The sequence below is a fragment of the Pelecanus crispus genome, chromosome 4, assembly GCF_030463565.1.
Source record: "Pelecanus crispus isolate bPelCri1 chromosome 4, bPelCri1.pri, whole genome shotgun sequence".
Taxonomy (NCBI): Eukaryota; Metazoa; Chordata; class Aves; order Pelecaniformes; family Pelecanidae; genus Pelecanus; species Pelecanus crispus.
In genome coordinates, this window is record NC_134646.1 from 60,854,597 (window position 1) to 60,964,104 (window position 109,508).

At 38.8% G+C, this 109,508-nt stretch overlaps 1 protein-coding gene across 2 annotated transcripts; it reads left to right on the top strand.

The window, feature by feature from the left end:
- Window positions 1-7,580: 7,580 nt before the first annotated feature.
- PDS5A (PDS5 cohesin associated factor A) lies at window positions 7,581-95,027 on the top strand. 2 transcript variants are annotated; one of them, XM_075709916.1, is made up of 34 exons: window positions 7,581-7,607; window positions 8,432-8,602; window positions 41,073-41,276; window positions 41,662-41,748; window positions 42,553-42,650; window positions 43,148-43,274; window positions 47,582-47,662; window positions 49,136-49,276; window positions 50,336-50,451; window positions 51,239-51,333; window positions 52,206-52,351; window positions 59,837-59,988; window positions 63,374-63,487; window positions 64,136-64,217; window positions 64,974-65,022; window positions 65,143-65,282; window positions 66,741-66,856; window positions 67,732-67,837; window positions 69,329-69,489; window positions 72,153-72,276; window positions 73,642-73,800; window positions 74,048-74,116; window positions 74,788-74,924; window positions 75,651-75,774; window positions 76,037-76,241; window positions 76,748-76,862; window positions 80,020-80,152; window positions 80,781-80,900; window positions 82,056-82,118; window positions 88,170-88,315; window positions 89,533-89,638; window positions 92,346-92,698; window positions 93,815-93,965; window positions 94,546-95,027. In XM_075709916.1, exons 1-34 carry the CDS (start codon window positions 7,581-7,583, stop codon window positions 94,579-94,581), a joined length of 4,254 nt encoding a protein of 1,417 aa, XP_075566031.1. In that variant the 3' UTR covers window positions 94,582-95,027. The 2 variants fall into 2 exon arrangements, with proteins under 2 accessions (XP_075566031.1, XP_075566032.1); XM_075709917.1 differs by lacking the exons at window positions 7,581-7,607; window positions 93,815-93,965; window positions 94,546-95,027 and having other exon boundaries at window positions 8,467-8,602; window positions 89,542-89,638; window positions 92,346-92,702.
- The last annotated feature ends 14,481 nt before the right edge of the window (window positions 95,028-109,508 follow it).

Genomic DNA, 109,508 nt, shown 5'->3' on the forward strand with positions numbered 1-109,508 from the left:
AGTAGAATCATAAGGATGAAGTGACCAGAGCTGCACAACCCAAAGAAGTAATTTTATTTTGTAAATTCAAATGCAAGTTGTCCTTTACAAGGGTTTGAAATTCCAACTTTCATATTCAAGTTCTGAAATGGTGTAGTGGTGTAACATTTTAATGATTATCCCCTCAAGCCGTTCACAAAACACATTGATTAAATCATCATTAGTTGGTTTCCTAGCAGCATAAACCTATATGATCAATATATTTCCTGACTTTGTTCAAAGGCAAATTGTAATGATTCTATTGCTCACAGAGTCATACCCAAACACTTTGATGCTTCCCTGAGTTTGATAAATGCAACCCCTTTTTAAGCCTCTGAACAGTACACCACATACCTATCCATCATTGTGGAATGACCCCATCATTACAGTACAGCTCTGAGACTGCACATCCATTCATCAAACATCTTCCTTTGACCATAATGGTAAATTCCAAGTTCATGTTCATTTGTAAAGTTTCATATTGTACTTTTCTTTACTGTGAGCAGCAGACATTGTATCTGTGAAAGAATTAGGAACAGTAGCATCACAAATACAATCAATGCTTTTCACAAAGGAGGCTTTTAATCAGAATTTGTTAGTACCACACATCTTCTCATTTTTTAACAGAACATAGGACAGTTCTCATCTAATGGGGCAGAGGGAGAGACTCTGCTCACACTGCCTTCCCTCCAGTAGGCAGCCACCATGGGCTAAATACATTACCAAACTTTCCCAGTTTCCTTGGTGGTATTTCCTCTAAGCAGTCCCATACGCTCAGAAATTCCCCAAATCTGCCTTGTTATTTGAAAAACTATCAAGCAAACATAAAGAGCCATATGCTACTATTGCAACTGCAGATTTCCTTGCAGCCTGGCTGGGGGAAAAAAAATAATCCAGGAAGGACTTTACAGAACAGAAAAGCTGAATTTGAAATGGACTCCTTTCAAGTGACCTTCAGCTGACAATGTAATGCTCTTTATAACAACCACTTCTGCTGTGCAGCAAGTATTAGAGCGCCAATGAAAGGCTTATGAAAAATACAGGCTATTCTGGAATGTGCCATAAATAAAATAATTTTACTTAATTAATAAAAATAGAATATAAGCTAACTTCATGCTTAATGGTCTAGCTAGAGACTGTTCATAAATTCAGCTATGTGGGATGTAATTTATCCAATCAGAACCTGTCCAATAGAAACTTGAAAAATTTGAAGAATAGTTGATCCATCCATGGCTTCCCTTATAAAAGCCTGAAAAAAACATTTCACCTCAAGAAGTAGAAAGATTTGACTGGTGAAATGCTTAATTTTTTGCTGTAGCAACTTATGAGTGTGAATTCTGAGAAATTATTGATAGTGACAGGAAGAAAATTGAAGCTTTTGAGATATGGTGCAAGCGAAGACCCTCGCATATCTCCTGGGCAGAAAAGATGATAAATGGTCATATTAAATATATTATTGGAGAAAAGTAGACTTGGTTGTCAGAAATGAGTAGGTGTAAATGTATGTGCTTTGGACACATCAGGAGTAGAGATGGAAATAACCTTGAGAATGTAATTATGGAGTGAACAGTGACAAGTCATCATAATAGAGAGCAGACAGAAAGGAGGTGGATAGATGGCACGCAGTAGGCTGCTGTGACTTCAGTTTCTGAATGCTCAAAACTAGCAACGGATCAAGGAGGCTTCTAAAAATTCTCCTATGAAATCACCAATATGCAGGTGCCAATAAATTGATTTTACTTCACTTGCAAGCAAAGGAAACAAGTACAATTCTTCTGTCAATACAGTATTTTGTAAATTACAAGTGTATTCCCATGTATACACTTTTTCACCATGGCTTAAACATATTGACAATTGTCATTTCTGAATGTGCCTCGATACCACAAAAGTCGGGTGGCAAGTATAACTGCCCTATCTCCAAGTATGACTCAGAATAAGGACATTCTCAGACAGCACAGGGGAAAGCCCTCCTTACCAAAACCAGAGCAAAATAACATTTAGACAGATCATGGCTAGAGATCAGTTTCTAAGGAGTATACCATCCATACAGTATTTGGTCCCTCCCTTTATTCAGAACTGGTGGTACTCCATGAAAAATCAGCAAGCCATGGGACTCTCTCCTCTTTTCCAAGGAAGCCCTTTGTGTCTCCAGCTGATTGTCTTCATGAGATAATACACACAGTTCCTCCTCCACCCTTTTATGGATTTGCTTTGTCAATGTAGATCATGGGAGACACATGTAAGTCCCTGTTTTCAGGGCAAAACACGCTGCTTGGTCTTTTCTTAGATGAGAGTAATTTCACTGCAAATACCCTCTGGAATGGGATACCTTCTGGAGCTCTTTCATTATGGCAACCGACATTGTGAAGAAACCCACCTTTGACTCAGGTGAGTGTAACCACTGTTCTCAATTTACAGCAGGTGTAAAAAACATCAAGTCTTTTCTAAAAATAGGTAGTTAAAACAGTTAGGTGCCATTATCAAAGATACGTTACACTGCGAAGTTTAATTAGAAACCTCAGGGATATCGCTGAAGATCCAGTGCAGCAAACTTAGAGGCTATAATTTTAACTGGAGGAGCTGTGTGAGAGAATCAACAGACGGACAAAGAGGAAAGATGACCGGAAGATGACCAGAAACAAGGACTAATACCAAAGTCAAAAAGCTAAGAGAGAAAGCTTCTATGCAAAACTGAGGACAAAAAATTATCTCCCAGGGTTTGATTTTTACTGAGTTCAGAAGAACTGGTGTATTGCAGGAAAAGTGTATCATTGAAAAAAATAAATGGGGGGGAGGGAGGGGAGCATTCATGATTAGGAAGTAACCTGCCAGAAAGCAACCTACTAGATATCAAAAACTGGCTAAATGCTACAGTTGAAAACAAGTAATTAAGCTCCGCCCCCCCTTGACCTATTTGACTCTGACTTAAAAGATTTAACAGTGAAGGACCACACTCCACCACCTGGTTCTGCAAAGCAGAAGCTTTCAAGAGCATAGCTATTATTAGGAAGACAAGTGCTTTCCTAACCCACCAGATAGGATTTCTTACTTCTCTGCCCAGCTGACTGACAGATATGACTTACTCTGCAGTTCATGACACACTGTTGTGTCTTGATACAGCTATTTAGTTCTTGATCATTATTAGTATCCATGCTTACTGTACTAACAAAGACCTGAGGACAACTGTTAAGCTGTTCCTGGAAAGATGTGCGCATAGCTTAATTTAATCAACATGAATTAAGGGATTTTCTGTGCTTAAAGTAATCACTCCATACTCTCTTCTGTTTCACCTGAAAGCTGGTTTGTTCTGAAAACCTTGTGCTGCGTTATTTCCCTTACCAGTAAAAACACATTCTTCTTTTCTTGGTACTTTCCTCTAACCTCTCCTGACACGATACAGGGAGCAAAGACACAAGACTGCCCCACCAGAGTGTTCAGCACCCTTTATTTCAGCCTGCTTATAAATTACACTTGCAATGGTAGTCTAAAATATATTACTAAACAAACAACAAGCAGATTGGAGTAAATACATTCCAATAAAAAATAATGGGAGTAAAAGTAAATAAATTCCAACATAGTTTTGTCCAGGTAGGGACTCGATAAATAAATAAAATCTGGGTAAAGACTAACAGACTGGGTCTTATTATTAGACAGAGCCATCCGTTAAAACCCAAGGGATCATGTGAACCTGGCTACAGCTGTAGAAGAAGCAGAGTCCAAGTCAGATCTCAGCTGCTTGCTGAAATTAGAAGGGTGAAGGTCAAACAAGCAAAGGCAACAAACCAGACACTCGCAGCTGTAATCATATCTGCAAGCAGATTTCAGGACTATTCAGATTAAGAGTACCACAGGTCAGATTATCTGAAGCTTTTATGTTTGCACATTCTGGAAATGCCATGCATATATTCAAGCTAATTGGCAGTTAAGTGTTCATTCATACCTCCCTTAATTGGGTGTGATATCAGAACGACACGCTTTGTTTTAGCCCTTTAGAATTTCAAATGGTGCAGAAGTACGAATCCCTGCTGCTTCTCTTCTGAGAAAAGATGGACCATTGTCTAATCATCCGATGATTACAGAATTGCACCTACCCCTCTCTCAACCACTTTGCTGATCACGATTTGTCTAAGACTCATACGAAACACCATATATCTGACTAACAGCATCTAAATTAATGGCTATCCTAAGAGCGCTCTGACAGTTTTACAGTGGTATGCTGGCAAAATACTCCTGCTGTGGACCTAGGGTATGTCAGCAAGGCTGTGTTTATACCAGAACTTACAGTCAGATAGCAAATTATACCAGGGATGGAACAGTCTAACAGCAGAAACTGCACCTGCATTTAGTGGCTAAGGACTCCAACAACACTGATGCTGAGGGGTGGTCAAAATTTTCATACTGCTGACTAATCATTATTTGTGAAAGCAGAAGTCTAGTGTGAACCTCTCCTAGATACTCAGCTTTCTACTGATGTATTTCAGGACTTTTTCTATGTTATATTACAGATGCGGAATCCTGAGAATTAAAAAATCTTCAAACATTACTCCACAATAATTTCTAACTTCACTATTTATCTGAGATCTGCAAGAAAACAGAGAGGTCTTGGTCCACAACCAAGAGTACTGCAGTGTAGGGCTTCACAAACAACTTCCTCACGATGAAATAAAATTTTAATTAAATGAGCCAACTTTGCCTGGCTCTTTCAAGTGAAATCTTTGAACTGCCACATCTTAACTACGTTAGTTACAGTGTACATATGCCGTAGAATGCAAGAGTTTATCTTATTCTTTAGTAGAAAATAAAAGTGACTAGAAGCACATACTAGAGGCTCTGCACTATTTGTCCTTAACTTAGACTAAAAACAAGTTTTGGGAATGTAGCCCTCTACCTTTTCATTCCTATTCCTACTTCATGACCCATTGTATAAAAATTCCCAAGTAAAGATGGTGTCACTTGGTGAAAAACTTGTAACCACAGGATTAGAAGAAAACGTTATGACATTCTAGGTCACATTAATGATATACATACAGTACCACTTTCAATAACAAGAAAACAATACTTGAAAATAAACATTAAAAACCAGAAAGTTCAGAGACTTAGGTGAAACTTCTAGAATATGACACCCATAATACTTCAGTTCTGCCCAAAGAGAAGCCTGCCTAATATCTTCCTAGCTTTATGCTTGGGTCATAAAAAAAAAAACCGTCAGCAAAGGCCACTTCAAATTTATTTCCTGCATCATTTTTACTAACTTACATTATCTCTTCTTCTATTTAAATTGACGAGAGCTCATATAGCTTTTTGATACATACTTCCTTTTTTTAGTTACACAAAAATCTTCTAGGGTGTTTCTGATTCATTGTGTTAATACACGTGTATTAAAAATAAGGAATCGACACCAAATTAATTGCTTATATAAGTAATTTGATTTGGGAAGCAAAGTACCTAATGTAACAAATGTGAGGATATAAAACCCAAATTCATTAAAAGTATAATAGTTCTAACAGTACATATTATTTTATTGACAACAAATAAGAGTCGATAGCTAGTCTGAGTACTTCAGCTCTAAGGCAAATCTAAATGGCCACTGAAGTTTGGATTAGGAGAAAGATTAAACGCTTGGTGTTGGCTTTATTTGTTTATTAAATCAGTACAACCTTGTTAAAACTGTATCATGTATCCCATTCTTACGGTCACCTGCCCATTGTGAATGTCCCAATCCATCGATCCTTGAGCCTGGAGAGAATCATTTTATCTAAGCCTGGACTCAAAGCCAGATTAAATGCCTTGTCTGGTGGCACCCTTCTAGATTTCCAAATCAGTGTCCGAGATCTCCTAAGTGTTCCTTGCAGCTCCCAGTCATTTTCACTGAAATCCTTCTGAGCTGGTTTCACAGAGCCTATGGACATTCAAGGCTTTAACTCCCCCAGGGCAACACTGCAGGGAGACAAGGAACACAGGTGTAGGAGAGAAATTTCCTACCCACATGCTATTACACCAGGAGTACTTGAGAGCTCCTCAGCCTTTGCACATTTTCCTCCCACACCTTGTAAATCTGGAATTTGGCATACTTCACCATAATCTTATTTACTTAGCCCTTTCCTGTCCCCTCACCCTCCGTGACTGGCAGGCCGTGCCAGCCCCTCTGCGGTGCCCAGCAAGGCCCCGTCGCACACACAGCCCCTGCGGAGGAGCCCGTCCCTCCACGCAGACTGGTCCCGGCCGCCCACCTTTAATTTGCTCTATAGAAAAATCCATTAGAGATTTTCAAAACTGAGAAGAATGATACTTTTAGGTGGTTCAAGTAACCAAGAGTAGTCAGCTGAAGACCTTGTATTAGCCTTGATCGGTTAAAAGTCACCTTTTTGTTGTCACGCACCTTCTCTGAGCAGGGCAGGCATCTGGAAAACTTTCTAGCCACCTATACTTCAGACATGCAGGGCACATAACGCAGATTCAAAACAGACAGATATATCCCACTTTGCTACTGCCTTTCCAGACATACCCCATCTCTTGGAAATATGAAAGAATATTAAATTACAAAGACATTTTGCATGGAAGGATTTCCTGAGTTGGCTGGCAAGGGCTCCTTCAGTCTGCATATTCAAGTTCCTCCTGAAGATTTATAACTAAATTAATGCTGGAGAAACTCATCTGCCAACAACGAGCAGGAGAAATTTGGACGTCGACGCGTGGATGCTGCTCTTCCCCCCCATCTGCCTGAAGAAGGGCCATTTACTCCCCCCCCGGCCACGGCACTCTCCGTGCCACCCCACACACAGCCACCGGCCCCGTTTCCTCATTCATCCCGCCGACCAGGCCTCACCGCCGCCGGCAGCTGCCCGAGGGACCGGCCAGGCGAGCCCGCGCAGCCCGGCTCCCTCAGGAAGCACCAACATGTCTCCCCCCCTCCCGCACACGGCGCTGCCGCCCTGCAGCCGGGAACCCGCCGGCCCCGGCCCCCCCCGCCGCCCGGGCCTCGCCCTCCGAGCCGCCCGTTGCCCCCCGCCGCCCGGGAGGCGAGCCCCGCGGGGTCGGGGCCCGGCCGGAGAGCGGCCCTCAGGCCGCGGCCCGCCCGGCTCGGCCGCTCCGGGGCTTTTGGCGCCAAGCGGGAGGCAGCGCTGCGGCGGCCGCGCCCGGTACTGCCCGCCGCCGCCGCCCTGCGCGGGGCTCGGCGGGCTACGAGACTTACTGGCCGGCCTCGCCCCTGCCCCGGGGCCGGGGGATCCTGGCTGGGCGGCGCCGCGGGCCCGGCCCCCGGACCGAGGGCGGGCGGGCAGGGGGAGGGGGGCGGCGCGGAGCCTCCTCCCGGGCTGCTCTTCCCCGGCCGGACGGAGAGCGGCACTGTGTCCCCGCGGCGCACGCTCCGCCGGAGCCTCCCCCTCTCCCCAGCCGCCGCCGCCGCCGCTGCCGCCACCGAGCAGCCTCCCCCTCCCCCCACCCCTCCCCGAGCAGGAGCCGCCGCCGCACCGCGGAGCAGGGAGGCGGCGGGAGCAGCCAGGGCAGCGGCCGGCAGGGGTGGCGGCGGAGCGGCGAGGACCACCCGGCACGGAGGCTACTCAATGCTGCACCTTCCGGAGCTGCATGAGGTAAAGGCGGCTCCGGGTCCCGCTTCCCTCCGTCCCCGCTCCCCCCCCCCCGCTCCCCCCCCCTCCCCGTCGCCCGCGGCCGGCGGGGGTGTGTGCGCGGAGCCGGGGGGTGGCGGGGGGCTCTTTGTGGGCCCGGCCGGGTGCGGGGCGGCGGGGCGAGGAGGGGCTGCGGGGCGAGGGGCTGAGGGGACATGAAGTTGCGGGAACAAATGGAAAGTGGAGAGTGGCCTGGCCCCCTCCCCGGGGGGGCTCCCGCCGCCGCGGGGGGGGCGGGCGGGGGGCTCGGCGCCGGGCGGGGGGGGCCGGCGGGGCTGTTTTGTTTGCGCTCGCCGCCGCCTCCCTCCCTCCCTCCCCCTCTCCTGTTGGTTTCTCTGCCTCCTGATAGTTTTGAGGCCTAACTGTTTAGGCCTCGTCTCCCGGCTCCGGGGCCGGTGCGCCGGCTCCGAAGCCCCCCCCTCCCGGGGGCCGGGAATTGCACCCCCGGGCCGTAACGGGCCCCCGGCCCGGGGGCATCCTTCGATCGAGCCCGAAATTTCATTGTAAAATCGTCGGCTCCGAACTAACAGTGTTGGGCTGGAGCAGCCCCGCAATGAAAGGAGGCGCCGGAGGGGAATGGAGGGGCCGGAGTTGTGGGAGCGGCGGCGGCGGCGGCGGCGGGCCCGGCCTTGCTCCGGCGCCGCCCGGCGCGGGGGGATGCGGCGGCGGCGGGGGGCGCAGCCGGCGGGGGGATAACCGGGGCCTTCTGCGAATTGAGGGTGAGAAATGGAAAAAGAGGGTTAGAAAGTCGTTTCCATTCTGCTGAACTTTTGTTTTCTGACCGATAGAGGCCGGTAGAGGACTGTGGAGAAGGAAAGTTTATAAGCAGCAGCACCAGGATGGACTTCCCTGCTACCCAACCAAAACCTGCTGCCGACGGTAAAATCATCTACTATCCTCCTGGAGTGAAGGAGATTACGGACAAAATTACCAACGATGAGGTGGTTAAACGGTTAAAGGTGAGAAATCCTGGCCACCGTCCCCTTCCCTGCAACTTTTGTTCCTTAAGGTAAACATTTCATCACGGGAAAGGAGAACTGCCAGAGAGCTGTTGCCTTGTCATAGTTGAAATGTCTCCTTCTTGCCTGCACACCTTTATGGGAATACCGCTTCCTTGCTTTTCCGTAAAAGAGGAGGCGTCGGTTTTGTAATTCGTGACCGTACCCTTGCGAGTTCTCTCAAAGCCAGAGTCGATACATTAAACTGCTAATTTGTACGTGAAACACATCCACGGTTTTGGGGAGAGGTCTGAAGTGGAATCATAAGTAATAATTGCAGGATACCTTACCAAAAATTTTTGTTGGTGAGCTAGAAGGTTTTTGTGGGTTCCAGCACTTTGAGCAGGCATAGTTGAGCCACGGAAACAAGTAGATCTAGTTAAGGGTATTCTTGACTGAAAAGATAGCACTGTTCACAAACAGTGAAGGTGAATTTCTAGAGTTTGTAGATGGAATTTTGAAATTTTGGTATGATTTTGCAACTTGATATAATACATATAATTTCTTTCCTATTCGGTATAACTGGTGCTTGGCAAAGTTGCTAAATTTTCATAAGCAAAAGGGACTGTTACAAAAGCATCTCCTCTACCTGCTTGACAGCATCCTGGGGGACTGTGAGGCTTATCTCTTTTTTTTTTAAAATCTCTTTTTCCCCTGGAAACATGAAATACTACTGTAATACAGTAATATTATTTCTTAAGTCTATGCTGAAAACGGAGAATAAGGTTGAGCATTGATCAAATATTGGCACAACTCGTTTGTTAATACTATGGTCTTTGGACCAGAAAGTTGTCGTAACCTGGGATTTGGTCCTATGCCCAGAGTGGAGGTGTAGTAATAATTTTTTAGAGATTGGAAATATTCTCTCATCTGATGATCTGTTTCCATCACAACAGTGACCCCACAAAGACTGAAAAACAGAAATTATGGATTTGGCTAGTCAGTACATCAAAAAATGTCTTACCTATAAATGTGGAGAGAATGTAGGCTTTGTGCTTTGCTTTCAAAGCGGCAAGGCACATGTCAGTTGTTTCTTTGAAAACAAGCCTTGTTTTCCAATTACAGTTTTGAAAAATTATTGAATGGACAAATCCAGCCTAATATTTTCAAAATTCCAGTGGAATGTTGCCAGTTATAGGAGAAGATCCTAGAGCTTTGATTGTTTGGACAGAGACCTTGAATCGAAGTCTGTGCGGAACGGGGAGGAGTGCCGTTTTGGGGTGCTTATCGAAATGGGTATTTTATTTTGTCCCAGGTGGAGAACTTGCAATGGTGAGCTTGCCATTCCTAGATAATAGGAATAATAGAATTTCAAAGTCATGCATATATATGTTTTGCTGAATTCACATGTGTGTGTTGGACATAATTTTCACACTAAGAGCGGATTTTTCTCCCCCCCCCCCCCCCCCCCCCATCACTTTTTTATGAACTCCTGTTAAGGAATTCAGATGACCTCAAGACTCTAGACTAGCTTTAAATGGGAACAAATAGTTTGCTAGTGGACCTATCATCACTGAAACAGCAGAGGAAGATTTGTCTTACTGGTTCTGCTTAATCTGAGTTTGAGGAATATTTTTGGTCAGATATTGGCTTTATTGAAGCATAAAGAAAATTGGAAGTACTGCACACTTTGGAACTAAACCAACAAGTCTTTTTTCCCTTATGATTTTGTGTAGACACATATATAATCTTAATGAAATCCAAATCTTTATATCAACTTGATTTATAAAACCAAATTAATTTTAGTGTGTGGAATATTATGATGATGCAGTGCTTGGGATGGAAACGCTGGAAAAAGTTTTGTTCAATTAAAAGATAACTTTCCACAACTTTAAATATGACTTTAGTATTAAAAGCCAGCTTTAGCAGAATGTAGAAATTCAGGCATGAATCAGTCCTTGAAACTGTAGGTTTTTTGCCGCCTTCTTGGCCATGCGTGACCTAAAGATGCTCTGTGTGTCTCTTACAGAAGATGCATGTGTAACTTGGTGTTTTGGCCATCAGGCTTTGGGTCAGTTCTTGCAAATTTTTGTTCTTTTAGCTTATTGAAGTCATGGTCAACTTAACTGGTTAAAAATTTGTGTCCTTATTAGCAACTTTTCTGATACCACATCTGTATTTTTGTGTCCAGACCTCTTCTTGTAATGAAGGCTTTTCTTATTATTGGAACTTGAGACATTCTGGGCACCTGTCCCAGAGTGCCTGAGCAGCAGCTTTTGTGCCAAGGACTTTAAAAAGAATGTTTTTCTATCCTTTCCCTCCTTCTGCTTGGGGTTGTGGGTAATAAAATGTAGGCCAGATTCATTTACAGTGTTTTGATATATTTGCATGATAACATTAGCACTGTCCTGAAAATGGAAGTATTCAGAATTTTAAAATCAACATGTACCTTCTGATCGATGTAGAAAGGAAAAGCCTCTGGACTGCCTATGTATGATGAATGAAACACCAGTTCAGGTGTTTAATGGAGTCAAAGGTGGTTTCTGGTGTGTTAGATTACATTGAAGGGTCGGTGCCTTCTTGGAGTGGGACAGTATGTGGTGTATAATTTCAGCTATTGAAGAAGTGATTTTTAACTGTGGTGTGGCTGGGGACAAGTGTCTGTTTAATAGATCCAACTAAGTTTAACCAAACTAGGCAGCTAGCATGTAGCAGAAAGTTGAGGCTTACTGTACTTTGACTACAAAATGATTTCTTTTTTTTTTTGCTAATGTTCGTCTTTATAGTGCAACTGTTCAAGTTTTATAGTGATTGGTTTCAGGGCTGTAAGTCAATTTAGTAAGCTTGTCACTTTAGCTTCTTGATGTAGTAAGGCTTGTGGGGAGATGTGATAACTTTTATTTAACCAAGCGATAGAAGCAGAAAAGAACAAGCAATTCTAAGGCACCCAAGTAGTCCTTCAGTTCCAAAATCAAGCCAGCAACTAAATACAACTTGAGAACAATTGTATTAGCAATACTATATTTCTTCCCGTACGATAGTTGAAGGTTGAAAGAAGTTTTAGAAACTCGGCATTTGCTTTGCTGCAAAGCTTCTCTATGACTATTGAAATTGTTTCAAAATTGGTTGCATTTTACTGCCTTGTCAAACTCCAGACTTGTATATTGTTGTCACTAAACTATTAAATCTCTCATATAACTTTCTTTGGTCACGAGAGAGTATTCTGATGTCATTTATATATAACCTTGTCATCATTATGAATAAGATTAATAGTAGTGTGCTTAATTGTCAGATATACTAAAAATAGCCCCATCAATCCAAAATGCATAGAGTTTCTCAGAGACCGACTTAAACAGCCTTTGTAGGCAAAGCCAGAACTGCCACTGAAAGAAGCGGCTCTCTGCTGCTTGTCCCAACCTGTGTTCTCTACCCTCTCTACAAGCATGTTGTTTTGCCGCATGCCAAAATGGATGGGTGAACAGATCTGGGCTAAAACTTATGAGTTAAATAAAAAAACAAACCTGTGTTAATTTTAGCCTGAATCATTTTCTTGCCTGATTTATCGTGAGAGCTCACAAATGCTTGTGCTGGCATAGGGGAAAAAGCAACTTCTTTCTGTGGCAGTCCTGCCTTAGAGCATTGGAGGAACTTCAGAGTTGATTTGAATGTGAAAGTTTGCAAATGTTATCTTTTGAGATAGTTTTGCAGAAACAATGCAAAAGTGCCCACCTCTATCTCACCTGCTAGATTTTTTTTAAGTAAAAGAGGTAAATACGATGATCAATTCGGATATAGCTTTGTACCAATAATTACACAGTTTGGTAAAGCGTATGACAAGTCTGTAGAAAAAAGGAAAATATTTATAGTGCAGTGGTTTATTTTACCTATAGATATTAGTGTAAACAACGCTAATTCATAAAATCTGTAAAAAGCACATTTAATCAGACACTAAAGATACAAAAGTACAAAAAAAAAAAAGGAAATTTCTGAAACCTTCCAAAGGAAAAGGAGTGATAAATTAGTTTCACATTTTTAACAAAGGTTTAAGGCAGTGTAAAACCTATCTTTGTGAAATTTAGAGTTTTATAGGTTAGAATTTATTGAGTGTAATGTAGTTGTTCTTTATCATAGCTGGGCTTAGTATTCTGTTTACGGGGGGGGGGGGGGTTGGCAAAATGTTGTTTGGTTTTGGGGAGCGATTTTCCTTTTATTTTTCAATCAAGTAGTCTCCTTGCTTTTCCCATGGTGACAGCCTGGCAAGGCATTTTCTGTGAAAGTTTCTTTTGATTTCCACCCCCTTCTCAGTTCTCCCCCTGCCACCCCACCCCAAGGCCTAGCTTGGGATCCTCTGGAGAGGTTAGCACTCCTAGTGTGCCTTGAAATCTTCCTTATCTTGTCCCATGGCATTTCTTAATTATCTGATGTGTATTTGTGCCAGAGTGAAACAAACACTCCCTCTCCTTCTTCCCATTGTCTTTCTGCATGTGATTAGATGTTGGCCTCTTTGTAGTTGGGCCTGTTGCGTCTTTATCTTTGGAACATTATCCTCATATCACTAGAAATAGTTAATGCTAATAATTTATCATATTATGCACAGGTGTTTTTTTAGGCATCTGTTACATAATGTTAAAATTGAGAAAGGTTGATTTTTTGCTACTTAAATGTTTTGAAGTAGGCTGGAGGTATGTGAGAGGAAAAAAAAAAAAAAAACCTTGCTCTTTACTCACCCTGATATCTCTGCATAAGTTAATGGCCACTCTCTGAGATTGTGTAGTTGGACCTTTGATCTAACCTGGCTATGCTTAGGTAGTTATTTTGAAGGAAACTAAAAAATATAAATTAGAGTATCATATGGGAGAAGAAAATCTATTTTGTGTTGTGTCAAACACTAGAATTTGGTATGCTTGAGGGGAAGAGGCATACATATTAAGTACGTTGGATAGTATTAGTTAATAAATACTATTTGCTGGCAAGACTTAGATGACATGGGTATTTTCGTGGCTTAGACCTCCAACTTGCATGTACTTACATGCTTACATGTAAGAATTATAAGTAGTTTTGTGGAGTTTTTCATATAGCTAGGTTACAGAAATGTTCCTCAGTTAATTATTCTAACAATTTTAAAACTTCCATTAATTGTATTTGACTGCAGTTTGCAACGTTCTTGAACTATTGCTGGCCACATAAGCCTAAAGCCAAATTTCTAATTTGATTTTGCTTATAGTTTAATCTTTTTAATTAGTTTGACTCTTGTAACAATCAAGTTTTTCATTAACTAGGACAGGCCACTAGTCAGAAAAGAAGAAATCTTGTTCTGATTTTTTTTTTTCCAATGGAATATTAGCTGTTTGCTTTGCAAATGTCCCAATTTAATCAATCCTTAGAGAAATGGACCATGTAGGCTCACCCAGTTCATCCAGATGTTACTTAATTTCAAATTGATTGATGGTGAGACCCTTTGGGTTTGTATCTGATAATTTTCTTTTCTTACAAGTGCATCACTAATTAATGGCAATTTCACATGTACAATGTTATTCTAATGGTTTCCTGGCAACAAGAAGATAAATATATTGTGAAAGAAAAGAAGCCCAAATTTGAAAGGGGGGAAAAATAGAGGTTGCTGAATTAGGAATGATAACTTCTGATGATTGACCACCAAAATGGACAGACTAGTTGAGAAGTCCTTATGCTGTCATTTATTCTATTATAAACCTCAAAGATTTACTAATTTTAGTCCTGTGCTAATGCTTTTTTTGTGAGGTGAGGACATGATGTTAATCACAGTTTAAAAAATGGGCAACTGAAGAGCTACTGAAAGGAAAAAGAAACAAACCCAAACACAAGAAAGACAAGCTGGCTTCATATGCCTGATTTGGCATTTCTAAAATGTGAGTTCTGAAGTGACTGTGCATTTTGTTGCACTTTACATGTTCAGACCACAAGTTCCTTTGATTTCAGTTACATTTCTGAGTGCCTAGCACTTCTGTAAACCAGGCCTCATCATCTCTGCTTCTTAAGAACCCAGAAAATGACAAATGTTTTCTGTGAAAACTTTTGTTACAGGCTGTTTAACAAGCATTGTATAGAAACTTTGTAATAGGTGGGAAGGGAAGCTAGCATGCAAGTCTTCAGGCAGGCTTAACTGTTTTAAAACATGGCACAGAATATTCCTTTCTTGCAATATTTTCCTTAAGTTATAGTCTTCCAGCTTCAATAAATAAGAAAGGTGGCCTTTGGGCAATACGCTCCTCTACCAAACAAGCTTGATTAACTCCAGAGCAAGTTCTTTCTGTGGACTGAACAAAGTAATGGGTTCAAGTTTTTGGTTGGGGTTTAAGGGAAAAAAAAAAAAAAAGAGAGAGAGAGAAAGGTATGTAATCACCAAATACTGTATTAACATTAGGATTGAGGAGACTGACTAGAGGTTTGGGAAGTAGAGGATTGTTTACCTTGGAAAAGAGATGAATAAGGGTTGTTGTGATAAAAGTACACAAAACAATGAATGACAGTAAATTAGGAATTTCTTGGTTTGCCCCCCTCTCCTGAAGAAAGAGCATTCATTGGAACTGAAACTTAAAAAAATTGTTGAAGGTTGAATACTTCTTAGGGTTATACTGGAAGGTTGCAGCAGAGCAGAGCTGAACTGATGTTGTATTTAGTGTAAGTGACATGCTCTAATCATATAAATCACTTACTTTAGGTGGGTGTGCCTGTCGGTATGTATTTTTATGGTATAATGTGTGAGACTTCTTGTGTATTCAAATACTTTAAATAAAGTTTGGATACAAAATCCTTGACATATCACTGCATTCTTATGAGGAGTTTGTATGTGTAAGTTTGCAAACAGCAGGAGCCTTAGCTATGCTCAAAGACTCATAAATGAAGTGTTAATCTCACAACAGCGCTATGAAGTGAAAGAAAAATTGTCCCTTGGTTTGCAGACAGTAATAGGGAGATGATTGATAGGAAGGGAAATCAAACATCATCTGAGGTTACTTTTCTTCCTTGTCTACTTGAATCAATTCAGATTATTTTTGTCTGCTTAATGCCTATGTGCATCTTTTGCTACCAAAAAGAAAACCAACAGACAAAATAATTAGCAGATCATTCATTCACAGTACATATTATAGCCATTTTGGTAGTTAAAGAAACCAAACTTTTGTCTAGTCCCCAATCTATGTTAAACATTCTTCATATATGAAATTTTTCCACACTGCAATATCTTCTTAATCAACGTTGTTACCTGGAAATCTAAAACACATGCTTATTATTGGTGTCACTCAAAGCAATGTGTGTTTGCTGGCTCTGCAGCTGCAGCAAACTAATGAACTGTATTCCCACTGCTGTGCTGACATCAGAATTTGGCTGTTGCAAAGATGTCTTAAGCATGATGAAGTACTGTTAAAGGTAAACAAAGATAAAATTGGCACAAAGTATGTTCTTGCTTAGAAAGGAAGGTTGAAAACTTCGTGGTAACTAGATAGCATGGGATAAACGTGTGTTTTATTTATGTGAGACAGATGATACGTACTTATCTGATGGAGATGTCAGAGCTTGCAGTGTTAGGATCAGTTTTGCAGCCACAGTGGGGGGAAAAAAATCCATTGAAATTTAGTGTGAAGACTGGTCAGCCTTTTTAATGTCTTAGTTATTCTCAAGTGAGTTCCTATTTCTTTCTAGATGTTCAGTAATATTACCTAATCTTAATGGTACTCTATTGTCTCCTATGAATATAGCCTGTCACCTTTTGCTGGAACACTGTTTGGTGTAGTCAGCAATTTTAGGCCTTATATTATGTTTTTAGTGTTGTATTTTAATACCTTATGGTAGAAATTAAGACATCTATCTCCAGGAGATTTGTCAAAACTTTCCAAACTGTTGAAGCAGAGAAGAAGTTTTGTACTGGCAAAATATATTCATAAGCATTAGAGACACATGTCTTTTCTATTTACAATAATTTTTTTGAACTGATACAGACAGTGAACATGAAAGAGAAGGAGAAAGAACATTTTAAAATGAGTTTGGAGAAATCAAATATTTCTAGAGTCTTCCCCCAGCCCCTTCTTTGCTGGCTATAGTGCCTGAAAAATGCACACACTTAAAAAAAGTAGTAGTTATGTTAGTGTTTAGTAGCATTAGCATTTGCTTGCAGTCACTGAAGAATTCCCTTTTCCTCTGCAATTGTAGTCTCTGTCTGTCTTATGGCTTTCTATGGAAATAACCTGATTGACCATCAGGGAATAGTTTTAGATCTGCAGGAGATCTGCATGTTTACAGTATTTTTTTTTTTTTTTAAATATTGTCTAACTACTGATCTTTGAACTATTTTTATCACTGCATTTAACATGAAGGACCATCAAAAGACCAACTTCAAATTTGTACTTATTATGAAAATCTTGTTCCTGTAGTTTTAAGTGCCCGAGAATTAGTCTCTCAAAAATTGAAAAGAAACATATTTGTGTTTTTCAGTTTACTTTGTATATGCAATAGTGCTTTGTCTGGACAAATGTTTTTAGCTTGCTTTTCTAATGGAATAAGGTTTTAGACTGATCAGCCAGTCTAATTTCTTTGTTACTGATCTTCCCTGAAGTTGCATTAGTTCAAAACTTGCTGGCAGTTGGGCAAAGGTTTTGGAGATGCAAAATTTGTCTAATTGGTGCTGAGCAGAATAGAGACATCCAAATTCTGTTTAGACAAAGGAAAACGGACCAGCACTGTTAAACATTTCAGAAGGTAGCAGTCTGTGTGCTAGCTGGAATAAAAGCAACTAATTCCCACACGTATGTTTCAAATGTTGTAGGGGGTGTGCTGCTCCCTCCCCAGCTCTCCAGGCACGGCACCCAGAGGGGAGTGGGCAGGGGGTGCAGGGGGATGAGAGTGAGGGATGCAGAAGGGAGTGAGTTGGCAGCCCTCTTGGGTTGAGTGATGAGGAACAGATCTGTTGGAAACCAGCCATCGTTAATTTTGCTGCTTATGATAAAACTCATTTCATATAGCAGCAGTAAAGGAGATAAACAGCTAAAATAAAGCACAAAAACTTTTTAATACTCTCTTAACCCACAAACTGGTAGAGGGCTGTGCATGGTATTTGAAAATATTACTAATTTTTAACTTAAAGTGGTGTTTTCTAACAACTAAAAATGATACCTGCGTTCTTTGATCATCTTAATAGCATATCACATAAGCAATTTTCATTACAGAAAGGGTAAAGCAAAAGTGAAAAAAAACCCACTCAAAAGTAGCTAAAAATCTCAAAAGACGATTGCTAAGTTCTTTAGTTTTCTTACATAATTTGTTTTTTCTGTTGCTGCTGAGAATCGTGATGGTGGTGCAAATGCTGAAGTAAAATGTGTGCAGTGAGAGTAGAGTTGAACTCTACTCAGTTAAACTGATGTCTTTACTTCTGCCACCAATTTAATGAAAGGAAAATGCTGTTGGATGTTTCCTCTTAAAATTTTTCCTCTACCTTCGGGTAGAGTAGTCATAGTAGGGTAAATCCTGTTATTTTAATATAATTTTGTGTTTTAACTGTGTTGTTCTTCTGTTACTATTTGAAAATACATGCATGTACTTAATTATCCAAAATGTAGTAATGGTTCTCCATAATAAACTCATTATTGATGTTTAATCAAACCAGAGTAATAATTTAGTAGGGAATTATTTGAAGTTAAATTTTGAAGAATATAAAAATTTTTCTGTTCTGGTGATTTAAAAGAGTGAAACCTGATACTCAGTCACTTGACTCCCGCTGACTGCAGTGCCCTTCGTGGGTTTTAGTCCTGATGTCCTAGTCAGTTAGAAAGGATACAGTTTTTCTTTAAAAACTTCATTTACATGAAACAGTAAAGAGGAATCATTCAGAAATTATGCCCCTTTGTTCACGCAATGGTGCAATGTATTGTAGGGTGAGTGAAGGGAAGTTTAATTCTTAAGCTGTTGCAGTAATAAGAATGAAGTAAAGCAACCTCAATACTTACTTTTTGATGGTAGGAACAGAATTCAGCATTCTGAGGGAAGGTGGAAAAGGTTACCCTGTATGTTTGGTTTTTGACAGGTGGTTCTCAGCACTGAATTGCTGCGGAGTTAACATTCATTCACTTACAAAGCGAAACAAAGAAATGCAAGCAACTTTAAAGCTTTTTGCTGAAAATACATGTTTATTTAAATAGCTTAGTCAGTCACCCCTTGTAAATGTAGTTGGCATGTCTCACTATTTCTGAAAAACTTATAATCCATCCCTTCTCTAAAGCTCTCACTTCTGCTATTGCCAGTAAAATTCCAGTGGCAAGAAAAGCAGCACTATTTTTGCTTGTGTGAAGTCAGTAAATGAAGGTCTAGGAGTTGCATTTGTGAGCCGTTAGTGGCATTTTTTCTGAGAAAATATATGTAGAATATGAAAGTAGGCATAACTCTGCAGCCTAAAGGAAACTGGGAAACCTGGAAATAAGGTTTCAGCTTTGTCCGAGTTGGAACTGGTAGTCTAGACTGCTGTAAAATCATGAGAATTTTGCTTTAGGAAATGGAAGGGTTCACGAAGTACTAAAACTACATCTTTGTAGAACATAATACGTATTGGTACAACTGGAAGTAGGTCGGTAGAAAACCTAATAAGTTGTTAAAAAAAATCTCTTTGAACTGGGAGTGAAAACCAAGTTAAAGGCTATGTTTCTAAACCTCAGCTGGGAAAGCGCGGGTGGCCTGTAATGTTTTCCAAAGTTACGCTCTTTCAGTCCTAGCCTTTGTTTCCCTTTAAAGGCTAAAACACCTTCAGTCAGATCACAAAGTAAAAAGGCTGCCATTTAATTTTGTTTCATTTTGACATCTTTGCCTATTGTTCTTAGTTTAGGTTCTTGTGCAAACCGGAGCATTCTGACTGCGTTGGATTTGTTATGTAGATTAAAGCATAGTCATCCTAGAGCTGCTGCTCTGTGTGCCACGCCATTTCTGATGCTAAAATTGGTTTCTGATACCCATATACATCTGTGAGGATGGAGTTCTCCACTACATTTTGTCTAGCCATGAAGCTGGTTTGAGAGACATCTTCAGGGACTCTATTACACTGTCTCTGCCTCCTGAAAAATTGTACTGTGGAGCTGTGCCCAAATTCACACTGTCTTGAGACTCTTCAGAGCCACTCCGACTTCAGCCTGTATGTGGGCTGTGATAAGTTTAAGTTTCTGTATACTATCTGATTTAACGCCTGTCAACACTTTGCTTAAAAGCCTGGCATCATGCAATATCCCCATAAAATTAATTTTGAAATGAGCTGTTCACCTCAAAATTTTATAAATGAGGCAAATATTAATTGCTAGCATTTTTAGAGGATTTCTTGAGGGTTTTCCTGCTGCTTTTCGTCATCTTTATCAATCTTCTGCTCAAAAACAAAACTATGGACAAAACCAATTTCATCAGGAAGGTGAAAAGGTGGAAGGGTAAGTAATGACAGGTTAGTTCTGCAGAGTATTGCGAGTCAGCTTAGTAATCTGAGCTGACCTGCATAGTGGGTATTTTAACATAGTCAAAAGCAAGTTAGTTTATCTAAAAATAAAAAAATGCAAGTCCTCTTTACAGAGTGCTAGAATGGTGTTTTGGAAGCTTGTCATCCTGACACTGTTGTACCTGACTACTTTGAGTACTCTTAAGTTGACGCTGCTGCTGAAGGAAACAGTTACTCATCTTTACCACTGCTGCCATTGCTGTTCAGGGAGAAAAACGATTCAAAGTCACTTGCCTTATTTGAGTCAGCAGCACTCTCAAAGTTGTAGACACAAATCAAGTTTGTGAAGAGTAAGAGGAGAAAAGGAAAAAAATAGAAGTACATACTGACTTGTAGGCAAGGAGGGGGGAAGTAGCATAGTTGGAAAGGACGGAGTTGCTACACCAGTAGCTGGAGGATTGCCCTGAATCAAACCCTGGTGTGCTTCACTCTGCTGGAATGTGTGGAAGCACAAACACCAAAGCCAGCACTTTGAGACAGTGAAGTACTCTTGCTTGTATGGGGGCCGTCCTTTTCCACACACCAACCCAGGTGTGTCTGTGGTCTGCAGGATACTGGGTTGTGGAAGTGATCCTATTCAAAAATGCTGTTTTTTCTTTTTTCCCCCCAGGTTAGTTTTTGTTTGGATCAGTGTGACTTAGGCAGTCATTTACTACACAAGGGGGTCCTGCTTGTGCTGGCAGAAGCTTTATGACAGTCTTGGGGTGGCAGAACTGTTACTTGCAGTGACAGCTTAATTTGGAACACTGTGTTCATTGGGTTTGACCTTACTAAATCAAGTCAAAGATTCATTAAACTGCACCCTAAGATTGGGCTGAAGCAGTCCCACCTTCCCCTGTGCATTTGTACAGCCATGTAGTGAGCCGGTTCAAGAAGGAGATCTATCTGAAAAGTAACCTGGCCAGAAAAAGGGATTTTTCAGTAGTGTCACTCATCAGTCACATGCATTTTGGAGCAACGGAGGGACAGGGCTGACCAATTTGGGTTGACTCGCACTGCTGTAAAACTGCACCCTAAGAAATTCTACAGACATCCCCCATCCTCCCAATTTGGTGAGGCAGTAGCTGTATACAAAATGAAGTGTGTCTCTTGTTTGGACAGCTGCAAGTGTAAGTGCAGTGAATAATGTGCTACTCTTCTATGTCTTAAAAAGAGACTAAGATACAGGAGAATGTTCTCTGGTTAGAAACAATTGAAATCAGTGCCGTGTTTATACGCGAATGCATGGATTGTGCTGGTGCCGCTAATTTACAACTAACGTGAATGCTGTGGAATCCATGATGAATTTTCTAATGTTTTAGCTGACTGGCTGTTGTAATATATCATACCATTCATACTAATACATGACTACTTTCAAAATAAATTGATTTGATATTGGAATTCAGAATTGGTGTGGTAATACTTAGTGAGGGGTACTTACATACACTTCACCTTTCCCTAGGAATGTTTGGTTTCCTCTTTTTTCCCCCTTAGTGTCTTTCCCATTTGTACAAAAGAAAGAACTTGAGCTTTCAGTGTTTTTCAGGCCTCCCTAAGCCCGATGGCTCACAGTTCTGTACCAGTATTACGATTATGAGATGTGGTCTTTGATGTTTAGACTGGTCTTTTCCTGTTCTGCAGTCCAAACTGCCGAGTCTTGTGTTGTGACTTGAACTAGAGTAGGCGGTGCAGGCCAGTGCTTGCAAACAGATTTGTCTTCATGCCAGCTCTCATTCTTCCCCCCGCCTGCTGTAGTTGATTGTTCTTTAAACAAAGACTTGCACTAACTTACAGGATGTATATCTGTCTGTAGGGGAATATGTATGTGCATACATACACATATACAGAAATGACTTTTTTCTTTCCAGATAATCTCACATACAAAAAAAAATTCTGCTACCCAGCAGATAGGCACCATAAATAACTTTCTTCCCCCCAAGCATGAACTGATAAAATGCAAGTAGTAGAATCTTTTTTTGTGACATCCCAAAGCCAGCATTATTAACACACCACAGGGCTCATAGCAGGGACAGACCATGAGTTTACTGTTGCACATGAAGTTCTTCCAGAATTATTCATAGAAAGTGAAAACCTTTCTTCTTTAAATGTCACTTATTTAACTCATATTTCTTACACTTCAGGGCCTGAGAGTTGTGCAGAATATATTGTTAAGGACTCCTTGATAGGCCAAAAATCTGGCTGCTGTTGAAAAATATTTGAACATAATTTTGTTTATTCTTTGAAGAGACAGCGTTTACAAAGAGCTTGCACTTTTGTGGTGGTGTATGCATTGAAATTCTGTAGTTGCCAAACTTTAGCCAGCCTGAGAACTGCATTTGCCCGCTTTTCTAGTAGTAATTTTTTTTGTATATGGAAACTTCTATGAAAATAGCTGAATGGGAATGTTGCCAGAAACTGTTGGATGAACTTGTATGGGTAATTTTGATTATACTAATCCTCATTTTGAAATAATTTGATTTCATCTCATGTTATTGAGTGGGTTTGTGGCTTGTTGTTTTTAGTTGTTTCATTTTGTATTATTATTAAAGCAAATCTTTATTTGTAATCTTTGATTCAGAAAGCTTCAAAATAATGCATAAGAAATGAGTGTGTGCGTATGCTTTGCACATATTCACCAATCAGTAGTATATTGGGATTCCTGGGGTTCAAGTTTTTGTTTGTAAATAAATTCTGGAGACCTTAAGTGAGCCTTGATTCAAAATCTCTAATTACCTTTCAAGTCTTCAATGATACGTGAAAAAAATTGTAACTAACTGAAACCATTCTTGGCCAATGGATCAAATGTTCAGAGGCTTGACCAACACAAAGAAACTTGGGTACATTGATTCTAGATAATAAGCATGTTGCAAAGGGAAGCCAAATGGAGGCTAATATCAATTTTACTATAAACTGACTTTGTGCTGTCTTAATTCAGACCAGAATGCATGCAAAACTGTCATACTGAAAATGAAGGGGGAAGATGCTCTGCTTTTCCCAGGCTTCTCTGAGATTGCTGACTAGGAGATGCTGCTTTCTCACCCAAGAGGAGTGATAAGCATACAGGATACAAAATGCTTAAGTTGGAAGAGTATATTCAGTGATGGAAAATGACTTTTCTACCACTTGGCCTCTCAATACTTGACTCTCACAAGAATCGGCTGTCTTCTGAAGTCCTGCTTTTGACATCTGAAAGCAGCTCCTAAGCTAATTCAAAACAAATGTTACAGACATAGTGTCAACCACGTGCAGATGGCTGCTACCCTGATTTGTATGTTACCCCACGATTTTACCACTATCAAGATAACCCTGTGTGTTTGCAGTCAGAGCTCTGGCAAAAGACACCTGCTTAAAGTTAAAGCTGAGCAAGGCAGTGGTTTCAGCTGGGCATCAGGAAGTATTTTTCTCCATCCTTTAGTTTCCTGTGCTGGATGTTTCCCTTTAGTACTTACTTCTTTTTGGCCCTTAGTACAGGGCAGTACTTACCACTAGGGAGGAAACTGCCAATAGTAGCATCTGGGAGTAAAACCTTCTGGCCTCTCTACTTGGCTAGGAATTTTAGCCCTGTCCAGATTACGGTTATTTACTCTACTGCCCACATCTGGAACAGAATTCTGTGATTAATCTCATCATGAATGTATCGGTATTTTAGGACTACCTGATATAAATACTGAAGCTTTTTCCTCAATATAAGTTACTTGGGCAGCAATTGTTGTTGTCTCCTCCTACGCTAATTTCCCATAAAATTCATAGTCAAGTATTAGGTCTCAGCCCTTTTCTTTAAGGTGCTAAATGGCTTCAGCTTAATGCCAGGGTTCTAGGCACTAAAGATTATAGTTGACAGCTTTTGTTTCTCGATCATAAATCTTAGTCAACAGCATTTTTAGGATGTTCAATGAACTCCAGCAGCTATTGAAGGCTGTTGCAAACCTCCACAATCTGTTGGCCACAGTGCAATTCTGAAGTCTTCCTTTCTCACTATGAAGATTCATTGCAGAATGCTTAGATTTTGAATTAAAAAAAAAAAAAACCCAACAAAAAACACAAAATGAAAAAGCCAACACCACTGATTCAATCAGAATAAAATATTGCACTTACATTTTTCTTTTTAGGAGCAAAAAGTGAGAAAACAAATGTAGCAAGATACATTCCATGGTTTTTTTGGTAAACTGTTTCAGTATGCTACTGACCTGCATGCTATGATCATGAGGATGATTTAAAAAAAAAATTAAAACAAAGCACACAAAAAACCCCCAGAAAAAACAATTTGCAGAACATCAATGAAACTGAGTTTCATCCTGTTTTGGCTTTTGAAGAGTAAAAGCAATGGAATTTCGTGTATTTTAAGTCTTCTAAATGCAAGCTAAAGACAAACATAACAACTTTATATGGGGTTCAGGACCTGAAGGCAATAACTATACAGTCTAGAGTGTTCTTGGGTAAGAAAAGTTAAATTTTGTGCTTATGTAGTGTCTCATGTATGCTTAAGAAAGATCAAGTGGCTTATTTTGACAATCACCTGGTCAACTAGTCCTCATTCTCCTGCAGAGTTTGTATGTAGGAGATCTGTTGTATCCTTTTATAGGTAACATTTCCCCTCCTTCTTTCAATTTTCCCAGTAATTTTTTATGTTTTAGCTGCTTTTTAAATCTCCAGCACATGCCTGTGAGTCCACTATTCTGTGGTCACTGCAGCTGAGCAAATGAAGTTGAGTATCTGTTCAATTTTTGAGTCAGAGAAACAAAAACAAAGATCATTTTTAAACAACGAGGTCTTATTTTTGCTTGTGGCTTCAGGCCGCTTCTATCCAGTACTCTTGATGAAGTGTGCACTTTCTTACATGTTCAGGGCAATCATAATTTTCTAGGCTGAGGCTTGCTATCTTCTCGGTAAGCTTCTCAGATTTTTCTTTGGCGCTGTCTCTTTGTCACAGATGCAGACATTTGTGAAATGACCAAATCCTCTGCCAGTGGGTACCAAATTTATGTTTATGCTTGGGTGCAGGTTAGTATTGTTTCAAGTGTCTGATCTTATAAAGGGAATCAGCTGCACCTTCCAGCTATTTCACGTGAAGGCAAAAGTTCCTCACTGCTGCGGTGTGTGCACTGTCTTGAGACAGTGGTACTGTTTAGTAAAGCAGCACAGTAGACAGTAACACTGTTTTAGAATTTATTGAATAAGTTTAAATATCTGTACTATGAGAATCTTAGAAACTGTAAAATTTAGTGGGTAATCAAATACTTTCTTTCTAATAAAGTATTAAACTAGGTGTTGAAGTAATTGTAGGACTATAACCTTAAGAAGTGGATTGACTCCTACATTGTTTTGTACTTTCGGGGTTGAAATTTCTCAAATTTTGTCATGGAGAGGATAAGTGAATTTTCTGGATGAACATGACGAAGCGGTTTGCAGATACAGAACTAATATGCCTCAAGTGTTTTTTTTAAGTATGTCAGACCTTGAAAATTTTTCTGTGATTCCTGTTTTAGGCATTCTTTACGAGAATGTTGCTGGCAGCTATTTAAATGGTATTTAGTACTTTTGCAGGTTCCTGATTTTAGCAATGTAGTTTAGTGAAATGTTATTTTAATCTAAATTCAGCATGGTTAATTTTGACACTGAACTTAAATAGTGTATTTAAATATATAAAATAAATATATAAATAGTGTATTTTTAAATAAAAAATTAATAATTTTTTAAATAAAGGCTGAAAAATAATTGTATTTTTAACTTTGAGAAGTCTGCCTGATTTGAGTCCTTCCTTGCATAGTTATATGATTATTTTTGCAGAAAATCCCATATTTTTTCTTAGATAATGAAATTGTTATACTAATTGCAGAGCTTCAAAATAAAGCAGAAGTGAATGTAGAGGTTAGAATGGGAAAACGCTGCACAATGCAGGTGATGTCAGTAGATTTGCCAAGAATGATCTGGGGAATCTGTCTAATGGTGGGTGCTTGATGTCTGTAGTGGGAATGGTCATACCATGAAGTCTTCATCTGAAGTCTGGTTTTAGCAAAGAAAGGAAATTTCAGTACTCTCTCTGATTTTTGGGAGATAGGTGGTCTTTACATATTTCACTAAGAAAATTTTAGTACAAGAAGACTCCTTATTGGAACTTCTTAAAAAAAAGTCAGACATGTTTTGAAAAAATTATTTAAAAAAAAAATCTTTCCAATAACACTTTATATCTGATATATTGCCTGCTTCTTATCTTAGCAAAATCAGTAGCTATAAAACTGTGTGATTACATACGAAGAATGTTGAGGGACAGGTACAGCAGTTACGGGCATATTCTAGCTATCCACAAGGCAAGAATTTGATGGAACTGATAGGCAAAATAGTTGCACAAGTCTTGCAGAGGAAATCAGGAGTTATTTAAAGTTCTCAAAATATTAGAGAAGAATTCCCAGACAAGACTTTATTAGCCCGAAATTAAAATAACTGCAGAAAACCCACAAAACCACCACAGCTCTGGGATGTGACATATTATCATCTAAAACAGTATTGCTAATCCAGAAAGATATAGTAGAGCTCTCTAAAAGCAGTCATTTGATTTTCTTTCTTTAAGTAGGCACAAAAAAAAAGTATTGGTTTTGGAAATAGAATACATATTTTGGATGATCAGGTCAACATAGCTATATGGCTTGAAAATATTATTAAAATGTTTAGCGAAGTTAGAACCAAGTGAAAACATAGTCCTGTGACTGGTGGATGGGTGTAAACATCAAGATCCAACAAATAAAACCAGATACGAGATAGAGACCTGAACGGGAAAAGCTCTGGGTTTTTTTTCTATCTTCCTTTGTTTTCCTCAGTCTCCTGCCTTTGCCTTTTTTTACTTTCTCCTTGAACATACAAATGCACCTCACTCGCATACCCAAAATGGAAAAGTCTATGTTCTTGTGTGAAATACTGTATCATAAAATGAACAGTAAAATCATTAAAAATATCATTTAAAATACTGTCAAGTGAAGGCCTCCAGAATGCTTTCTGTAAATAATATATTAAATTCAAAATATTTCCACACTTTTAATATTGGCAATTATGATGGTAATATTACAAGTTGAATTTATTGAAGACTTTTCATATTATTCTTTGCTGCTACCTACATTATAATAAAATACCAAGGCATGTCATATTCATTTTCCAGGCTTATTTCTCAGAAACTGAATATCCTATATATAATCATTATGTCTTTAGCATCATCCTGTTGCTGAGCACTGTGGATTTGAGTTTCATATCCTTATATCAGCAATATTGGTGCCTTTTCCTACAGTCTCCCACCCCATTTTAAAGGAAATTTTAAAAAGGGAGAATTTCTTAAATATTTTTTTTCTTCTTTTAACATGTGTTAGAAATCAGTCTTTATTACTAGGAATACTTGTCATTATTCAGAATAAAATAATTTAAGTGTATTCAATGAATTCTACCAATACAATACTTTCTATGCACTAATTATACATAATTTTCTTCCCGCTTATTAAAGAATTAAATAAGACTTAGAGCCAGGAAACCACTCCAGATATGTTTCAAGTCCACTTTTTCACATGCTGTTTTTTCTTCTGCTTTAACAATTTCCAGAAACTTTGTTTTTAATGGGGCTACTTAAAAATAAAATGAAACCACCAGCCACATGCAGAGTAAGCAAATTTCTGCATTTTGCTTTCAGTCTGTTCTAGAGCACCCTGCTTTTAAGCTTGGTAGCTGCCTAAGGAGAAGAGGGTTTTGGGGTGGGGTGGGTTTTTTTTTTTTTTTTTGGTTAATAATATAGGTGATAGTGCTCAACAGAGAGCAATATTTTCTGGTAAAATAGTGCTTTGTTGGAGAACACTAATTTCTCTGAATATAAACTCTTTGCAGAAGCGTGTCTGGTTTGGTAGGTGCAGTAGCTGGTACACTACCAGCTGCCGGCTGAAGTTTGCTGCAGTGAGATGAACAGGAATGTCCACGTCAGCCAGTCCCTTCTGGGGAGCAGGTTTTGTTTTGATGTGCAATTTGTTAGGGGTTTGTGGTGTTGTTGCTCGTTGGTGATTAGTTTTGATTGTGAAGTATCAACATTTTTTACAGTTGGACAGTTCTGATTTTTGTCCAGCCCTTACATGGTAATGGAAACCCACATCTTCTGCATTCTAGATAATCGTTGTTAATATGAGAGTCCTGTATTAAGGCTGAAGTAGATGACAGACACACAGACAAAATTCTTCAGTGCAGTTTTATCACTAGATATGGGTTCACGCTAGGGTTTCACATGATTTGACTCCTAATGTTCAGTCCTAAGGCTTAGTGGGGTCTGGCTCCTAAAGAAACCAGATGATGAATGCCATGGCTGAAGAGTATTTTCTTGTTCACCGTCATACCTTCTTGTGCTACTGAGTATGATGGTATTATGCATAATTGCCAGTCATTGAACAAGTGCCATGAAAGAAATTTTAATTTCTTTCTTCTATTACTGTTGCAGACTGTGCAATCAGAGCTAAAGATCAAGGTACAAATATTTTGTATAATTTTCTGCTTCAGTAGGTATAGCAAGTTTTCAACTCACCACGATTTACAAGATTGCTGAAATAGAAAAACTGTATTTTCTTAGAAAAAGATACCCTTTTTCGGTCTCATTTATTGGTTGTGTTGAAACACAAGCATGAGAGAGAGCATGACGTGCTTTATACACCCCCCCTTTTGGATGACTGAGTCGGGAAGACTGTATGATGTACCATGGGATGCACCTGCACCGTGGCGTAGAAATAGACATGGATATAGTCTTTAAAACATCCGTATTGCTGGAGGTATAGCCCTCTAGTAGGGTTTTAATGTGCAACTCTTAACACATGATTTTGTTGTGAAAACTGAGCCTAAATATTACCTTCAAAATGAATCCTTATAATCAGTTGACAGTAGAAACGAAAATGCCATTGTTGTTCTTGCCCAGCACCACCTTCTCTTTGGAAGAGGAACTGAATTGTCACACAGCAGCGAGCTGGTTATAAAGAATCCTCTCTCTCACATCTGGAGGCTATTATCAAAGTACTTGGGAAACTTCGTATGGAAATAGAAACTCCTTCACCATGGGGAATATGCTTTTAAGAATTTTTTGGGTTTGTCCCAGCCATATATAACACTTGCTAGTATACCTAGGGGGAAAGGACTATTTAATGAAATGCTTCTAACTGATGATGTCTTGAATTATCATTAGAATGTTTAAAGAATAGGCTCTTTTTAGTCCCTCTGCAAATACTCTTTTGTTATGTACCAATATATGTGGAAGCAAAGTTTCTGAGAACTTAGAAGACTTTCAGTGTTTTAATTTCAGAACCTTCTTTAGAGTACTTAAACAATAGTTAGACTTTGGCAGGAAAATTGGAAAGAATCCCGTTACAAATCTTTCCAGTAATAAAGACCAGATACTGCAGAAGACTGGATTGCTTTAAAAAAATAAAAGAAAAATAGGTGCTGTGGCACCACACTCAAATCATGGATTTGTAAGAGATGGTGAGTAGCATGAGTATGAAGAGATAATGTGCTGATAAATATGTGCACTGTCTCTTCTCATTATTTGACAAGAAATACACATACGTTGTTAAAATGTGTGATTTGATCCACAGTGTTATAGCTTGTGCCATAGAAAACTGTGTGAAACGGTTTAAAACTAGGATAACAAAATACTTAAAGGATTTCAATATGGTAAGGCCAAACTAGCAATATTTCTCAACGTTTCTTACATTAAAATTACATTAAAAGGTCTTGGGTTGAGCAGCCAGGTATAGTCATGCATCAAAAGGTGACTGTAAACAGAAAGTAGATTTAAAGAAATAATTTTTGTTAATGACAAACCATACAGTGACCTAAGGTTAGATAGTATTTTGCACGCTTGAAAACCTTTTAGCTGTTTGGGAAACAGGAAACATGATGAGGTGAGTTGGTTTGGTTGATCACAACCAAGGAGGATTTCACAGAATTCCTATTAAGTCAAATAACTTAAGTGAGTGGGGTGAATCCAGTGGAGGCTTTTAGGCTTAATGTCAATAAAAGCAAGGTGAGGAATAGTGAGAGAAAGCAACACTATTTGCTGACTTTATGAAGTTGTAAAGGACTAAGTCAGGGAAGACTGATGCATCAGTCTAGGCTGCTCAGTGAAATCTTTCACTGAACAGCTTCTGTCCAAAAATCTAATAGAATTTAACACTAGGTAAGGAGTCAAATGGTAAACACTACGGATATTATGCTTCCCTTATATAAATTAGACATGTTCTTGTTTGAATACTCTGTGAATGTGCTCTGTGCAATACTGCAGTTCTAGTGAACCTTTGCCTCCAAAGGTATGAGACAAGGATGTAATGAGAATTATAAGAACCTAGAAGGCAAAGTAAAAGTGATAGCCTAAAAGGGTAAATGGGGAACCTCTGCTGTCTCAGGTCATGATACAAAACCAGGAAATATTAAATTAAAATGAATAAATGAATTGATACACTGGATACGAGTTTTGGAAATCACTGTACCAACATGTTTCTGAGACCTTGAATTTAAAATTACCAGTGATCATATCTTATGCTTATGCCGGTTTCTAATGGATAGAGGTAAAGGTAAATTTTCTGGGGGACTAGTAGGATTTGGATATAGCTGCCCATTTCAGGCTTTATGTGCTTGCCACTGTTAAGGTTAGGAATTTGTGTCACTCTTAGGTTGTTTGTGAAGAGTTTATGTACCAGAAGGCTAAATTCTTCTTCCCTCCCTGGTCTTGGCCATTGAATTCTATTTACCTTCCCTTCTACTGGCTCTGGAACATATCAGATCTGTCCATGATCTAACTATGCCTGTGATCTAACTATGCCTGTCAGAAAACTATCTGGGACTTTTTCTGAGGAGGTTTTCGGCCAGATTAGTAAGTTAAATTGACTGATTGAGTTATTCAACAAGTGTTGGGGCCAGTGCAAAATATGCGGTGGCGCTGCATGCACAGAAGCAGGACAGGGTGAGTAATGGGAAAGGAAGGAGGTGGTGGCAGCAAGTGGTTAAACTGGATCTCCATGCCATGTGGAACAAAAACCATAGCTATTGGGAGAGGGGTTTGAACTGTGTACTGCTGCGACTCCTGGTTGGCAAACAGGTCTGAATTTCTTTCTCTGTGCTTTGTCTTCCTTTGGTATTTTTTACCCTCTCAGTGCGTACGGAACTGTAAGAAAGACAGTACTCCAGCAGTCAGTTACAAGAGAAGTTCTGTTCAATTCCTGGCCATTAAAGTTGATCACAATCTACTTTCTCCTTAATGGCAAATTTTAACATCTTCAGAACAAACAAAAGCACAGCCTGTTTTGATGGGAGTGGGTTTTTTTTAATTACTGTTTTAACAGCTTAAAATAGTCCCCCTTTCAAAGGAGAGGAGAGATGAGAAAGATCTCATATTGTTACAACAGTGGATATAAATGAACTTACTGGGTGTTCTTACATGAAGCGTAGTGGTACCTGCTTAAAGACAACAAAATACACTTGGCTTTAAAGTATCATTTGTCCTGGAGGAAAAAACACCTCACTATTACATATAGTAGTGAAGGAACTGGTGTTGTATATAAACTGTATTGAATCTTCCAAATCTTACTACAATAAAAATTTAAAGTCAGTGATACTGTCTAAAATACTCAGTTCTGAATAAGATGTTGTATTTTGTCAAAGTTTGAGTGATAAGGACAGGCATGCAGTATTTTCTTTGCACATCATGAACCTGATTTTTCCCATGGGCTTGTTCATGGCCAAAGAGTACAAGATTTATCACATGCAGCGATAACAGTATTAGGATTATCTCCTGCTGGGCAGGAAGGACACAGTTTTACTTCCTTTTGTGCTGTTGTAATCTTGAGAAGCATACTTTTTTGCAACCTTTCCTTGCAGCAGTCCATACAAGTTATTGTAATCAAGATGTCAGTGTTACATGAGTGATTTTGCAGGGCAAAATATTCCACCACTATTTAAATAGCATGTTCTAATTTGTGCTGTGAAAGACATAGTAAAGCATCTGAGTTTTCTCATTTTATTTGTCCCTGCCCCCCCCCCCCCCCCCCAATCTGTTGCATTTATGTTACTTGAGGAATCTTCTAGATTCATAGCAGAACTGGAATTCTGCTGTGTGTTAATTATGGAGATACAACATGTGGGTAATTGTACCACCTCTCTCCCAAATTGGTAACAATACTTGTCCTGTTTTGATTATCGTGCTGTATGTGTGTGATATTTATATTCATTATGTAGTTGCTTAAAAATTTGTATATCAAGAAAGCTACTTCAGATAATTCATGAACTGCTCAGCATACTGTTTTTACTTCAAGTAGTAGTCAGTCTCTCTGCTTTTTCATATGTCAAATTAATTTAACATCTGGGCTCCTGGAAAATATTCTCAGAGTAGCTCGATGTAAGTAAAATAATACAGAATATGCTGCTTTACCAATGTGAAGATAGTGGTAAATGACAAGTCTAAGACTTCTTTGCTCATGATCTGGCAGTTGGCCAAACCTCCGAAGAAAAGCCCAGTGTAGGTTAGTCCCCAGGGGAAGGATAGCCAGTTAAACTGTTTGCCTAGTCACAGGGATATTACTGTACAGGCTACAATTGCTGTTCCTGCATAAGCTTCACATCGCTTAACGATACATCCGCAGTCACATCTAGAAACGCTGGTCATTGGCTTTACTTGGTGAGCAGGGTATAAAGAAGGAAGCAAATAGTCTTTGCCCCAAAGAGCGTACAATATGTTTTGTATGTAAAAGATAATAATCTTTTGTTCAACTTTCTGTTTTTTTCTGAGTTATTCAGAGGCAGTTAAGTGTCCTGTCAGAGAGTATAGATTAGAGATAGAATTTGTAGTGGGAATCGGGCAATAAAATTTATTTTTCAGGAGTTACTAACTACCAGGAAGGGAGTGCTGCTTTTTGTTTTACTAATGACAACAGCAAAATTCGCAGAAATCCATTGGCTCCTTTCCAGTTCATTGTTTCTGTGATTCACATATGCCCCTGCTTAATTTGTGCATCTACTTCTGTCTAACTATGAGTGATAAATGTGGACCCTGAAAAGGAATTGTTCGCCCTGAAGTGAAACCCTGCAAGAGGATGGTGCTCCAGAGCACGTGCTTCTGTGGTCAGAAAGCAGCCCCACTTCTCAGGCTGGAGATGCTGCTGGCCCATTTCTACCCACTTGTATTTGCAGTCTCTTTTCAGTGCATAAATGGCACTCCTGTATTTAAGGCATATTAAAAGAGAGACCTTTGGCTGTTGGTCTCGTAGACTAAGCAAACCACAGTCTCGTAGTGTCCCCTTACAAGAAAAGGCTTTTGAGACTCCTTTGCTAGCCACTTTCTGTACCTTTCCCATTTTGATTTTTTTTTTTTTTTAATCAGTGGGGGTAATCAGACCTAAGTGATGTGTTTCAAATCAGCATTTAGTATTTTTAGCATTTCATGAGTTGTATTGCTGTTTTTTTCCTTTTCTTGACTGGAAATACTTCTTCTGTCATATCCTGCAATTGCATTTTCATTGTTTTCATGCACATAGCCTGCTGTTGGCTCATAATCTCTTTACAGTTGCTTAATAAATGTCCATCTTTCTCTTCTCCTGTTGTTTCCAGCTGATAAGCTCATAATAGCACAAGTTCTTGGTTTTAAGCGCTAAGCGTATGACCATGGAGCAGTTTATTAATTTTTGGTATTTCTGTTCTTCTCATATAATATCCTGTCCTCTACTGCCAGTCTCCAACTGTTGTCATTATGGTCCATTCCTACTTTTTGTACCACAGTTGTTTATGGAAAGAGCAAACAGGGTCAATTATAACACCATTCTCCACCAGTAAATTCATTTGGGTCCAAAAGGTCCTTTCAGTTTAACAATTTAGGAAGGGGCTAAGGAGGCAATGTTGGGCTAAGCTTCATCTCTTCCAGTGTCCTCAGTTTCCATGTGGTTCAGTGTGATGCTGTTCTTGACACTTGGACAAATTGCCTGTCTTGTTCTTCCAAGTTGTCTAGAGAGTTGATTATCTTATCAAAGGAAGTTTATGAGGTTAGCAAAGTAATTCCCTTTTTATGTGTTACCCTGTTTTTCTTAACTTCTGTGTTTATTTAGCCTTTCCAAATTAGGTTTGTATTATAAAATTCTCTTGATGTCAGCCTGTTGGATGTGTTGCCAGGATCTTCCTCCTTGATCATTAGGTTAACAGTTGCTAAATTCTGTCCAGTTGGTATACTTCTTGTTTGGGTGTTAGCTTGTGTGGGGTTCTTTGTTGTTGTTGTCGGGGTTTTTGTTTGTTTGTTTTAAAGAAAAGCAAACAAAACCTGTGTTACTAAGTTTCATGATTTCATTTGTCAGGTATTTAAACATTCTGAAATAACAATCATCTGGTCCCCCTGCTTTGAATATTTTGAGATATTTTATTTTTGTTTCTATCCACGCAACAATTTCCCTTTTTACGTGTTTGGTGGTTCCAGCTGATAGATAGGACTATATCTGAGGGAGACCAAGAATTCTCATCCTAAATCTGCACCATTTAGAAGTATTGTTTTCCAGATACACATGTCTGTGGATTTTGCTATGTTTTACAATTAGGTCTTAGTCAAAGAATGTAATTTATTGTTAATAGTTAATGGCAAGGGTCACCCGTAATACTGCTTAAACCATGTGAGGAAAAAAAAAAAAAAAGTAAAAATGCTCTGATGGCAGAGTTGAAAATTGCAGTATTTGCGTGTACTTTGATTTCAGCCTTCTCTTGACGTCTTTCCCAGAGCTGTCCAAGTTCTGGAAGAGTCAGCTGGGCTCACATCAATTTGGGGAAGTTTTACTTCCAAACACACTTTGTATTTAATCTTAATACTGAAGTTAACTTCTAATGTTATTCCTGTAACAGTAAATGGAATGAAATTCTCTCAATTGTTAAATTTCTTCTTTTGATGATTGCAAGGTGAATTTTTAAATACTGAGTGTCTTTCCCTGGTCTTTTTTCAAGCCAAGGGTGGTTAAATGCTACTACTTTGGAATACTATGAATAAGCTGTTTTAAGAACAGTAAAACAAATGCAACCTGCACATACCTTCCCCATGCTGTGACTAGCTTGGAGGTTTGTGTTTGTCCTGGCAACTGCATTAAGGCTTTCCTACATCTGCCTGCTTCTTCCTCTCTGCAAGCACTGTTTTGAGTCTTTATCTGCACCAATTACCCTCTCCTCTCTTTGAGTTTACATAGCTCTCCTCCATATAATACTGGAATCATCAGTATGTTTCAGCAGTAGCTGAGCTTGCTGATCTAACAAACCATGCACCTAAATCTACGTGGTCAGTAAACACAAACCAGGATCTGAACAGCAAAAGTTAGTATTCCTGTCTGAGGCATAGGTCTTGCCCAAGAGCCGCGTGCAGCTGAGTCACGTAAGGGCAAGCTACTATGCTGATTTACTGTCTTTGAAATCAGGCCGCATGTAAACTGCATATGAGGTGTGGGCAGACTGCGAACAACGCTTTGGCAACCTCTGGTGTATGTTTCAATGCAACTGAAAGGCTGACAGTCTGAGAAGAAGCTGCAGGTAGAGCTCATCTCTCCTCATTTCAGGCATCTAGTCACCCTGAGCTGCTTTCATGGTCAGCGCAGAGAATTAGGCACTTCTAGGGCAAAACTGAGCTGATGTCTGTAGGTGTCGTAGACATCTGTGCTTGAATTCAGTCGTGGTCTGTGCATTTCTCTCCAACGGGTGAAAGGGTAGCCTGGAGTGTCTGGCTTGTACAATATGTGTTTTTATGCAGTCGGATGGACACCTCCTTGAAAGCTTTAAATTCTTTAATTTTCAATATGTTCATAATGTGCTAAGAGTGACTTAGCAGTCTTAATTTAACTGTTGTTCTCACTAGTTTGAATGAAGGCGTTTGCATTTTTGTACCATCTTCAGTGTTATAATGAGAGCATTTCACTTACATGTTTGCAGACCAAAATCTTGGTCTGATAATTAGAATTTCAATGTACTATGGTAAAAATGGCAATAATGAAAATTTCTAGAACAGTTTTAATGTTTTTATTTTTGCAAGGTAACTGAAGTACCGGTATGTGGTTAACTTAATGGAGATGCATTAAATCAGAAGCAATGCAGACTGAATTTAATTGTAAATGTGAATAGTTGTATTTTGTTTACATTTGTTAGCAATTAGTGTTTAAATTGAGTGCTTAATTATTTGGAAAAGAATGAATGATGTTACATTAATATGTTTAAATAATACTGTTCTGTCTCCTGCTTTTTGCACAGAGGACAGTAACAATTTTCTGTAGTGGAAGCTACTAAGTCTGTAGGGTTTTATATAATTGAATATTAGTGCTCTAGCTAGGGTTGTTTCAACTGTACAGCAAGACTTCAGTTAGACAATAGTCCTGTAACTCGAAACAAGTAGTGAGTTCCTGTTAACGGTTTAATCACTTTTTCCTGGAAGAAAAACTGACTTATCGTGATAATACTTAATATCTAACTCTGAAATAACTACTTCATTCTGCTAAAGAAATATTTATGTAATGGTCGAATCAAAACTTTGGGAAATTGAGACTCCTCTTAGACCTAAAATGAAAATCTTAATACAAAGAGGAATTGGAGTGGGGTTTTGTTTGGTTTGGGCTTTTTTTGCAATTAGAACAAGGGTAGTTAGGATGGATCAGATGACATCTTGAATGTAATTTGCTTTAGTAGAGTACCTATAATATGAATAACTTTAGTAAAGAAGATTTTCCTAATATGCAGATTCTTGGAAAAAGTAATTGCTGTCTGGCAGCAGCAATTCATGTCTCCTCTCTGCAATTGTATTTTTTTTTCTTCCCTCTGGTTCAATTAAATATTAACCACAGCCTTGAAGTTTTTTGGGCTTACTTGCTTTGTCATATTCCCTCATTGTTGCATTTATGTATATCCCTAGTTACATGAGTGTTTTCCAGTTTTGGTTTAAAAATAATTTAAAACTTTAAATTATTTGGACGTCTGGACTTTTGTATATGTAGAGTTTATTTCAGGTTCTCAGTTTCGTTAGCAGATTCTTTTAATGGATTAATTTCTAGCTGTCACAATTAATACTGGTATTGCAGTGCTACGGCTATGAAAATCTTTCTGAACCAATTATGAGCAGTTCTTCAAAAGATGTTGTAGCTTCTTCATAAGACATTATCAATATTTATTATGCATCATGCAACTTGCATGCTGCCCTTTTTTTTTTTTTTTTTTTCCTTAATTCCTCTGAGAAAGCCCATAATTTGTAACAGGAAATGTAGTGGAGTTATAGGAAATGTACAAAGAGTGGGAACTATGACTACAATACAATTTAAGAAAGATTTTTGGGAAGGGATGGATAAGTATGCTTAACTTTACATGTTAATATTTCTATTGATTTTGTGTATCCCGAGTAATACCAGTCCCAGGTGATTAGAAGTAACTTTTCTTTGTCAGACCTTAACACAGGAAAGAACTTGCAGTATGTTGTCATTTCATCTTTGTATTATGGACGTATTTGTGAACTATAGTCCTAGACCAAGACTTTGCATTAGACATGTAAACATGGGGGAAGGAAGGGAAGTTAGTTCCTGTCGTAGAGGAAACAAGACAACACGTGGCTGTGGAGAGAAAGACAGGAGTACTCCAGGAAATCATGGAACAGTTGTTGGTCAGTGTGTTGTACTTATTCATAATAGAACCTCATATCGTTAAGTGATTTCATCAAGCATACAGTATCTCATACTTCTAAAGCCTTAAGTTGCTTTCTTGATGGTTGCTTGATAACTCATTTTTCAGTTGTGCTAGAGGGCAAGAGTACCAGTTCTGTAACTGATGAAATTTTGAGCGGGTTCTTGGCTTGCTAGCGAGTGTGAAGAGCCAAGAATATATTGTATTTAGTCTGGACTTCTTTTTCTATTTTAACAATTAATCTCATATGTAGATTAGCAGACATTTGGAAATAATTCTGTTGTGTAATACCTCAGTCAGTACCAGTAGTTGCTTGGCTATAGAGACTACTCCCAGGCTGTAGGATTTTAGATACAGTTAATTGCATATATTCAAGAAATGTATAGAATTATATTGTTGAACTCTTGACATCAGTCCAACAAATTTATAGATTGTACTTAAATGCAAGTCTTTATTTTTTTCCCAGATCTTATATGTGTCCTGCCACTAGCAAGAATTTACATCATGCTTTTAACTGTGGTATAGCCCTGTGTAGTTTGTTTATATATTACTTTCATTATTTGCTTTCATTATTTGTATTATACTATGTATTTTGTGTACCCCATACATAATATTTGTTATTTGTGTTGCTTTGGTATCTGGGATCCTAGATGAAGACCAAGATAGTATTCTGTTCATTTTTTGTGCGTACCATAAACAGAACATCGTGCACAGAAAACTATATAATAAAAGACAACAGACAGATACAAGCAGATATGGGACTATAAAGAAACAACGGAGGAAACATAGATCAGTATGTTAAATAGCAGTTGCAGCTTGACAAAGCCCCAATTACTGCCCAAGTGTTCTTTTGTAATAGGAAAGAAATACCAAGGAGCTCTTTGCAGGGAAATAGAAAGAGGTTTTATGGATATTTGCTGGCAGTTTCTTCTGAATACAAGAGCAACACAGGAAAATCTGTAGGGCTGAGTGTTTTCAAACAGGCAAGGCAGTTCCAAAGGCTAGTTTCATTACTTTAATCCCAGAATATCCTAATATTTTATTACCAAATGGGAAAGTTGTGTGAGTTTTCACAGCACCATGCTGCCTTACCTTGTCTGTTTTTGACATATCAGAGAAGGGTTGTATGCCAGATTTATGCATATTGTCATATGAATATGAGAACCCAAAGAGAGATCTGAATCTAGGAGGGTATTCTGGTTATGAAGCTTATGATATGTATAGGGGGAAAGGAGTTCAGGTTTATGACAAAGATTAAAAGATAGCTTGTATAGGTTATCTATAAAATCAGTAAAAATGCTGGAGGGAACTTTAGTGGAACAAGTTTATATGGTACAGATACAGTTTACTATCAGTCTCCAGGGTAGGATCCACAGATCTTTTAGTTCTTTCTACCCTGTTCTTAAAGCCTTCACTAATAGTAGTCTGAATCCCATGCTGCAAGTCAAGGCCATTATTCCTTGTCCTGCCACCAGCAGAGAGAGTGTGGTGTGGCTTTTTTGGTCATGTTGGGTTTTGGTTTGGTGGTGGGTTGTTGGGGTTTTTTTTTGGTTTTGTTTGTTTTTTAAACCTTCCTTACTGAAAGAATCTGGTAGGTTTTGAAGACTATGTTATCTATTTTTTTAATTTTAGAATCTTAGAAGGACAGGTGATGCATGACACTGTAACAGACAGACCTGTGCTGTTAATAGAAGGATGGTTTTGTCCTTTCAGCTGATGCTTCAAAATAGAGCTTAAGAATATTTTTAGGGAAACAGGCCAATGCAGGTAGAATTTGGATTTTTATGGGCTGTGGCTGTAAAGTTCTCTCATATTCTGGGTTTTTTTTCATCTTTGTTTCTTTCTTGATTTTTGGTTTTGCTAAAAGTTGCTTCACGAAGGAATGTACTTGTACATTTATAGAAATTGAGGAGGAGTTTTAAGTAACATACTGTAGGAAAGGTTGCTGTCAAACATTTATTTTAATTTATAAGATCTGCTGAGTTTAAAACTGGGTTCCAAAACTCAGGGAGGAGGTAAAGCTGAAAGACAGTGTTTTCATGTTGGAAGCGGGGGCATGCTTAGTAATGGAGGAACAAGCTTAGTATCATTTGAATGACATGACAACAAAAGAATGGTGGTAAGAGTAAGAGATGTGTTTATTAGCTGTGTGAGCTCAACCTCCTCTTGTGTTTTACTGTTAATATTCTAATTTGACACATCAAGATTTATCATCCTGTTTTTTCTCTTATATCTCTTTAATGTGTCTGCTGTGTATACTGTGTGTAATGGGTATACTAAATCCTACTGGTATGCAATATGGCTGTCCTTCACAATTTTAACTCTAAGGATGCTCAAGTGACATGGAAGAATGGGACACAAAGACCAGTTTTACTAAGGTCATACTAAGAATCTGTGGCACATCTCCTGGTTCTGTGCTGACATCCTAGAAGTCATTCTCATCCTTTAACAAACCCTATTCCAAAAGTCTAACCTGCAACTTTTTATTTCTTCAAACTAAATTTTCTCTTTCGGTTTTGCCAAATGATTATGCTGAGATGTTTCAATTAACTGGGGTTGTATAGTAATTAAAAAAAAAAAAACAATTTTGGTGGTATTTCATAGGAATTAGTAGTTCTTAGCTGCGCTAGAAGAAACAAGGAAACCGCGTAGTTGATTTTTTTTTCTTTATATAGGTAAGGTGATAGATGCAGTTTTGAGTATGCAGAAAGAATAGATCTGCAGCGCTAGGCCTATTTTACATGAGGGATTAAATTCTTATCTGGTATCTAGTTCATTTAAACCAGATAAAAGGATTGTGCGTATGTAAAGTAGTTCTTGAGCTCTGTGTCTTTAAACAGGCAGAGCATAAGAGTGCGCTCTTAGGCTCCTCTCAAGTCTTGGCATAGGTCTTAAAGCAGCTGCATTATACCGTGGCCTATACGTTGGGGCAGATGGCTTGCAGCCCCTCGTACTGTCCATACTGAGGCAAGTCCTCACTTTGAAGTGGCCTGGGACTGCTTTGATGAAGAGGTGCTGCCATCTCCGACCTCATCGGTGTGCAGCAGTTTCTGTGCTGCACCTCAGGTCAAGACTGGCAAAATAAGCAGAGCTGCAAGGCATTTTTCAGTGTTTTAATTTAAAATAATTCAGTAAGCCTAAAATAGTTCAGTAAGCCTTTAAGTGTCAGATTAACGCTTCTCTTTTCTGATGTTTGTCCTAAGAAAAAAATTGTAGTACTGTGATTATGCAGGGGAACACGTATTGATAGCATTGCATCCTTTCAGAAAGTATTGTTGAGTAATTAGAAATAAAAGCAGAAAGCACTCAAATGTTTGGTGGGGTTTTTTTCCTTGTGTTTTTCAGATGGTGGTAAAAACCTTCATGGATATGGACCAGGACTCAGAGGATGAGAAGCAGCAGTATCTCCCATTAGCCTTGCACCTTGCATCTGAATTCTTCCTCAGGAATCCCAATAAAGATGTGCGCCTCCTTGTAGCATGTTGCTTGGCTGATATCTTTCGTATCTATGCTCCTGAAGCTCCATATACTTCCCATGACAAACTTAAGGTAAAAATGCTTTATAAAATAAAGGCTTTCTTCCTACCTCATTCTCTTACTGAGGAAACCCCCCACCCTCCAAAAAAAGCCAAAACCAAACAAAAAAAACCTGAAAACATTTTTTTACTTGCATTTATACTGACGTTCAGTTTTATTAAAGAGATGTTGCTTTAGTCCTGTGAGTCAGTGTAGTACTTCAAGGGCCAGAGGTGTGTAAGGGAATACTAGATAACCAGCGTCTGTGTTGGTGATAGCTTTCTGTCGGTGCCTAAAAAAGACAATTTAATGTTCTCATATCATAAGTTTGTAGATGTGGGTAGATGTCACTACTAAAGGGTTGTATTTTTACTCTCTGCTGAATCAAGCTTGTAAACACTTTATCATTTTTTGACAGGACATATTCTTGTTTATTACAAGACAATTAAAAGGCTTGGAGGATACGAAGAGCCCTCAATTTAACAGATACTTTTACTTGTTAGAGGTAACACAATAATTGTAACTTTCAGTAGATTATATTTGCTCTGTAAGCCTAAGAAATGTAATCAGTCTTTCTCTAGATGTGCCAGTATGCTTGGGAAATTTCTTCTATTCTGTAAATCGCACCAGACTCATTAAAGTTCAATGAGTTGCTTCTTTGAGCAGTTAATAATTCTGTTTGCGTTTAATAAGTTCATGTAGCTGGCCTATAGTTGAGGACATGTTAAAACGATTAGTATTTATTAACATTTAGCCTTTGTCTTAGAATTCTATACACTGTTTTTCATATCGTGCACCCTTAAGGTTATATTACCTCATCAAGAGAGAATTTCAAATGCTGATTAAAATGCAAATCTGCTTATATTGATGATGGGAGAAGGAATATAAGATTTTGGTTTAAAAACATTAGAAAAATCTGCTTTTGACAAGAAGCATGGGGGTTTTTATCACTGCATTTAGAAACAGTATCTTGTTTGTAAACGTTTGATGTTTAAAATTATTGTTTCATAGCATGAAGAAAAAAGTCTAGAAACATGAACTTATTACATTAACAGTTTCTGTCAATCTGCTTTTATTCATAAGAAATCAGATTATTCTGTATTTAGTTTTTTTCTGGATGTATATTGCAAAGCCTCTTTGTAAAGAGCTCTTTATATGCAAAGCAAGTATCCAGTCTCTTCCCCCAGAGGGTTTACAATCTCTTGTGTAATATTTTTCCTCAAATGGAAAAAAAACGTAACTAACGTGATTACATTTATGTGACCTAATGTGAAGTTGTAATATCCTGAATATCCTGTTTTTGTTTTAGAATTTAGCTTGGGTTAAATCTTACAACATCTGCTTTGAGTTGGAAGATTGCAATGAAATTTTTATTCAGCTTTTTAGGACTCTTTTTTCAGTTATCAAGTAAGTTGAATTGCTTCAATTATATTAAACTGTCAAAATAGCATCAGTTTCGGGGGTAGACAGAATCCTTGCATAGTCTACAAATAAATAAGTCTGAATAGAACAAGTCTTTATTCCTCCAAACGAGGAGATACAGGCAAAGCAAAAGAGTGTGAATTACCGACAATATGGAAGGGTTTGTGTCTAAAAGTAGATGTGTTATAAAATTTCTTGTCCATGTTACAACAGTATACTTCATTCTGACTCATTTACCTGTGTTTGTTTTTCCATGGTGGCTGTTTTCTTCTTTTTTGTTTTGTTTCACTTAAAGCAAAGCCAGGGTGCTCTAGGTTTTTGAAGCTTTCTATAAGAGAGGAAAGGCACATAAAATAGTTTTGAGATGTGGAGTATGTAAGGGAGGGCGAACTGGACAGTGTTAGACATTGTTTCTTAACAGTACTGTTAATATTTGTCAGTGTCTGAAAATTTAGTATTGATAATATTCTTTATCATCTTAGTAATAGCCACAACCAGAAGGTACAAATGCATATGCTGGATTTGATGAGTTCTATCATCATGGAAGGCGACGGGGTAACTCAGGAGCTGCTGGACTCCATTTTGATTAACCTCATTCCTGCACACAAGGTCTGCAAAGTAAAATATTATAGTAGTATACCATTATAACAATAATTTTTATTGCCTTTTGCTTGTTGTTTATCTCTCCACATACTTTAGCCATCAGAACTGTTTTTTTTTTTCCCCAGCCTTGGTAACAGTGGATTGAAAATTTCCTTTGGGAATTATTTGGTACTGTTCATTAGCTGTGTCTAGATTATTCAGTATCAAGAAATTCTGCTTACTTGCCACCTCAGGAGCTCTGTACTGAAACAGAAAGTATTTTCAAGCAAATGTAATATGTAATAGGAAAACATTGTATCTTAAGGGTTGTGGGTTGTTGTTGGTTTTGGGTTTTGGGTTTGTTGGGGTTTTTTTAATTGAAAAGATGTGAAGAATTTTTTTTTATTTAACAAAAAAAAAAAGGGGGGGGGAAGGCTTCTCCAAGACTTCTGCGGTGACTTGCTGCTTGCCTCAGCTTGCCAGTCAGACTCCCCTCCACCTCCCTAGTTGTTGGGTTTTTTTATTTTCCCCCCAGTATCTCTCCCTAAACTTTTTGTTTAATAAAACCTAATTATTACCTGAAGTGTAGTACTTCTCTCTTTTTTTTAAGGTTAGTTGGTTGGTTGCTTTTAGCGCTCCATACTCTTTTATGAGTTCCATAATCTTTCTGCCATTTGCAGAGTTCAGCATCCCTTTAACTCACTTCTAAGTGTCCCCCACCCCCACTTCCTAGAGGAGCGGTGTGCGAGTCTTTCCGAGCAGATTGTTGCTGTCATGCAGGCCATCAGTCTTAGCCCATCTGCACAGCTCCTTCGACAGGTTTTTCAGAGACTCCCCCTTTACAGTCAGTTTCATGAACTGTCATTGATGCTGTCCTTCTGGTTTCATTGTGTGACTTACTACCTGGTCACTGGGTCTGCAGTTGAGCTTTTGAAGTACCTTTACCGTAACGGCTAAATAAATTTGAAAGGAGAATAAACACAACTCCCTTAGCCATGAAATCAGGGTAAGTGAGATTCAGGCTGGTGTTGCCTTTGCATTGACCAAGAAAATGTCCTTGCTAAAACACTTGTGCTTTTTACTGAAACTTGTATGGAGAACAGTAAGTTTCAATTATGAGCTACAGTAAATGAACTGTACTCTGATTACCAAGTATGAGTTTCTGTTTGGTCATTTATTAATTTAAAATAATGACAAAATTAAGGCAGCTCCATCTATGACTACATAAGTAAACGAGCACGTAAAAGCAGGGATTATTCCTTTGGTTACCTAAAGAGGGAGAATTCATGGAAATATATAGCACAGAAGTGACGAAGCCATGGTCATTGTCATTTACCTGTGAAATCTCAGCAACGAGTGTGTAAAAGTATCATCTGAGGTCAGTTCGCATTCCTTCTGTCATGACAAGGGAATATCATTCTATCAACTCATTTTTACTGAGAGCAACAAGATGATGTCTTATTAAAACTGCTAACAGGAAGGGAGGCCTCTTATTCATAACAATAGAAAAAGAGTCCTTTTGAAAATACACTGTTCTTTGTAAGTTGTTTCTAATCAATTACAGGCAGTAGAGATCAGGAATGGAAATAGAGGAGTGGAGATGTGCATGTCAGGTGCTGGGTGATGCTATTAACAATGGTGGGCATTGCTCTGAGGATGCAAGACCTGGTAAACCTCGTACAACTGAACAGCGTGTTGTGACTACTTCGTGTGGGCAAAGTAAAAGTGAATATGATCCTTTAGTGTTAACATTGTTAGCTTAATCATATAATTTTGCATAATGAAGGAAATCTCAGGCAAGGCTCTGATAAAGAGGTAAACTTGGTGTAAATGTTGGGTTGTACTGCATATTTAGTATCTCTTAGAGGACTGGTGGCCAGTTCTTACTGGCTCTTGGCCATCAGGACTGAGCAAATAATATGCTGTAGTCAGTGCTCAGTATCATACTTTGGTCAGTATTTTGGTCTGTTTTAACTTGTTTGTTTCCTGTAGCAACGGAACTTAAACTACTGCTTTACCGTGATAGTTTAAAAAAAAAAAACAAAAAACCCCACACCAAAAACCAAAAAGCTCTTTTGTCTGCTCTGCCTAGCAGAGTTTGACTGCAGTAATTATGCTTTCCTTTCATGAACAGATCTCCTAGGAAATTCTGTGATTATATTGTTTGTCCTTAGGTATGTAAATTAGAATCACCATAGCTTGAAAAGCATAGTTTATTTGCTTGTAGAGAACATATAATAACAATACTTTTATGTCCATTGAAAGCAATTGAATACTAGTCATTCTCTGCTATGACATAATAAAAGTATCAGTGTTTCTAGACTGTTGTGCTTAATGGAAGTCCGTCTTTGTAGAGGAGCTGAAATACATGTTTTGGATAATGTATTCCATTCCTTTTTGGGGGTTTGGGGGTTTTTTTGTTTGGGGTTTGTGGGTTTTTTGTTTGTTTGTTTGTTTGTTTTAAAAAAAAAAAACCCTCATATTGTGTAAGGCAATACTGTAGTAAAGAAAGGTAAATATACCAGTATGTAGACACGAAATAGAGTCTACCTCAGCATCTAAATTATATTCATTTGTACCTCCATTATCAATAAAGTGGCTTTACACTGTTTACACTGTTCTCTCTTTGTGTGCTAATGTGGCTCTCCTCTAGTAAATCCAGGTTTTCAATAGCAGTATGGTATGTCACATTTTGCTCAGACCATCTATGACATCAAACTCTAGTTCTTTTTATTAACTTTAAAACCAGTGCTATTTAGTGTATATTCTTCTTCACACTCTTACTATCAAGGTTATTCCTTAAAAACGTCTATTCTGTATATTTAAAATCAGTATTTTCTTCTGCATACTCTACATCATGGCCAATCCAGACCTTCAAGGGTTTTTTTTTCCTCCTAACAGTGATTATTTGTTTATTTAGTAATTATTTATTAATAGTTGTTTATTTTATCAATATATATTTCCTTTCTAGGCTGTTTTGGTGTTTTGTTCTTTGGGGGTTTTTTGTTTTGTTTTTTTTTTTGTGTTTAGGTGGTTGTTGGTTTGGGTTTGGTTTGGTTCTTTTTAGCTCTGGTGAGCCTGTCTAGGGGAAAAAAACCCCACAACGTCATTGCAAGAAAACTTTGAAGCTGTATTGGAGATACAAATAAAGTATATTTTCTGTATGAGGTTGGCAGTCCTTTAGTTTAATACAGACGTACCTGCCAACAAGATTTTAATCATGGTCTGGTTTGGAGAGAAACTGTTCTGGTTTGAATATGAGAAGGGTTTATACATATCTGCCTGTCTTCTATAATGAGACATCAGTTTAGTGCTATGGTGACTGAGGAGTTATTTGTTTGCGCCTTTGACCATTTGTTTCTCTTCACTATCAGTTGATGAACTGTCTTTCGGTTTGTCATCTCATCAGCTAAAAGAACATGACGGAGTCATTCTCAGTGTAGACTTGCCAAATACTGTCTTTCCAAGAATCATTCATCCTTAGGCTTTACCTGTATTTTGTCTGCAGTCATTTGTAATTTTCGGGGCAATCAGCTAATCCGCCTTCCTTTCTGCCCACCCCCACCCCCCCCCCACCCCCCCCCAAGCTGCATTAATCCCTAGATGAGATGAGATATTGCATATTGGATTTTGTGCAGATTTGGACAGTCACATTTTTCAGATGTGCAGTTACATTCCTTATCTTGCCTAAGACTAATAAAAACGATGTTCAGATTTGTTATGTTGCAATCAAACGTTTACTTGGAAAGTTTGCAGCTAACTGCTGAAGTGTAGGTGCTTTCTGTGGGCTGTCTCAGCATACAGTACAGTCCATGGAGAAGTCAGTGTACAGTTTTACCCTCTAGACAAGGCTGAACTTTGCTACAGGGTGTACCTTTAATGAGTATGTGAGGGGGAAACAAAACCACATTTAAATAGTAAGTTAGACGAGTTAATTTTTCAGTGGCAAAATATGGCTCACGTTAATTATCAAAGTTTGGAGGTGTGGTAATGTTTCTTCAAAATTTTCAATGTGATTGCGCGTGAAAACGTATAGATATGAATGCAATGCTAAAGATAGCAACTGAAGTGATAAAGTCTTAGAAGAATGTGCAGGAAGTGATGGGTTTGGGTTAGATTTCTTTTAAGTGTTAAAACTTAAACTAGGTTTAAGATTTTTCTAAGTCTGTAGTTGTGGAATTAACGTAACTGAACTTAGATAGCTTTGAAAACAAATAGATTGGTGGTAAAACATACCTTTCTAAAGTGATGGTCTTTTGAGGTTGGGAGAGAAAAGTAGTGTCATCTGAAATAGTTTGTCTCTTTAAAATTTTATTTTTTTTTCTTTATTTCAGAACCTTAATAAACAAGCATTTGATCTTGCAAAAGTCCTGTTGAAAAGGACTGTCCAGACCATTGAACCGTGTATTGCCAACGTATGTAAATTAATTAATCCATGTTACCTACAAGTAACAAGTGTTTGTGTTACTGTCTCAATTTTTTGGAGGTTTGTTTGTTTAAAAGTATTGTTCATAAAAGTCACATTTTGTAATGCAGCTACAAGAATACCATTTTCCAAACAGGATATTATTAGCTTGGTTGTTAGAGAAGTATGTGAGGTGTTTCGAATAAGTGACGAGGAAATTAATTTTTACCCATCTCAGTCTAAAGTTACACCTAAATCTAGGCTGTGAAAACAGGTGACCACCAAAAAATCGTGTTGCAACAAAAGGAATTGTTAGTAGTTCATACATCCAGCAACCAGCCAGCCTCATTTCATACCAAGTTTTAGGATGAAACATTTCAAACTACCAGCTCTTTACTAGATTTTTTTTTTTCCATCCTAAACTTGTTTTAGTCGTAAAGATTAAAAGAACCAAGTTTTTTACAAGGCTTCCTTCTACTAGAATTCCTTTTGTTGAATGCAATGTTGTATGTTCTACCTATTAAAATAGCTACTGCAGTCTTGTGGGGGATGTGGTCTGGTCCATTCTGTTACCTTTCTTTGGTATTGAAGCCAATAGAATTCTTAAAAGTCTGGAGTGGTTTAAAAAGGGAATTAGGCAAATTCATAAAAGATTAATCAGTAAGTATTTAAAAGCTCAAGGAATCTCACTAATAAGTACCACTTTCCAATTCCCCTATTTCTTTAAGCTTTTGTAATTAGTCATAGCTGGAAACAGGATAGTGCATAGAGTGACCTTTGAGTTGATTTAATATTATTCTTTTTACTTTCTTATTCAAGTGTATAATAGCTTTGTAGCATTTGCACTGCTCAAATAATATTAATATTAACCCACAGTATCTAATAGGAAGTATATCAAGCATATTAAAATTTAACAAATCCCAAAGAAATAATTCATATTTTAGGCTACTTTGTTTTTTTCTGTTAGATCGCTAACAACCTTGATACATTACTGTCAAATATCACAAGACATATCATAAAGTCATCTGACATTTGTTAAAATAGATTAAAAATAGAGAAGCTTCTTTTTCAACATTTGGTGATCTTCAATTTGGATTGGTTTTAAATTATAAGAAAATTAAAAATAAGATATTAATTTTTTCTCAACTTCTACTGGCTGAATATACATTTTAAATTAACAGTTCTTTTATTACCTGTTAATTTTGCTGGGGAGATAGTTATTTATATTTTAAATTATCAAATTACCATGAATTAATCAATCTTGATGGAAGTGATAGAACCAAATTATGAAGGATGTTTGTTTGTAATTTGCTTGAGCCAAAACTGTAAAGGTTAAATGCTTTGATGTAATGAAAAAAAAAATGCATTGAGTACCTTCCATTAGAATTAAAGTATCAATGATACTATGTTAAAATAATTTTTTTTTAAATACTGTTTGCATTAATGAAGGAAAACCTGCTAAATAATATTGTTTGTATTCTAGTTTTTTAACCAGGTTCTGGTACTGGGAAAGTCTTCAGTAAGTGACTTATCAGAACATGTGTTTGACTTGATACAAGAGCTTTTTGCCATAGATCCTCACTTACTGCTGTCTGTCATGCCACAGCTTGAATTCAAGCTGAAGGTAGGTTACAATGTAGCTTTGGACAAGTAATAAAATGTGTGTGGATATTAAGAGTGCAGAGCTGTAGATTTAGTAAGTGTTCTGCTGGAGGGATAAAATTTTGTATTTATCACTTTATTTTAAAGATAAATGTAATATTAAAGGAATGACACTGGAAAGTTGTATACAATTGTGTGCTTTCTGTGCTTGCAAACATGTATTATACACACAAAATGTATAATCATTGTAATGATAAATTCATATGATCTAATGCAAAAGTTATAGGTACTTAATCTTAGGTTTTCACCTGAAGTATATAAAGTAATTAGCCCGTGGGTGGCTTATCTCATGAAATGCAAGTGTGTCAGCTTCAGTATTGATGTGCAGAATTTTCTTTTGTGAAATAATGTTTTAATAATAGAGGAAGTATTTCCAAATGTTTTCTCAGATTTGTCATAATCAGCTAATAAGTCGGCTGACTTCTTTTGAATCCTTGGAAATAGTTAATTTATCCTGATGTGGGGGTTTGGGTTTTTTCTAATTAAAAAGCTATTTGTCTTTCATAAGACTGTAAGTGGACAAGATAAATAATTTTATGTGTGTGCATGTACACATAGGGTATGGTGGCAACAAACAAAAGTAACGAAGAAACAGGTTTTTGGTGAAACTACATATATCTTTTATTAATGCACATCTATTTATAACTTCTTAATTGGTGTCTTTTCCACACACATGAAATAGTCTTAAAGTATGTTTTAAAAGGAAAATAAGATCAGTCATTGTTGAAATTGTTAGGGATATATGTTATTCAAGCTACTGTGCATGGGTTTTTATTCTTGAAAGTGAAGGAATTTTTAAAGCACAGCCATCTATTCAATAGCTGTAATATGTTAACTTAATAGGTATTTGCATATTTTTATTCATACTCATCTAATAATCTAATTAGGGAGACTGAGGAAATTATTTGAAACTCACTTTTTAATCTAACTTGTAAAAGCAGAAGGAAAAGGAAGCCAGAAATTACTTTTAAGATATTATGGATAATGATTTACAGTTCCTTTTTCATGTTTTGATTCTTAGAGCAATGATGGAGAAGAACGTTTGGCTGTTGTTCGACTTCTGGCTAAACTCTTTGGCTCCAAAGATTCTGATCTGGCCACACAAAATCGTCCTCTTTGGCAGTGCTTTCTTGGGCGGTAAGAGAAATGGGGATAGAATTCTGAATTTCTGTTCTTTTTGTTCTGAATTTGCTGATAGTATCGCATTTTTTCATTGTATTTTTAGAGGATGTAACTGTTTGTATTTGAACAAGTTCTTTTGTTAAATCTTCGAAGCAGAGAATTGCATACAGTTATATTTTAGAACAAAGAAGTCAGAGGGACTGCTGCTATATTGCTGTCAGCTATGGGAATATAGGTTGGTTAGAGAGCACATTACATACATAGCAGAAATTACACAATAGATATGCCAGTATTGTCTGAAATTTCATACTGTTTAGCTATATCTGCAACTATATCTCTCTTATTTGGCATTTACCTTTCTGAGTGAAGAGATACTTTCTCTTAAGTAAATATAGAAATTTATCGTTTTTTAAAAAGTGAGTGTTTTCAGATGGTACATGTTAGATGGCAGTGTATATTTTTATAATTTCATATATATATACACACATGCATGATTGACAGTGTATGGAGAATTATGTTCAAAAGTCAATAGACAAAACACATTGGGTTAGTAGTTCATCTGCATAGAGCATATTCATCCTTTCATTTTAGTCCTGACTTAATTTCACAAGAAATAACATAAAAATTTGTATGAGGTACATTATGGAGATAAATGAAAACCATTTCTATTGTATTGTTTTGCCATATAAAAGTATTTTAATAGTTAATGGAACATACTATCAACACATGTTACTACATAGAGGATAATCTTGATTTGCAAGGCTAACTAAAAATTAACATTCATCATCTTCTACCCCTCTAGGTTCAATGATATCCATGTCCCTGTGAGATTAGAGAGTGTGAAATTCGCCAGTCATTGTTTAATGAACCATCCAGATTTGGCAAAAGACCTCACTGGTGAGATGCTCATACAGGGGTTTAGAATAATTCAAGAAATGAGCAAGGAAGAATGTAATTATTTCTATACATAACAGTGTAGTTCTAAAATGTATCAAGTCCAATGCTTGATGCTGGATGGAAGAGCTAACTACTGAGTAATTGCTTTCTGCTGAAGCCAAGTGCTAGTTATTAGAAAGAGAGGAGTGTGGACTTTGTCAGAGTGAGTCTTAAGAAGCTACCTATTGCAGAATGAGTTTTAAAGTAATATTGGATTCTAATGATACTTTTGGCAAGTCAAAGCAAATATTGGCGCAGCATCTTGATTTATTTTCAAGAAGACTCAGTGTGTTCCCCAGTGCTCTTCCACTAAGTTCAGAAAATGCCATTGTGCTGATCTGAACTATGAAGTTTCTTCCTTCACTTCAGCATAATTTTAACTATGAGCATAATTTCAGACTTAATGGAAAATACTGTTGTTTTTTGATGCAAGCTAACCTACAGCAATTGTCAGTATTTTTCATTTATTATTTACCTTCTTAGCTCTTTGGGAATGAGAGACACTGCTCTTTTTATTTCTTCTCACTCCCCCACCCCTCTTTATTTTCAATATATTCTAATCAGCTTTATTTCACTTCATTGCTCGTTGCAAATGAGGTTATTGTAAAAGCTATTCACTTTTATATTCTTCTGATATTTACAGTTATATAATTGTTTTATATTTAACATAGAAAATACTGGAACAGGTATTTCCTGTAGGCAGTTGTATGTTTAATAGATTATATGGTTGTGATATGTGACTGACATTTAATTGTTTTAACATTATTAATAAATCTGAATACATCATACCTACATAAAAAAGCCAAGCTTTTCATTGTTTCTGATTGTAACAGAATATTTGAAGGTTAGGTCACATGACCCAGAAGAAGCCATTCGACATGATGTTATTGTTACGATTATTACTGCGGGCAAGAGAGATCTTTCTTTAGTCAATGACCAGCTGCTTGGCTTTGTAAGGGAAAGAACGCTAGACAAACGGGTAAGTATTAATATTTTATTTTCAGGAATATCTGCTTCTAGTATAAATGGGTAAAAGTAAAACCAAAAAAAAAAACGAAGCCACAGAAACAGAGAATCTTGGAGTTGACTATTAACTAGAATGCTGCAGGGAAAAAATAATTTTCTTACCAGAACATCTTAATGTAGATTCCATATTATGGAGGCACCAATCAAGCATTGTCAAGCAAATAAGATCATTGGTTTAGTGGTGGCCTTGGTAGTGTTAGGTTAATGGTTGGACTGGATGATCTTAAAGGTCTTTTCCAACCTACACAATTCTGTGATTCTGTGATTGACTTACGAGGAACACAGTCATATTGTAAGAACATAATTGCCACATATGTTTAGGCCAAAGGTCCCTGTAGCCCAGTATAATTCTCATAGTAGTCAGTTTTGGCTTCCAGCAGTTTGTGATTTAAGGATTTGTTAAATCTGCTTGATCACGTTCTTCATAGCTTTCAATGGAACTTTATTCCATGAATTTATCAAGTTCTTTCTTGAAATCACTTGTACTTTAAAAGCATCCATGACATCTGCATCAGTAAATTCAAGTTTAATGCGTGTGTGGAAAAAGTAACTTCACTTGTTTGTTTTAAGCTTGTCTGATAATTTCACTAGGTGTCTCATAGTTCTTGCATTATGTAAAATAATAAATATTCTTTGACCCACTTATGATCAATAAATATGTATACTGTATCTCCTCCACTCCTTTGCTTTCCAAGATAAAGAATCAGCTGATTAACTTCCACACAAATTGATTATTGCAGACTTCTGATAATTCTTGTCTGGTTCTGTATCCTGTTGGAATCAAGATGACCAGACTTGGCCATGGCATTCAAGGGGTACACCATGTTGTGCACACACTTTGTGATAATTTTCTTTTTTGTATTCTTTAACATTCCATTTGTCTTCCACGCTATTTCTGAGCACCGAGCTGACAATTTTGGAAAACATCCATGTTGACTTCAGTGTCTTTCCAGAGTAATTTTGTATGATACATTGCCTAATACTACACATGCAGAGTTAATGCAAATGGGAAAGCCTGGCCTTAATCTGAGTTTCCTTCATATTGTAACGATTCAGTAGTGTGACATTTTTCTGCAGTTCTTCATTTTAATGTTAGATCTGACTACCTCAGTAAATTTTATACACACTGTTCAGTTAATTTTCTAATAATTTTTCATATATTAAGTGTCACAGATTCCCTTCTGAGTCCCTCAGTAGGTTCTCTTTGTTCTCTTCATTGTGAAACCCAGTCATTTATTCCCACCCATTGTCTCCTATGTTTTAGTTAATAATTAATTCACAACAGGATCTTATTTTAAGATCCTCTGTTGTGAGACTTTGTTGGAAGTTTTTTGGGATCCTAATATGTTTTACTGATATACTTGTGGGACTGATAAAATTTATTTTTTCTTGGACAAAACTTCCCATTAAGTAAAGTGTAATGAGTCATTCCCATAACTTCATTTTTCAGCAGTGTCTGCTCTTTGTTATTGTTACTGTTTTCTTTCAACCTGTTTTCCCATTCAAAATCAGATGTTCTGGTGAGTGGCACTCTGTTCCTTTTGGGACCCTTTCACATTTGCTGTCTTCAATCTGTTCTTTGACAAATTGCAGTAACAGAATAGTTAGTATTTGGTGTATCATTTCTAAATTCCTGTAGAAGTCATGGATGGGATACCACCTGGTCTTAATGATTTCTTTTACTGCTCATCTTACTAACTTGTTTTAAAATGTCTTCTAATGACACCTTAAGAAACCTCTTCAGACCTCTCTCCTGGAATAAATCTTGTTTGTCTTTCAGCCCTATAAAAGGGTCTGGAAGGCTTCCTGCTTTTGGAGGCTTTGGTGGAGATGTTTACTTAGTATGCTTTTAATAGTTTGGTTCTGAAACTTTTGCCATGCTTCATTAAGGATTTACCTTCAACTTGCCAGAACTTATACTCTTTCCTGTATACACTCTTTTGGATGTGGCTCCATGCTCTTTGGAGGATGAGGTTTTAATAGCAGACTTCACTGTACTGTGTGGCTGTGTTGATTTTTTTGATGTTCTTTTTGATAGGGGGCGTCCTTTCTATAACCTATGCCATTCTAGATAGTTACTGTAATTCTTTTAAATTAATTCTGTCTTTTTTATGTTCCCTTTTTAAATGAGGATGTTACTGTCATGGATTTTAAGAAAAGGATGTTGTCTTTGTACAAAGAGAAATACTGATTTTGAGTATGTTCACTATTAAAAAGCAGCTCTTCAATTAATTGTACCTGCAGCTTGACTTTGCACATTTCTTAGGAGTGATTAAGACCACCTTCCTTCTTTTTCAACCATTAAACAAACATGTCCAAAAAGTCATTTATGAGGTCTAAAAACTTTTAGTGTAACCACCACTTCCCACTGGGACTTCCATCTAGTCAGAATGGGATGTTACTGTGCCTTCTACATATTGTCTCTGTTCTCCTTTAGCATGTTGCCATCAGTAAGAGGCATTCAGTTGTACAGCTGTAAAACTCATTTCTGTGGAGCTAGGGATTTTCAGTTCATATAGCCTTAAACCCAGTGTGGTGGTACTTAATGTTCCTAATACATCTGACTCAGTGATTTCATACCAGTCATAGGTTTGATGATATATTACATTTCAAGGTTAGGTGCCTTTTCAAGCACTCATCGGTGAAGAATAACTTTACCTCTACATGATGTTTCTCTTATAAAAATTTCTGGAGAGAGCCCTAATGAAAATACATCCTGAGGAAAAATGAAAATTGAGGACCGACTAGAAATGACTACAACATATACCTAGCATTTGAAGTAGACCTTAACAATATAGCATGTCTTTGTAAATATAATTGTTGTTATAAAGTGAATATCAAGGACTTGTAAACTTTCAGTATTTTTTTTAAAGGATTTTTCTCCAGTTTGGGAGAGTGGCACTGATATGTCCACATAACAGTCTTTACATTTTCTATGTAGGATTTTTTCCGTTTCAAACATAGTGCATTATACCTATTTTAATTATACTTTTGATTTAAAGAATTCAGTTATATGTGTGCTTGCAGCCCAGAAAGCCAACAGTATCCTGGGCTGCATCAAACGAAGCGTGGCCAGCAGGTCGAGGGAGGTGATTCTGCCCCTCTGCTCTGCTCTGGTGAGACCTCACCTGGAGCACTGCGTCCAGCTCTGGGGCCCTCAGCGCAAGAAGGACATGGCCCTGCTGGAGCGGGTCCAGAGGAGGGCCACCAAAATGATCCGAGGGCTGGAGCACCTCTCCTATGAGGCCAGGCTGAGAGAGTTGGGGTTGTTCAGCCTGGAGAAGAGAAGGCTGCGAGGAGACCTTATTGCGGCCTTTCAGTACTTAAAGGGGGCCTATAGGAAAGGTGGGGAGAATCTTTTTAGCAAGGCCTGTTGTGACAGGACAAGGAATAATGGTTTTAAACTAAAGAAGAATAGATTTAGGCTAGATATAAGGAAGAGATTTTTTACAATGAGGGTGGTGAAGCACTGGAAGAGGTTGCCCAGAGAGGCAGTGGAGGCCCCATCCCTGGCAACATTCAAGGTCAGGTTGGGTGGGGCTGTGAGCAACCTGATCTGGTTAAAGCTGTCCCTGCTCACTGCAGGGGGGTTGGGCTAGGTGAGCTCTAAAGGTCCCTTCCAACCCAAAGCATTCTATGATTCTATGATTATCTTCCGCTGACTGCACTTACCCCTTGTGGCCAGGTTTCTGTTGGACAAATCTACTGTAAACTCCTATGTGATCATTCATCAATTTGACTTCATCTAATTCTTTGTGGGCCTGCAGTCATCTATCAAATGAGTATAGATATTACAATAGAAAGAACAGTTGTCTGACAGTCTGACGTAAAATGCTGATTGTTTAAACACACTAATCTGTCATTTCAATTCTGCTTTTTTTCTTTATAAAACAATGTGGAATCTAGAAAACTTGAAATCTAAAGTATGCTAACTGTTATGCCATTTATGTGATCTGTTTTTTTTTTTTTTTCCTCCTGACCATATTATACTTGGTACAGAATTAGTAAAGACAGCCAGTGACTTTTTTAGGGTAAAAGGTTTCGGCTAAAAGACAGTACCTCGTTTTTTAAAAAAAAGTCCTTAGCTAACTCGATCTGTATGGGCATTTGCACAATGATTACAGCTATTAAAAAATAACAAAAAATCCCCAAACACCCCCCCCCCCACCCCACCCCCCACCCCCCCATAGTTTTAAAATCCATTTTTATTGGTCCAGTTGGAAAAGTAACTCTGGGAACAGATACTTCCCAAAAACTGGAATCCAGTCTTTGGTAAGAATTGTTTTGAGGAATTTTCCATTGGAACACTGTCTCTAGGGTCTTTCCAGTGTCTTCACGTTTCAGAATAATTCGTTTCAGGAGACATTTAAATTTTTTTTTCCTAAAAGTTTCTAAAAATGGTTCAGGTACTTTTTCTTCATAATGGATTAATGTTAAGAACCTGAAAAGTTAGAGGAGAGTTTTGACGGCTGACTTCTGTTCTCATTTCTCAGGCTTTGTGGTCTAGAGACTTAGTCCCTTCATGAGAACAGACTTTCACATCATCAGCTTGAAGTCAGAAGCTATAGAATGAGAAGCCATAAGAACAGACTCCAATTTTCTATTTCTCTTTACGCATTTTTCTGCGTATGTTAGTTTTAACTCCTCCTCTGTGTGTACTAAAAATCATTGTGGCTTTTTCCAGATGAAGGAGAAAGATTTTAAGATTTTAATATTCTTAATTCTATGGAAGGAATAGGTTAGCTATTCCAACAGGTTAGGGATTGCCTTGAACTTTCAGTAACAGTTTTTTTAACTCAGCCCAACAGTCTTCAGCAAAGGAGTTTAATTACGCTGGTTAACCAAGGAAGCTAAGACTTTCAAAATTATTTTGTTAATTAAATCAGGGTAGTACTTCCATTAGCTGTGTTTATTGATCTTCTCTCTTTGAAATTGATTATTACATTCCCTTTTATTTTCATTGCCTTCATCTTTTACCCTACTGTATGCTGTTTCAGCTTTAATTCTCAGTAGCACCTTACTCTTCCCACCCCCTCACCCCCCTGTATCTCCTGTTCAATGACTTGCTTCCATGGTGTCTCGAAGCGTTCTCTAAGGGAATCTGTCCAGTGCCTCCCATCTTCTGCCTGAAACTGCCTTTCTGCATGCTCTTGACTTCTAGTCTCTACAGCAATTTCAGGCGCTACAGGCTTGGGGAAGAGTGGCTGGAAAGCTGCCTGGCTGAAAAGGACCTGGGGGTGTTGGTCAACAGCCAGCTGAACATGAGCCAGCAGTGTACACAGGTGGCCAAGAAGGCCAGCAGTATCCTGGCTTGTATCAGGAATAGTGTGGCCAGCAGGAGCAGGGAGGGGATTGTCCCCCTGTACTCGGCGCTGGTGAGGCCGCACCTGGAATACTGTGTCCAGTTTTGGGCCCCTCACTACAAGAAAGACATTGAGGTGCTGGAGCGTGTTCAGAGAAGGGCAACAAAGCTGGTGAAGGGTCTGGAGCACAGGCCTTATGAGGAGCGGCTGAGGGAACTGGGGTTGTTTAGCTTAGAGAAGAGGAGGCTGAGGGGAGACCTTATCGCTCTCTACAACTACCTGAAAGGAGGTTGTAGTGAGGCAGGTGTTGGTCTCTTCTCCCAGGTAGTTAGCGATAGGACAAGAGGAAATGGGCTCAAGCTGCGCCAGGGGAGGTTTAGGTTGGAAATTAGGAAAAATTTCTTTACGGAAAGGGTAGTCAAGCATTGGAACAGGCTGCCCAGAGAGGTGGTAGAGTCACCATCCCTGGAGGCATTCAAAAAACGGGTAGATGTGGCACTTCAGGACATGGTTTAGTCTGGTCTACCCTTAATTGGTTTCGTGTGGACTTGGTAGTGTAGGTTAATGGTTGGACTGGATGATCTTAAAGGTCTTTTTCAACCTAAACGATTCTATGATTCTGTTCTATGATTCTATGATCAAAGATCTATTGACAATCCAAATTTCCTTTCCTTATAACCCCTTGTTAAGTACTCTGCTTTCATTTTAGGCTTAAATTTTCTAGAATAATTTCCTGCAATACTTCTCCATTATCTTCTGACAATAGTTTTGCTGTCCTTCCTGTCTCATATAGAAAATCTGATGAAGCTATCACTTGCATTGGAAGGGTATATCTGGATGCAGAAAAATATTAATACTTTTCTGAAAATATTTCTCTTTCAGACCTTTATTTTCTTTAAAATGTGCTTTAGATCACGATGGGTGTGAACAAATTCCTGCAGAGAAGTTAAACAGTAACGTCTATTTATATCTAAAATTTTTCTTTTTTGTGAAAACAAGGTCTTATACTACATACTGTCAAAGTCATTAGTGTCTTGACCTGTTACTTGTGGTTTTAATATTTAAGAAATACCTAACAAAACACAATTTTATTTTTTCTATCTTCTTCTTGTAACTTACTCCCGACAGCTAGTGGTGTCAAAGGCTGTTGTACTGACATAAGCCATATTATCTTCAAGATTTTTCTTTTCTTTGTTCTTCAGGAAAAGGAAGTCACTCAGTAAAACTATTAAGAAATGAAATGCGCAATATCTCACTTGGTGGTGTTAACATAAGCCCTCAGTTTAACAAGTCTGAAGAAGTTATGCACAGTGTGAATAATAGTATCTACATCTATGCTTGATAGGGTGAAATGATCTGAGCATTGTTAGTCCTTGGAGTTCAAGGCCAAAACTGATACCTAGTGCGTTCTGGAAGAAATTCTCTCTTTCAGTCTGAATTTCATGCATTTCTTTTAAAATGGTGAGGGAAAACAAGTTTCTTCTGAAGCTGTAAATCATTCAGTGGGAGAGCTTATGGTGAGGGGATAAAGTAGTGACCCAGGAACCCCGTCTGTGGATGTTGCAGTCTGGCTTTTTCCTGGATCCCTGGGCTCTTACAGTGATTACTTCGAGGCTTCAGTAAAAAGGGCCTCTCCCACCGTCCTGGAAAGTGGCCTGACAGTTCAAGCCCTAGCAAGTTTTGCTAGGCCTAAGCTCTGGATCTCCCATTTCTAGACAAGTGTGCTGTAAGACAGTGTAAGGCTGTGGGGCAAAAGAAGGCTGCCACCTCTGATTGGTGCCTGTATCTGAATAGATAAGTCTTCCAAATCCTGGCTCAAGAAGGCACTTAGGTATACACATTAAGCTGTACTTAACTTTTTTATATTGACTAGCTCCTAGATTTTCTTTGCTCAGTACTGGATTCTTCTGCACAGGTAATACTTAATCTGCATAGTACAGGGAAAAAACCCCTTATGTAGGCTTTCATTTAGAGGCTCTAAACAGCATTTTTCAGCTTTCAAAGTGTCTAAATGTAGGTCAGAATGTGGCCGTTTTGTCTTTCACACTTTTATATCTTTACTGTATTTTGTATGTGTTTGATATTTATTTACCAAAACCACTTCCCCATGTCTTTTTCATTTCTTCCCCCTCAAGTGGCGAGTAAGAAAAGAAGCTATGATGGGTCTTGCCCAGCTGTACAAGAAGTATTGCCTTCATGCCGAGGCTGGAAAAGATGCTGCAGAGAAAGTGAGCTGGATAAAGGATAAACTTTTGCACATATATTATCAAAATAGCATTGATGACAAGTGAGTCAACCTAAGTCTTCCTAATTTTAATTGTACGGTGATAAGAGATACACTGAAAATATGTGCTTATCCTGAGAAAGCTGTTATATCACATTCTGTATTTGTGGTTTTAAGTATGATATATTTAATTAATAAGCATTAAGACATGTACTAAGATATTCAGGATGGTTGCATTATCTGTTCATGTATTCATTCTGTTTACTGATGGAACTAGATCTGTGATGATAGTAGATTGTCATTAACTAACTACTATGTAGAAAAAAAACTTGTCAAATTTTGCATTTATTATACCCAGTTCTTGTTTGCCTTACTACTGTCTAGGGGCTAGCATGTTAAAATCCATGATCTGTGAGCATCATGCATGTATGCACCACAGTACATGCACAAACATCTCCTTTTGGTATGCTACGTAGAAGTGGACCTTTTAGGTAGAACAAAAGATGAAGAAATATCAGGGGTGCTTCCACTGTTGTCTAGTCTTCCCTGTTTTGTCACTCAGTCCCTTTAACTTTTGAAATACCATTTTGGCTTAGAGAAAAGTATTTTGGCCAAGGTTTTGGAAGATAATTTTCAACTCTCACTATTAATTCTTTGTCTTTCACAAGGAAAGCCAAACTATGAGATCACACAAAGATAGAATTCCAGCCTAGATTTTTAATACAGCAGACTCGGAAATCAGCCATTTCTTTATAGTGTTTCTTAGCATCTTGCTTATATGGCCTGCTACCTCAGTATGTTTCATGATCTTGGTGACTAGTCTGAACGGGCTAATAGCCTCCTTCAGTTGCCAGTTATGATAGTGAATTCTTACCGCTGCAGTGGTGAAGGCTCTCACTTTGTTCATCTGGCTGATCATAAGTGGGCCAGAGTTACATATTTGATTAGTTGCTGCTTGTTTTTTTTAAAAAGAAAAAAGATGGTTATGAGACTGTACATACAGAAATTACACTGTAAGTCTGCTGAAGTAGAAGTATCAAATAGTGAAAAATCAGGAAATCTCCACATAGCTTATACAAAGCTAATGCTGCGTATGTATATGCTTTAAATACGCTTTAATTTGCATTGAGAGGTTCATTCGTGTTTTTTTCTAGCATGTTCATGTCTCACTGTGAATACACAGGTTTGATAGTGAGCAGGGAATGAATCAAAGTTCCACAGTGAATGGGGCAGACATTTTCAACATTCCTGCTCATGGGAAATGCAGAACACTCTCAAGGGAAACAAGACAAGGAATTTTAAGGAAAGCCTGTGTCATCAAAGCTGTGTTTCTTTCTCTGACATGATTTCTTCTGAAAGTCTGATTAAGCCGTTGAAACTGATTTTTGCATGAATAGGTATGGCTTGTATGCTGTTTGTTTTCTGGGTATCCACACTGAAAGATTGGTGGTTTGATTTTTATTGTTCCTCTAGTTCAGTTTGGTACCCTGAATTTTAATGCAAATTCTACTAGTTTTTAAGGCTGACAATTAAGTTCTTGCTCAGTCACATCATTGTGTTGGTTTTCCCATCTCAGAGTGGAGGAATAAATGCATTTCAATGTTATCAGTGTCAGAATTAGAAAGTTAGGACTTCTAGCACCTGAAGACCCGTAGAAATGCTGTGATCGTTAAGACAGAGTCCCATCCAATCCTTTAAACACACAAGCATAGGTCATAATTAGCCAACTCTGTCCTGTTTTCCTTCCATAATGAGGGAGGAGGATGTAAAGTAACAGTGAACAGCTGTCTGAGCCTTGGAGTGTCTTCCATTGTGTGCATGGGATGACACTAGTTCTTTCAAAAGATAATAAATAGCACAGTGTCGCACAGTATTCAGGCATGAAGTGGACTAGAAGAAATTTTCTCCACACATCCTCAAATGAGTGACTTGATAATGGTTTTGATGTTACTGGACTATTGATGTGCATGTTGACTCAAGACTGAGAACTTCCAACCGTAAGAACTGCTTACCACGTGCATGCTCTGAGCTTCTTTGGTTTACAGCAAATGCATAGGGAACGGAGTAAAATAACCACATCTTAAACACTGCCCTGTTACCCACTCTTGGTATGCTAGCCAATGACTTTCTTCACAGGAGAAAAGTGTGTCCCAGAGGAATTTCCTTTTTTGTAAATCTTTACCCTAACAGACATGGACCAGGGAAGGCATGATACAGTCTCCCCATTTATATTGGCAGCTTTTCTGGAACGTGTATCTGTAGAGAAGTGAGCTAGAGCAATGTTCAAAAATTAGTAAGATAACTCTAATGCCTCCAATCTCCTACTACATTAAACAGAGATGAGTCTCCTGAGATCTGAAGATCCTGTTCTCCAGGTAATTCAGTTCTTGGAGTCGTTGGTAGCAAAATGTACGTTTAAAGGGAGAAAGCCAAGTTTTCTTTAATATTAATGGGATGCCTTGAGATAGTTGTATCCATATTCATGATCACACTTCTATTCTTCTGTCTTGCCATCGTGTCTCTCGGAATTTTCTTTGAGCAGAAATAAGGTGTGTTTGACCTGCGCGGCCTCCTATGCTCTTTGTACAAGGCACTCCCAGAGTACTTTACTAGGAATCATAGTGAAAAAGTTTGTAAATTCAAATACACAAAATATTTGTCCATATGATGAACGATGTGCACAGCTCTCATTGCTATGGATTAAATTAATGTCTGAATGTTCTTTCCGTTGGGGGGCTATAATTAGGTGAACTGTATGGTCATATTTTACAGTTCAAGTTTTGTATTTTATGTAAAACCTTAAATACGTATTACTGTTTTTGAAAAAGAGATAATTGGAGAATGTTTTTGCTGGTTTGGTTTGCTCTCATTTAGTTTCCCTTTTGCTCATTTTGTTTTACATGTTTTGGTGTTCCTTTGTTGCCACCTTTTTAATGCTGATTTTTAGCTTCTATGTTAGAATAATGAATAGTTTCAAATGTTTTCCTTTTCTTCAAATACTACAGTTTTATCTTAACCTTTCCCTTGAGGATACTTCAGATTTTTACTTTTCCTCCCCCTCGAGTTACATTCTTTATTCTTTCTCCTTTATTTTGTCTTTTTGCTGTCTGTATCCTTTTCTCTTATGTATGAGAGTGAACAAAGGGAGGTTCTCGGAGCCTAAAGAAAAAGGAGAATTTGGATGGTGACAAATAAGGCAATTACTCCCTCTTAGAGGTGAAAATGAAAGAACATGGAAAAGCTATCAAGAAGCAGGTCTTGCTAATCTTTCTATCAACAGTGGAAAGGATCTTTACAGATGAGAAAAAGACCATTACTTTTTTTTTTTTTTCTTCTCTGTTGAAAAATCTAGTTTCAGTGACTTCTGATATTTCTTGTTCTTTCAGCTTGTCTGAAAGGTGTCACCGCTTTTGGAAATGTACAGTTTTAATCTCTCCTTTTCCTGCAGATTACTAGTAGAGAAAATCTTTGCTCAGTATCTCGTTCCACACAATTTGGAAACGGAAGAGCGAATGAAGTGCTTGTACTATTTGTATGCTAGCTTGGATCCAAATGCTGTCAAGTGAGTATAGTTTGTATTCAGCAAATACTTGCTTTCTCAGGCTTTTCCAACATCTATATAATCTTACTTGTATTATTGGGATTTAAATAAACATATAAGTAATTGATGCTTAGCATTATTTGCAAGTAGTATTTCAAAACATTGCCCTTTTATATACAAAGTCCCTATGTCCTTTAGACAAAAAGATTCCTTGATATTTGAGAAGAGTGGTTTTATCCATTCATTTTCATTCAGTGAAAACAAGGCAGAGTTAAAAATGCACAAGTAATGACTTCTAGATTTGCTCTATATTAGAGTCTGTGATGAAGATATCTATAACTGAATTCTGGTTGATAGTGGTTTTTATGTTGAAAATGTTATTTTCAAGATAATCTGCGCAGTTGTAAGACATACTGTGGCTGTCCTACATATGTGAAATTGTTCCATATAAAATAATAAGAGAAATGATGGTCTGTAAAAAGAGAAAATAAGTTCCACCTTGTTTGCAATGGTTATTTTTAATACTTGGTATGTTTTGATTGTACCTAGCAGATGTTGCACTTGTAAGATAAATAAATAAACAAAAAATCTTGTTTACTAATACATCCAGCACGTTCTTGTCATGAACAAATTGGTAAGCTTTTCTTTTCCGGTTTTGCACTTTTGCAGAGCACTGAATGAGATGTGGAAGTGCCAGAACATGCTAAGGAGTCACGTACGAGAATTACTAGACTTGCATAAGCAGCCCACTGTACGGTTTTGAAAATATTAATACTTTATCCAGTGGACCTGTTAGACTAATTTACTGGGTTTTTTTAATACTGTATTATTTGTTCAGTGTGACTTTATTATTCTGTTGTTTTCCATATATAGACAATGTTCCATTCTCATTAAGTAAAGTTACTTGCAGTAATGCTTAAATGTTTATGGGCTCCTTATGTTTACCATTATTTTACATTACTGGGCAATAACTTTGGGAAAAGTTTAAAAAATTGAAGTTTTTTGTTTGCTTTTGACAGACCTTTTTTTGTTTCTCATTTTATAACATTTTCAGAGTGGAATATGTTGTAACATAAAGCAATTATTTGTTTGAAAACAAAAGTTTTAAAGTATACTGGAATTTTACATGTAAGCATATCTTCAAAGTAGCGGAAACTTTAAATAGATTGCTTTGGGGTTTTGGTGAGGGGGTGGGCTTGGGGGAATCATTTGTTTGGGGGATGTTTTGAGGTCTTTTTCCAACAATTTATTTTGATCCGTTATGTGAATTAGTGAATTTTTGCAGTTCTTTGATATTGCAAGAAGATTTTTCCTCTTTTTTCTGTGTGTGGTAGCTGCTAACGATACTGTTATACTATTCTAGTGTTTATTCTTAAAACAAAAACATAAAACATAAGATTCCAGAGTAGAGTGAAGTGCTGCAGAAGAAGGAACAGATCAGCTTAAAGGTATATTATATAAAAGAGATATTGCTGATTTGTTTGTTTCTTTTTGCTGTTGTCCTCAGTCAGAAGCAAACAGTGCTGCCATGTTTGGAAAGCTGATGACCATAGCAAGTAAGTGTTAATAAGTTCTGTAAACTGTTTTTACAGCATTCCTGGAAATTATATTTCTGTGAATCTTGGCATACTGAAGTGGCAAATTTATCTTATGTTAAATTGTGTTTCATCATACAGAAAACCTTCCGGATCCTGGAAAAGCACAAGATTTTGTGAAGAAATTCAATCAGGTTCTGGGTGATGATGAGAAACTTCGGTCCCAGCTTGAACTGTTGATTAGCCCTACATGTTCTTGTAAACAGGCAGATGTCTGTGTGGTAAGGAAATGGAAAAGCAGACTTCTGTGCCTTAAATATTTGTGCTTAAAACAGTTATTCAGAGTTAATGGTCTTTTTCGGTACCTTAACATGATTTTTATGTATTTCCAATTTTCAGAAAATGTCTTCTTGGTCAACCTCTGTAGAGATTATGGGAAATATAATTTATGATCATCATCTTGCTTCCTAAGAAAACTTTAGCTTTATTCCTTCCTGGGATTATGAACATCAAGCACAAAGACTAAAAGACTAGTTTAATTTTTTAAAATATTTTATTTCAAGTGTCTCTTTTATGGTAAAGTTCCTAAACTGTCTTCTGACACTGATGAAACTTGTTCTGAGTACCAGCAAGCTAAATATTATACCATCTGCATTTATTAATTTATTTTTCTTCCTAGAACATTATTTTGAAATCAGTTTTTTTTCTCTCTCTCTCTCATCTATTTAACCTCCTTGATGAAAATACACACCTTAATATTAAATTGGACCTTTCCAGAAATCTGCAGATTGTGCCAACAATCACAGACTTTTTTTCATTATGGTCCCAAACCAAAGTAAGCAATTTCATTGACAGAAATCACAATAGAGAGCATCAACAAAACCCATAGGCTTCTTGGGTTTTGTCTGATGGCTCTGAAACTGTCCGGGGAAGGGAACAGAGTATGTCTCCTTCCAAACTAGTAAATTTTGCACTTTGGGAATGCAGTGATGCAATTTCAAGAGGAAGGTTTCTTCCTGCTTCCTGAAGATATTTTAGCATAACAGTTAGAACAATTTCCTAGTTTGTAGGGTCTGCAGCATCCAACCCTTTATGAGAAGGAAGGTCAAGAATCTTTTGAGAGATAGTAGACTTCTGTTCAAAACAAAAAATATGTTCTTATCCCTCTTCTGCTGGGTTTGCAACTGAATTTAATGTTCTTGACATTTGGGGCATTCAGAGGGGAAAAACAGGTTTTTGGATCCGGAACATTCATAGGCAAGTATATAGGGTCTGAACATCTGTTGTAGCCAAGGTAGTGTAGTGCTTCTGCACATCTGCAGTAGTGTAGCTTTTAGTGCAATATTTTCATTGTTGCTTATGAAATCTCACACATACAACAGGGTTATCTACAGATTTATGGATTACTTGTCAACAGACATATTTAAATTCTGTCTACATTGCCCTTAACTCTTCCTTGACACTGTTTTGGATCTGGCCTGCAATTCCTTAAACTCTGAAGAACTATCACTAGAAATCTAAATGCATCTTACTTTTAAATAGTTTGGTAAAGTATGTCTGCTTTCAGTATAATGTGATAAAGAAAGATTTGGAGATAACAACAGCCCCCCTTAAAATACATTTCACTGATTATAGACAATCTCTGTGGTTAAAAGAAGTGGCTGTATTTAGCTTATTCAACATGCTTAAGAAGTAAGTAAAATGAGTGTAATTCTTGTTTGTATCTAACATTCTTGTAGAGGGAGATAGCCCGGAAACTTGCAAATCCTAAGCAGCCAACAAATCCTTTTCTGGAAATGGTCAAATTTCTTTTGGAAAGAATTGCCCCTGTACATATTGACTCAGAAGCCATTAGGTAAGTTTGAAAGATCATACTATCGCATGAGTGATTATAAATACGATTTAAATGACACCATCACCACCCACCCCCACCCACCCCCCAAAAGGTGTTTTTGGCATTTAGGTTAGTCTGTCCTAGCAGTAAATATCCTTGGGGGGGGTGGGGGGGGCGGGGCGCAGGGGAGGAGAACAAACCAAAACGTTTTATGTAGAGGTCTTCATTTCCAGCAGCCTAGAGAATACAATTTGATTTTTTTTTTTTTTCTTCTACTACTTTGCAGTGCTGTCTGTAAGTGATTGTAAAAATATAGTAGTTGTTCCCAGTGAAACTGCTGTTTGTGGGGCTTAAGGTGAAAATGATGATCATAATTTTCACATAGTTAACTGCAACACAGTCTTCCATATAGCAGTTGAATTAATTAGCCTTTGTGGGATTGTGTAAGAGAATGTTTGGATTTCTTTTGAGACTTGTCTGGCAACCTAATTACATTCTGAAGCTCATGCAACTGTGTGTTGATCTGAATGCTGCCAACATGGTGGGGGTTTTTTGGGTGGGTTCCCCACCCCCACCCCCCCACCCCCCCACCCCCCACTAAAGAATTAATTTTGCAGAAAGCTAAGTCAGAAGGAAAGGGAATAATGGAATAGCTTGATTTAAAAAAAAAAAAAAAAAAAGCAAACCCACCTACAAAAAAAAACCCCAAACACCAACATCACACACACAAAGAAACCCCAAACTAAAACCAAACACCACAACACCTCCCCCACAAGGGACTAATGCCTTCCCTTTATCTATTGGCAAAACCAAGTAATCTTGCTGATATCTCTAGCATTTAACATTGTACATTGTCACATTCATTTGCTTTTTTCTTTTTGTATCTCTTCTTTCAGTGCACTAGTAAAACTAATGAATAAATCCATAGAGGGGACAGCTGATGATGAAGAGGAGGGTGTAAGTCCTGATACTGCTATTCGTGCAGGACTTGAACTTCTCAAGGTAATCTGCATTAACACAGCTATAGTTTATAATGGAAGGGACAAAAGTGGTATGACTAATGAATTAGTGTTAGCATGATTTTAGTAGTTACTGTTTAGATGATTACTTTTTTAATGTATGAAACTGTTTAGTTATTAATACTCACTTGAGAAAAGAATAATGAAAGAGATGGCTTTTTGGAAGAAGTATGTTTTGAAAAGGGTGCCAAGAGTTGAAATACACACATTAAAGCAGAAATTGGTTTCTGCTTAGGGAAGTCATATAGAAAAAGGTGCAGAGGTTAAGTGAGAGGAAGAGAAATGGGGAAATTAGGAGAGGCATGTTCTTTGGGGCCTGTATGATACTGGAAGGAAAGCAAGCAATAAACTCAAGAGCCAAGTTATGTAGAGGAAAAAAGGGGGATGGGGGAAACTTGTGCTCTTAGTGGTGATGAGAAATGGCTGGAGGAGAAAGAAGGATTTGAAATATCTGGAAAACATCTGTGATGGATTTGGCAGTTCACTAATGAGACCTTATTTTCAATGTATTACAAAGGGAAGTATAAAATATAGGAGGGAATGGAGGTGAAGGTTCCATAATTAAAGTGAGACTTTTCAGAAGTGTGAATGAACAAGGTGGAATTTATGGAGACGTATTACACCAAATTTGGTAATGGCAACCACAGTAGAAATAGTTATACAGAAGTATGCAAGGAGGTCATGTCTGTTTGCTAATGTAGTTCAGAAAAGAAATCTGCCAAGGTTGAAGATTTTGTTGCTGTGACGTGGATATCTTTGAGAATGTTATTTCACACACTGATACTCACACAAGTAGGCAACTCTGATCAAAGAAACCAAGATAAGATAAATGCAAAGAATACACAAAATACATGCAACTTTTCATTGTTCTCCCTACCTTATGTTATCTGAACTTTACTATACTTAATACAGTTTTGCTTTGGGATAACCTTTTGTTCTCTCTTGTCCTGCCTTTAATATCTGCATGCTTAGTTTCTTATTTGACATTTCTCCTATTTAACAGAATGTGTTATATTTCATTAGCTTTAGATTAAAAGGACAGTAATCTATGTTGTTTGTAGATATCTTAACCTTCTTGATTTATTCTCTGCTCAGGGACTATAGATTCTGGAGAAATTAAGATTTCAGTTCAGTTAAATTAAGTTGGAAAAAAGCATTCTTAAGTAGATTGGAATATAAATGAAAACTCTTGAATAAGTGTTCATTTTAATAAATATGTTTACATATTCAAATAATGTAGTATCTTATAAAATATTTGGAGGAGGGGAGGACCTGAAGAACGAAGCATAGATTAATTTAATTGAAAATGCCTGTATCACCTTCTCCAAAATGCAGTTATTGACTGTAATAATCCTATATGAGCATCTAATAGTTATTTATGTTGATGGTAATGCTCATAAACAGCCATAATTTTGTTTTCTGATGATTCATTTACTATTAATAAATATACCTTTCTTTTAATGTGTATCTACAGGTTCTGTCCTTTACACATCCTACCTCGTTCCACTCTGCAGAGACCTATGAGTCTCTGCTGCAGTGCCTCAGGATGGAAGATGATAAGGTAGCTGAGGCAGCCATACAGATTTTCAGAAACACGGGTCACAAAATAGAAACAGACCTGCCACAGATAAGATCGTGAGTGTATTTCTTTACATGCTGCTTTTCATACCTGGAATTTTGCGTCTTGATAGTTTATTCGATATGTTGCCCCTAAAACTACTTTATAGTTTTGTAAATATGAACAGTTTCTCTTCCATCATTTTGTATTCCACCACTACCTTTCTGTCTCTGCCTCTTCATTTTTAAATTCTGCATTCTTGCAATTTTTGTATATTTATTGAAGATGTTAGGTACTTCTTAAAAATTCTTCTTATAATAGACATATTAAAAACAGTGTAGCATGTTTCCCAGGTTACAAAATAAGCAACAGCAAAAATATGGCGAAATGTAATTCCTTGGCATCATTTCTACTCATATCTGTCCTTCCTTTTCTATCTTTGTAAGGAATGAAAATATAATCTCTGATGGTTAACAGCTCTGTTTGTTATGAAACAAGTTGGGAAACAACATCCAAAAGCAGGCATTAATTTCTAACAACGAATAATTGGCTGTCTATAAGTCACCATTATGCAATTCATGCTTTAACTGCTGATTATAGCTACATAATCTACTAGGTATTCGCAGACTATTTAAAACCTTGTGGGTACCATCTAAAACCTTAAAATTAGCCTGTTAGTAACTAACTATTCCAGATTATAAAGCACAGGTTTCAAGTTTCATATATTGAAATAGTATTTCGGGTATTACCATGCTAAAATGCATACCAATGTACACCTTAAATTCTCAGTGAATTGAAGATGTAACCTCAGCGATTCTTATGGATTTGAATCACATTTTGGGCAAAAGAAAAATGTTACAAGATGTTTGTAGGGGTGAAGAGAAGGAAAAGCCCAGCAGTCCCTGTTGTCAGTATAGTTCCCAGTATAGTCCCAATTGTCTATAGTTCCCTACTGGAGTTTAGTCAAGACTGTGCATTGCTGGGGTATATCATCTTCTGTCAAAGGACCTGGTATTGCTGACATTTCTTTTGGCTCTATGCCTTAGCTAGGTATTGCTGAAGGTATAGTCTGGACTAAGTCAAATAACTTAAATATATAACTGTCGAAGTGGAGGTCTAGCCCTTGGCATGGTTTGCAAGCAAGTCAGGTTAACATTCAGAAAGCCAAAACCAGGTCAGTGTTTACACTGATGCAAAGAAAAAGAAGTCTGAGGACAAGTAGATGTTCCAGATTTCATATATTCAGAAATCTTTGTCATAAACAAAAGATTTGATATAATCAGCAAGATAGTTTGTTTCAAGTGAGCTGTGTTTTTTAAAACAGCTTGTGTGAACAGGCTGCCTGCTGTCCCTTGAAGTAGTGTTCACCAGCAGTAGTCCAAGTTCTTCCTCGTATGGGAAATGAATAGGTTTGTGCACCAGTTCATGGGCAAGGACTGCCACATGTCTCGAGAGTCTGATGGAAGCATTGGCCGTGCTCAGAGAGAGCCTATGGACCATGTGTAAACTTGTAGATGTGAACATGTAAAGGTGCATGCAAACATGTCAGGTTTCACCTTTTGCAGTTTTATGTCAGTTGGGGTGTGATGAGGTATGGTTTGTAACTGATGCACCGATGCTTGGCAAAGGCCCTTTAATGTGCGTGTACTTACGCTATGAAGACTGTAGGTTAGGCATCAGAGCTGATTTTAACTGTAGTTTTTACTGAATTATTTGCTATTTTGGTTCTTATTTAATCCAACTTGTGGAATCTTAGCAGGTTTGAGAAGAGACATTCTGCTTTGGGGTACTGTTAACATTTTTCTAGGGGTCTTTGGTTTTGGGTTTTATGTGGTTTTTGAGGAAAATGTTTGGGACTTCATTCTTTCAACCCTGCAAGCTCTTCTTCCACCTCTTGTGGCTGATTTTGATTATGTAGAATGTGTCTGTGAAGACTGGGTGCTAAATAATCCATGTACTGAATGCTGTATTGTTACTGAGCCTTTCAAGAAAGCAGGATTTTTTTTTTAGATGTTTGTGTGTCAGAAGCTTTCTAGGCAATTTTGTTTTCTCGTGTCAGTTGCTGGATGAGTTGCATGGTAAACCTCAGGAGTTAGTGTCTCAATGATGACCTCTCAGGGGACAGGCCTGCCTTCCAGCACTCTCTCAGGAGTGGAACCAAACAGCCTGAGCAACCTCAACCTGGTTTCTGGAGTGGCTTCTGCCCTGCTCTTCCTTCGGTGGTCTCTGATCAGCTGATGGATTTCAGAGGACTCAAATGCAAAAGCTCAGAACAAAGCACTTGTTCACTTGAGTATACATTGCAATTAAAGACCAAAGTTAAAGTAGTAAAGGCCTATAAGCACACTAATGTTTAATGGTTATTTCATGAATTTTCTTCAGCTCTGTCACTTCCAAGCTTGGATAACAAGCCCAGGAGTTTACCCTAGCTGAACCTGTCTGGTTCTCCCCACCATATATTTGGCTTCCTAAACAGCCTTATTTTGATCATTATTTTCTTTCATGTTTGATTTTTCCCTTTGGGCTTTTTTCTGCTTAACTGTGTACAATCAGATGTTCAACAAGTATTACTAAATACAATTCCATCCTGCTTTTCACTTTGTTATTATGATCTTTCCTGAACAGACTTCAGAGAAATGTTTGATTTATAAGACTGTGAGGATAGATTTGTATAGGTGAAGAGCTTTATTTTTTGTAGATTGCAAATTGCATTTTGAAGTATTTTGTTTAATGTTCACAGAACACTAATTCCGATTTTGCATCAGAAAGCAAAAAGAGGCACTCCTCATCAGGCAAAACAAGCTGTTCACTGTATACATGCCATATTTTCAAATAAAGAAGTGCAGCTTGCACAGATCTTTGAGGTATGTCTTGCTTTTTTGTTTTTAAGATTTGTTTGTGGTGTTCTTAATTGATACTAGTAATTGCCATTAATTCATACTGTTCATTAACAGATAACAATTTATGAGATCAGGAAGCCTACAGGTGCATGGTAGTCGAGATAAGTCATTAATTTTACAATAGCAAATTATTAATCTTTTTTCCTTACAGTCACAATTTTGTAATATTCTGATGTCTGATAGGTAAGGTACTCCTTTTTGTCTACACAGGAAAAGTTAGGGGGAAATAAACTAAATATGCTGGAACGCCGGGTTAGCTCAGTTGGTTAGAACATGGTGCTAATAACGCCAAGTTCACAGGTTCGATCCCTGCTTACTGCAGGGGGGGTTGGGCTTGATGATCTCTCAAGGTCCCTTCCAACCCAAAGCATTCTATGATTCTATGAAATAGAAGGAATGCGAAATACCTAAAAATCACCTGTGAACGATCCACACTAAATCCCATGAGGACACATTTAGCAGATACTAAATGAGAGATAACATCCTCTACTTTCAAACTGTATTAAATTACCTTGCTTTAAGGTCTTTGCACATACAGCACTTTCTCACTGAGGAAGTTAGTGCAGAATAATTACTTGACTATAAGCTCAGATGTTGGCTTACTGCTCCCTTACTGCTCCCTTACTGCTTGCTTAGACGAGTTGTAAAGCAAGAAGTCACCTTAGAGCAGAGAGATTATTACTTTTCACTGTAAATTAAATAATAACATTATTAACCTGCACTTGTAAAATATCTTAGGTTCTTAATCTTTGCTGTCTTTGAACCTATGCATAATTCAGAAGTGTGAAAAGCTTTGAATTAAGCTTACAGAGTTTGATCCCTGCTTGGACTTCTGTCAGAGTGCATGTTCCCTCATAATACCAGAATACGACATGAGGGTGCCGAGTGATACAGCAGCACAGAATTATCCTGGTGACTGCTGTCTGGAAGGGAAATACTGATCGCTTGATAGAAATGTCCCTGGAGGTTTCCAAGGTTTTTTTACCTGCTATTATTTTCTGCCATTTGCTGTTACGATTCAGGTTTTCACAACTGATGAATAGAATTGAGTCAGAGTTTTTCCCATACCTCCCAGGTTTGAGTGTGTTCACAATTAACACAGGAAGAGAATATGAAATTTGTTTTGCCTTTATCTCGTGAGATTTTTTTTGGTTACTCAATTAATGAGGAAATGACATTTTTTTCCATTTTGCTATGCTAACTTTATTAATTCTTATGGAAAAACTGAAACTCATGAGCAATCCAGCAGTAAAATAAATTCAGCATGCTAGCTTACTTCTCTGTAGTTGAATTCTGATTTTTTTTTTTTTTTTCCCCCCCCTTCCTCAGCCTCTTAGTAGAAGTTTGAATGCTGATGTACCAGAACAACTTATAACTCCATTAGTCTCATTGGGTCATATTTCTATGTTGGCTCCAGACCAGTTTGCTTCTCCAATGAAATCTGTTGTTGCAAATTTCATTGTGAAAGATCTCTTAATGAATGACAGGGTAAGACTTTCTTTTTTTGATAAGTCCTTACTATTGTGTTTGGCTGTTACTAACTCTGTGGGGAATAGAGCATTTTTTTGTTAAATGGGTCAATAAAGGAACATTCTGTAAATGGCTGGAACAGTGATGTTGCATTATAAAAGATTTTTGTGTGAAAGAAAGCTTAGTCCATGACTTTTTTCAATTTTTACCTGTACATTTTCTGTATGGGTTGAACCAGTTCTTAAACTTACATGAATGTCTGTAGTCAACAGGTGAGAAAAATGGAAAATTGTGGTCTCCAGATGAAGAAGTTTCTCCAGAAGTACTAGCAAAGGTGAATGATCTGCTGTCAGTAATAATGTGTATATTTGAAATTAAACATTTACTTTTTTCCAAGTTATGCAATGGAGAATATTAGAATAAATCTCTTTGAGTACTTTTGTATTAGTCTCCTTAGAATATGCAGTGTTCTAGAGTTTTTGTGGATTATACACACAGTTATAGAACTGGTAGGAACTGTGCATTTTGGTGTCTTCACTTACTAATATTAATTATGCTGAATGTTGAGAAAATTCAAAAGTTTTAGTTTTCCTTACAAGAAAGGTAATTTGACTTTACTGACTGTAAACCGATTTGAAATAAATTGAGACCTTGATGAATTTTATTCATTCATCTTTATAGGCTATTTACTGTGAATCTAATTATGGCCATTTCTAGAAATGTTTGCCTAGTTGCTCTTATTTTTTAATCATGTAGCAAGTATCCTGAATCCTCTAGATGCACTTGTGAGAAGACACTGAACCATAGTTGAAATGTCCTGATGTCACAAAGACTGCTACTTCCTTCTTCACTCTGTAAATATTTACTGCTTCATTCTGTTCCTTTAAAAATATATCAGCTCTAATAAATCGGAGTCTATGGAAATTTCAATTTGACAGCAGTAGGTTTTAGTGCCTTATCAACTTTAGGAAGTAAGTGCATTGTTTGTTTGTTTGTGTTTGATAGGTGCAAGCAATTAAACTTTTGGTACGCTGGCTGTTGGGCATGAAAAACAACCAGTCAAAATCCGCAAATTCCACGCTCCGGTTATTATCAGCTATGCTTGTCAGTGAAGGAGACTTGACAGAACAGAAGCGAATCAGGTCAGATTTTGTTCCTTTCAGGCTTCCATCAATTTTGTTGTAAAATTTCAAAGAATATTAATTCTTATGGAGCTTTTTTAGAATTTTAAATTGAGCACAATGTTGGGTAAAGGGATGATAGAAAACGGATCTGACTGGAGTTTTAATTTTAGGAGTGGAATGGCAAGTGTGAAAATATACTTGATACTCCCTCTTTCTTGTATTCAATAATAGTCTAACTCAGAACCCTGTAGATATCTTGATAGTAAAAGACATTCTAGAGAGTAAAAGACCTGCAGGAGTATCTTTGAAAACAATTGAGTGGTGAGATTTAACACAATTGGGAGTTGGGTCATCTTGAGTGGAGCTTCTTCATTCCAACAGTTGAGGTAACTTTGCACCTTATCTTCATTCTGAGGGTGAAGGAAGGAAAGAGAAAATCTGTGGCAAAAGTGGTGGTTTCATTTAGACAGTGATATGAAAACAAGAAACATTACTCTTCTCATTTCACTATTTTACTGGAATTAATTTTTTTGTGGGGAAAGCAGATACCCTTATTTTCACAAATTTGGGCTATTTTAGCTTGATCTGAAGCTATAGAACTGTGATCTGATCTGATGGAGAAAAACCTTAATTGCTCATTGATCTTGTAAAAAGAATAAATCATGACATGCAAGTGATTTAAGGATAGTTGTGGAGTTGTGTTGGTTTTGTTTCGGTTTTTTTTTCTCTCTCATGTTTGTGTAGTAAATCGGATATGTCTCGACTGCGATTAGCTGCTGGTAGTGCAATAATGAAGCTTGCACAGGAACCCTGTTACCATGAAATAATTACCCCAGAACAGTTCCAGCTCTGTGCACTTGTCATTAATGTAAGTAACTGCATTTGAATTGAAGTGACTCTTAATTAAGTTCAGAGTCCTTACATCTGAGCTTTTGTTGCTGCTACATTGAGTATTTTTCTATTCCTCACTGCAGCTTTCAAAAGAGTTCTTTAAACTTCAAATATTTATTGTGCTGCACCTGTTGATATTTTTAAAATGTCTCCCGTAATTCCACCTTGAATGCTGTTTTTTCTTTTTTTTTAAGACCAAGATTTTTATGGTTGCACTCTTATGTTTTATGTTGCTATAGGATGAGTGCTACCAAGTGAGGCAGATATTTGCCCAGAAACTGCATAAGGCACTTGTGAAATTACTGCTCCCTTTGGAATATATGGCAATCTTTGCTTTGTGTGCCAAAGACCCTGTGAAAGAGAGAAGAGCACATGCCAGACAGTGCTTGCTCAAAAACATCAGTATACGAAGAGAATATATTAAGCAGAATCCTATGGCTAACGGTTAGTATTCAGTAAAATTGTTAAGAATGCAACAGTCAAATACTAAAGTGGAAGGAGTAATCATTAAAACTTAAGCAAATTGCTTTTTTAAAGAAACACTGGATAGGTTTAATTTGTTTCCTCATCTTTATATTAGACACACTCAAATCTGAATTTACTTAGTTTAGCATTAGCATAAACCATAAAATACTTCTCTGTACATTGCTGAGAATTACACATGTAAAATACAATGCTGTTATTGTGGTAGTTGTTTTGCCCAAAAAACAAATTTTGTTTTCTCATATCTTAGGCTTTATGACCTTCTTCCAGAAGTAAGACCAAGTAGTTTTGTAGTAGTAAAACTTGTTCATTTCTTTTTAATGATTCATTTAAATTAAAATTTGCAGGAAGAAAATGCAAGTTGAAATTTTACATTCCATATTTGAAAATTAATACTTTGAAAAGTGTTTCTTGTGATGCATGTGTGTGTATTATACAAAAGTTATTTATGATTTTTTATTATGTAGAAAAATTGCTGTCTTTGCTGCCTGAATATGTGGTACCATATATGATTCACTTACTGGCACATGATCCAGATTTCACAAAACCTCAGGATGTTGATCAGCTTCGTGATGTCAAAGAGTAAGTGTCAAATGATTCTAGAATTGTTGCTGAGAATTTTTCTGTGCTTGGATAAAACTGATTAGGAAGAGGAACTCAGGTTTTATTTTGCAAAACAGTAATCTTGGAAATGTGTAATGCTTTAACCAAGGGAAGAAAGCATCAACAACTGCTTAGCAGTATATTCTGAAAGCCCAAATGATAGCCTGTAGGTCACACCATAATATACCATATACACATATAATTAGTGAGTTGTCTAGACTTCTTTTAAAGTGAAGTAATGATTTTAGATTCTTGTGTTTGTGCCTAGGAATATCTGTAGAAATTCCCAACAGACTTAAGAGATGCCAAGTAATGTCAGTTCAAATATTTTGGAACTTATAAAATACAGAGCTTCTCCAAGGCTTCAAAACGTAATGCCATTGATACTGGGTCAGAGTCCTGCTTGTCCTACTTCACTGGGAACTCCCCCCCTCCCTCCTGTCCTCCCCCCGCTAGAATTCACGCTAAGTTTGTTGCTGACTATCATTTGCACTGTATGTCTGCAGCGCAGACTTAGTGCTTCTTAATGTATTGAGCACAGATTATTGTACGCAAGCCTGTCATAGAGAAGCTTGTTCTGTACTGTTTCCAGTTTGAGACCTTCTTTTATGCCTCAAATAATCTCTCATACCTTAAGCAAAACTTTTGTATTCCTTTTGTGTCTTGTAATGAATTTTAAAAAAATAGTTAATTTTTAAGACTTTTAAAAAATTGTTAAAGCACCCCCCCCCAGCTTTGGTTTTAGTGTTTGGGGTTTTTTCTTGTATTTATTTTTGGTGGAACTGTGAGCCATGTTGCTTTGGTATTACAAAGACATGTATAACCACATACTACAATATACATCATCAGAAAAGCAGTTCATTCTTGGCACAAATAGACCACTTTACATCTTAATTCTTTTTCAGCCTTCACCTGTGAGAGTCCAAGTCTGATTCTTTCTTTAAATGAAAAACTTAATTTGTTCTGATTTCTGAGTTACTTGACTCACACCTGGTCAGAACCTGAAGTCAGTGAAGATTTCTTACCTAATCATCAAGTCTACATTTTGTCCCAGGACTCCCTGTTCCTGGCAACATCTGAAAGCACTCCCCAGCGTGTACTTTATCCAAAACGCATGGAACAAGTTCTGATTTGCAGTTGTTGAGTTAATACTTTCTCCAAGAAGTACTTTCTAGCGCACAGAGCTTTTTTGGACACCCCTTGTTTAGCTCTCCTTTGTTGTCAAATTTCCTCCCTCATGTTTGTGACAGGCTGGCTGAACTAGCCAGAGAGGACTGCTCCAAACAAAGAAATACTCTGTACAGGAATTTTGGCAGGAATACATCTCTGAAGAGTCTCCTGAGATAAATGCAAAACATTTTTCTTGTATAATGTAATACAGTGTTTCTTTCAAGAGTTCTGAGAGTCATAGTGTTCACTTTAAAGTGTTAACATAGGTGCTTGCAAACTTGGAAAAGCAGACTGGCAGTGTATTTTGTAGTTGTCTCCCTAGTTCATCTTGGTTTTACATGGCCTAAATAGAGTCACGTAAAGTAAATACATGCTTAGCAAGTTCCTTAACCATAATCTGTGATATTTATCCTTACAAAGTTTTTTAAGCTTGTCATGCAGAGGTATGTTTGGGTTTCTTTTTTATCTTGAGACAGTGTCTTTTTCTTCCAAATTCATATTCCAAAAATACTGAAATGGATACAGAGAATGAACTTACTTTATGTCACTGTGTTCTTCTAGGTGCATATTTTTCTACATGAAATGCCACTGTTGTTCTGGAAAGGTCTTTTTCAGGGTTGATAATGATTTATTTAATTTGTCGACTTAGTGAGGAAATCAAGCTACTGAAGTTGACATGTGTTAACTGGAATTACCAGCATAAAATTTGTCCTTAATAGTAATCTTAGGACGACACGGGGTTTTGGAGAAGCTGGGTCAGTGTGGTATGTTATCGGTCCTGTATTCATCCCATTTAAGTTCTTGAGAATAGTGAATAGATGGATGTAAGGGTATCTAACACATTTATTTACTTACAGCCTTTGTAGCTCTTGGATGCAAGTCAGAATATAGATATCTTACTTTATTTGAACACCAGATAACTATTTAAGTGTTTTGATGGAGCACAAACCCTCTTTTACTTCGAGTTTTTGAGAGAAATGTTCCTTCATCTCTTGTGTTGCAATCTTTAATTTGTATCAGTTAAGAAGATTTGGACTTTTGTGGACAGGGAATTCTAATATTTAGTCATCCTGGTTTGTTTGGGGTTTTTTTTTTTTTTTTTTTAATTAGCCTCTTTCTGCAAGGTGATCTATATTCCAGAGCTTTAGAATTAAATTTGCTACTGGCAAAGTCTGCATTTCTCAGACCCACCGTATGTTTTTCCCAACTAAGTATTATTTTACCACATTATGACTGTTGTTGACCCTCTAGCCATGTGCAGCTCTGAAGCAGATGATAGCATGGACGGACCAGTTGTGCTTTAAATCATAATTGAAAAATTCTTAAAACAAACTTTTAGCCAAAAGTAATAGGTCCTCCCTGTAAACAAACCAGATTTAAAGAAAGAAAACTGGGAAAGCTAATTCCATTATGTCTATCCGTAAGGATTTCTTTTCCTCCCATATGGAGCATTAGCAAGAATCTGACCTGCTCAGTTTTGGCTCTCCTCTCCTATTTGAGTTCCAGTATTAAACCATGTAGTGTGGGTAACTGTCTAGCAGCAGTATGATCTGTGTAAGCCTGTTTTGAGTGCGGTCATGGTACATTGTTGATAGGAACATAGACATAGCCCAAGGTAGTGATTACAGAATTTCATCTAGATGATGGTAGCACCAGAATTCTTGCTTCTATTCATGTTTGGAAGACAAAAAAGTTGATTGGTTGGGAAGTGTTTGCAGATGTAATAGAGAAGCACACTAATTTGGCAGATTTATTCTGAAGAGTACGATTAAGACTCTGCGTGTTAAAGATCTAGATTCTGTTTACACCTTTGGATGATGTTATCTGTTTATCATATCTTCAAATTGATTGTGGTTTCTTAAGAAAAAGCTAGTACAGCTGACAAAATTTTTTAGGGCATTGCTATATGTGGGAGCTGCAATATAAAAGCTGGAATGTAACTGCTTGTGGGTTTATGGCTTTTTAGGTGCCTGTGGTTCATGCTTGAAGTTTTAATGACAAAAAATGAGAACAACAGCCATGCGTTCATGAAAAAGATGGCAGAAAACATCAAGCTTACCCGAGATGCTCAGTCTCCTGATGAGCCAAAGGCCAATGAAGTAAGAAATGCAATTCAGATAAGCGCTGGGTGATGGGCTGAAGGTTTCACAAGCAGTTGATGAACAGGATTTGCAGGAAATCTGAAAGCACTAGCTCAGACATTTTTATGGTCTTTTAGAGAGAGTGTTAATTGCGAGCATTGTCTGGATGTTACCGATCTCATTCTTTCAGAACTTTGCTGACCTTGTTCAGCACACAATACCTAATGAAGTTAATAAACAAAACTTGTTAAATATTCTTGTTACTGCCTGCCTGCCTTATTTTAACTCCTACTGCCTAGCTTCCTGACATAAGTACCTTCTGCTGTTGGGGGAGGAAAGACTATATTATATGGCTACCGTTAAACCTGTTAGTTTCTAGCAGAGATGAGAAACCATTTATGGTGATTTGATTGACCAAAAGTTTCTATTGTACAGCATAGGCATGTAAAATATTACCGGTTTTTGTTAAATAGTATCATATGAAAAATGGGGACTTCTGTATGTGTTTCAAGAGCCAACAGTGTGGTTAATGATGTAATTACAAAATACATCCTTAGTGGTGGTTATTTTAACACATAGATTAAACTTTTTAAAGAACTACATACTCTGTACACTGTAAAAGCATACTTTTCTTTTTTTTCTTCAGAAACTTTATACAGTGTGTGATGTAGCACTATGTGTAATCAACAGCAAAAGTGCTTTGTGCAATGCAGATTCACCGAAGGACCCTGTGTTGCCAACCAAATTTTTTACACAACCTGAAAAGGTAAACTCATTAATTTAATTTCCAAAGTAATAAGGGGAAATACTTGGATTTTTGTAACTGAGAGCTGGTTATCTCCATAACATAATATCATGAGTGGGAAAATGCATATATTTTATCCTCAGCAATTAAATTTTTTAACATTGGTTGTATGCTATGCTATCTGTGTCTTCTAAATGTGTGCCAGAAATGTTTGTAACCAGATGAGAACTAATTAGAATAAATATTGATATGTTAGCATGTATTTCTAGATCATTTCATTGAAGTGTTTTACAAGTGCGTCTGAATATGTGAGAATATATGTATATTCTGTCTGTATATCTGAATTAGAATGCAAAGCAGACTAAAAAGAAAAAGGGAACTTCTTTTATGTTATCCATGGTATGTTTATATCCATCAGTAGCTGTTTGGCTATTTTGCTTGCTGTACAAGTTGGTTGTCTTATTGCCTAGTAATAGTCTTGGTGAGTACAGCTCTACTATCAGCAGTAGCGCTACTGTCTTTAAGAGGCATACTTCTCAAAAGTGTACGTGGAACCAAAGTAAGTCTCTGGGCCCGACGACCTGATGTTTTGGTTGTACTGAAGAATACACTTCACATTTTTCAGTGTCTTAGACTGTTAATTAACAGCCTTTCCAGAGTCTGTTTAAGCAAAATTTAGTTTGCTTATTTAATTGTGGAATGGCAGATGCCATGGTGACAGGGAGCTAGTGTCTGTGATAGCTACCTGCATTCAGATTTAGTGTTTTGGTCTGCATAAACTGTACTCAGAGTGACAGAGGTAGCAACTTTCAACTTGTTTAGAGAAAGCAGCACCTCTTTCCTGTCTTTGGACTTCCCATGAAAAAGATGCAAGTGAAAAAATAGGGAGGGCAGTTTTGCTTCGCTTCGAATGATTCATGTCATTCAAGAAGAAAAATGTTAATCCCAACTTAAAGGATGGCACGCTGTCATTCAGTAATGCTTGCGACAAATCTCCTCCAAAATACTAGTTTGACCTATCTTTATTAGATTGATTCATTTGTCAGCAAGTTGCATGGTGTGAAATATCTGTAGCACTTGATAGTAGCGTTTAATATGAGTAGTCAATCGTGTATATATAAAAAAACAACAGCGAGATCAAACACAAACTGATTTTTATTTTATTCTTTTATACAGGATTTCTGCAATGACAGGAATTACATTACAGAAGAGACAAGGGTTCTACTTTTGACAGGAAAGGTACTGTATTTTGACAAGTTACAATTCTTTCAATATTACTTGTGATTTTTTTAAATGTTCTGGACTGCTGTAGTTTAAAAATTGTATTAAGAGTTTATGTACAATAATTTGTGATTCTTTTATTTGATGGCATAATTAATGCCTTTAACATGCTACCTGGTAAGTACACAACACCAAGATTGTTACCTGTGCACTGAGGCATAGGTTCTTGATTAACTACAGTTTTTCACATAACTACAGGTTTTTCTGTTATTCAAATAAACGTGGCGTAAAGTTATGATGCAGATACTGAATTGTGACACCGCTAGCATTGGAGGTCTTAAATTTTCAATCTTAATATTTTTAATATAGCTGTTAATGTTGTTAAATTCAACTGCAAAAGTCTATCCCCTTTTGAACGTCTCATTTTATTTCAGACATAATTTGGCTGATACCTTCACAGGGGAGAGAAAAGACCAAGTCTTTCAGTGTGGGTGGGGACGCACGACGGGGGAGGGGGGGGGAACCCAAACAAAACATAAAACCCAGAAACTATTTTTATACCTTTTACCACTGGCTGTCCATTCTTGGGATTCTGAGACTGTCTTTCCTAGGTTCTGGTTAAATTACATTGGAATGCTTTTTAGTCTAACTCAAAAAATTAGCAGGTTTTTTTTTTTCTTGAGCTTAGTGAAAGAATGCTGGTTGACCCGTAAAATATAAAAATCCTGAGAACAGTATAAATCATGGTTTTAATATAAATTTCATGGCATTTATTAATTTTCATATTCTGTGTTCCATGAACTGTTACTGCATTAGTTTCTGAAGTCTTCGGTTACAGCAGAACTTTGTGGTAATCATTCCTTGTAAGTGTAGAGACAAATGATCACTCTGTAAATAGCTGTATCATTTAAAATTGCTTCTTCTCACATGGATTTTTCATTTATACAAAACGTTTCCGCTATCAGGGCAGCTCATGTGGGTGATGTTCGCAGAGTTGGCAGAATCCTGCCTCTCCTTGCTTCCTGTTCACCCTGTCACACCAGCCTGGGTGTTACTTGGTGAGCTGGGTTGGAGTTATGTTAGGAAGGGAGGAAGCAGACAGAAGACCACCTTCTTTAGCAGCAGCCAGTACCAGACTGGTGCTTTAAATATCCTCAGAAGAAGGTATCTGTCTACTGCTGTAATTGTTTCACCTTAGACAACATTCAAATATAATGAATTTGAAGCAAGTTTAGTTGGCTGTGTAAACTAACTACATTTCTCTTTTGATAAGGCATTCAGCAATGTAGACTAAAGCTATGTCTTAACTAAAAAAATATTACTGGTATAAGACAGGCTTCTCTCCTGCATTCTGTTAAAACAGAGTTAGATTGGGAGGGCGGGGCGGGGGGGAATATGTCCCATACCAAGCTAGTATTATTTAGGTAATTTTCAGCGTTCTGGGAAAACAAACATTTATTCCATGCTGTAATAGAATACACAAACACGTGCTTCTTTTTCTGCCTACTTCCATTTCAGAAAACACAGATGTGTAAGGATACCCCACTGACTCAGATCGACAGTCCTTTTTGTCCTGGTATTGTTTTTCCAGAGGGACCAATGCAACATGACTATGGAAAGCATTGCAAGTCTAGCCACTTTCTGCAATACATTCCCCTTACTCCCCCAGCATTCATAATTTTTTAAAGGGATGCTAGACTCTGCATCTCTGCCTGTTGTTTTTGATACCTGCTTATGGACTTGTTCCCAAATTTATCTGCTCTGGTTCTGAACCTCCTGATGCTCTGCCTTCGCAACCTCTTATGGCAGTAGGTGCCAGAAATTAGCAACCTGCTGATTGCGCAGAAGTACTTTCTTTTCTCTCTTAAACATTTTTCTCTCTCCTATTAGCTGTGCCAAATGCTTCCTACTTTTTAGAAAATACTCAGTAAATTGAGCAAATACTAGAAGACTAATATGTTTAAGTAAATGTTGTGCAGTATTAGCACTAGAATGATGCAGCTACTGAACATGTGCTCAGTAACAGGCCATTTCTACAGAGATCATTGCTTTTTTTTGCTAACCAAATGTTTTCCAGCATCTGTGTTATCTCTCTCCTGCCTGCTCCCTCATAACTTCCACACATGGGAATTTTTTTTTTCTTGTGGGAATGTCTTAATAAATTAATTTGGTCTCCGAGGAAATGTAAAAGTACATGAAGAATGTGACATGCCAGTTATGAAAACTTCTTGACTCCTCTCCAGAGACAAAATAAACTTCCTGCTGCCTACCCAGCCTGACCAAATCAGTCAACAGACACCAGCCATAGCAAGATCTAAAATACCATCACTGTATTGGAGAACCCCAGAATAGATAGATGGTGTTAAATATTTTTACACTAGCTTTCTATATAGTAAAATTGTACACATTTCCTACTGTTGTAGTGAACCTAATTCTGCATCGCATTTTGGAAAGCCTTTCCCACAGGTGCTTTGCTTTGCAAATACAGGATGTTAGAATCATAGAATATCTCAAGTTGGAAGGGTCTCCAACTCCCTGCTCCTCACAGGACTACTGTTATGATCCGATTTGGATGAGAGGAGGGTCCCCTTGCGTTCTAACCAGCCTCAGACGAGTCTGGGAGGCTAGGGGTGGCTAGACCAACCTCTCATTTCAGGTTCGATCCCTTCGGGCAAGATTAAGACACAAACAAGGTCAGATGTCATAAGTCTACCCATTTATTAACCGCTCAGAGAAGGGAGAAAAATAGTGATAGAGATGGAAGGAAAACAAGAGAGGAAAATTAAGCAAGAGTTTGGGAGAGGAAAGCGCAAATGGTCACCACCATGGATCCGCGGCGTCCCGGGGGTCCGTGCTTCTGGGGTCTTCAGTGGCGGGTGAATCACACCAGGGTCTTTGGTCACGAGTGATCACACGGGGGTCTGGGGTGGGGGTGTTTTATAGGCTGCGTGCCTGAGGCAACAACTTCACGCTTCCACAGAACTCCTTCGCGTCCTGCTTGCCCAGGGCGACGGCACGTAGCCCGCATCTCCGAGCCCCACTGTGCCCGGGGTCTCACGCACCGACCGCGTGCACACTCCCACAGCCAGTCGTCTGCTCCCAGCAGGCTGTGACCACGGCCTCGCCGCAGTCCTTGTTGCCGTGCAAGCGGGCGACACCCCGCACACTTTCCTGCAGGGTCCTGCCGGCTTCATGTGGGCAAGGTTTGAGACAAACGTCCAGCCATTTTGTCCCTCACAACTAGCTAAAGCTAAACCATATGACTAAGAGCATCGTCCAGACGCTCCTTGAACTCTGACAGGCTTGGTGCCATGACCACTTCCCCAGGGAGCTTGTTCCAGTGAGCGACCACCCCTCTCGGTGAAGAACCTTTTCCTAATGTCCAGTCTGAACTTCCCCTGACACAGCTTTGTTCCATTTCCTCATGTCCTACTGCTGGTCACCAGAGAGAGGAGATAGCATCTTACCATCTGCTGCCCCTTGTGAGGAAGTTGTAGACTGTGATGAGGTCACCCCTCAGCCTTCTCTAAGCTGAACAAACCACGTCACCTCAGTAAGTCTTGCCCTCAAGGCCTTTCACCGTCATGGTCACCCTCTTCTGGACACACTCTAATAGTTTGATGTCCTTCTTATATTGAGGCACTCAAAACCACACACAGTACTCAAGGTGGGGCTGCACCAGTGCAGTGTGGTGTGGAACAATTGCCTCCCTCGACCAGCTAGCTATGCTGTGCCTGACGCACCCCAGGACACAGTTGGCCCTTTTGGCTGCCAGGGCACGCTGTTGACTCGTATTCAACTTGCCATCAATCCAAACCCCCAGATCTCTTTCTGTGGGGCTGCTCTCCAGCCTTTCATCCCCCAATTTGTATGTATAACCAGGATTACCCTGTCCCAGGTGGAGAATCAGGCACTTGCTCTTGTTAAATTTCATACAGTTGGTGATTGTCCAGCTCTCTAATCTATGCAGATCTCTCTGTAAGGCCTCTCTGCCTTCGAGGGAGTCCACAGCTGCTCCTAGTTCAGTATTGTCGCAAACTTACTTAATGTACATTCAACTCATGCATCTAGATCATTTATAAAAACATTTAAGAGCACTGGCCCTAAAATTGAGCCTTGGGGAACCCCACTGGTGAGTCACCACCAGCCTGATGTAACCCCATTTACTATAACTCTTCAAGCCTGATCCATCAGCCAATTGCTCACCCAACGTGTTACGGACTTGTTTAGCTGTGTGCTGGACAGTTTATCCAGAAGGATACCGTTAGAGACAGTATCAAAACCTTTGCTAAAATCCAAACCCACCACATCTACTGGCTTCCCTTGGTCAACTAGATGTGTGACCTCGTCATAAAAGGAAATTAAGTTGGTTGAGCAGGACTTTCCCCTTGTGAACCTGTGCTGGCTATGACCAGTGACTGCATTGTCTCTCAAGTGTTTTTCAACAACTCCCAGAATAACCTTCTCCATAATTTTACTAGGCACTGAAGTGAGACTGACGGGCCTGTAATTACTAGGGTCTTCCTTCTTACCCTTCTTGAAAACTGGGACAACACTTGCCAGTTTCCAGTTGATTGGGACCTCTCCAGACTCTCAAGACCATTGAAAAATAGTGGAGAGAGGTCCCGCAATGATATCAGCCAGCTCTTTCAATACCCTGGGATGAATCCCATTGGGCCCCACAGATATATGTGCAACCAGCTAGAGCAGCAAGTCTCAAACAAGTTTGGGGTTGGCTGGGAGTTTATCATCCCCCCAGTCATGGTCTTCCAACACAGGGCTTTCAGGGTTCCAGGGCCCATCATCAGTGTTGAAGACAGAGGCGAAGGTGGCATTAAATGTCTCTGCTTTGTCTACATCCCTATTTGTGAGGTGACTGACCTTGTTGAGCAATCGGCCCAATGTTATCTCTGGTCCTCCTTTTGCTATTAACATATTTCAAAAAGCCCTTTTTTTTGTCCTTCACAGTGCTGGCCAGCTTGAACTCTAATCAAGTTTTGGCCACGTGAATTTTCTCCCTACAGTGGTGAACAGCATCTCTGTAGTCCTCCCATGTCGCCTGTCCTTGCTTCCAAAGTCCTTACACTTCCCTTTTCCGTCTTGAGTTCTAGAAGAAGATCTGTGCTTAGCCAAGCTAGCCTTCTGCCCCACTTACTTGACTTCCGACACTTTGGAATTGCCTGCTCATGCGCTTTTAAGAGATGGCTCTTAAAAAGTGACCAGCATTCATGGACCCCAATACCTTCAAAAGTAGATTCCTAGGGGACCTTACTAACAAGCTCCTTCAGCAGCCTGAATTCTGCTCTCCCCGTATCCAGGGTCAAAGTTTTGCTAGCAGTTTTTCTTCTGTTGCCAACAATTTGAAACTCCTCTACTTACTGTGACCAAGACAGCCACCAATCGCCACTTCACCCACAAGTCCCTCTGTTTACAAACAACAAATCTAGGAGGGCACCTTTCCTAGTTGGCTTCCTTAGTACTTGCACCAAGAAGTTGTCTTCAACATGCTTCAGAAGTTTCCTGGACCTGTTTGTTTCTGCTGTTTGATATTCCCAGTTGATGTCTGGGAAGTTAAAATCACCCATAAGGACAAGGGCAGTTGATCTAGAGGTATCCCTTAATTCCTTGTAGAGTAATTTATCGGTGGTGTCGTCCTGGCTGGGTGGTCAATAGTAGAGTCCCACAACAACATCTGCTTTATTTATTTTCCCCTTCATCCTTACCCAGAGGCTCTCAACCATGTCAAGACTGAAAGGATATTGCCACATCCTTTCAGTACTCTAATATTACCTAACATTCTGGCTTCTGTTGAGATTTCTTCAGCTGCTATCCCTTTAAAGCATGAGAGAGAGCAAGGCAATTGATGAAGTGCTGTTAAATTATAAGAAATAAAAGTAGGATAGATAGTGGTTTTTAAGTACAGATGAGGTCTGTAGCTCTAAACTGATGGCATCGTGAATGAGACGGCTAATCCAGAAAAAGTAGTTTTAAATACTCAAGAAAATACTTTAAAAATTAAATATGTATCTGAAGTTCCCATTTTTTAAAGAATTGAATATTTTCTTCTAGCCAAAACCAACTGGTGTACTAGGTACAGTAAACAAACCGTTATCTGCAACTGGAAGGAGACCATATATAAGAACTACAGGATCAGAGACTGGAAGCAATATCAGTGTAAACTCTGAGCTGAGCTCTTCTGCAGGAAACAGGTCAAGGTACAGGAGTTTGAAATTTCTTTCATCAACTCTTTACTTCATGTTCTCCAGTGTGCTTGCACGTTTTAGGACAGGAGATGATTTGGTGTGTGTACCTATGTGTTTGAAGAGTGTCTTAATTTTGTCCATTATAATAGTTCCCTATAGGTAAAATCTCCGTCTTTGCTTTTTGTTTTAGGCTTTTTTTAGTAGACAAAAATTCAGTATAGTGTTTAGGTGTGGCCTGCCTGTAATTACATTATAAAACAACAGAAGCGACACTATACTGTCTGAAATTTTGGTGGTTAATATTCATATTTTTATATCAGAAAATATATTAATTGAAGAGACCAGCCATAATTAATACTAAACAGATTTTGCAGCTCACACATTTTTGATGTATAAATTAGGATTAATCCCGATTAGTAACAAGAAACATTTTTGATGTAGATGAAATATTCTGACCTATTTAAGATTAAGAACAATTAAAAAGAGCTTGCTGAAGAGGACCGGATCTCAGTGGAAAGATGCAACATAAGATTGTAATATTTGGTCTTTCTTCTAGTAAATGTTATTTTTATGTGGATCCAGAGTTTTTAAATTTGTCATAAATCTGGAGAAACAGTTTACACTTTCAAATTTTAAGATTGTTTAATTTGTTTTGGGATTGATTAACTGGCTAAGATAAAGGGTTAAAGAAAGCAGAGGAAGTCAACTCTAGTTGCTACATTTTATAAGGTCAAAGGGAAGTATAACTCAGTTCAGAATTTATTCTGTAAGTGTGCATGATATGCTGTAATAATCTTTATTATTTTTTTTAACTCTTTTGTTTTTAAAACTATTGTATGTTTGTGTAAATTAACTTGAGGTTTGAGCATTGCTGGTCTTTATTTTTCTTCACCACCTTTTGGCAGTATCAGCTTTTTCTATCTGGAAAAAGAACACAGCCTCATTTAGAGCATTGGTCTTAAGTTTGCAAAAAGAATTATATGGCATTGTGTCTGTGATAATGGATTTGGCTCAGTGACTAGCCAATCCCTTTCAGACCTTTCCCAGTTCTGGGAAAGAAAATGTAAGCGTGGACTCAGGCAAATTCAACTCTTTTTTTAACTAATTTAGCCTGTCTGCATTGATTTTATTTTTTTTAATCATTCTATTTTTTTTTAAATAATTGCAAACATTTTTCTTCTTTTGTTCTGTATATTTTGGTTTTATTTTGTCTTCAATTGTGCTACCAGGGAACAAAGCTCGGATATATCAGAAACTGGGGTCAGTGAAAATGATGAAAATCCCGTGAGGATTATTTCAGTCACACCAGCAAAGACAGAACCTGTGAAAAACAAGGTATGTCTGGGGATTTTATGGACTGTATCTCTATAATATAAAGCTTGGCATTGGGGGTTTATTCAGTATACATCACTGCAGGTGGTCTCTGAGGAACTGGTAATGTCCAGTTTTATTTTGTGTAGTTATATCACTTTCCTAGCCCAGTAGAAGATCCCTTATTTTCAAAACTACTATTTATTTTATCCAGAGTAATTAGTAGAGCTCATGTGCTCAAAAATAGCACAGGCAAATCAGAAGGGACTTCCTTCATTTTTATAAAATTCCAAAAGATTACCACCTTTATTCAGTGTTTTCCAGTATAAATAACAGTAAGGCTGTGATTCAGTGAAGGTTGACACCTGTAGCTTTAACTGAAGATATTTGCCAGGAAATTTTCAAGTGTTCCTCTAGCACGAAGTAAACATCTAACTTTTGGATTGTGTCACAACTAAAATATTATTTAAACTTTGAGGATTTTTAATGTTCCCCCCCCCCTCCATTAGAGAGAGAAGATCATGCCTAAATCGTAGTGATTTTTTTAACTTAGAAAACATACAGTTGCATGAAGTTTAACAAAACTAAATGTGAAGTCCTGCACCTGGGGTAGATTAAACTCAGGCAGCAGTACAACACACTGGGATCTGCCTGGCTGGGGTGTAGTTTGGCTGAGAAGGGACCTGGGGGACCATCCCAGTGGACAACCAGCGGAGCATGAGTTGGCAGCAGTGAGGGCAAGCTGGGTCCTGGGCTGCATCAGCAAGAGCATAGCCAGCAGATTGAGTGGAGGTGATTATTCCACCTATTCAGCACTCATTAGGCCACACCTGGAATACTGTGTCCAGAATGCTGTGTCCTCCCCAGTTCAGTGCAGATATTGAAAAACTGGGAGAGCGCTTTGCAGAGGGCCACCAAGATAATAAAGGCTCAGAGAAGTTGTTGTATGAAGAAAGGTTGAAAGTACTGGGCTTGTTCAACCTAGGGGAGAGAAGCCTTGGGGGGATCTAATCAGTCTTTTAATATCTAAAAGGTATTTACGGAGAAGATGGAAGTACTCTCTTCTCAAGGCTGCATGATGACAGGACAAAAGGCTACAGGCAGAAGTTGCTTCACGGGAAATTCCATCTGGATGCAAGCAAAAAAAAAAAAAAAAAAAATCTACATTGTGAGGAAAATTAAACACTGGAATAGGTTGCCCAGAAAAGTGGTGGAATGTTGCTATTCACGGCTTGGCTTGTCAAGGGCCCTGGATAAACCCCGAGGCCCTGCTTTCAACATAAAGTTTGACCAGATGATTTCCAGAGGTCACTTCCAACCTAGATGATTCCGTGATTCTAAAATCAAAATAGATTTTTGTAATAATGTAGGAATACATAGATGGTTCATCCTTTATAAATTTGAAGAAGTTCTATATCTACTCAGTCTTTTTTGATTAGATGAAATCAGAGTAATAAGCAGGTGTTTTGGATTTTTATCATCATATAGAAAAGTTAGTTTTTTCTTAATCTTTTAAAATAAAATGCAACATGATATTCACACCCATGAACTAATGAAGAAGGAAAAAATCTTTCCCAAATTTCAGTGTATGGTTCCTTTTTTCTTGTTTTTCCCCAAAATAGGCTTCTTCTGAAAAGTTAGAAAAGTTAGGCAAAGCATTTATGAAATAAATCTTCAAAAATGCTTTCTAGGTTCTTGAAACCTGACTTTAGTTGAAATTTTCACAGTGGTTATCTGTAAAGTTCTTAAGAACAGAAGTTGTAAAGGTCTGCTATGAGCTGCTAGAACAGTAATAAAGATTACAGAGACTGCCTGACTTATTTAAACCTTTAACAAATAATGGTAGAATATTTAACAAAATGTCCTTGGTTCAGACACAGCACTTACAAGAGTGAGTGGCCTTAATTGGTGTGTTTGAAATTGCGAAGTCATCCCAGCCATACTTCTTCAGTAGGCTTTTCTCTGCCCCTCCTCCTGACTGTTTCGGTAGCCAGTGTTCAAATGAAGGTCCAGCATCCAGTTGGTTCCTCTTTGTTTCCATATGAATACATCTCTATGTAGCGACCTACATTGCCACCACCCTTACTGTTTCACGTATACAGAGGCACTGCTTCATGAAATATAATCACTTCCATTACCTTGTTCAGTGTAATGAGAAAAAAATGCATGTAGGCCATACGTATGCAGACGTAACAAAGAATTAACAAAGACAGCAAGTTTTGTTTGTGACTAGGTCTTATTCCCTTTTATAGCCTGCAAGCCTTGTTTTTTTCCTTTTACTGGTTTTAGTAATCTGCACCTTTACTGGAGGTTGGTCTCAACATTTGCATATATTGAAGTAAATATCATTTACTGTACTGGAGTCATTGCTCTTGCTCCTCAGTTCTCTCCTGTCAGTTGGCAAAGAGGCAGTAAAAGGAGCTTGTCCAGAAGAACCATCATGGGAGGACCTGAGATTATTAGTCTTGCTGTAGTCTTACTTTCAAGCAACTAAAAGATACATTGGGTGCAGATACTAACATTACACACAGTGTAGAAAATCTTTTTGCAAGGTTAATGTCTGAAATCCTATTTAGTAAAACTTTTTACTAGGTCTAAGCCCATGTGATGTGTTTTTTATAAGAACACTTTTTGTTTTATAAACTCACGTTTCTGTTGGAGGGAGGTAACAATTTGAGTTTGCCCTTGGGAATCTTTTTTTTTCATCACATTCGTGACTCTTGTTTTCTAGGAGATTAATTCTGATCAGGCTACACAAGGAAACAGCACTGAGCGTGGGAAGAAAAGAACAGCAACAGCATCTGGAACTGAGAATATTCATCAAAAAACAGAAGAAAAAAATGTAGATGAAACAGGACCATCACTCGCAGCAAAAACCAGGAGAGGGCGTCCACCCAAACCTGAACCTCAGGGTACCACTGCAAAAAATGAGGAAACAAATAAACCACCTGTCAGGGGAAGGAAAAGGGCAGCAGGCAGTCAAGAAAGTCCAGGGAGTTTAGAGGCAGGTAACGCCAAAGCACCAAAACAGCAAGACACAGCAAAAAAGCCAGCAGCAGCACAGAGACAAATTGACCTACAAAGGTAAAAATAAATAAATTAAAAACCCCCATGCATGGGTGGGTGGGCCTTTCCTGTCTCAAGATAGACCCTGAAATTGCAATGGTAACAGATCTCACATATGTTAAAGGGCACAACTAAACCACAGTGATCTATAAACATCATAGCCCAACATATACTGTGTTGTGTTCTGTTCTTTTTTTCAAGTTTAAGTACCAGGGCAGCTGGAATGGTTGAGAACTGAATTTGTTTGGTCAGAACAGGATAATCTGACCTGTTTTCACGAAACTGTATTTTTTGTCTGTTGCATCCTGGTTCCCCTTACTAGCATTGCTATGTAAATGAACTAAGACTTGAGGGTATTTCACGTGCGGTCAGTAATGCCAGGTACACGGGAATTCAGGTGCTCTGCTTCAGTTCATTGATAACAAAGGCTTGAAAACTGACCATCTCTAATGAACAGAACGAGTTGTAATTCTAATGGTAATTCTTTTTTGATATTTTGTGTCTGTCCTTGTTTACTATTAATATTAAAAATCTTTTAATATATGTATTTTAAGTAAAAACAAAAGCAGGATTTGCAACTGTGTAAACTACAAAACAGCTCTTGGATGATAATTTATTTTTCTATACTCCAGTGTTTAAATGTGGTGATTTGATTTCCAATATAAACAAGCCACAAATGCAAATAAACACTGAGAAATTTGTTTATCTGAATCTGATACAATAATAATTTTAATGCAAAAGTGTCCAGAGTTGTAGAGCAATAAGATAAGGTCCGCAAACCAGTGTGTTGGAAGAAATCACAATTTAATCTAAAGAAAGAAAGAATCATTAGAATGGTTTCTTTCTAAAGATTTTGTAAATGGAAGATCTTGCAGAGAACCTTGATCAGAAAGAATTACCTTTTCCTTTCACAGCAAGGTTCATATACTAGTAAACTGTTCAGTCTTTCAAGAGAGTAGTATTTGTGTACTGTCTTGCAATGCTTGTTTTATACATCGAATTTCTTTAAGTCTTCACAACAAACTGCACTATCCATAGCCTTAATAAGCCACCCGTATCAGATAGCTTCTTTGAAGTATATAGTACCTCAGTGTTTCTTTGAAAAAATACCAAAACATTGTTAACATTTTTCAGAAGCCAGGTGCTTGGAAGTGATGGCGATTCACTGTTGGAGATAGACTCAAGTCCAGAATATTCCCAAAATGCAATGGATCTTTTTAAGGCCTGTGGGAGCAGCCAGGAAGATACTGAGGATACAGAGATAGCAGAGGGAGGCTTCCTTAAGGTGTAGCAGGCATCTTATATAGGACAATTCTGTGTTTTTATTGTAGCTTATACAATAGGGAATCAAAGAAAATTTTCTGTCTTCTAGAAAAACGTATGTAAAAATAGCTGTGTCTGGGTTTTTTTGCTTTTAAGTAGACATGTACCTGTTACTGTAAATATTTTAAAAACGTGAAGTAGTGCTTGTTCATAAGTAAGGCAGGGCTATTTTTATAAACCTGCATAATTAAATACAGTTAATTAGAACAAGTTACCATTCTTATTCTCTCATTCCAGTGAAAGCTATGGATAACTGTATTTCTGGTTATTCTGAAAAAACATTACTCAGTTACAGAATTATTATTATTCCGCTTGTGTATTTCCAAGTCTATCAGGAAGTTGTGCTATGCAATAAGGAAATTCAGCTATATTAAATTAATTATGTAATTGTTGGGAAGATACAAGATGGAGTTGGAAGAATCACAGGATAAGGAGTGTAAAAGCTAAAATGTAAATGATATAGGTAGGATTTTGATTCAGAACCAATTGCAATTTCCATGTCCTTACGATTAACTTTTATTTCCTTTTCTCCCCCCAAAAAGGTAAAAAGAAAACTTGCTCGAAAAGGGAGGAAATGAAGGCCAAATAAAGGCATGCTCCAAGCTTCTGCAAAAACTAGGATTCAGAAATTTCCTGTACAGGAACTGAAATTACTTCAAAACACACAGCTTTCAGCTCTGAAACCAGAAGGAAAACTATGCTTCCCTTTCACATGAAATTAATCCTTCTCAATGGAAATGTAAAGCAGAAACTCTTGAGAAAGAGGCTAAAAGCATCTGTACTTATTTCCCCAGAGACTTTTTTTATGAAAAGTCAATAATTAAGCAAATTGCTTAACACTTGGTTCCAGTTCCTGCATTCTGGAGTTTAAAAGTGTATTTACACCATTAATTTTCATGCTGCATTTTTTTTTTTTAAAAGAAAGTCAGAGGAGGTCCTTACACTGACATTGAAAATTCATGATCCTAGAGCCAGGTATTCCCATGTTTCACAGAAAAAGTAGAAGTCTACTGAATGGATTTTAAACAAGACTAGAGGGAAAAAAAAAAAAAATCACAAAAAAATTTTTTTGCTTTACTTTTGGAGACTGTTTTATGTATAATTCTTTCTGCCTGCCTACTTTTCTGCAAAAATAAGATGTACAGATTTCAGTTCCCTGCTATGAAAAGTCATGTGGTGGCAATTTTATAAATGTTGCTTTCTGATTTTTATCAGAGTGGGAAAGTAATCACTTAAAATTATTATTAATTCGCAAGTAGACATTTCATTTTTTAATTTTCCCTCCATTTTAGGTTAATATAATTTGCAATAAATGTACATATTGATGTTTGTTTTATAAAAACATATATCACTTTTAAGTGTTTTTACTCCTGCGGTTCTGTTGGAATATTCTAAATTTTAAAGGAGTAAAGACAGTCCAGCATTTGATTTTATAATGTTTGTCACCAGATTTTTATTATTGATGTAAAGAAAAAAAAAAATCAATTTTTAAAAATAGTTGGACTTTGGCAGCTTTGTAAGGAAAGTTGGAAATGTTTAGGATTGCTCTCAATTTTAAGCATTGTGCTGATTGGAAGTAAGTCTGTTTTGCATTTTGTCTTCCTGTCCAGGCTCATTTTTTAATGTTTATTTTAGACGATTGTTGCATCAATATTATGTTTCCTGGCATTGTTCAGCATAGATACAGTGTACACTTTTATGTACACATGATCATATTTAAGTTTGTTGCATAAAATAAACGCTTCTAGGTGTCATGTGGCAGTCTTTTTTTAATTTTTTTTATTTTCTTTCACAGAAAACTACTTGCTGTATCTGTGCATGGTCTTGGATGTTCATAGAAATACTATATTGAGCAAAGAAGTTGTAATGCAGACAGTTAAATTGTTGAAAAGATAGTTTTTTAGGTGAAGTTACAGTGCTTTATCTTGTGAAGTTGTATGGGAAGAAGGGGGTTGGTTTGCAGAGTGGCAGCGAACAGTTCACGTTGTTTCCCAGTGCCTCAGTTCCCCATTTCTCTTCTGCAGATTGTTTTGAAATCCCTTGATGCCTTGTAGAAGAGCTGGATACTGTTGACGTTAGTTCAGGATTACTTGCTCTCCTAAAATGGATAGGGCGCGGTTGTGTGCTGTTAAACAATGACGAAGTCTCTCTCATCGAGTTTTTAACTGGTGTTACAGTTATTTTTCCTCTGTAACAGAGAAAATCAGACTCTCTTCACAAAGCAATATATGCATTCTAAAGCAATCTGCGATGCTTTGACGTGAAGGATTTGAAATGCTTTTGGCAGAGGGAGACTGGGAGATTTTAAAAGTGTTTAATTACACATCCATCAGGGTTTTGATTTCTAAAACTGAAATAATTCCACATAGATGGATTTACCGATCGTAATGCAGTTTCTTTTTAGTGTTCTGGTCAAATACTCCCCTCATGCAAAAGTTAAGGTATTTTGGTTTAAACTGATTCTAAAATGTTTTTGATATAAGTTTTTAGGTGCTACCTAAACCAATTTTAAATTGCTAGAGGTTTTTAGGTGCTATCCAAAAAAGAAACTCTTTTAGAAATGAGCTCTGGTACCCAGTGGTGTGCTTCTAACAAAGATTTGAAATCTGTACTTGATGAATCTTGCAAGTGTTCAGAATTGTTTCCAAAAGCTTTGATTTTTGTGAAGTGGATAATTGTTGGGTTTGGGTTTTGTTTTTTTTTTTTTTTTCTTTTCCCTTTTTTGGTCCGTTTTTAAGCAGTTCAAATGTCAAGTTCCTCAGGGAATCATCATAGAATAATTTAGGTGAGAAGGGGTTTCTGGAGGATCAGTGCCATGCTCAGAGCAGGGTTTTCAGTTGTCTTTTTACAGGCAGAGTTACAGAGTTTCTTTCTTCTGTTTTCTTTAAGGGGACATTTGAGTTACTTCCGTATGTTGATTATCAGTATAGTCAAAGAAAATTGGTACGTTCATGCAGCTGGGCATAATTGGCTGATCAAAAATGCAGCATACCAACTATATGAAAGGTCTGCTGGTGGCCCACTGCTTTCTTTTCAGAATTTGCCCCGGCCAAGGCTACGTACAGAATTTTTTGCCTGCCCCCCGCTATGCCCTTGCCAAAGTCCTGAGAGCAGCCATGGTGCAGTTCAGAGTTGCCCCAGGGGTGTGGATCTTTCTGTAAGAACGGTGTCCCCTAAGGCCAGGGGTCGTTACAGCAGTCTCGCTTGTGACAGCAAGTAGTTGGAACCGTCAGCCTTTATAACAAATAGAGGGAAGTACAGGCATAATTGTTACACATACATAATTTATGCATCGCTAGTACTTCTTCTGATGCTTTAAAAATAAAACCTATTAAAGAGTAATCAGTATAAAACTGTGGAATTGAAGGCAAATTATTACAAAGAAAGAGGTGGGGGTTTTGCGCGTGGCCATATGTTGAGTTTTTAAATGTTTTACGTAAGAATGGGGATTCTCTCATTGTAATAGGAAAACTGATGCGCAGAGTTTGTCACCTGTTAATGTGTGATAAAGAATAAAAGGAAGCCAGATGAAACCCAGTCTTTACGGCTTTTATCCGTATTTAAAGGATTTAAAGGTGCTGAGGTTTCACGTTTGGTTACACAGTTAGAGCTAAGTTCTCATCATCTTTAAGTTCCCATCTTCATAAAAGTGTGGCTTTGTTTCTTAGCGGACATACATTTATTTCTGTTCCTTTGTGTCCTCTGATGCCTGGACTGCACGGCTTTCATAACAGACAGGAAGGCTGTTCTGAGAACATACTTTGTAACGTACTAAATTAAACCTCTACCACTCAACAAAATTAAATCTAAACAGTTGTTTTAGACAAAATAATAGTGTTTTCTAGAGCAATCTTAAACAGGAAAAATAATATGCATTACAAATCTTTTCTGCACATGCTGACAAGCCTTTAAGTTCTAGAACTGATGAATAACAAATCCTTATCTAAAACGTACTTCCAGCCACTAGATATTAAGCACACGTTGTTGGACCAAGTTCAACATCAGCCTGGCTCTTGAGTTTCAAGTTAACTGATGGGGCCATCACAGCTGAAATGTCTCCTCTAAAGATCCAAAAAGATTTGGGGTCACCAAACATTTGCGATACACAGGAAACTTGCTTCTTTAAGAAATCCTCCATGTGGCTCCTAGCTCGCTTGCATGTGTGCTCCGTTATTACATTTATCAGCAGTAATAGGTTGGTTTGTGCACGGAAATCAAGTCCCGAATCGGTACTCAAGGAAATAGCCCAAACTAAAGCAGCTGGACTATGAGGTCTGCTTGCCAGCCAGGCTGCAGGTGTGCACAGCTGATAACCAAGCATTACTCACAGAGTAGCTGGTCTCAGCACATGGAATTGTATCCTGGTGCAGAAACAAGTTTGCATAGGGAGTAGCAAGGTGTTAAACAGCAATTAGCAAAGTCCTTCTGTACAGCAGCACTTGGTATGTCCCTTGAAGCCTTCCCCTGCTTGAATTTCTGACAAGGACGGAATTGTAATATAAATAGTAAGATAAAATACTCCTAAACTTCAAAGACCAACAGCAGCTTCCATTGCTTACAGAGTTTTTAAGCCTGTCACTCCCTGGATCCATTTGCCTTGGTTCCTGGAAGGCAGCAAACAAGACCGGACTTCCTCAGGAGCAGATCTTGGAAGTTCTGGTACAGAAGCAGAGGCAGTGGCTAACAGCCTCTCCTTTCCCTGCTGCACAGCCGGGGGCAGGAGAGTGGATCCAGAGTTTCTTACTCCTGTAGTTTTGCCACATGAGACCGAAGGGGGTGAGCGACCCAGTTTCTCCCTCCAGTCTCACGCTCCGTGATCTTGTTCCTAACTGCAGGTGGCCATCAGCGATTCCTTAGCACCAAGTCACTGTGGTGACCCACAGGATGACTGCTGTCACAAATCTGACTCTCTAGAATACTTTAAATTCAGAGTAGGAACATCTCTCACTCAAGGCAAGTTCCTGGCCTTATTTTCTGCAGTCGGAAGGGAAATGAGCAAGTTTTTGGCATTTGCAGCTGCTTGTAAAGAAACGAGCGTGACCACAGCAAGAAGTCAGCTCAGGCTTGTTCCAGTTCAGATAACCTCCCCCTCAACTCAGGCTACAAAAGCCAAAGCAGCAGCCACGCTCACTCCAGTAATTGGTAAGAGCAGCGTTGCACCTGAACTCAGCCAGCATCACATGTGCCTAAAGACGATGTGAGCGTGTTCCTCAAAGCCTTGGTGTCGCTCACAGGTGCTTGACACAAACTGCACGTGAAGAATTACTGGAATTACTGCCTGCAACAGGCAGTGTGCCATCATCGTACCATTGCCCTGGAAGAAGTCCGCCTGCTAACCTGATGGAAAGACCTTTCTGACCCACAACAGAGCATCTTCTCTCTGTTTCTGCCGAGCAAAAGTCATGACAGACTTTTATCAGGGAACTGTCTCTGCAGCGGCTGGGTCTTGCAAGCCAACGGGAGGAAGCGTCAGGACTCGTGGTGACCATTTTAGCTTTGGCAAGAAATGATTCTGTAATTCTAAAAAGCCATTCAACTTTGAGCCTGGTGGATTAATCGCCAACTGCACAGCTAGATCGACGGTCAGCAGAGCTGGGACATCCACGGGCAACGCAGACGGGCAGCGCAGTCCAGTGCTGTGTTACTTGATGAGGAGGGACAGCCATCAGGAGACATGACTGCTCTTTGGTGGGAGCACAGAGGTTATTCAAGCTAATTTGTAACTCACTGAAGTCATGCTGGCAGCAGCGTAGTCTCAGCAGTATGTCAGCTGAGGCAAGAAATATGACCAAATAACTTTGCATGCAGGGAGCGTCCTCCTCCCACAACAAGACTGTTATTTCACCAGCCACAAGAGCTCAGATGTGTGTTCATAACGCTGCAAGGCGGGCGTGCTCCAGAACAAGAAATACACGTTTTGCTCCTTAAGTCTGGGCATTTAATTCTTGTCTCATTGCCTTGGAAGTGGAGATTAAGGTATGTTGACCCTGATGCACCAAAGCTTCTGAAGCAAGAGATGGTGGGTGATTATGGCCGAGTTGCTTTGGTGTTGGGTCCAATTGCTGCAAAGCAGGTGGGTTATCCCTAGATACTCTAGAAACTTTATAGGAGATAATCTGCTTTCTTACCTTGGCATGGTGTGGTTGCAAGAGCCAGCGTCTGGCTGGGCAGCGGGCACGTAGTCTGAGCCAAGGAAAGCTGGGACGCTCAGAATATTTTGCCCTGTGGTACGAGTGAAAACTCAAAATACCATTTGCTTTGCTATATATTCAGGTGCCTCTGCATCATCCATCTCGGTACAGCCCCCAAACCAGAAATGGGGTGGGCTTACGCTAGTGGCAGGGGTCTGAGCCATCAGTCTTCTCCACTCGGGAGGCTTACGTGCCGTCTCCAGAGCGCGTGCAGGGTGCGCTGCCCTGCTACCCACAGAAGAGCTCTTCTCCACTTCTTGCCAAATTAGTAGAGGTCGTCACTGCCCGAGTAATTCATGCCATCGCCTCTTGGCTGCTTCCATCCCTGAGTGTTCCCAGGAAAGGAGAGAGCAGTCTCACATAAATTATTCTGGATGGTGGTAGCAGCGATCGCTGCTCATCCTTCCTCATGCCATTACACCAGGACAGGACTTGGGCTGGGACATGGACAAGGAAGCCGCTCTGCAGACCCTGGGAGTAGAGATGACTGCAATAGCTCTGCACCTTTCCTCAGCGCCCTTTCCCATCCTCTTTTCTCAACCTCCCGCCGCAGTACATTGCTTCCCGGCTATTCTTTAGAGTCCTCTTTGCTGTATCCATCCATGCCTGCACATTGCGTCTTCTGCATTACCTTCTCGCTTTCCTCTACGTGAGCTTAGCTTCTAGCATAAAAGGGGGAGAAAGAGGACTCCGTGCCATGATTCATTTCTGATGCTTCTGGGGTGATGCACTCACAGTTTATCAGGCTCTGCTTTAGTAACAAGATATTAAACTCTGCTTTTGCACAAGGACTCTCCACATTCAGAGTAGGTGTCCTCCCTAATGCTGCTGTTACTTGCTCCCTTCATCAAGTGGGGAGTTGTTTCTCACAGCACACCTATCATGCAGATTCTGGCTCTGGTAACCTGTACGTTACCGTAATGTGACCCGGTCTGCGAGTCAAACGTCGTCATTTCAGGAGCTGCCTGAGAGTCTGTCAACATGCACTGAATGGCCAGATCTCCAAATGCTTCAGGGAAATTTTCTGGTCATCTGGACTATTACAAGCTATCACAGGAGATCTAGCATTGCCCCACCTAAAAGTAGCGTGGGTTTTTTTAATCCTTTCTGGTTGCCACAGGTGTATGAAACACCAAACCCTCACAGACTTTACATACCAGATCATGGTGGCATTTACAGGCCTGTTGTGTTGACCATGAGGTAGACATGGTCATCTCTGGCTTTCCAAGCTTCAAAGACATCGTCTTGGTAAGATCATCCATCAGAGCGTATCCATGTGTATAAATACCTAAATGGGAGAGCGTGTACAAATGGAGCCAGGCTCTCCTCAATGAACACATAAAAGTTGTGCTTGGAGGTGGTTGATTTATTTATTTGAGTATTTGGCTCCGAGTCCTCTAAAACGATGACGATTATTTCCATTGAGTGTTACTTGAGCTTGCTCCTCTATATACAAAGTTGTGTCAGGAGCTTCACCTCCCAGTAGGAGCTTTTCCCTCTCATTTTCTCTTCCTGCTGATCCTGTTGTTTCTGCCACGACAGTGGTTCATAACCCCAAGTTCAACACATCAGTTGGCGCTCGATCCAGTAAGGACAGGGTGTGGGAATAACGCAGGGGCTTTTTTGTATGATCTGCAGCCTTCAGGCACTGCCCCTGCTGATGCACCGATGCAGCAGATGTTACCGAAATCCTTCTAAGTAGGGTAATGGAGGGAGCTTTGACCTACTTAAAAAAAATAATTAAAACAATATATTTATTTTATTACAGTTCAGGCTGGCAGCAGTTTCCTTAATGTCCAAGCGGTTGTGCGCGTGGCAGAAGCTTTTGGAGTAGCAGAGCTGAGATGGCGGGACTCTGCTGCGGACCAGCAAGAGCAGCGCTGCAGGGACGTATAGTGCGTAGGTGCCGGGCTCAGCCTCCGTGCAGCTGCATCTTGGTGGGCACTCGCCTTGCCCTGTCTGGGGGTTGTCTGGGCTGGGGTCGTGGTGCTGGACGGGACCTGTGGCCCGCTTCATCGCCTTGTCCGGAGGAAGAGCCCTGTGCTGCCTTCACAAGTGACTGGGGCAGAGAAGCGCTTAACTCCTGCCATGCACCGCTGCAATGTTTTTAAGGGCCTAAACAGGCGAGTGTTTATTCCCTAAGCCACCGGTCCTCGTGGCACACACTCAGCATCGCGGCCACCTGAATGGCCAGGTGCCCAGTTCAGACCAGTCCAGACCCTCCAGCTGGGGCTGGGGGCACAAGCCTGACCTGACCCACAGCAGAAATGCAAAGAGGTGCCCCTTCCGGGGGAGCAGAGGGCTGGATGGGGCCCCATGAAAATTTTCCTGTTTCCAGGCCAAACTTATTCTTGACCAATTAATACCAACCTGCGATCATGTCCCTTGTACGTGACCGGGCCACAGAGAAACCCACTTGGCTCAAGAGCTTGAGTCTATTTGTTTATTTGGTCGCTCTTCAGCCTTGAAATCCCTTAACAGCCCTGGTAACGTGTTCCTCCTCCAAAAAAACCACTTACCCTGTTGTGCCCGAGCCCCTTCGCCCTGCCACCCTCTGTCCGGGGCACTGTGCCACACGCTGCGGACACCCATTGCCTCTGCCAGGGGGAGCGAGGGAGGGTTCCTGCTCTTACGGCTTCTCCTTGCACATATTTTTCCCAAGCAGTTGGCCAAGATGATAGTAGAATTTCATTTGATGTGACATCATTGAGCTGCTTTCTTTCCAATACGTTATACCTTTAAGCCAAAGCTTTTTTTTTTTTTTTTTTTCTCCTCCCCCCCCTTCCTTCTTTTCACCTTTTTGTTAGCAGGTGGGCTTTGGCATTTCACATCTACAGTCTGCGGCCCTTTTGTGGCTGCTTATTTGCTTCTTTTGCAGAGACGTTGACAGGCACCCACCCCCTGCGGCCACGCTCGGAGCTGGACCCAGCACCAGCTGTGCGTGGCCTCCCCGGCGTGGAGCAGAGGGCAGGAGCTGCTGGCAGCACTCGCCGAACGCAGCCCAGGCTACGCTTTGCTGCCTTGGCCCCAAGGGCAGCTGGGTGGCTCCTCCGCAACTTGGTCCAGGTCCCCGACCCCCAGGCCTTGTTCTGCCAAGCTGCTTTCCAGTTGTCCCAGCTTGTACTGGTGCCTGGGGTTGTTCCTCTTCCCCTTGCTGAACTCCTCACAGGTGAGAACCATTCCCAGGTGAGGAGACCAGCACACGAACAATACAAAGAACAACTCTTTCCCTCTTTGTTCTAAAGAACCTTTTGGGTTGGTTTCCCCCCACCCGCCAGCATCTTCTGACTCGGTGAACTTTGGTAATGACTTTGTTCATACACGTCTGCTGCCAACTACTGGTCTCTTCTGACAGGTATGGCCTAGAGACAATTTACTCCGGGCCTTTTTGATGTGGTCCAGACTATTGAAGGACTTGAACGTGGAAGATGCTGTAGTAGGGAATGTGCATGCCAAGCAAAAGAGGGAGAACATCCCTCCCCCTCGCCTCCCTCCCAGCAGGACATTTGCCTCTGGGAAGTTCACACACAGGAGTCATTTCTCAGGGTTTCCTCTTTAGCAGTAAAAGCCATAAACGTGAGGGGTTTTCATTCCATTTGAACTGACAGCTTTGGATCCTTTAAACCACTTTCTATAGAGATAAACCACCTCACGTCCAACACCGCTTCTTGCGGCGACATGAAGACATGGTGGCCGCTGCTTCCAGGAACACCTGGGCCCCACTCCGTGGCTGGTGCCTGTTCTTCAGCCTTGCGTTCAGGGAAATTTAAACCTGTAGCGATGACTTGATTTCCAGTGCTCACTCTTTGTTTAAAAAAAAATGCTTCTCTGCTAGGCTATCCCTGACTGCAGCATGAAATGGGACCAGCCAGTTCTAGGTCTGCTTTTTGAACCAAAATCCACCTTAGAGCATAACTGGTTCATCTTTTTTTTTGGGCTGTGACCAGCAATGTGGTCCTGCTTCAAGGAAGCCACCCTCATACCCGACTGCACCTGGGCAGTGAGTGGGTAGATGTTTAAAATGGGGACAGCCAGCTTTGCCCTGAAACAGGTAAGCGCTGCTCCCACGATCCAGTAACGTGGCTCGGCTGCGGGGAACTTCCCAAACCTCTCCAACAGGATCAGCAGGAGCCTTGACTACTCACCGCCTACCATGTTCTTAAACTGCCAGCTGTGAGAAGTCATTCTGGGAAAGACAGAGGATGGGAAGAGACCAGGGCAGGGAAAGCAAGGCGCTCGCTGTGCCCCTGCCGTAAGAGCAGGGGCCCTGCACTGCACCCGGGACTCGCCTTGCTAAAAGGGGTGGTGGCTCAGGTAACATCAGCACAAAACAGCTTCTCTCCCATCTTACCCCCAGCACCACCAGACTCCTTTTTTCCCTCACCATCCCTGCCGCTTACCCTTTATTTTACACCAGGCTGTCACAAACCCACCTGAAGACTTCATGTATTTCAACACAAAGCAGCCACCAAGTGAAGCAATGTAATTTATTTCACATTAGACCAGACACGGGTGCTCCAGACCCAGACTTGACCTTAAAACAATTTAAAATCCTGGATTTGCTGTATTGGCAGTACCAGAGTTACCTGCCTGAGAGCTAAACGTGTCAGTATTACAGCTATTGAAACAGAAAATAAAGTACAGGAGGAGTCGAGCTAGTAAGCACTCTTAATCCATTTCAACTGCAAACTCGCTTCCAGTTTGGGGATTCTGGAAGAAATGACAAGACTGTTGGACAACTTTATACTGAAATACTTGCAAAGCAGCTCTCAGTTAGTCATGTTCTTGTAGTTAGGCTATGACAAGGGAATATGGATTTTTTTTTTTTTTTTTTAATTTTTATAAGTTAATGGGCAGGCTAAAAGAAGCAGCCCCCACCCGCAGCAAAGGGGTTGGGGAGTGCTCTTAATGAAGTGCCCCTCTTAATGAATGAGGTACCACAATACAAGACAGCTCCTGATGATAGTAACTTTAAACAGCAACAAAAAAAAAATCCCCCTTACACTGCTGTTTTAAGATCATAAAACCGCGCAGCACTATCATACCTGGTAGAGCTTGCCTGGAAACCTGCAAAACCTGCCCAGGGACAAACACACACCTGAAGATGGGGCATAGATCTGAAACACAGTACTACAACCAGCTTCACAGCAAACTCACTGCTCAAAGCTTTCAAACCACTTTACCCCATTTAACAAACGTTGACAAATGTCAAAAAAGTGACCGGTATGTACTGGTGGCAAACAAATCCATAGGCGTCATCTCTACTAGATTCTCCTACAGCCGAGAAACTGGGCAGTGTGATTACTTTACCCGACAGGCTGTCACCTCGCCACAGAAGAACCAACTGCAGTTGATACGAAGCACGTAGTTCAGAATGCACAAAGGATGAGATGAACATGAGTGGCGCTGGAAAACCCAAAGAAAACTTTTTCTCTGTGAGTTACTGACTTTGTTTCTTCAGACAGAGCCTTTGAAAGGAGACAGGAGGTGTTCTACACATACGTATATTTCTTAGGCTATCCCATGAGGCAGGCCTAGTTGAAATAATGCACACTTTCCTTACGCAGCTTCTATTTACATCATTTTCTTCTTCATCATGAAAATGATCATCCCTTTCTCTCTCATTACTGACCTGGAGGCAGTATACTCTGTAATCTCAGAACAATTCAAATTACCAGAAATAAAATGAAAACTGTTTTCAGGGAAACATGCATTTATTGTTAAGCATTCCCAGTGAAAATCAACATCTTTTAAAATGTGTGTTTATTTAAAAAATCATTTGTGTACAAAAGTGTTTGTGTAGTTTTTATTTTCAAGACAAAAAACACTGATGCTGCATTCCAGCCCCCCCGCTCCTCCTGTACAGGAAGTTCTGATGCTCAGGAACCAACCTCCTGCAGTATTTTTTATTGGTAATTTTTTTTTTTTTTTTTAAATTAGAAAAGTCAGAGTTTAGGGTGGAAAAAGTAAGTGAAAAGCAGGGTTCTTCAACAGTTGACATCAGCATTCATATGATGGCAGCCTCCTCCAGACACCACAACAGAGCACCAGCAGTTGCTGCAGATCGTTAAATGGACAAGTACAGCATTTTCACAGTACATTTCCTCATCTGTTGAGTCACGTATCTTAACTTACATTACCGACGAACGGCTCAGCACCATAAGCGACCGGCTAGCTATTCTGATGCCTACAAAGCAGGTAACAGCAGAGAAGGAACATCACAGCACAGCACAGTGCAAATGACTTGCAAGAGTGTGTTCAGCGAGAACAAACCTCAAGTTGAGTTGCTGCCTACAGAGCACTGCAGCTGCAATAACCAAGCAAGAAGCAAAAAGCGTTAACGACAGTTGGTCTTGTGAGTCTAATGATGAATCAGCTGATGACACTAACACCACAAACGGGAAGAGCAAGCTACATGATTTGCTGATGGGTTTGGAATAGATCAGAAAGCTACCAAGAAAGAAGCGATTGCCCCCTTGCCTAGCCGTAGGGGAAAGTTGTGCCTCGAAAATGAGGACGGTGACAGTGAAAACATCTATAAGGTCTTCCCAGAAAAAGCTTTAGGCACCCAGTGAGCATCTTTACGAGCATCTTTACTTTCACACTTTAGTTCTGCGATGCAACAGCCTGTATGATGAAATGCGCTTTCGCTATCTACCCTTGAGCCAACTGCTCATCAAAACCATACAAAACCACCACCTGATCACAAATCTCTGGCCACGCTCACGGAGGTGCTTCTCATCGACTATCAACAAAACACAGCAGGAGAGGACACCTCATCTTCTCCTTGTGTCTGCTCATCAGCAGACGTTTAGTACAAACAAACTTTCACTGCTAAATTATTTGACGTTTCCCCCCTTGGGCAAGCCTCCAAGTCTAAGCTAGCTTTTGTTGGTATTTAGGAAGGAAACAAGGGACATGCACATGGTTGGGTTTCCCCTTGCACTGAAAATGGAATACTTCACCTTCACAGTCTATGAGCAATGCAGTAAACAAGAACTCTTGCTTGAAACTGCGTTTTGATTTCCCCCCCCACCCCTTCTCCAATTAAATAAGCAATCCATACGCTCTGAAGTGCCTAGTCTGATTCACAGCTGTTAAGCTTAAATTTGCATAGTTTAAATGTTTCTGTTACCCACCCATATAATGCAGATTTGGCCTTACAAGGTAAGCTTCTTCCTGGGTATTTAATTCCTCCTTTCAGACAACAACAACAAAAAGATCCTATATTCCTTATGTCCGTGTTCCAATACTAATTTACTTGGAAAACGGTTAAATACAGTGATAATTAAAAAAAACCCAAGATATGTTCCTACACCATTAGTATCCAATTGCTCGGATAAGTACTACCGAACCAATTATAGTCAAGGCCCCATGTGCTCTGTGGCAAGCTTTGGTTTTTAAAAAAAAAAAAAAAAAATTGACTTTTGGAATATGCAGAATGAATAGCACCGAGTGCCGCATCTTTCCAGAAGGAAATGTTCCTAAGTTTTTGTCTCCGAGATATACCAGTTTGTCATAATGAGAACACAGCTTGTTGGCAGAAGCAACGGGAGGAAGCTGTGAGTTTGGCGAGTGCGGGGTGGGATACAGTCAGGGCTTTTGGCACTCATGGGAAAAGGGAGGCTTTTGGCAACAGGAAAGGGCATTTCTCTACTTTGGAACAAAGCTGTACTCTTTGAGGAACTGGATGAGATAGGAGTTTCTTGTTCCCCACCAACAAAACAAACAAGGGATAAACCACTTTGCTGGATGCACATTAAAACATTCAGCAGTGAAATCTGATTGATGCTCTGGCAATCAGTAAGCGTCACTACCAATAACTTGTTTAGAAAAATGGGGCCATTTAGACTTAAAAATTACTGCTTCAAGCCGTCTTCTTACACGACAGAGGAAGACAATGCAGGATTTATTTGTACTTCGAAAGCAACCATACCCATGTTTTATGTTCTTGTTGTCAGAAAGCGGTAAATGTGCAGCCTGAGTCCGCAGCTGGAGTGGACTGCGTGGCAACTCCACGTCTGTGAATGCACAGGGCCCTGAATATAGCGATGTTCAGTCACACAGAAAACAGAACTACCATTTTGTATGTACAAACTCACAATGATAAACTGAACACTAACAGCAAAATTCCTAGGGCTCAGCCCCAGCTGCAGTTAAACTAACCTCATACAACGTTATCCCTATATTCAACTCTGATAATTACCAAGAATACAAAAACATTCCTTATAAAGGACTCGCATGTCAAAATTCAGAGGGACTTCAGACCACAGATGTCTCCTTAATGCTGGGTCATGTTTCCTTCCCAGCTCACTTCATGAGAAGCTTCCCTCCTGCCAGCACCTGAGCTAGCATCAAGATATCTTTGCTACCAAGCACATGGATGGAGAGCAAAAACCAGTCTCCGACAGCTACATATAAGGGGAAAGGGGAAGACGAGTGAAGAAAATGAGGTACCTTCATGAGAAGTAGAACTTAAGAGGGCACTGTTTCAGAGGTGACCATGCTCACCTCAGAACCTTTTCCTCTTTTCTCCCCCTCCCCCTTTCCCTGGCTTCCTTTAGCCCTTTACAAACTGTTGGAAGAAACTGCTGTTCTTAAGAGACTGATCTGATCAAGAGACATGTTCAGAAGCCCGTAACTGAGAAGTTTTGTGTCCCCGACAATGATTTCCAAGTTCTTTCTTTGATAAATAGCAGCGAAGAACAAGGGAAAGTAGTCAGCAATTTATAATTACCACCAGGGTAAAAAAAAAAAAAAAAAAAAAAAAAAAAAAAAAAAAAAAGGTGTTGATGTAATCAAGAAGTTCTTAGCCTGTATAACAGAAAAGACAGCAACTTGAGATTAACACAAGTGGCATTTTGCCATAGTTTCCTACCGTCCCTGGTTTTCACCTAGCAAACCAGCTGAACAGTAGCAGCTTCTTGTTAAAAAAAATAAATAAATATAAGGAAAAACAAAACAACTCATTTCCTTTGGCATCGTTGCAAATGATTTACACTAACTCGAGAAAACTGATCACTGACTACACCTTAAAAAGCAGTAAGTATAGAGACTAAGCAAATGCATTTAGTATTGCACTGATATGAGTTCAAAGTATTTACTGTCTGTGCCCTGAAATATTTTAAGTTTGGACACATCAGACAGAGCAGTACAGGGAACATTCCTGAACTAGCTAGGTCTCTACAGCTCTACTTTCTGGTTCTGTTCCCCTACCACTATGCTCCAGATATTTATCAGACACAATAATGTTCCTGATTTCCTCCAGTATGATTTATAAACAGACTGTCTATGAAGTGTGAAACTATTTCAAC

Excerpts from the sequence above, each read along its gene's own strand:
- PDS5A (XM_075709916.1), top strand. The coding sequence starts at position 7,581 with ATGCTGCACCTTCCGGAGCTGCATGAG. Across the intron at positions 74,925-75,650 it reads ACAGAACAGAAGCGAATCAG|TAAATCGGATATGTCTCGAC; the intron begins GTCAGATTTTGT and ends ATGTTTGTGTAG. Across the intron at positions 88,316-89,532 it reads TCTGCAGGAAACAGGTCAAG|GGAACAAAGCTCGGATATAT; the intron begins GTACAGGAGTTT and ends TTGTGCTACCAG.